General features: G+C 41.5%; 19 protein-coding genes across 21 annotated transcripts; 13 read left to right on the forward strand and 6 right to left on the reverse strand.

Moving 5' to 3' along the window:
- Positions 1-11,233: 11,233 nt before the first annotated feature.
- Positions 11,234-11,905, reverse strand: LOC26526564. The gene is made up of 2 exons (XM_015160045.1): positions 11,607-11,905; positions 11,234-11,546 (listed from the first exon to the last, which is right to left on the reverse strand). Exon 2 carries the CDS (start codon positions 11,505-11,507, stop codon positions 11,343-11,345), a length of 165 nt encoding a protein of 54 aa, XP_015015531.1. The 5' UTR covers positions 11,508-11,546; positions 11,607-11,905; the 3' UTR covers positions 11,234-11,342.
- Positions 11,906-14,200: 2,295 nt separating this feature from the next.
- LOC6543325 (mitochondrial sodium/calcium exchanger protein) lies at positions 14,201-16,054 on the reverse strand. The gene is made up of 5 exons (XM_026979136.1): positions 16,028-16,054; positions 15,755-15,972; positions 15,093-15,699; positions 14,507-15,034; positions 14,201-14,443 (listed from the first exon to the last, which is right to left on the reverse strand). The coding sequence occupies exons 1-5, from the start codon at positions 16,052-16,054 to the stop codon at positions 14,225-14,227; spliced, it is 1,599 nt and encodes a 532-aa protein (XP_026834937.1). The 3' UTR covers positions 14,201-14,224.
- A 947-nt stretch (positions 16,055-17,001) lies between these two features.
- Positions 17,002-18,523, forward strand: LOC6555992. Its single transcript, XM_026978972.1, has 2 exons — positions 17,002-17,481; positions 17,857-18,523. The coding sequence occupies exons 1-2, from the start codon at positions 17,061-17,063 to the stop codon at positions 18,444-18,446; spliced, it is 1,011 nt and encodes a 336-aa protein (XP_026834773.1). The 5' UTR covers positions 17,002-17,060; the 3' UTR covers positions 18,447-18,523.
- A 726-nt stretch (positions 18,524-19,249) lies between these two features.
- Positions 19,250-21,269, forward strand: LOC113564099. The gene is made up of 3 exons (XM_026978973.1): positions 19,250-19,446; positions 20,151-20,833; positions 20,904-21,269. The coding sequence occupies exons 2-3, from the start codon at positions 20,152-20,154 to the stop codon at positions 21,161-21,163; spliced, it is 942 nt and encodes a 313-aa protein (XP_026834774.1). The 5' UTR covers positions 19,250-19,446; position 20,151; the 3' UTR covers positions 21,164-21,269.
- Positions 21,232-24,358, forward strand: LOC113564063. The gene is made up of 3 exons (XM_026978512.1): positions 21,232-21,258; positions 21,399-21,655; positions 24,081-24,358. The coding sequence occupies exons 1-3, from the start codon at positions 21,232-21,234 to the stop codon at positions 24,136-24,138; spliced, it is 342 nt and encodes a 113-aa protein (XP_026834313.1). The 3' UTR covers positions 24,139-24,358.
- On the forward strand, positions 24,167-25,660 carry LOC113564064. Its single transcript, XM_026978513.1, has 3 exons — positions 24,167-24,179; positions 24,357-24,605; positions 24,997-25,660. The coding sequence occupies exons 1-3, from the start codon at positions 24,167-24,169 to the stop codon at positions 25,584-25,586; spliced, it is 852 nt and encodes a 283-aa protein (XP_026834314.1). The 3' UTR covers positions 25,587-25,660.
- Positions 25,661-26,380: 720 nt separating this feature from the next.
- On the forward strand, positions 26,381-28,412 carry LOC113564080. Its single transcript, XM_026978801.1, has 3 exons — positions 26,381-26,577; positions 27,294-27,976; positions 28,047-28,412. Exons 2-3 carry the CDS (start codon positions 27,295-27,297, stop codon positions 28,304-28,306), a joined length of 942 nt encoding a protein of 313 aa, XP_026834602.1. The 5' UTR covers positions 26,381-26,577; position 27,294; the 3' UTR covers positions 28,307-28,412.
- On the forward strand, positions 28,375-31,490 carry LOC113564065. Its single transcript, XM_026978515.1, has 3 exons — positions 28,375-28,401; positions 28,542-28,798; positions 31,330-31,490. Exons 1-3 carry the CDS (start codon positions 28,375-28,377, stop codon positions 31,385-31,387), a joined length of 342 nt encoding a protein of 113 aa, XP_026834316.1. The 3' UTR covers positions 31,388-31,490.
- Positions 31,416-32,896, forward strand: LOC113564066. The gene is made up of 3 exons (XM_026978516.1): positions 31,416-31,428; positions 31,606-31,854; positions 32,230-32,896. Exons 1-3 carry the CDS (start codon positions 31,416-31,418, stop codon positions 32,817-32,819), a joined length of 852 nt encoding a protein of 283 aa, XP_026834317.1. The 3' UTR covers positions 32,820-32,896.
- A 689-nt stretch (positions 32,897-33,585) lies between these two features.
- Positions 33,586-35,628, forward strand: LOC113564068. Its single transcript, XM_026978575.1, has 3 exons — positions 33,586-33,807; positions 34,532-34,929; positions 35,000-35,628. Exons 2-3 carry the CDS (start codon positions 34,533-34,535, stop codon positions 35,146-35,148), a joined length of 546 nt encoding a protein of 181 aa, XP_026834376.1. The 5' UTR covers positions 33,586-33,807; position 34,532; the 3' UTR covers positions 35,149-35,628.
- Positions 35,629-35,822: 194 nt separating this feature from the next.
- LOC6555985 (basic proline-rich protein) lies at positions 35,823-40,593 on the forward strand. 2 transcript variants are annotated; one of them, XM_015153132.2, is made up of 3 exons: positions 35,823-35,949; positions 38,297-39,369; positions 39,440-40,593. In XM_015153132.2, exons 2-3 carry the CDS (start codon positions 38,298-38,300, stop codon positions 40,387-40,389), a joined length of 2,022 nt encoding a protein of 673 aa, XP_015008618.1. In that variant the 5' UTR covers positions 35,823-35,949; position 38,297; the 3' UTR covers positions 40,390-40,593. The 2 variants fall into 2 exon arrangements, with proteins under 2 accessions (XP_015008618.1, XP_026834375.1); XM_026978574.1 differs by lacking the exon at positions 35,823-35,949 and adding an exon at positions 37,281-37,408.
- Positions 40,594-41,429: 836 nt separating this feature from the next.
- On the forward strand, positions 41,430-42,320 carry LOC6555986 (stress protein DDR48). The gene is made up of 2 exons (XM_001982815.2): positions 41,430-41,470; positions 41,651-42,320. Exon 2 carries the CDS (start codon positions 41,652-41,654, stop codon positions 42,318-42,320), a length of 669 nt encoding a protein of 222 aa, XP_001982851.1. The 5' UTR covers positions 41,430-41,470; position 41,651.
- Positions 42,321-42,807: 487 nt separating this feature from the next.
- On the forward strand, positions 42,808-43,645 carry LOC6555987. The gene is made up of 2 exons (XM_001982816.3): positions 42,808-42,954; positions 43,011-43,645. Exons 1-2 carry the CDS (start codon positions 42,813-42,815, stop codon positions 43,643-43,645), a joined length of 777 nt encoding a protein of 258 aa, XP_001982852.1. The 5' UTR covers positions 42,808-42,812.
- Positions 43,646-43,787: 142 nt separating this feature from the next.
- LOC6555988 lies at positions 43,788-44,289 on the reverse strand. The gene has a single exon (XM_001982817.2). The coding sequence runs from the start codon at positions 44,182-44,184 to the stop codon at positions 43,792-43,794; it is 393 nt and encodes a 130-aa protein (XP_001982853.1). The 5' UTR covers positions 44,185-44,289; the 3' UTR covers positions 43,788-43,791.
- Positions 44,290-44,338: 49 nt separating this feature from the next.
- LOC6555989 lies at positions 44,339-54,195 on the reverse strand. Its single transcript, XM_026979147.1, has 4 exons — positions 52,612-54,195; positions 45,031-45,135; positions 44,882-44,978; positions 44,339-44,809 (listed from the first exon to the last, which is right to left on the reverse strand). Exons 1-4 carry the CDS (start codon positions 54,103-54,105, stop codon positions 44,397-44,399), a joined length of 2,109 nt encoding a protein of 702 aa, XP_026834948.1. The 5' UTR covers positions 54,106-54,195; the 3' UTR covers positions 44,339-44,396.
- Positions 54,196-54,548: 353 nt separating this feature from the next.
- On the forward strand, positions 54,549-88,377 carry LOC6543226 (disks large homolog 5). The gene is made up of 10 exons (XM_026978224.1): positions 54,549-55,193; positions 80,829-80,923; positions 80,976-85,034; positions 85,096-85,461; positions 85,866-86,120; positions 86,191-86,410; positions 86,482-86,720; positions 86,779-87,008; positions 87,076-87,292; positions 87,374-88,377. Exons 2-10 carry the CDS (start codon positions 80,869-80,871, stop codon positions 87,475-87,477), a joined length of 5,745 nt encoding a protein of 1,914 aa, XP_026834025.1. The 5' UTR covers positions 54,549-55,193; positions 80,829-80,868; the 3' UTR covers positions 87,478-88,377.
- Positions 88,088-95,032, reverse strand: LOC6543103 (protein spaetzle 4). Of its 2 annotated transcripts, none has more exons than XM_001969797.3 (3): positions 94,580-95,032; positions 89,350-90,632; positions 88,088-89,286 (listed from the first exon to the last, which is right to left on the reverse strand). In XM_001969797.3, the coding sequence occupies exons 1-3, from the start codon at positions 94,628-94,630 to the stop codon at positions 88,833-88,835; spliced, it is 1,788 nt and encodes a 595-aa protein (XP_001969833.1). In that variant the 5' UTR covers positions 94,631-95,032; the 3' UTR covers positions 88,088-88,832. The 2 variants fall into 2 exon arrangements, with proteins under 2 accessions (XP_001969833.1, XP_026834026.1); XM_026978225.1 differs by lacking the exon at positions 94,580-95,032 and adding an exon at positions 90,769-90,883.
- Positions 95,033-97,916: 2,884 nt separating this feature from the next.
- LOC6543023 (conserved oligomeric Golgi complex subunit 8) lies at positions 97,917-100,140 on the forward strand. Its single transcript, XM_001969798.3, has 5 exons — positions 97,917-98,083; positions 98,151-98,623; positions 98,676-98,889; positions 98,985-99,166; positions 99,225-100,140. Exons 1-5 carry the CDS (start codon positions 98,011-98,013, stop codon positions 99,993-99,995), a joined length of 1,713 nt encoding a protein of 570 aa, XP_001969834.1. The 5' UTR covers positions 97,917-98,010; the 3' UTR covers positions 99,996-100,140.
- Positions 100,141-111,778: 11,638 nt separating this feature from the next.
- Positions 111,779-112,483, reverse strand: LOC6543012 (protein spalt-accessory). Its single transcript, XM_001969799.3, has 2 exons — positions 112,384-112,483; positions 111,779-112,321 (listed from the first exon to the last, which is right to left on the reverse strand). Exons 1-2 carry the CDS (start codon positions 112,393-112,395, stop codon positions 111,869-111,871), a joined length of 465 nt encoding a protein of 154 aa, XP_001969835.1. The 5' UTR covers positions 112,396-112,483; the 3' UTR covers positions 111,779-111,868.
- Between the last annotated feature and the right edge of the window lie 26,477 nt (positions 112,484-138,960).

Consider the following 138,960-nt stretch of genomic DNA (forward strand, 5'->3'; position numbering starts at 1 on the left):
TTGTTAGGGCTTGTTGTATGAAAAGCACACCTTTGCCACCAAAGTATTTCAAAAAATAAATAAATATCATGGGCATTCCGTGATATTCAGCTAAGCTGACATTAAGTAGAGCTCTGACAAATATTAATTACCAATGACACCATCTGAACTCAGCGTTTAAGAAAATTTTCGCGCTTGCACGTAGTCGAGAAGTCTTGTTATCTGTTCGCTTTTAAAACACGACAGTCGCGCATTTACATTGGCCTGCACGCTTTCAATTATTTAAGGTCTTTATAATCGAATAATTAAAAATGAAAAATTAACGCATGAAAAATGCATCCTCAACTCAAATTTACAGGGCGCGGATGGCCGACAGGGGGTAAATGCCAGCAGAAACTTTCCATATCTCCTTTATTTGCCTGGGCCATGCTATTTTTCGCACACTTTTGTATTATTTTTTGTCTTTTTTAAAGCGTCTGCCGGCCAAACACTTTGAACTCACACATGGACAAACAAGCACGCACAAATGCACGTGCAGTTCACGGGGAAAAATAATTGGAAGATATTTCGCATACTTTATGGTCGAAGGAAAGAGGAGAACGAGTTCTGGATGGTCAGTAAGGATGCGGGACCCAAACACATTTAATGAAAACTGGCTGAGTAATTAAATACATGATGACAAACGCGGGCATACATCCGCACCTATATTTATTGTTTACTACTCTACGAAAAGGAAAAACGCACTTGCAGCAATGAAATCAATAATACGTTTCTAAGTAAGTCGAAAAATTATACGTAAGTCAAAACCAAGCTCTTAAATATGTGTTTCTACCCACGATGCCTTACATATATTAAATATCATCAGCACAAAAACATAATAGAAGTTTTTATTGTTATTTAATATATATATATTGATATATTTATTGTTCTTGCATTTCCCAGCAGCTGACTAACGGGTATCTGATAGTCGGCGAACCCGACAACGGCGTTCTCTCGCCTTTTTATTTAAAAACCCAGCGAAATATGCGTATTATTAATGGCGCGCATTGACCAGCGACAAGGAAAAGAGATATCCGGAAGCCAGATACCAGATACCGGACCCATGTTTCGAGCCGACTTGACCCTGCAGTCGTCGTTTTCGCGCCCTTTCATGTCACATTATTGGTGGCATTTTGTCCCATTGACAGAATATATTAAATTAAAGTCCATTCGCCACCCTAATGCGTTAAAGAGCCGGGCTTAATGAGACCCCAGTGGGGGAAAATCAGCGAAAGGAAAATTCACCAACTGAGAACGCACTGCCACCCGAATGTCCAACTATTTACGGGTTACTTGTACTCCGGCGGAAAATTATTTGCCGAGCTGAGGGACAGGGAAATGTAAAATGCGTTTAGCTCGCCAAGTAGTGTCCGGCACAAAAGCGTAAGAAAAATTCCAAACAAAACTTAATTACTTCGTAGAAGGCAAAAAAATGGGCGGGGAAGATGAGAAACAGAACAAATTGGCCAAATTTGCTTGACTTGCTAGCAAGTTTACATTCGTATTTGCCGCTCTTTGTTTATATTAACTGAGCACGGGTGACATTTTTTCATGCTTTCATTTGCCGGGTTTTTTCCTTTACTTCTCAGTTTCTTTAATGAGGGTTTAAGTATTATTTGCCCAAGGGTTGCCTTTGGCCTTTGTTTGACTGCCAGCTCCCCATTTCCTATAGCCGAATACCTTGTCGCCGTAATTTGAGTAGGAAATGCAGGGCGACCAAAAAAAAAGGGTTTGCGTGTAATAATTTTTAATTTTAATTTGTAGTTCGCCGCGGCCAGAAAAGTTTGGCTGGTCCCTTTACTTTTTGAGCCACTTAAGCGGACTTTGGGTCAAATGAAATGAAGAAGGTTTGCCCCCAAATAAATGTGGCAACACAAAAAGCGCCTGTACTTGGCGGATTTGAGATAACCAAATGAGATGTCGCTGGCCAAGTAAATACCCGGCGAAACTTATGACAAAGGCTAAGTCCGAGTCTGATGTCATTTGCCAGATTACTTCTGGCAGTTGTGGGCCAATTCCAATAGAAATTTACTTAATTGTTGAGCGAATGGTTAGCGGAAATGGCAACAGGAAATTTCTTACTTTTTTGAATTGGCAACCATCAAAAAAATTACAACAAAATTGAAAAAAAAATATAAATTTTTAAATTTGAATGCAGATTTTTAGAGAATTGTGATAGAAACATTTAGAGGTATGCCACTTCAAAATCCGATGAAGATAAGTTGAGTTATGGAGTTTTGAACTTCAGCATTAGGACATTTTTTAATTTTTTTGAATTTCTACATCATCCTAACAGAAAAAAAATTACAAAAAAAATGAAAAAATATAAATTTTTAAATTTGAATGCAGATTTTTAGAGAATTGGGCCAGGAACATTTAGAGGTATGCCACTTCAAAATCCGATTAAGATAAGCTGAGTTATGGACCTTAGAAATTCAGCCTAAGGACATTTCTTAATATTTTTGAATTTCTGAATTATCATAACATCAAAAAAATAACAAAAAAATTATACAAAAATTAATTTTTAAATTTGAATGCAACTTTTTAGAGAATTGCGCCACAAACATTTAGAGGTATGCCACTTCAAAATCCGATCAAGATAAGTTGAGTTATGGAGTTTAGAACTTCAGCCTTAAGACATTTCTTTCTCTTTTTGGATTTCTACAACATCATACATCAGAAAAATTACTAAAAAATTACAAAAATAATAAATTTCCAAATTTGAATGCAGATTTTTAGAGAATTGTGACAGAAACATTTAGAGGTATGCCACTTCAAAATCTGATAAAGATAAGTTGAGTTATGGAGTTTTGAACTTCAGCCTTAGGACATTTTTTAAATTTTTTAATTTCTGCAACATTATAACATCAAAAAAATTTCAAAAAAATTGAAAAAATATAAATTTCCAAATTTGAATGCAGATTTTTAGAGAATTGTGACGGAAACATTTAGAGGTGTGCCACTTCAAAAGATCGACTCTGCTATTGCTCCTGATCAAGAATATGTATAGTGTATATGGTCGGAAACGCTCCCTTCTGCCTGTTACATAATTTTCAATGAATCTAGTATACCCTTTTACTAGACGAGTAACGGGTATAAAAATAGTAGCATCACAACCATGGCCAACTCGTTTGCTATTGCTTGTAAAGAAAGTGTCTTAAACAATACATAAGATCAATAAAAAGGTAATCAAACCGAGTTTGTAAGCCTCTTTGGTTTCCGCACATTCGCTTCATTTTCCCGGCCTTTTTGTTAAAGTAAATAAAGGCTCTTCTCCACAGGATGTTGACCAACAAAGGCTTCAATCAGTCGGCGCATTGAATGCTACTTTGTTTCTCGCAGGATCTTCCTGTTCCGCCGATGCTGTAATTTGATTGACTGTTTTCGGTATAAATCACTCTCAGACTTTTGGTCGAATGGTCAATCGATTATTTCAACAATCTTGGCGAAAACATTTTCGCTCTCGACTCTGACACTCACTCCGTGCAATTATCATTATGATGAGATGCGGAATAATTTGCCAACAAGTGCATGAAAGGACCAAGGATGGCTTGACATTGCCATTCGACGAGGGGCTGGCAGGAAGTGAAGAGCAGGAACGAAGAGGAGAGTTTTCGACGAGACATATAAAAGTAAATTCCATTTTTATTAATTGTCCGCCTTCTTGTTTGTCCTCGGATCGGAGTCGGTTGAGTTTTCATCTTTAAGCCCTCCCTCTTGATTTTCCCGGGCTTTCCCCTCAATGGCACTCGACTCACGAGGCTGGTGAGGCCGCTGAGGGGCGTGGCAGCGGCGGGGGTCGGTCAATGGAATGCCATTACGAGTGGCATCCATTGAAACACTATCAAGTGTTGACGGCGGTCCCGCGGATTCCGAGGGTTGCTCTGGGCTCCCCTGCATCTGGTCTAGGGTCTTTCAATAATTATAATTTGTGTGCTTTAATGAGAGGTGGAGTGGGGTTTTGAAAGGGATCAGCTGCCGCTCGTGTACATAAAAATAATTTTAAATCAGCTGCATATTTACCCAAAGCCTTATTTGATTTTAATTGATTTTTTCGCCGGCGATATTTGCTTTTAATTTGCCCGCCGAAGTCGCAGCTCCTCTGCAGACACGTATTTGCCCATAATTCGACTGTTTGATCTGTCGAAAAAATGTACGCGTACATTGCCACACACACTCACACACACTTACACACATTGCTGCGTATTTTAATTTTATTTGCTTTTTAAATGAAGCGTCATTGGCCCAAAGCGAACGCAACTGATTGTGTCTCCGCCCCGGGCGATTGACAATCAGCTGGTTGGGGCTGGCTGCAATCCGTCCACAATCGCCCACCCACCCACTTAACCACCACCCGCTCCAATCAGATACCCTGTACAAAAATTAACCTCAATGCAAGTTATGCGTGCGCCCGTAGCGAATAAAAAAAGCCACAGTAAAACTTTTGTTCACTCATGGCGAACTCTGAGTACTCTTTGCAAAAAGTAAGAAAAAAGGTTAAAACTAACCAAAATATTCTAATTTGTTATTATTTATTTTAGTTTTTTTTTAATAAAAATAATGTCCAACGCTAGTCATATATTTTATGTGCTTTTTTTATATTAAAAATTAAATTGCACTTTATAAATTCACGGAATTTCTTTTTATATAAAGAAATAAAAATGCAGGTTGCTCCTTTTTGGCCATGTAAAAGTGCCGATTAAAAAATGATACTTATTTTACGTCGAATATTGCAGCCCCTACAACATAGTTAATATAGCCACCATAAATATTATTCAAGAAAAATAAGGGAAAATTTTATTTACTTTGTTTCTTTGCGCGCCTGAAGCTACTTAAGTTCTTGGCTTTCCCCTGATTTCCCAGTCCCGCTGTTTTGGTTGTTGTGTATCGTAAAATATTTGCGTTATTATGCTAGTAATTTTTCCTCTTTTTTGTTGTCCCACCCTAGCCCCTTCGCCTTGGCCAGGTTTTGTTATTGCTGGCTAGTTGGCGGTTGGGTTTGCGACGTTGTCGCAGCAGTTCGGTAGCTCATTTTTATTTCACCAGCCCCGGGCGGGGATGAGAAAATCAGGGCTTGCATGTGAGTGCCGAGCCACGATGTACTACTTATATTCTCGGTTGCTGCGACAGCTTTTCCAGTATTTTCCAGCTCGTCATAAAATGCCAGGCGTTTTTGCAGAAACACAAAGAGTAGAGTGGCAGCAACCAGAGATACTGCTATTAAAACTAAATCAAGCAAGGGTAGCTACCCTCAGTCGTGGTTTCCGGTTTCCCAAAAATTTTCAACTTGCAGTTCAACTTTGCTTAAGCAAAAAGGTAGACAAAGTAAATACAATTATTCTGGCAAGGCCAAAACCAATTGTTAAAGCGTACAGGAATGCCCGCAGCTCGTCAATCGGGTAAATAACTATGTAAGGTTACGGACTGGCATTTTAATGACCGTCAACTTTGACAACATGGCATAAATGGCCAACAATTGGGGCGTTAACGGAAATTGGCTTAAAAAGCTATAAAATGTACCAGTAGTTCGGACGGAGGGAAACACATTTATTGGTAAATAAAGTTCCGCTCAAGGTATAAAAGTTAATAATAAATCGAAACAATGGGGCAAATTTTGTTAATCTAGGCTAGAACAAGGCAAAATCTCATGCTACAAAAGTCGACTTTTATGGCTGGCAATAAAATTGGTAATTGGTTAAAGGGCATATGAAATAAGCTACCGAAAAGGGAGTGGATTTAATTAAAGCCCAGAATGCAGGCTGTTGATAAGCAGTCTTATTCATGGCTTGCAGCAAATACTTGTTTATTATTTGGTTAAGGGTTCCCAAAAATATCGGATTATAAACGCTAAACAGGTGGTATAAAGTTATCTCTAAATATCTCATTCTTTGACACTTTTTACGCTAAATGCTGCTGAATATTTACAATTTGTTTTTTTTTTTAATATTTCTTTTTTATTTGAAGACATTCCTCTGTTCTACAGTTTCGTAAGTCACTTTCCCCCTGTTTGAAATCGCTAGAACCCACACAAATCTTTTAAAATCAAATCAACGCTGTTTTGTATCAAATTTTAATTAGCCCACGCTTCGCCAGACGCCTTGAGTGCAATATAAAAATAAGAAGATAAAAAAGATATTCCCAGAAAATCAAACATAATTAAATATTAATAAGGCTTGCCAATTAAGAGGCCACGGGAAATTTTCAAGTGCGAAATTTTCCCATCTATTCATGTCACCAAATTATCGCATCAAGTGAGAAAGGTAAAAATCCAACAGAAATTGGCCAAGGACACTGAATGGCGGGGCAGGGGCCTAAGTGGCAGAGGGCATTTGCCCCCAATAGATGGCAATCTTGGTCGTGTGTATCGTGATTGTTATGCTCCACGTCTCGCAGATGAAGACGCAGTGCGCATGTGACATAATTGGGGGCGACACGGACGCCCCGAATGAACAGGTGAGCAGGATACACCTGTCCGTCCTTCGACCTCGCATCCTCCGTCCAATAGAAGATTATAATGTACGCGTTGCCTAATTTGAATGGTGCGTGCTGGGCCACCTTTGAAATGCTGTCAGAGACGCTAAATGAAATTAAAGACTGCTGCCCCCGCGACGTGCTTTCTGCTCCTGCATCACAGATAACAGGGCACTCATGTTTTAAAAATTAAGCAAAATAACGAAATTAGCATAAATAAGCGCCGCTAATAGGATTTCCTTTGTAATTATCAAATGGCTAGGCTGGCACACAAGAACCAAATAAAAAAATCGAACAAGCAGTAAATAAAAAATGTGAAATAAATTAAAGAATCAGCCTGGCTTTAAGCATTCCTTTGTGGCAAAGCGTAAAAAGTGCGCACATTTACACACATGTTGGCACCTGTTTTTTGTTTGTTGATTTCTGTTTTCTGTTTTGACGCCTGCTCTTGTTCTGTGGGTAATTTATTGGCTTGCTCGCCAAAATCGATTTCACATTATTCGCGTATATCAATGCACCGGCTAATTTGCTTAAAAGCATAATTAACACGACTCGAACAGACACACAGCAAGCTCGCCATTTTATGGGTGCACGTGAGTCGTAAAAAATCGACAAACACGTGAGGTGCAAAATACACGCCAAAAACATGATGCCAAATACACAACAAAAATATATAAAAACTGTTGTAAATCAGCGCACCGAGCAGACAATGCCAATAACAAAGGTCTGCACACACGTCGTATACGTAATGAATATCTCGACTGTTTTGTTGGCCTGTTTTGCGGCTTTTGGGGCCTTTTTTAGAGCAGATAAAAAACTAGCAATTGCAAGAGTGTGCATAAGCAAAAGTGGCATGTAAATTACTACTTTAAAATCCCTTAGTTTTTTAGCCTAAAAAGTCACACCTTTGAATTATTTGAAAATAAAATATAAAAAGCATTAGCAGGAAAAACGCATTTATTTAAATAGCAGTGAATATATTCAGAAAAGCAATGGCAATAAAATCTAAATAAAAGGACTCTTTAAAGAAGCCAATTAAAAATATGTGATTATTAACGAATGTCTGCTTAGCAACAATTTGTATTTAAGTTCAGCCACTCCCTAATTGACATTAATTCAAAAACTTGAAACTTGTCATCTTCGGTGTTCATTTCGCAGCTTTTCTGGGTCATAAACTCATTGGCGGCTTCTAAGCAAAACTTTCTCGAATTTCAAACACCGGATATTACTTTCAATAGCTTTCTTTTTGAATTGTTGGCTCTTTTTTTCATGGCCAATTAAAAGTGATTAGTTTCGTATTGCGCGTCGTTTATGATGTTCATACTGCTCAATGCGAGTTTTGTGTTTTCAAATGGCCAAAAGTACGGAAACCTTTTTGAATACCGTGGTAATTAATTAGTCGGCCCTTTCAAATTGCCCAGCGGCCCCAGGCATTCGCCTTTCACGGAACTGGAAAAGCTTTTTGGCAATGCACGTAAGCGTTTACCTATAACTTTATGACTTTACGAGCGGCAAGCAGGAAAATGGCGGGAAATGGCGGGCGGGCCTGGTGTTGGCTGTAAACAAAGTTTTTGTTGGGGCCAAAACTTTTCTAATTATAATCTACATAACTTAAATTTGCAAATGAGACGCGAGGGCAAAGGCACAAAAGTTTACCGCTGCAAGGGCATGTGAAATTAAATTATGTCGGTGTCTACGCCATGTGTGTTTGTGCAAAACAAAAACCAGCTGTTTGTTTGAAAGAAATGTAAATACGCAGATCTACATTTAAATTCGAGAGTCAAACGCAAAGGACCCAACGCAATTCCAAATTGAAATCATTCACAGTTCAAATGGAATTCTGTAAGCATTTTATTGATTGCTTCATTTAAATACATACATCCGTACTTCTCTTCCTTGGCTACGAAAAGTGCCTACGAACTTTCTGCCTTTATCTTGAAAAATCATCTAATCTTAGCTAGACTTCATATTTTTTCACCGCTAAGCTGCCTGCCATCTAAATGTGTATTGCTTCTGTGGGCGGTTCTGAGCTGCGAAATCTCTTGAAGTGCATCATACTTGAAGTTAATAAAATTGTTAAAAATAAATGCAAAATTAATGATTTTAGCATGCAAAAAATGAATTTAGTTTCTTTTTTTAATTGCTAAAAGAAAATAATAGGTAAGTTATTTAAGTTATGTAATAATATCTTAAAAGTAGGGCTGCGATTTTTTCTCTCCCCTGTGTTTCCTTAAGACTTGTGGTTACTTTTTTAGAGAAATTGGTTTTTAAAACACAATTACCGAGCTGTACGAAGAGTATGTGGTGGAGCTGAAGGCTTTCTTTTCGAAACACCCTTGGGCATATTTTAGAGGCTCATGTGACAAATTGCGGCAGCACGTGTATCGCATGCTCATTTCTGGAATATGGCAGGTTCTTTTCTTGCTGATACGAGTATCTCTAAGTTGTACACACGCTGACAAATCCAATTCATTCTTGCCGCCTTACGTGGCGTATACGTAATGGGCCAGCAACTAAAGGTAATGTGATGGGTGCTACCTGCCATCCTCTGGCACTCTGATTCCATGTTTATGCATGTACACTCCTCAAATTGGCTACCACTTCAGTCATTTCCAGCTGCCTCGTTATTTTTTCTCTTCCATTTTAGTTTTTCATTTTCCGATTTCGCTCGACGCTCGACGGTCCATCAAGTGGAAGGCAATCGAAAATGTGCGCTTCGCAACAAAATGCTCAATGTTCAGCAAGAAATGGCCGGACTTTACTTGGCCGGAATGATATTGTTGCATCGCTGCCGTGGCATGGGCATCTGCATCGGCATTGGCATCGCATCGGCATCGGCATCGGCATCGACATCATCCAGCATCCAGCATCCAACAACTGGCAACAATTACGCGCGCCTTAATTGCCCCACATATACACGTACCCATACACACACTCGTTAACAGAAGGATGCTGGAAAAGCGCCAACAATAACAGCAAACAGGGCGGATTGGGCTGGGCATCGGACCTGAAATCAAAATCATTGGTGTGAAAATAAACTAATTGAAGAAAAATTTCATTTGCAACACCGGCTGAAACAAGAACAGCGGCAGCAGCAACCGTTACAGCACCACTCGAGGTACCGCATCTTGTTGCATTTGACCCGGGGTCAAGTTGCAGCCAGGCCACGGCACACACACATGGGGGCCACATTCTCGCGCCGGAACAGGAGACACCGGAGTAGCGGGACGGGCGCGGAGACGGAGACGGATTCGGACACGGATACGGGGACAGGAGCAGAAGCAGGGACTCCAGGGACACCAGGCAGTACGTACAGACGTGTGCTTATTTATCAGATGAACCAATCCCCAGCAGCCGAACACTGGCCACAGCTATTATGTGGCCGGCGAAATTCGCTGGAACATTTCAATTCCGCTTAAGTGGAATTGGGTTCCTTTTCATTGGAATATTTACACAAATTCAGTTAATTCAATTAAAGCCGTGTTGTAACTCCTCTTTTACTTTTATATTCCTATAAAAAGCCTATGTTTAGCCAAATTAAACACTATTTTAAGTGGTTTCCACAGAAAACGTACTTAATTCAGCAAAGGTATCAAGCTAAGAGCAAGTATAGTTATAGAGCTAAATCACAAATCGAATCTTGCTATGATCAAGAATCATTTATAGATTTAAGACAATCATTTTCATTAAAAGGCATTTTTAACTTCTGAAAATACTCTCCTCGACAGCCTACTTGTCCACTGTGCAAGTCCTGAAAAGTCCTTAATGCCTGGCTCACTTCGGCGGACTGTCCATGTAGGGGCCATATTTTCAGGGAGTTGCCAGCTGCCTGGCTAACTATCCAAATGAATGCATGAAAAACTACGGAACGGTAATGTGCAGTTGCCATGCAGCAGTGGGGCAGCAGCAGCAACAGCAGCAGCAGCAGCAGCAGCAGATGCGGCTGATGGAGCCGCCCTGAGTTGTATGCTACACTTTTTGCACAGCGCACTCGATGGCGTGTGCGTGTGAGTGGGCGTGGCTCATATCCTTGAATGTTTATTTGCCGCTACCCACTATCTGCTGGCGGCTTACGCGCTTCCAATGCTGTTGCAAATGGCAATGTTGCTGCTGCTGCTGCCGCGCAGTTGGCAGCAGCAACAGTTGCGCGTAGATAGATGGACAAGCGACTGGATGACCGTAGATATTGCCGCTTGTTTGCGCGCGCAAAAAGGCAACAAAAGCTGCAAAAAGAAATCATATATATAAAACACAGTCGGCTTTTGCCGTATGCCCTTTCAAATATTCCCCCTAATTGGCAGACAGTCGATTGTTTTTCAAGTGCGAATTCATCGCCTGAATTACGGTGATTATTGAAATGAATCATGGTCTATATTGGCTCCATTTTTAATGAGTGCTTTCGAGGACCTGGCAGCAATCATTAAAACCAACGTTTCGTAGACTATAGCGATGTAGAGCACTCCATAAATGCGAACTTGCTAAGCGTGGCATAAATAAAAATGTATATAAATCAAAATAACTAAGGGGAATTTAAGGCCTATTATTTCATTCTATATTTTAACCGAGTTGGCCACAAACTCTATCCTTTTTCTGCGTAATTATTTCAAGTAATTTCGGTAAATTGAATTTTAAAGAAGTGAAATGGCATGTTAGTTTATTCCGCATAAACCCTTTGATTACAGCTTCGAATTCATTCAAATTATTTGCAATAAAGTTTCAGCCAGTGCTTTTTTAATATACTTTCACTAAAAAGTGAACAATTTTTAGACTTTATCCAGCCAGATCGTGTTTAAATTGAATATTCTTCTTGACTTTGGCAGGCAGTTTGCCATTTTTTGTAGCCCAGTCACAAATCAAATCTTTGATTCCCACGTTCGATAAGCAGCAGGAGCAACTCCCTGGGCTGAACTAATTTCTCCAACGCTGCGGTCTGAGTTATGGGGCTTAAATTGGGCCGCCCCAAGCCCCGGACCACAAAATTTGCATCTCTCTCGGGCTCCCCCGTCTCTGCCGCCCATTCAGTCTATAACTTTTCGCTTCTGGAAGTGTGGAGGCATCTACATAAATGTGGCTTTTCATTAAAATCTAAAAGCATAAATCTAAAAAGTGAAACCAACAATGCCAGAGCAGACACAGGCGGACATCTGCGGTGTGGAGCACCCAGCTGGCTCCCTCGATTTCAGAGGATCTGTGAGCTAACGGTTTTATGCCTTGGTTCCTTCCTGTCTGAAGCTGGATATGTATACGTCTGTGTGTGTGTGGGCTTGGGGGTGTGCGTGGCGCAAACTAATTGAATTTTGAAATTCAAGTCGAAATTAAAAAATTACAAACAGCCGGCCGCATTGGGCAATCGGCAGCCGAAATAAACTGTAAAACGGAAATGTATTCGGCAGGTGGAAATTGAAACTGATTGAATTGTAAAGTGAGGCATAAAATGGTTTTGGCTCAGTTGTTTTTGCTTGCAGCTGTTAGCCCGCAATCCCGAAGATTTTCCACAGTTGTTTTTATTTTTGTATAATTTATGGTTTTCGATTTTAATTTGCGCACTTAGCCGCGCATTTTATGGCAGTTTTCCTGATTTTTTTTGCATATTTCGACGCGCCTTCTGTGTTTTGTCACTGCGAAATGAGGGAATGATTTAGAGCGAGAGTTGACTTAGGATTTAACAGGTGTGATTCGCTTTCGTCACAACTTTAAATTTAGACTCATAATAAGAAACAGCATTTTGTTATAAAATGTAGCAATTTAGCACAAGTCTAACGAGCCCAAAAAAAACACAAAGAGCAAAAACCTTCGTTCAAAATCACCAAAATCTTTGTGTAATAAAACATGAGATTATACATTCAAGCATCATTTAGTTTCTTATTTATATACCTGCTAAAAGTGTATCTGCCCTCGCTGTAACACCCAAGACATATGCATTATGATTAGCGACCGTAATTGAAGTTTAACTGCGCGTGTAATAAAAGCGATTTTTGGCCATTTGCAACACATTAAAAGCATAAATAATAGCGACCGAAAGTGTGAAAATAAAGACACGCGATATGTTGCTTTCCTCGACGGGCCTCGCCCATTTCTCCAAAGAAATCCGAAATCATTTCTCAAAACACGAAGAAATACGGCACAATTTTTGATGAGTTGAGGATTTGGGACACGCGAAATGGGCGCGAGAAAATGTACGAAATGCGATACAGTGCCATAGCATTAAGGACGTGCTGGCATTACCAAACCTAGACCGACTTATATGGGCTTCGCCGATGTGTCGGGAAATGTGGCTGTGCTGTGGACCGCAAACAAACGACGGCGACTTATTCATTGCGCTTGCCATTAAGGTGGCTCTCCTTGCCATTTGGCCATGCCCACCGCCCCTTCCTCAGCAGGGTGATATATAACACGCTCATAATTGGTCATAAATCTGACAAACGTAATTTGTCATCACTCAAGCAGCTAGCGAACCGGGGCCAACGTCACCCCAATCTTTCTCAGCAAAAAATGTGAAAAACTGAGCCAACTACCACGTACCTGGTGTTTTAACGCAGTCCTTTTGTTCGATGAAAATAATAACACTATTTTATAGTAGATCATTGAAGGGACCATTACTTAATAAAAGCCAAATGGTTTTACACTGTTAACTGAATAATTAAACCAAGAGGTTGTGTCCTAAAGCAAAATTGTCTTTTCTTTTTTTAAAAATATAAAACTGCAGAATTAAATAACATTCAAGTGCTCAAGGTATTGGCCGCCAGTCCTGCTTACTTTCAAAAACCGAAACATTTTCCAATATTTATTATTTTTCAGGATCTGTGCCCACATGAAAACCATATACACTTCCAATTTTCAGGTATCGAAGTCGCCACTTCCTCCATGGCTTCAGTTCAGTTGGCCGACTTGGTCATGCGACAAGTATACTGAAGTGGCAAAATGAAAAAGGGAGCTTGACACAAAATGTCAGCTGGATATTTTTTATTACACAATCACAACATACTCATACACACCCACCCGCATTCTGGCACCTTCGAAAATGCCCAGAAGCAGACTATGCTTTTGTTTTAGTTTCCGCTCGACACCCACACACACACTCACACACACAGACAAACAATATTTTCGGGCACTCCACACATAAGCCACAAAGTAGTTACTTTTTATGCTCCTCACCCACCCGCACACTTACTCATAATCGGCCTGGGCCCAAACTCTGATTGTTTTCCCCCAAAACGTCTCCGAAGCTCGTAAATATTTTACCAGTTTGGAACGGTGGCGACTCTCGGAACTAATTTCAGCTCTTATGGATGACATACGACGCACTTCTCGATGCTCCTTGAGTGCGAGTGCGATTCTACATCTACATTTCGTTATAAATGACTTTCAAAGGGCCTAAACGTTGTAAATGGTCCAAGTGCGTGTTTCTGGTCACAACGTCGTCGTCGGCATTGAGTTTAAACGGACGGCAGCAATCAATAGGCTGATAATTTATGGCGATTATGCTGGCCAAAAGCGGAGAAAGTTGTCCAAGAATATGACTTAATATAAATTTAATATTTATTGGGTAATTTAAGTTCATTTATTTGGCAAACACTTTTGACGTCTTCCTAAAGATATATCCATATATATGGGTGATAGGGTTAAATATGGTAATTAAAAGCGAAATGTATAGTAGCAATAATGCTTATAAAAGCTGTGATAGTAATAATGTGATAATCTGCAGACTTAATGACCAAATTATAGCTATTATTAACTATCCATTGTTTTTAGATTTGTGAAGAGTGGCCAAGGAAAGTATCCAACTGTAGTGAGTCATCCACTGGATTGTTACGTAAAAAACAGTCAACACCAAGAGATAGATCAGCAAGGACATACGAAACTCATAGCCACTCAAGGAAATGTGAAGCAGACTAGTGGTCAGGATTAAAAATATAAAATGAATGGTCGTTTCCGTTGCAGATGTTACAATTATCTGAAGTATAAAAGTAGTGAAAGTTCCCAAAATAAAAACGAAAAAAGTAAGTAATCTACTCACACTGCATTTGGGGTTGTAGCATCCCTGGTAGAACAGGAGTGGAAATGCCAAGAAGATCGCATAGGTGACCAAGCTCATCACAACTCCAAAGGTGGCATCCCACATCTTCCTCTTCTGCAGACACCGCACCACAATGGATTCACTGAACATCTCACCCACTCCAAAGTACATCAATGCCGTCATATCAGGCAGGACATCAAACTGCAAACTTATATACTGATATGCTATATTCTCTATCTCTCGGCTAAGCAAGTTAATGGACACCGAGCTGATGATCATTCCTAGCAGTGCAAAAATCCAAATATTATCGGGTCTCCTCAGAGAATGAGTGGAGATAAAGGTCAGGATGCTAAGAGTCCAACAGGTCAGGAGCACTATTAACCAGCTGACTGCTTTGAAGCCATGAGGCATGCATATGATTGGCAGGATAACCAAGCCCAGGCAGCTTGCGTATTTGTTCCAGCCAATCAGAATGCGATCTTTGGATATAACCGGGATAAAATTAGATAACACGAAATAGGCGGGCATCTGTAAGTAATGAAATGATTTTTTTAAATTGACTTAAGTCATTGAAACAAATAGTCACCATTGTAACCCTATATATCACATTTGAATCAGCCATATTCCAATATCCATTCACTGCCCCCAGCCAAATTTCACGCCTGGAAAACGCTCTTTGCTTCTGGTATTTGCCCAGAATCTCATCCCCGCTGTCCATTTCCTCATAGTTTTCCTGAGTTTGCTTACTTTTCACTTCGCTTCGTTGAAAGGTAGCATGTGACACGACAAAGATCACCAGTAAAACCATTATAAAAGTGTACAAAAACACAGTCACCCGAAATTTTATCAAATACAAGTCCGCAACTATAAGGTGAACATTATATGATTTTTTGACTACGATATACAAGTAGATCATTCCAGTCAAAATAAAGGACATGCTGGACCAAAGCGTTACTCCGTCAACACGATAGCCCTGCAAGCAAATAACCATAACTCCTATCAAAATATAGCGCATTATGTCCCCCATCATTTTGGCAAACTGCAAAGGACTCAGGTTTAGTTTTCGGGGATCACATATTTCCCAGAAACTGTTATAATAGGACGCAAAAAATATGGGCCCAAACAACAGAAAACTGGATCCAAACATTGTCATAGGTGCAAACTTAATGAGCGCCACTAAATTTGGCACGAAACTGAAAATGGCTTAAGCTAAATTAAGAAGGAAACGTGATTATTTGTTTTACCCACAAATATTTAGTCAGCATGAAGAGCAGGCTTAGGTTCGCCATCAATAAGATGGCACTTATCAATCCATAAGTTGATATCGTTGGCAGCTGAAATACGCAGAAGAATACATCTAAGTAGTTCATAAGGTAAACAAACGAGCCACAACTCGGTGTGCTCCTGGCCAGGCCACAAGTCTCATTGGCATTTCTGAACGATTCCTTTGGCAGGGAACAGCGATTCTGAAATGAATTCCCATGAAATAATTTGTAATTTTCCAACCCATTAGGTACTTGCTAGGGCTGAGAAGTCCACAAACGCCATAATTACAATTCTTAGTGTGTTTCTATGTTTTGAACAGGCTGCCTTAGCTTGCTTTGTTAATGCAGACTTTATAATTTCTGCTAATAAAACGAAATAAAATATGAAGTTCTTATTTTCGAAATATGTATTATAAAATATGCTAAACATTTGCAACGGAAAGATGGATTCCAATGGCCTCTGGTCTTCAAGGTGCAGATGCAAATGCATTGCCTTCGAAATGGGTCAACATAAGGTTCATGAGCGATCGTCGTCATCGTCGCCAACGTGACGAGCGCCAAGTACACCGTATATCTCTGTATCTTTTTATCTTTTGTGATCGCCCAGACCACAACGAGATTTGACTAAAAATTCCAATTCCTGCCGTAATGGAACTTGATGCGACACATTTGGCAAATTGCCGTTGCATCAAGTTCGGCCGAGAACATGATATTTTGCTTTCTGTGCTCCATAAGAAAATCCGAGAACTTTGCCAGCTCGTCTCAATTAGCGGCAATTGAATTATTACACGGCGACACTCATTCAATTTTCAGTGATAGGGGCTCAGCCCCACGGGCAAGTGTTGTCACAATTCTGATAGACGAATGCGACGTGACTGCGGATACGACTGGGCCTTACTATTTTCAACTGCCCTAATTGGATCCTAAATATAACCAGCGTACTAATATATCTGCACACGTAAACGTTAAATAAATATTACAATTAAAAATTCAGATGTTTAAGATATTAACAGAATTCATGTCGTATGCATGATCTAGTTTAAAAATTATCTCAATTGTTTTAGTGGACAAATTTACTAGTAAAATAAATATAAAAATGGTTTGATTCAGTACATTTTCTTGTTCTATATATGTACATATGTGCCCATATACCCTTGCTGCAAAGTGTAGCGCATCGTTCACGCATTTGCCACCTTCCTCGGATAAGCGGTTCGCAGTTAGGCCGCCTGCCTCCAGTTCGTCCGCAAAACTCGATCAGCTTAGATCATTTCAAAATCATCGCAGCCAAGATGAAATCCTGGTACCTGGCACTCAGCCTACTGCTCCTCGCCGCATCCACATTTCAGCCCTCCGAGGCTCGTGGCGGAAGGGGGCGTGGCGGCGGCTCATTTGGCGGACTCTTCGGCGGTTGGCGCAAGTACAAGAAGCCCTCGTCGTCGGGCGGTGGGCGGCGGGTGCTGAGCGGGTCGCCAGTTCACACGGCAATGACGGTGCCACAACCACCGCCGCCTCCGCCGGCACCACCAAAGATGCCCATGATGCCGCCCAAGCAGCAGATCCACAGCTATCCGCGCCAGCAGACGCCACCTGGCTATGGATTTGGATCGTTTCCGAGCCAAGGCGGCGGAACCTACTATGCCAACGCTCAGGCCTTGCCAGCGGGAGCTGTGTACTACGCCCAACCGCCCGTCGGAATGAATCGGGGAATGAGTGAGTACCAGATTAAAAGCTTAGATATAATAAAGATATAATAAAAGACTCCATTTATGCTTTGAACACTTGCATGTTCATGGGTTTGGCTCAAAAGTTATGTTATGTTTACCTGCACACACTTATTGTAAACTTATTGTAAACTAGATAGATTGGTTTAAAAGCTACAAAGCTTGTGAAGCCATAGCTTTAACAATGTTGTAGTCAGCAAACTGTTAGGTTTCCTATTGCAATTAAAACTGCAAAGTTAATCACGTATGAAAAAAATGAAAGAAAATCAGGATTAGCTATTTAGTTGATCTCCCATTGTCTCGTTTCTAGTTTTAGTGGAAATTTGAAAATTGTACTTTTCTCTAATTTTTTCACCCCGTACAGGAACAGGGGATTTCCTCACCGGAATGCTGGCGGGCCACATGATGAACAACGTTCTGTTTGGCCACCGACACCATACGTACCATAGAAATCCGGAGTTGGGCCAGTCGGCGCCCCAGGCAAATGGTCGACAGATCATCATCGTCAACAATGGTCAGCGGGAGGGAGTTTTGCACAACGAAACCACTATTTCGGGAGAAGCCTCCGCCGTAGTTCCTCCTGAAAATCCCCTCACGGAGGAGGAGGATGTGGAGGGGCAAGGCGAAGGTGAAGTAGAAAGCGAACCTGTTTCCAGTGAGGAATTTACGGATTTGGAGGCGACTCCTCGACCCTATCCAGATGGGGGCATCATTTGCTTTCCCGTCATGCTAAACGAAACAGATCCCGAAAACCCTGAGGTGACGCGCGAAGTGGAACGGGTCGCTTGCTTTCCAGCACCGCCCCACAGCCCGGAAAATTTCCAACCTACCATGACCACTGAGCAACCCATCGTTGCCGGCGATATTATTGGTGGAGCAGATGATGGTTCAGAAGGCGGTGCAGCTGATGAGATCAGCCATGCAGGTACTCCCATCGATGTGGCTAAGTTGTAGCTGCAAGAGATGATTATGTTTAACTAGTTTTAGAATTCAAACTAAGTGAAATAAAGCAACTAAGCATTTGAACTCGTTTGGAATCTGGTTGTGTAATTTAAAAATAGGCAGGGAACTGTTCCTGTCAAGGAATACATTAAAAGACTAAAACGCAAATTTTTTATTAAAGTATAAGCAACATGTATATTGTGTTTTAAATATATTAGGCCGGAATATTTTAGGATATTTTGCCTACGCAAAGGCACAAGGAGAAGATGTGGGAACTATTTACATTTACAAATTCATACCATACTTAGAGAAATCAATGTTACCACACATAATTTTTACGAGTCTAGAAAATTGGATTCAATATAATTTGTACATAGATGTTTTTTCATAGAATGTTATCCATTTTAAAAACGTACAATCTGTCCCCTCAATCTTTAACGTATTCGATCAAGTTCCATCGGGAATTAAAAGGGTGATATCAGAAATTCCCTAGAAATTGCACTATAAAAATAATTCAAAATAACATTAAAAAAACTGATATCTCAAATCAAATACTTTAAATATGTACAAGGAGAAAACGGTGCAGAGAAGTGGCAGACTGCACAAAAAAAAAGTAAGTGACTATATTTAGGTTTTCTTGGTTTTCTTAAAAAAAAGTTCAGTAGCTATGGGATCCCAAAAATGTTTAAACTATGATTCGAGCCCTATGTTATAATTTTAGGTGAGTAGGTGAGTAGGACCGTAAATTTTAATATAAATTTCCTAAAACTGCACACCAAGTTTCGCACAGTGCAGTGACCACCGAGTGACCAACTACGTATTGGATTTGCCCCCGCGGTCGCCGCTGTGTCCGCAATCCGATCCCTACAAAAACGGCGTTGGTTTGCTGCCACAGCTCAGTTGTTCAAGAAACTTTGCCCAAAACTTTGCCCAATTGGTTTTAATTTAGAGGAAGAGCATCCTGAAACCTTAAACAGGAGTCTATTCCGAGATCTAACCTCAATAGCAGTGCGTAAGTAATATCAACCACGAATATCAGCCTTTTCTAAGCTGGGAGGGTAGGACCCATGGCAAGGATTCCTGATGGAAGATGAAAGATGGAAGACAGGCAGCAAGCAACCTACCGTTCATAACGAAAGTCGTCAGTCCGAAAGAAAGGAGAATAATCAAGGAAGGATGTCTGATCTTTCTCAGGGAAATCCACAGAACATGTGGCAAAACATAAAGATAAGACCATACTGGCTGATGACTGACATTGGAGTGCAGTAGGAAGCAAATAAGTAAGGCCGCCTGGAGTAGTCGAGCATTAAATACCCTATAAAGCCCCGCAAGACTAACAACATATTAAAAACATATGGGCAAAAATATATAAATCGTACCTCAAGAATCATGATACAAACATAATTAATTGAATTCTTAGCAAAAAAAGGATAAGGTCTGTAAATGTTATGTTTATACCCGTTACTCGTAGAGTAAAGGGGTATACTAGATTCGAAAAAAAGATTGAAACGTATGTATCAGGCAGAAGGAAGCGTGTTCGACCATATGATGTATATATATTCTTGATCAGGATCAACAGCCAAGTGGATCTGGCCGTCCGGATGAACGTCAAGATCTCAGGAACTATAAAGCTAGAAAGTTGAGATTAGGCATAGAAATAATCATACACTAAAAAAAATCATACAAGCTTATAATTGAGTATTTGGTCCATTTCAGAATGACCCCCTTCTCGACGCGGCTCAGCCTGCTGGTGGCGGTGCTCCTAGTAGTGGCCCTGACTACCAAGGGGTGCTCAGCTAAAGTGGGAAAAGATCGCCGCGAAATTCGCAATAGTTTACCCAGATCACCCTATGCAAGACCTAGGTATAATGAACCAGTTCCATTGCACAGTTCCAAGGCAGTTAAACTCATCAAACCAGTCGCCAACTCATTTACTAGTAGTAGAGTAGGCATTCCCCTTGTCCACAAATCTGCCGAAGCACACAAGCCAACGTACAGAAGCCAACAAAACTCCATCAATGCCCACAATGCTACCTACCATCATGGGGGTCAGGTTCCAGATTACACTCCCTATCCTTGGGTTTACTATCCCGAGGAACCTTTTCCATATTTTAATCAAGTGGGTCAGGATCCAGATTACAGTTACTATCCTTGGGCTTACTATCCCGAGGAACCTTTTCCATATTTTAATCAAGTGGGTCAGGATCCAGATTACAGTTACTATCCTTGGTTTGACTATCCCGAGGAACCTTTTCCATATTTTAATCAAGTACCCTATGGAGCCCCCTACTACCCACAATGGCCAGTCGGAGGTGATCTGCCCGCTGGAGGAGCATTGCCTGCAGGAGACGTTTACTATCCACAGGCGCCGCAGGAGTCCGCGTCAGACTTGGGATTGGGTGCGTCAAGAGAATTAAGTAATCCTCAGTATGCAGGGTCCTAACTATCTGGTATTTCTTCATTTAACAGGCACTGATCTTGGCGCCATCCTGGGTCACGCACTCACACCCACCCACACCCGTGTGGTGAAGAGTTCCAATTCCTACTCCGGCGGTGGTGGAGGTGGAGGTGGAGCCACCACTCCTGTGGCTCCTGAGGCTCCTGTGGCTCCTGTGACTCCTGGACCCGCAGTTGCACCCAATCCGACGGATCAAAATGCGCCAGTTCCACCTGGACCTGCACCTGGCTCCCAACCGATTAAATTGCGAACTGTGGCATATGTTTTTTGAATATTTAACAACCTTCTTGCTTTACTTTCCAGAAAATCCACACTCTTTTTAAAAAGATCCAACCAATAATGTTAGCATTTAAATTTCAAGAAAATGTAAAGACATCGACACGATTTTAATTGGATTAATATTAATGTAAACTAATTATATACACACATTTTTCTTCGCAAAGGCACTACAAATTCATTTAAATTTTTAAGGTTTCGGAGGTAGGAATTCAATTTGAGGTAAGTAGAAACGTGGGTGCGCCCACCAAGTTTCGCGCAGTGCACTGACCACCGACTCTCCAACAACGTGTTGGATTCGCTCTCGCGGTCGCCGCTCCGCTCGCCGCTCCGCTCGCCGCAAACCGCTCCCGAGAAAAACGCAAAACGCGAGTGGCTGGTTTGCGCCGCAGCTCAGTTGTTCGAGAAACTTTGCACGAGACAAAGCGAATATCGCACGCGGCAAGCAGCAAGCAGCAAGCAGCAAGCGGAATACTCAGAAATCAGAGTAAATATCCGAATACATTGGGGTTTATTACATATTACATTTAAAGCTGAGGGCGTTGCGAGTGGTGAATGTCCAGAATTCAAATATTGCATTCTCAAAATTGTGCAGGCAGTAGGTACTGCTATTCGCTTGGGTCGAGCATTAATTGCTCTTGCTTATTTATTATTTTTGCAAACATTGCCCGACTTGAAGGTCACTGAGAAACAAAAGGAAAACATTTTGCTTGGGAACGAACTGCGTTCAAATTAACAGAAGCCATACAAAGTACTTGGCTTCTTCAGGCGAAAGATTTCTTCCTTTAAACAAGATTTTATTATTTCGCATATATGAAACAAGCAGATGTTTTTGATTAATCAGCATATTATGTATGTATGTACATATGTACATAAATACGTCTTCAATTAAGAAAATTCACGCAAAAAGCGGGTTTAAATTGGACCAAGCCAAGACGTATAATACTTCGACAAGGGAAAACATTAGGGAGGGATTGGAAATTATACAAAAAAATTACAAAACTAAGTTATGATTTAGTTTTCTAAAAAAACGAAATATATATAAGTACTATTACATATAATTTCGTGATAAGGGCCCAGTCGAATCCCTATTAGATCATTCTTCTATAAACAGTTGCCTCACCCCATTAGTTGGGCAAATAAAATTTTATATAAACTCATCTAGTTTTGAGACCAGCTGCCCAAATAGCAAATAAAACCAATTCGTGCCAAAATGTTTTACAAGAGGCACCACCCACTCAGAAGCACACATAACTAACCGGATTTTGACGCCCAATCAACTTGCACGTTATTTCTTTTTCGAATGTCTTCGAATATATGAGTCTTCCATATATTTGAAAGTCTGCTTTAAAAAAGCTCTTTCGAAGGCTCCGTAAATAGTGAATCATTTATTACTGAACAACTCATTTGAATTAAGGCGTTTGGCAGCGTTTGGAATACATGATAATCTCGAAGTGCTTTGACATCTGACATCAGAATCTGCGATTAGCATACAATTTCCTGACCTAATCTAGTAATGAGTAATATAAGTAATGAACATACATACGTGTATGTACATTAATTGTGATATTTTTTAGATTTTCTCAAATTTATTGAAGTTTTCGGTTGAAATTATTCTGTCATCTGTAACTGGTTCGCTAATCTTTTAGTGTTTGCTATTTGCCACTAGCGATAAGCTTTGTACTTCAAGGCATCATAGGGCATCATAGTGAAATTCTTAGAAATCGTGGAGGACAGTTGGTAAACAAACATGATAAGCGATTTCGTGTTGAACCGCAAAATTTCCCCTCTGACGTCATAGCTGCGCATGCGTTGCAGTTCAGTGGTTCGATGAGTCACCAAACCAGTTTATCATGTGTTTAGCAGCACTCGCAAGTTACAGCACTCAAATGATGCACGGAAATCTATTGTTTATAAATGCGGAATTCAAGTGAAAAAGTATATGCAGCAAATATATTGTTCATATGTGTCTGATTCTTGATTGTAAAGTCCTTAATCAAAATGATTAGCGATAGAGGAAGCTTCCGTTGACCTCTTAGGCCTGACCTGACCTTTAAATTCTTGTGTTTATAGTTCTGGAACAAAGCCTGGGTGTGTTTGAAACCCGATGGCGAAACTCAATGGAGTGTAGACACGCGGCACGCCGCCAAAATCAGCAAGTTAATTATCATTAGAGGACCGCCCAAGACACGCATAACGCGCATCTAATTTGGTCTAATAAAGTGGGCGCGAACTGTACCCACCTCCTGGAAATGTGGCAACCAGGGCATGACACTCGCTGATTGTTTAATATTTTAAGTGTACAGCAAAGTGCTAGAACTGCAGAGTAGTTTTATTGTAACTACCTAGAAAAGCTAACAGGAAACCAAGTATCATTCGGCTAACCATAATTTGTGTCTATTATTAGCGTGAATTGAATCAATTGTTTTTTACACAAACATATAGATAAAAGCATACTGCCTGATGATGACTGACATTGGGGTGCAGTAGGAAGCGAATAGGGTCGTCTGCAGAAGTCGACGATTAAATACCCTAAAAAGCCTCGTGAAACTAACATAATATATTAAAAAGATATGGGCAAAAATATGTAAATCGTAACTCAAGTATCATGATACCAACATAATAATACCTTTTGAATTGAATTCCTAGCAGAAATAGGATAGGGTCTGTAAATGCTTTGTTTATAAGTTGAACTTAAGATATGTTTTTTAGTGGATACTACATTATATTGGTTGCGAAGTGGGAGACCCTTTTATATCATGGCAGGCATGTTGTTTCACCCAACAGCCCAAGCACCAGAAATAAAATAAAAATTAAATAAAATAAAAAAATAAATTAAATAATTAAAAAAAAAAATAAAAAAAATTAAATAATTAAACCAAGCTGTTAATTGAGTGTTTGATGCATTTCAGAATGGCCACTAACCCGTCGCGGCTCAGTGGCAGCCTGCTGGTGGTGGTGCTAAAATAGGTCCTAATATAGGCCCTGACCACCGAGGATGTGCAGGCAAAGTGGAAATCTAGTGGCAGCAGAAGTCGCAGTAGCAGTTCCAGCTCTAGCAGAAGGACCTTTTCACACAGCTATTCTGCGCCATCGCACTCAGCTCCATCGCACCACGCTGCTCCTGCTCCACACCATGATAATGTCAGGCTGAGCTATGGAGGTGGATCCCACTCGCAGCCGGTGAGCAGGGTCGCCAGTTCACACGGCAATGGCGGTGCCACAACCACCGCCGCCTCCGCCGGCACCACCAAAGATGCCCATGATGCCGCCCAAGCAGCAGATCCACAGCTATCCGCGCCAGCAGACGCCACCTGGCTATGGATTTGGATCGTTTCCGAGCCAAGGCGGTGGAACCTACTATGCCAACGCTCAGGCCTTGCCAGCGGGAGCTGTGTACTACGCCCAACCGCCCGTCGGAATGAATCGGGGAATGAGTGAGTACCAGATTAAAAGCTTAGATATAATAAAGATATAATAAAAGACTCCATTTATGCTTTGAACACTTGCATGTTCATGGGTTTGGCTCAAAAGTTATGTTATGTTTACCTGCACACACTTATTGTAAACTTATTGTAAACTAGATAGATTGGTTTAAAAGCTACAAAGCTTGTGAAGCCATAGCTTTAACAATGTTGTAGTCAGCAAACTGTTAGGTTTCCTATTGCAATTAAAACTGCAAAGTTAATCACGTATGAAAAAAATGAAAGAAAATCAGGATTAGCTATTTAGTTGATCTCCCATTGTCTCGTTTCTAGTTTAGTCTCCCGATTGTATCCCATCCCGCTTGAAAATTGTACTTTTCTCTAATTTTTTCACCCCGTACAGGAACAGGGGATTTCCTCACCGGAATGCTGGCGGGCCACATGATGAACAACGTTCTGTTTGGCCACCGACACCATACGTACCATAGAAATCCGGAGTTGGGCCAGTCGGCGCCCCAGGCAAATGGTCGACAGATCATCATCGTCAACAATGGTCAGCGGGAGGGAGTTTTGCACAACGAAACCACTATTTCGGGAGAAGCCTCCGCCGTAGTTCCTCCTGAAAATCCCCTCACGGAGGAGGAGGATGTGGAGGGGCAAGGCGAAGGTGAAGTAGAAAGCGAACCTGTTTCCAGTGAGGAATTTACGGATTTGGAGGCGACTCCTCGACCCTATCCAGATGGGGGCATCATTTGCTTTCCCGTCATGCTAAACGAAACAGATCCCGAAAACCCTGAGGTGACGCGCGAAGTGGAACGGGTCGCTTGCTTTCCAGCACCGCCCCACAGCCCGGAAAATTTCCAACCTACCATGACCACTGAGCAACCCATCGTTGCCGGCGATATTATTGGTGGAGCAGATGATGGTTCAGAAGGCGGTGCAGCTGATGAGATCAGCCATGCAGGTACTCCCATCGATGTGGCTAAGTTGTAGCTGCAAGAGATGATTATGTTTAACTAGTTTTAGAATTCAAACTAAGTGAAATAAAGCAACTAAACACTTTGGAATCTGGTTGTGTAATTTAAAAATAGGCAGGCAACTGTTCCTGGCAAGGAATACATTAAAGGACTAAAACGCAAATTTTTTATTAAAGTATAAGCAACATGTATATTGTGTTTTAAATATATTAGGCCGGAATATTTTAGGATATTTTGCCTACGCAAAGGCACAAGGAGAAGATGTGGGAACTATTTACATTTACAAATTCATACCATACTTAGAGAAATCAATGTTACCACACATAATTTTTACGAGTCTAGAAAATTGGATTCAATATAATTTGTACATAGATGTTTTTTCATAGAATGTTATCCATTTTAAAAACGTACAATCTGTCCCCTCAATCTTTAACGTATTCGATCAAGTTCCATCGGGAATTAAAAGGGTGATATCAGAAATTCCCTAGAAATTGCACTATAAAAATAATTCAAAATAACAGTAAAAAAACTGATATCTCAAATCAAATACTTTAAATATGTACAAGGAGAAAACGGTGCAGAGAAGTGGCAGACTGCACAAAAAAAAAGTAAGTGACTATATTTAGGTTTTCTTGGTTTTCTTAAAAAAAAGTTCAGTAGCTATGGGATCCCAAAAATGTTTAAACTATGATTCGAGCCCTATGTTATAATTTTAGGTGAGTAGGTGAGTAGGACCGTAAATTTTAATATAAATTTCCTAAAACTGCACACCAAGTTTCGCACAGTGCAGTGACCACCGAGTGACCAACTACGTATTGGATTTGCCCCCGCGGTCGCCGCTGTGTCCGCAATCCGATCCCTACAAAAACGGCGTTGGTTTGCTGCCACAGCTCAGTTGTTCAAGAAACTTTGCCCAAAACTTTGCCCAATTGGTTTTAATTTAGAGGAAGAGCATCCTGAAACCTTAAACAGGAGTCTATTCCGAGATCTAACCTCAATAGCAGTGCGTAAGTAATATCAACCACGAATATCAGCCTTTTCTAAGCTGGGAGGGTAGGACCCATGGCAAGGATTCCTGATGGAAGATGAAAGATGGAAGACAGGCAGCAAGCAACCTAACGTTCATAACGAAAGTCGTCAGTCCGAAAGAAAGGAGAATAATCAGGGAATAAGCCAAGGAAGGATGTTTGATCTTTCTCAGGGAAATCCACAGAACATGTGGCAAAACATAAAGATAAGACCATACTGGCTGATGACTGACATTGGAGTGCAGTAGGAAGCAAATAAGTAAGGCCGCCTGGAGTAGTCGAGCATTAAATACCCTATAAAGCCCCGCAAGACTAACAACATATTAAAAACATATGGGCAAAAATATATAAATCGTACCTCAAGAATCATGATACAAACATAATTAATTGAATTCTTAGCAAAAAAAGGATAAGGTCTGTAAATGTTATGTTTATACCCGTTACTCGTAGAGTAAAGGGGTATACTAGATTCGAAAAAAAGATTGAAACGTATGTATCAGGCAGAAGGAAGCGTGTTCGACCATATGATGTATATATATTCTTGATCAGGATCAACAGCCAAGTGGATCTGGCCGTCCGGATGAACGTCAAGATCTCAGGAACTATAAAGCTAGAAAGTTGAGATTAGGCATAGAAATAATCATACACTAAAAAAAATCATACAAGCTTATAATTGAGTATTTGGTCCATTTCAGAATGACCCCCTTCTCGACGCGGCTCAGCCTGCTGGTGGCGGTGCTCCTAGTAGTGGCCCTGACTACCAAGGGGTGCTCAGCTAAAGTGGGAAAAGATCGCCGCGAAATTCGCAATAGTTTACCCAGATCACCCTATGCAAGACCTAGGTATAATGAACCAGTTCCATTGCACAGTTCCAAGGCAGTTAAACTCATCAAACCAGTCGCCAACTCATTTACTAGTAGTAGAGTAGGCATTCCCCTTGTCCACAAATCTGCCGAAGCACACAAGCCAACGTACAGAAGCCAACAAAACTCCATCAATGCCCACAATGCTACCTACCATCATGGGGGTCAGGTTCCAGATTACACTCCCTATCCTTGGGTTTACTATCCCGAGGAACCTTTTCCATATTTTAATCAAGTGGGTCAGGATCCAGATTACAGTTACTATCCTTGGGCTTACTATCCCGAGGAACCTTTTCCATATTTTAATCAAGTGGGTCAGGATCCAGATTACAGTTACTATCCTTGGTTTGACTATCCCGAGGAACCTTTTCCATATTTTAATCAAGTACCCTATGGAGCCCCCTACTACCCACAATGGCCAGTCGGAGGTGATCTGCCCGCTGGAGGAGCATTGCCTGCAGGAGACGTTTACTATCCACAGGCGCCGCAGGAGTCCGCGTCAGACTTGGGATTGGGTGCGTCAAGAGAATTAAGTAATCCTCAGTATGCAGGGTCCTAACTATCTGGTATTTCTTCATTTAACAGGCACTGATCTTGGCGCCATCCTGGGTCACGCACTCACACCCACCCACACCCGTGTGGTGAAGAGTTCCAATTCCTACTCCGGCGGTGGTGGAGGTGGAGGTGGAGCCACCACTCCTGTGGCTCCTGAGGCTCCTGTGGCTCCTGTGACTCCTGGACCCGCAGTTGCACCCAATCCGACGGATCAAAATGCGCCAGTTCCACCTGGACCTGCACCTGGCTCCCAACCGATTAAATTGCGAACTGTGGCATATGTTTTTTGAATATTTAACAACCTTCTTGCTTTACTTTCCAGAAAATCCACACTCTTTTTAAAAAGATCCAACCAATAATGTTAGCATTTAAATTTCAAGAAAATGTAAAGACATCGACACGATTTTAATTGGATTAATATTAATGTAAACTAATTATATACACACATTTTTCTTCGCAAAGGCACTACAAATTCATTTAAATTTTTAAGGTTTCGGAGGTAGGAATTCAATTTGAGGTAAGTAGAAACGTGGGTGCGCCCACCAAGTTTCGCGCAGTGCACTGACCACCGACTCTCCAACAACGTGTTGGATTCGCTCTCGCGGTCGCCGCTCCGCTCGCCGCTCCGCTCGCCGCAAACCGCTCCCGAGAAAAACGCAAAACGCGAGTGGCTGGTTTGCGCCGCAGCTCAGTTGTTCGAGAAACTTTGCACGAGACAAAGCGAATATCGCACGCGGCAAGCAGCAAGCAGCAAGCAGCAAGCGGAATACTCAGAAATCAGAGTAAATATCCGAATACATTGGGGTTTATTACATATTACATTTAAAGCTGAGGGCGTTGCGAGTGGTGAATGTCCAGAATTCAAATATTGCATTCTCAAAATTGTGCAGGCAGTAGGTACTGCTATTCGCTTGGGTCGAGCATTAATTGCTCTTGCTTATTTATTATTTTTGCAAACATTGCCCGACTTGAAGGTCACTGAGAAACAAAAGGAAAACATTTTGCTTGGGAACGAACTGCGTTCAAATTAACAGAAGCCATACAAAGTACTTGGCTTCTTCAGGCGAAAGATTTCTTCCTTTAAACAAGATTTTATTATTTCGCATATATGAAACAAGCAGATGTTTTTGATTAATCAGCACATTATGTATGTATGTACATACATATGTACATAAATACGTCTTCAATTAAGAAAATTCACGCAAAAAGCGGGTTTAAATTGGACCAAGCCAAGACGTATAATACTTCGACAAGGGAAAACATTAGGGAGGGATTGGAAATTATACAAAAAAATTACAAAACTAAGTTATGATTTAGTTTTCTAAAAAAACGAAATATATATAAGTACTATTACATATAATTTCGTGATAAGGGCCCAGTCGAATCCCTATTAGATCATTCTTCTATAAACAGTTGCCTCACCCCATTAGTTGGGCAAATAAAATTTTATATAAACTCATCTAGTTTTGAGACCAGCTGCCCAAATAGCAAATAAAACCAATTCGTGCCAAAATGTTTTACAAGAGGCACCACCCACTCAGAAGCACACATAACTAACCGGATTTTGACGCCCAATCAACTTGCACGTTATTTCTTTTTCGAATGAGTCTTCGAACTTCTTCCATATAATAATATTTGAAAGTCTGCTTTAAAAAAGCTCCGTAATATTATTTCTTTTTCGAATGAGTCTTCGAACTTCTTCCATATATTTGAAAGTCTGCTTTAAAAAGGCTCCGTAAATAGTGAATCATATTTATTATATATTTATATTTATTTATTATATATTTATTACTGAACAACTCATTTGAATTAAGGCGTTTGGCAGCGTTTGGAATACATGATAATCTCGAAGTGCTTTGACATCTGACATCAGAATCTGCGATTAGCATACAATTTCCTGACCTAATCTAGTAATGAGTAATATAAGTAATGAACATACATACGTGTATGTACATTAATTGTGATATTTTTTAGATTTTCTCAAATTTATTGAAGTTTTCGGTTGAAATTATTCTGTCATCTGTAACTGGTTCGCTAATCTTTTAGTGTTTGCTATTTGCCACTAGCGATAAGCTTTGTACTTCAAGGCATCATAGGGCATCATAGTGAAATTCTTAGAAATCGTGGAGGACAGTTGGTAAACAAACATGATAAGCGATTTCGTGTTGAACCGCAAAATTTCCCCTCTGACGTCATGGCTGCGCATGCGTTGCAGTTCAGTGGTTCGATGAGTCATCAAACCAGTTTATCATGTGTTTAGCAGCACTCGCAAGTTACAGCACTCAAATGATGCACGGAAATCTATTGTTTATAAATGCGGAATTCAAGTGAAAAAGTATATGCAGCAAATATATTGTTCATATGTGTCTGATTCTTGATTGTAAAGTCCTTAATCAAAATGATTAGCGATAGAGGAAGCTTCCGTTGACCTCTTAGGCCTGACCTGACCTTTAAATTCTTGTGTTTATAGTTCTGGAACAAAGCCTGGGTGTGTTTGAAACCCGATGGCGAAACTCAATGGAGTGTAGACACGCGGCACGCCGCCAAAATCAGCAAGTTAATTATCATTAGAGGACCGCCCAAGACACGCATAACGCGCATCTAATTTGGTCTAATAAAGTGGGCGCGAACTGTACCCACCTCCTGGAAATGTGGCAACCAGGGCATGACACTCGCTGATTGTTTAATATTTTAAGTGTACAGCAAAGTGCTAGAACTGCAGAGTAGTTTTATTGTAACTACCTAGAAAAGCTAACAGGAAACCAAGTATCATTCGGCTAACCATAATTTGTGTCTATTATTAGCGTGAATTGAATCAATTGTTTTTTACACAAACATATAGATAAAAGCATACTGCCTGATGATGACTGACATTGGGGTGCAGTAGGAAGCGAATAGATAGGGTCGTCTGCAGAAGTCGACGATTAAATACCCTAAAAAGCCTCGTGAAACTAACATAATATATTAAAAAGATATGGGCAAAAATATGTAAATCGTAACTCAAGTATCATGATACCAACATAATAATACCTTTTGAATTGAATTCCTAGCAGAAATAGGATAGGGTCTGTAAATGCTTTGTTTATAAGTTGAACTTAAGATATGTTTTTTAGTGGATACTACATTATATTGGTTGCGAAGTGGGAGACCCTTTTATATCATGGCAGGCATGTTGTTTCACCCAACAGCCCAAGCACCAGAAATAAAATAAAAATTAAATAAAATAAAAAAATAAATTAAATAATTAAAAAAAAAAATAAAAAAAATTAAATAATTAAACCAAGCTGTTAATTGAGTGTTTGATGCATTTCAGAATGGCCACTAACCCGTCGCGGCTCAGTGGCAGCCTGCTGGTGGTGGTGCTAAAATAGGTCCTAATATAGGCCCTGACCACCGAGGATGTGCAGGCAAAGTGGAAATCTAGTGGCAGCAGAAGTCGCAGTAGCAGTTCCAGCTCTAGCAGAAGGACCTTTTCACACAGCTATTCTGCGCCATCGCACTCAGCTCCATCGCACCACGCTGCTCCTGCTCCACACCATGATAATGTCAGGCTGAGCTATGGAGGTGGATCCCACTCGCAGCCGGTGAGCAGGGTCGCCAGTTCACACGGCAATGGCGGTGCCACAACCACCGCCGCCTCCGCCGGCACCACCAAAGATGCCCATGATGCCGCCCAAGCAGCAGATCCACAGCTATCCGCGCCAGCAGACGCCACCTGGCTATGGATTTGGATCGTTTCCGAGCCAAGGCGGCGGAACCTACTATGCCAACGCTCAGGCCTTGCCAGCGGGAGCTGTGTACTACGCCCAACCGCCCGTCGGAATGAATCGGGGAATGAGTGAGTACCAGATTAAAAGCTTAGATATAATAAAGATATAATAAAAGACTCCATTTATGCTTTGAACACTTGCATGTTCATGGGTTTGGCTCAAAAGTTATGTTATGTTTACCTGCACACACTTATTGTAAACTTATTGTAAACTAGATAGATTGGTTTAAAAGCTACAAAGCTTGTGAAGCCATAGCTTTAACAATGTTGTAGTCAGCAAACTGTTAGGTTTCCTATTGCAATTAAAACTGCAAAGTTAATCACGTATGAAAAAAATGAAAGAAAATCAGGATTAGCTATTTAGTTGATCTCCCATTGTCTCGTTTCTAGTTTTAGTGGAAATTTGAAAATTGTACTTTTCTCTAATTTTTTCACCCCGTACAGGAACAGGGGATTTCCTCACCGGAATGCTGGCGGGCCACATGATGAACAACGTTCTGTTTGGCCACCGACACCATACGTACCATAGAAATCCGGAGGAGGGCCAGTCGGCGCCCCAGGCAAATGGTCGACAGATCATCATCGTCAACAATGGTCAGCGGGAGGGAGTTTTGCACAACGAAACCACTATTTCGGGAGAAGCCTCCGCCGTAGTTCCTCCTGAAAATCCCCTCACGGAGGAGGAGGATGTGGAGGGGCAAGGCGAAGGTGAAGTAGAAAGCGAACCTGTTTCCAGTGAGGAATTTACGGATTTGGAGGCGACTCCTCGACCCTATCCAGATGGGGGCATCATTTGCTTTCCCGTCATGCTAAACGAAACAGATCCCGAAAACCCTGAGGTGACGCGCGAAGTGGAACGGGTCGCTTGCTTTCCAGCACCGCCCCACAGCCCGGAAAATTTCCAACCTACCATGACCACTGAGCAACCCATCGTTGCCGGCGATATTATTGGTGGAGCAGATGATGGTTCAGAAGGCGGTGCAGCTGATGAGATCAGCCATGCAGGTACTCCCATCGATGTGGCTAAGTTGTAGCTGCAAGAGATGATTATGTTTAACTAGTTTTAGAATTCAAACTAAGTGAAATAAAGCAACTAAGCATTTGAACTCGTTTGGAATCTGGTTGTGTAATTTAAAAATAGGCAGGGAACTGTTCCTGTCAAGGAATACATTAAAAGACTAAAACGCAAATTTTTTATTAAAGTATAAGCAACATGTATATTGTGTTTTAAATATATTAGGCCGGAATATTTTAGGATATTTTGCCTACGCAAAGGCACAAGGAGAAGATGTGGGAACTATTTACATTTACAAATTCATACCATACTTAGAGAAATCAATGTTACCACACATCATTTTTACGAGTCTAGAAAATTGGATTCAATATAATTTGTACATAGATGTTTTTTCATAGAATGTTATCCATTTTAAAAACGTACAATCTGTCCCCTCAATCTTTAACGTATTCGATCAAGTTCCATCGGGAATTAAAAGGGTGATATCAGAAATTCCCTAGAAATTGCACTATAAAAATAATTCAAAATAACAGTAAAAAAACTGATATCTCAAATCAAATACTTTAAATATGTACAAGGAGAAAACGGTGCAGAGAAGTGGCAGACTGCACAAAAAAAAAGTAAGTGACTATATTTAGGTTTTCTTGGTTTTCTTAAAAAAAAGTTCAGTAGCTATGGGATCCCAAAAATGTTTAAACTATGATTCGAGCCCTATGTTATAATTTTAGGTGAGTAGGTGAGTAGGACCGTAAATTTTAATATAAATTTCCTAAAACTGCACACCAAGTTTCGCACAGTGCAGTGACAACTACGTATTGGATTTGCCCCCGCGGTCGCCGCTGTGTCCGCAATCCGATCCCTACAAAAACGGCGTTGGTTTGCTGCCACAGCTCAGTTGTTCAAGAAACTTTGCCCAAAACTTTGCCCAATTGGTTTTAATTTAGAGGAAGAGCATCCTGAAACCTTAAACAGGAGTCTATTCCGAGATCTAACCTCAATAGCAGTGCGTAAGTAATATCAACCACGAATATCAGCCTTTTCTAAGCTGGGAGGGTAGGACCCATGGCAAGGATTCCTGATGGAAGATGAAAGATGGAAGACAGGCAGCAAGCAACCTAACGTTCATAACGAAAGTCGTCAGTCCGAAAGAAAGGAGAATAATCAGGGAATAACCCAAGGAAGGATGTTATGATCTTTCTCAGGGAAATCCACAGAACATGTGGCACATTACAAAACATAAAGATAAGACCATACTGGCTGATGACTGACATTGGAGTGCAGTAGGAAGCAAATAAGTAAGGCCGCCTGGAGTAGTCGAGCATTAAATACCCTATAAAGCCCCGCAAGACTAACAACATATTAAAAACATATGGGCAAAAATATATAAATCGTACCTCAAGAATCATGATACAAACATAATTAATTGAATTCTTAGCAAAAAAAGGATAAGGTCTGTAAATGTTATGTTTATACCCGTTACTCGTAGAGTAAAGGGGTATACTAGATTCGAAAAAAAGATTGAAACGTATGTATCAGGCAGAAGGAAGCGTGTTCGACCATATGATGTATATATATTCTTGATCAGGATCAACAGCCAAGTGGATCTGGCCGTCCGGATGAACGTCAAGATCTCAGGAACTATAAAGCTAGAAAGTTGAGATTAGGCATAGAAATAATCATACACTAAAAAAAATCATACAAGCTTATAATTGAGTATTTGGTCCATTTCAGAATGACCCCCTTCTCGACGCGGCTCAGCCTGCTGGTGGCGGTGCTCCTAGTAGTGGCCCTGACTACCGAGGCGTGCTCAACTAAAGTGGGAAAAGTTCGCCGCCGAATTCGCAATAGTTCACACAGATCATCCAATTCAAGATCTAGTTATAATGAACCAGTTCCATCGCCCCGCCCAGTTCCGGTGTTCAATCCAGTTCAAGGCATCAAGCCATTCGCCAACTTATTTGCTAGTACAGTATTAATGCCCCTTGTCCGCAAACCTGCCGAAGCACACAAGCCAACGTACAGAAGCCAACAAAACTCCACCAATGCCCATCATGGGGGAGGAGCATTGCCTGCAGGAGACGTTGACCATCCAGAGGCGCCGCAGAAGTCCTCGTCAGGCTTGGGATTGGGTGCGTGAAGAGAATTGAGTAATCCTCAGTATGCAGGGTCCTAACTATCTGGTATTTCTTCATTTAACAGGCACTGATCTTTTGGCTGCAGCAGTGGGTGGCGCCATCCAGGGACTCACTTCCAATTCCTATTTCGGAGGAGGCCACGGTAGTGACGACAAAATCACCACCACAGATGTGGGGTCGGGTACTAAGGTGATAAATGCTGGAGGAAACTAAGCAGCCGCTTCCCCAGCGCTGCCAGTGCCACCTGTTTATGCCGCTCCACCTGCTACTGGCACTCAAGCTCTACCCGTTCCTCCAACCTCGCCAGTTGCAGGATCAGTTCCATTGGCGCCTTTGGGTCCTTCGCCACCTGCTCCCGCTGACCCAGCGGCACCTCCTGTTGCACCTGGAACTCCTGTGGCTCCTGTGACTCCTGGACCCGCAGTTGCACCCAATCCGACGGATCAAAATGCGCCAGTTCCACCTGGACCTGCACCTGGCTCCCAACCGATTAAATTGCGAACTGTGGCATATGTTTTTTGAATATTTAACAACCTTCTTGCTTTACTTTCCAGAAAATCCACACTCTTTTTAAAAAGATCCAACCAATAATGTTAGCATTTAAATTTCAAGAAATTGTAAAGACATCGACACGATTTTAATTGGATTAATATTAATGTAAACTAATTATATACACACATTTTTCTTCGCAAAGGCACTACAAATTCATTTAAATTTTTAAGGTTTCGGAGGTAGGAATTCAATTTGAGGTAAGTAGAAACGTGGGTGCGCCCACCAAGTTTCGCGCAGTGCACTGACCACCGACTCTCCAACAACGTGTTGGATTCGCTCTCGCGGTCGCCGCTCCGCTCGCCGCTCCGCTCGCCGCAAACCGCTCCCGAGAAAAACGCAAAACGCGAGTGGCTGGTTTGCGCCGCAGCTCAGTTGTTCGAGAAACTTTGCACGAGACAAAGCGAATATCGCACGCGGCAAGCAGCAAGCAGCAAGCAGCAAGCGGAATACTCAGAAATCAGAGTAAATATCCGAATACATTGGGGTTTATTACATATTACATTTAAAGCTGAGGGCGTTGCGAGTGGTGAATGTCCAGAATTCAAATATTGCATTCTCAAAATTGTGCAGGCAGTAGGTACTGCTATTCGCTTGGGTCGAGCATTAATTGCTCTTGCTTATTTATTATTTTTGCAAACATTGCCCGACTTGAAGGTCACTGAGAAACAAAAGGAAAACATTTTGCTTGGGAACGAACTGCGTTCAAATTAACAGAAGCCATACAAAGTACTTGGCTTCTTCAGGCGAAAGATTTCTTCCTTTAAACAAGATTTTATTATTTCGCATATATGAAACAAGCAGATGTTTTTGATTAATCAGCACATTATGTATGTATGTACATACATATGTACATAAATACGTCTTCAATTAAGAAAATTCACGCAAAAAGCGGGTTTAAATTGGACCAAGCCAAGACGTATACTACTTCGACAAGGGAAAACATTAGGGAGGGATTGGAAATTATACAAAAAAATTACAAAACTAAGTTATGATTTAGTTTTCTAAAAAAACGAAATATATATAAGTACTATTACATATAATTTCGTGATAAGGGCCCAGTCGAATCCCTATTAGATCATTCTTCTATAAACAGTTGCCTCACCCCATTAGTTGGGCAAATAAAATTTTATATAAACTCATCTAGTTTTGAGACCAGCTGCCCAAATAGCAAATAAAACCAATTCGTGCCAAAATGTTTTACAAGAGGCACCACCCACTCAGAAGCACACATAACTAACCGGATTTTGACGCCCAATCAACTTGCACGTTATTTCTTTTTCGAATGTCTTCGAATATATGAGTCTTCCATATATTTGAAAGTCTGCTTTAAAAAAGCTCTTTCGAAGGCTCCGTAAATAGTGAATCACTTATTTATTACTGAACAACTCATTTGAATTAAGGCGTTTGGCAGCGTTTGGAATACATGATAATCTCGAAGTGCTTTGACATCTGACATCAGAATCTGCGATTAGCATACAATTTCCTGACCTAATCTAGTAATGAGTAATATAAGTAATGAACATACATACGTGTATGTACATTAATTGTGATATTTTTTAGATTTTCTCAAATTTATTGAAGTTTTCGGTTGAAATTATTCTGTCATCTGCAACTGGTTCGCTAATCTTTTAGTGTTTGCTATTTGCCACTAGCGATAAGCTTTGTATTTCAAGGCATCATAGGGCATCATAGTGAAATTCTTAGAAATCGTGGAGGACAGTTGGTAAACAAACATGATAAGCGATTTCGTGTTGAACCGCAAAATTTCCCCTCTGACGTCATAGCTGCGCATGCGTTGCAGTTCAGTGGTTCGATGAGTCATCAAACCAGTTTATCATGTGTTTAGCAGCACTCGCAAGTTACAGCACTCAAATGATGCACGGAAATCTATTGTTTATAAATGCGGAATTCAAGTGAAAAAGTATATGCAGCAAATATATTGTTCATATGTGTCTGATTCTTGATTGTAAAGTCCTTAATCAAAATGATTAGCGATAGAGGAAGCTTCCGTTAACCTCTTAGGCCTGACCTGACCTTTAAATTCTTGTGGTAATAGTTCTGGAACAAAGCCTGGGTGTGTTTGAAACCCGATGGCGAAACTCAATGGAGTGTAGACACGCGGCACGCCGCCAAAATCAGCAAGTTAATTATCATTAGAGGACCGCCCAAGACACGCATAACGCGCATCTAATTTGGTCTAATAAAGTGGGCGCGAACTGTACCCACCTCCTGGAAATGTGGCAACCAGGGCATGACACTCGCTGATTGTTTAATATTTTAAGTGTACAGCAAAGTGCTAGAACTGCAGAGTAGTTTTATTGTAACTACCTAGAAAAGCTAACAGGAAACCAAGTATCATTCGGCTAACCATAATTTGTGTCTATTATTAGCGTGAATTGAATCAATTGTTTTTTACACAAACATATTGATAAAACCATACTGCCTGATGATGACTGACATTGGGGTGCAGTAGGAAGCGAATAGGGTCGTCTGCAGAAGTCGACGATTAAATACCCTAAAAAGCCTCGTGAAACTAACATAATATATTAAAAAGATATGGGCAAAAATATGTAAATCGTAACTCAAGTATCATGATACCAACATAATAACACCTTTTGAATTGAATTCCTAGCTGAAATAGGTTGAGATATGTTTTTTAGTGGATACTACATTATATTGGTTGCGAAGTGGGAGACCCTATTATATCATGGCAGGCATGTTGTTTCACTCAACAGCCCAAGCACCAGAAATCCTAAAATAAATTAAATAATTAAACCAAGCTGATAATTGAGTGTTTGATGCATTTCAGAATGGCCACTAACCCGACGCGGCTCAGTGGCAGCCTGCTGGTGGTGGTGCTCCTAGTATTGGCCCTGACCACCGAGGATGTGCAGGCAAAGTGGAAATTCAGTGGCAGCAGAAGTCGCAGTAGCAGTTCCAGCTCTACCAGAAGGACCTCTTCGCACAGCTATTCTGCGCCATCGCACTCAGCTCCATCGCACCACGCTGCTCCTGCTCCACACCATGATAATGTCAGGCTGAGCTACGGAGGTGGATCCCACTCGCAGCCGGTGAGCAGGGTGAGCAGCTCCCAGACGCACAGTGCAGCTCCTTCGGCACCCGCCTCACCAATTGGCTGGAAGCCCCAAGGCCCTCCGCCGGCGTACTCCCCATCGAATCCAGTGGGCGGAGCTCACACCAACATACATGAGCGACCACCAGCCTACAACCCGGCGTACAAGCCAGCTCCACCCAGCTATTCAGCCGCCACCCAAACGCACGGCAACACGAATCTCCAGAGCCCATCTCGTCCTGTAGGAGCAGCCAGTCCCGGTGCCAGTTCCAGTTCAAGTGGTTCCCACTACTATGGCGGAACACACAACACAGCGTACAGAGGCCGGAATAACTTCACTGGTGGATATCAGCCGATAACAGCCACCAATGCCCACAATGTGCAGTGGAGCTATCCCCGCCAACAGTTGCCAGCAGGTGCCACCTACCATCCGGCGGGTCAACTTCCAGCCGGAGCCACGTACCACCCAGCGGGGCAAGTTCCAGCCGGAGCATCCTACCATCCTGCGGGTCACTTGCCGGCGGGAGCTTCGTACCACCCAGCTGGTCAAGTGCCCCACGGAGCCACCTACTATCCCACGGGTCAGGTTCCAGCCGGTGCCAGTTACCATCCTTCGGGTGGATATCCCGCAGGAGCTTCTTACCATCCAGTCGGCCAAGTGCCCCATGGAGCCACCTACTACCCACAAGGGCCAGTCGGAGGAGGTCTGCCCGCAGGAGCCACCTTCCTGCCCGCTGGAGGAGCGTTGCCTGCAGGAGCTGTTTACTATCCACAGGCGCCGCAGAAGTCCTCGTCAGGCTTGGGATTGGGTGCGTCAAGAAAATTGAGTAATCCTCTGTATGCAGGGTCCTAACTATCTGGAATTTCTTCATTTAACAGGCACTGGTCTTATTGCTGGAGCACTGGGTGGCGCCATCCTGGGTCACGCACTCACACCCACCCACACCCGTGTGGTGGAGAGTTCCAATTCCTATTCCGGCGGTGGTGGAGGTGGAGGTGGAGGAGGCCACGGTAGTGACGACAAAATCATCATTATCAACAACGGACCTCCTGGATCGGTGACCACCACAGATGTGGGGTCGGGTACTACGGTGATAAATGCTGGAGGAAACCAAGCAGCCGCTTCCCCAGCGCTGCCAGTGCCACCTGTTTATGCCGCTCCACCTGCTACTGGCACTCAAGCTCTACCCGTTCCTCCAACCTCGCCAGTTGCAGGATCAGTTCCATTGGCGCCTTTGGGTCCTTCGCCACCTGCTCCCGCTGACCCAGCGGCACCTCCTGTTGCACCTGGAACTCCTGTGGCTCCTGTCGTTCCTGGACCCGCAGTTGCACCGAATCCGACGGATCCAAATGCGCCTGTTCCTCCTGCACCTGGAGCCCCTGCTGATCCCAATGCACCACCTGCTGGTGGCATTATCTGTGTGCCCGTTAAAGTGCCCGGTCCGGATCCCAATGATCCTTCCAAGACTATTGAGTTGGACCAGATCGCGTGCTATCCAGCTCCGCCACCGGAGTCTACTCCTCCCGCCAATGGAACAGCACCAGCAGTGGAAGGTGCTGTACCTGCTCCCGTTTCCGCCCCTGGATCTGTTCAACTGGCTCCCATCCAGGCCACCACTCCTGTGACCATTCCTGAGGGATCTGTGCCGTTGGCGCCCATTATTCCCGGTGGTCAGCCGGATATTATGAAGATGCCGGGTCTGACACAAGCTCGACTGTCGGCGGAATCTGGCCTCAAGGATGCGCACAATACCGCAGACCGAACCCATGGACATTTTAGTCTCATCTCCACGGTGGTGACCCTGATGGTGGCCTACTGTCTCCACTAAGGCGATGGACACCTCCAGGACACAGTCGCATTGGCAACCGAATTTATCTAATTTATTGCCATTCTGTGGGTCTCAGACTCGTATGGAAATTCGAATACGACTAAAACCAATCGCACGGTTCTCGTTATATATTTTGTAAAAAAAAGAAATCGAATTTTTGATATATACTCTTAGTTCCAATAAATGTACCAAACAATTATAATATGCTTATGAGTGTTGATCTTTAAAAAGTGGAACAAAAAGGGGAAAAGGGGATTTTTACTAAAATATAAAATATATAAGAAATATATTAGCATTTGATGGTGAAAGCGGTTTTGCCACTTTTAGAAAGAGAAAATATCCTACAATCCATGGAATACATTTTATATTTTACTGAAACATTTTTTCTGAACAATAAGTATAATTTTAACCTGTATTTAAAATATTAGGATTTGTTATTTATAGTTTTCATGGCGATTCAACTAAATTAATGTGGTAATTCTTTTCACTTCTCTATAATGATCAAAATCTGAATTTTATTTAGCTGGCATGGGTACAACATTAAAATTCTTTAAAAGTAATAGAAAACAAATCATATAGATATTAATAAAGCAATATAAAAAAGATAAAGATAATAAAAAGATAATAATAGTTACGTTCTTTTTTAATCATAAAGTCGATTATCAATGATACCAGCAGCAATTCGTATATATTACAACATTTATTTACGCAGGTTATATCATTTAACTTAATTCCTTTCTCCTTTAACTGAACATTTTACTGAATCATATATTGATAAGTATTGTTTTGCAAAATTAAATACAAGAAGTCAATTGGTCAACCTCAACTAAATAACAATAGATTTTATTTTTCAGCGTAAGCTAATCAGCATAATTTTGACCCCGTAGTCAAACTCTGCTCGATTAGACGGTCCAGATGAAAACATAAATAGCGACCGCAATATTTTCGGAAGCTTAGTTGTTTGAGATATTTCCTCTGAGTAAAAGCAATATTCCCGACACCAAAACTCGCAATAAAACGTATAAAAAACATTCAGGCAACGAAATCTTTTGTGTTCCAGAATCCAAGTTAAAGCTTTTAGGTAATATGATCCTTAATATACTTACAGATATATCAAAATGTTGAATCAAATGTTGAAATGTATCCAATAGATCTAAGAGTGCTACATCCTCTTGTTCTGGTACTTAATTTAAGAAGAACGATTGTCCGAATTATTTGGAATTCAATACGAATTTAACTGAATGTTAAATGTTAATTTCAGAATGTCTCGTTACCCACGGGGACTGAAGGGCATCCTGTTGATGGCGATCATCCTCCTGGCTCTCAATATAGCAATGGGAACACCACGTGGCGGAAGCACAAGTAGTAGCAGCTCTCGCTCCAGTTCTGGATCCAGTTCTAGATCCAGCTATGGATCCAGCTATGGATCCAGCTATGGATCCGGTTTAGGGTCGAGTTATGGATCCGGTTTAAGATCCAGTTATGGATCCAGCTATGGGTCCATTTACAGTGGGTCAAGATCTGGCGGATCTCCTCCCACCTACTTATCTTCCCTGCAATCCTTTTCGATGCCTACGTTCCACTCGGAACGCACTGGAGGTGGATCTAACTTGCCCAAAGGACCTCCGCCGGCGTACTCAGCTCATGATACCGTGGGTGGAGCTCCCACGAACATTCGCGAGAGACCGCCGGCCTACACACCACTGAACAAGCCATCCAGTAAGCAAAGTTCCAGCTCTCTATATTTCCACCCATACTACAGAACGACTAGCTCCAGCTACAGATCGAACTCCAACAGCAATTACCAGGACGACACATATAACTCCACCTATAAATATATGCGCAGTGCTGCCAGCAACTCACTCCATCCCCTCCATGGATACATTGTCCTTATCTCGACTTCTCTATACTTATGCTCGCAATTATTGTAAAAAGAAACGTCATTTAAATAAACCGATGTTATATTAAGCTATACACAAACCAAACCTATTTGCTGAAATATGACTGAAAATAAAAACTTTGTTGAAAAAAATTCAAAAAGAAAACTTATGTTCAAAAGAAAAAAAAATATCAAAATTAAAAAATAAATAGTGCGCAGTAGGAACTTGAGGGCTCCTTGCCGTGTCCTTTCTAGAAGATGGAGCATTTTACAAGTAAATATGTGGAAAACATTATTTCACAAAATGTAAGTTTTGAACTCTAACCCATTTACTGTAAATGGATAACTAATATTTTTTAGGTTGGTATATTTTTAAAACTTTTTCATGTGATTATCGCACTTATCGCGATAAATCCCATAATAATTTATAGAGTTGCTGCTCCTTAGCCTGCAAACCCTAAACTAAATTTGTTCCACATCAAGTTGGCAGCAGCTAAATTGGAACAATTTTAGATACAATAGAGCAACCAATTGAATTTGTGAAATGGACAAGAAATCAAACTACCAGCTGAGCGAGCGCGACTTGGATATACGCTCCGATCTGGAGTTTGTGGACAGTCTGCTGAAGGAGCAGCGTTTGGAGGTGGAGCCGCAGGCTCGTGGTGTCATCTTGGATCTGGCTTACAGTGAGTTGGCATGCCCACAGTAGACACTTATAAAAGTATGTGAATGTCTGGCACAGCTTTGGCAAGGGACAAACTCGTTGAGGCCCAACGTTTCGCTAAGTTGGCCAACCGCTCCAACGTGAGTGTGGAGGACTTGGAGATGGCAAACCTGGAGCGGACAGAGGAGCTGAGCAGGAGACCGATCCACCAGCCGGTGAAGTCCCTTGTTCCCAGCCAGCCATCCCTGCCCACGCCGACTGTGAGCCGAGGTCTGATGCTGCCCACCTGGCGGCAGTGTCAGGTGGGTATAATGGCCGAACTGAAGGACAAGGGTGCTGAGACCCTGCCAGCGAATCCCAGGACTGGGCTGCCCCCGAATCCGGTAACCGCTAGTGCTTCAGTTCCTGGTCTAAACTCTGGCAGCAACTCGATGCTGGCTACTGGATCTTCAAATCCGGGTCGTAACACTTCGAATCCCATTGCTCGTCCCGCTGGCTCTAACATGAATCCTCCCGACAACTTTTCCAAGCCTACGTTTGTTGCCCCAAGTTCTCGAGCTGATCATCAAAATGCAATGAGAAATCATTCCACTCCTAGGGTGTACGCCAATAACTCCACAGCGGGCTATGTGTCAGATTCCTCCTTATGCTTCACTGCTAGATATCCGGGCGGAGTTCACTCGGCCGTGAAAAAGCCACGCATGCATCAATAAAATAATCGAAACTTTTGAAAATACAATATTTAAATAAAACATTATTTTTTGTAATATTTCAAAATGCTGATGTTACTATTAAAATTGATGTCGTACTTTTGCCAACAAAACTGAGAAATGCATTTTAATTCAAAATTGCGAGTGTGTTATTTTAATTTGTTTTTGGGGCCATCTTTTGCATTGATATCTACTTCCTCCTTATCGTTCACCAAGTCGTCGATACCCTGCTGAAAGTCCTCCGAGAATCGCTTGTAATAGAAGGGAACCCGGACGCCCAGGGCGTTGAATGTCTTCTTGATCGTCTCGTTCCAGGCATCCACCATGGATTCCTGCCAGGGCTTCACCTCCGCAGCCTCGTTGCACTTGTCGCACCGCCAGCAGCAGAATCGGTTCATCAGATCCTCGGCGTAGGGACTCACCTCCCTTTTGGCACCTTCAAAGAGCACCTGTGTGTGGTCGGAGCTTTCCCAAACTCCCAGCTCCTGGGTTCCATAGACCGCGCCGGCCACCAATGCCAAGCGAATGAGGAAGAAAGCCATTTTTAATTGATAAAGTTTTCAATAAAAATTGGAAATACCCCCAAAAGGTTTAAAACTTGTAATTTTTTGTACAATTTTGACACATCTAATTTGATTTATCTGGGATTTTTCCCTTCTTGTTTCACGTAACAAATTAAAAACCTCATAAACAGAATACATGTTGAAGATTTGTTTGATTTATTTTTCGGCCAAGACACCTTGCTTCTTATAACTTAATCAGAGTCAGCAATGATGCATGCACCCATTTTAGATTCTAGAATCTTTAATTCGATCTTGGCGATTTTCTCCAGCAAATTGTCGTGCTGTCTCCTTAATTCCTCAACACGTCCCTGCTTAATGGCAATAAACTCCTCGGTTCGATCGAAATCGGCCAACAACTTGGGATAGCACATAATGCCACCCTTATGGCGAACTTCTTTGATCTGGTCAAGAAGTTTGTTATGCGTCAGATTGCAACTATATAATTCATCGCGCAATGCTATGTGCTGCTCTTGCTTTTTTCGTAATTCATCTTTGGCCTCCTTGAACTTGCGATTCAGCAGTTTCCGTCGACACCTCAGATGCGAAATGGTATGAACTTTGGTTTTCACCAGGGTATACATTCGATGCAGCTCAGCGCTTTTATCTGCAAACCAAATTTTGGATAGGTATATACTTTTTATTTATTATTTTATCAGAATTATACTCCTCTACTTACTTTTTACAGTGGTTACCATCTGCTGAACGTCGTTTTCGGCGGATAGATAGGTTTCCAATTTGACTTCTTCAGAATTGGCCTCAATTTCATCGAGTTTCTAGGGATAAACCTTTTTAGCCAACGAAAGTATTTTAATTCGTAGTTCCGACCTGTTTGATGTAGGAATTGTTATGCTGCCTTATGATCAAGATCATCCGTATAGCAGACATCGCATCGCGTTTGTTTCTCATTTGTTGTAGAGCGGTTTCAGTTACCTGTGTAAAGATATGATATATCTTTGTCAAAAAAAAGAGAGAGAGCGATCCGATCACTTCATGGTTCTTTATTTTGATAATCTTCTGAGCTGATTTTGGGTTCAGCTAACCCGCACATATATTGCTTATCTCTATATATTTCTGAATTGCATTTATACATATACATATGTATGCAGAAGGCATGCATATGTTTATGTATGGCTTGACCACTTGAGCTGCAAAGTGCATGCTCAGCATTCCCAGGCTCCGCGATCGGCTTATGTATAAGCGTTCGATCATATTTCTTGGGCGCTGGAATGCTTATATTATTGTTGTTGGTCATTTTGGGTATTTGTATGTCTTTATTTAGTCTGGCACAATGTGACTATGTACAAACGTTAAGACATACCCATTCTTTGATATATGGAAGGGTAGATATGCTACACCTCCCTTTTTAAAGAAATGACGTAATACATGTAGTCATTTAGTTTTAGTGTGAATTTATTGTGTTTTTTTTTTTTTAATTATATATTGAAATGAAGTTTATTTGTTTCTTATTATATACTTAATTATTAGTAATGCTCTATCTCGAGGGTAAAGGCATTTGTGTGTAATGACAAGTAAAGTTTTAAATTGAATTACGTTATGTTTTAAGTTTAAATTTCTTAGAAGAATATATATTTTTTTTTGTATTTTTATGTATTTTTTTTTTTGGGGTTGATCAGACCTTTTCTTTAATGAAACGTTTCATCGATTATATATTTTTAACCTATCCTTATGTACTTTTTGTTTCTTATTCTTGTTATCTTTAATTATAATATTATCCCTATCTTCTATGGTTTCTACCGTATAAGGACCTAAATATGCTGGATCTAACTTATGACCCGCTTCGTTTCTTAGACTTACTTTATCTCCTACTTTTAATTCAAAATCTAACGATTTCTTATCGTAGTTTTGTTTCCTATAAGACTTAGCTTTTTCTAACATAAGTCTAGCTCTGTTGTATGCTATTTCTAATCTAAATTTTATTTCCTTAGAGTAATCTTCTACATTATAAAGTGGTTCTACTCTATTTATTTTATTAAAATCTGCGAACTGTCTTGGTAATCTACCAAAGACTAGTTCATATGGACAGTACTCATGCATGACTGATGGTGTTGTGTTGAAACAATATGTGAAATATTGTATCCAAACGTCCCAATCAGTTTTATCAGCAGAAATGTACGAACGAATGTATTCATTGAATGTTCTATGACTTCGTTCTATTGTCCCTAAAGTCTGGTGACGATATGCTGTGGATGTGAGATTTTCAATCTTCATATATTTACACATGTCTAAAATTACTTTGTTTTTATACTCGGTACCCATGTCCGAAATGAACGTCTTCATTGGACCGTACTTTAGTATAAAATTTTCGAATATAGCTTTTGCGACTGTATTTGCGCTCTTGTTCGCAACAGGTATGGCTACCAGATATTTCGTTAAATCACATATTAGTGTGACGATGTATTCATTGTTATATTCTGATTTCGGTAGTGGACCAACGGTGTCCACTATCACTATATCGAAAGCATTTGCTGGGGTTTCTGTTTTAGTCATTGGGGTCTTTGTGTGTGTCGTTGTCTTCGACATTTGGCATTTATGACATCTACGTATGTACTCTTTTATATGACGAGTCATATTTTTCCAATAGTAGTGTCTTTTAATTTTTGCTAGCGTTCTTGTAATGCCTGTATGACCTCCTTGAATTGGATCGTCATGGAATGTAGACAGTATTGATTGTATCTCTTTTTCATTTTGTATAATGGTCACCGGCTGGAGTAGCGCTACTCTCAATGATTTTAATTTCTTGTTGCCCATCTGCTTGAAAGCATCTATTGAAATGGATTCAAAGATTTTTTCACTCGGTGCCAATTTGAGTTGGCTGATCTTTAGTATACCGGCTTGCGTTTCAAGCCTTTGGAAGAACTGATCTAAATCTAGAATTCCATTGGTATATAAATCGTCAACTTCAATTCTTGCAATAACTTTATTTCCTCGTTTTAGTAAACAAATAGATTCAGTTATTCGCAAGGTCACTACTTTTCGTACTTCATCATTTGTTATGACTTCATGTACGTTGGGCTTGGATACATTTTGGATACTTTGCCTAGGCAATAGTTCCTTATTTGATACTGTACAGTTTTTATCCTGTCTACTTTGTTGCCTGGTAGTGACTTTCAGGACTTTATGTTGCATGTCTTTTAATTCTTTTATATTTATACGCGAAAGTGCGTCTGCTACGAAATTATCTTTCCCCTTTAGGTATTCTACAGTGAAGTCGTATTCTTCAAGCTCTAGCCGCATGCGAGTTAATTTGGAACTGGGATTAGTCATAGAGAATAGATACGTTAATGGTCTATGGTCCGTTTTAATAGTGAAATGTTTGCCATAAATGTATGGTCTAAAGTGGGTAATTGCCCAATGAATTGCCGTGAGTTCTTGTTCCGTTGTACTCTTGTTGCTTTCCCCTTTTGTAAATGAACGAGATGCATAAGCTATTGGGAGTTGAATCCCTTCACGGTTCTGAGTTAGAACCGCTCCGCAAGCTAGTTTACTAGCATCTGTTATAATGCAAAATTCTTTGCGAAAATCAGGATATTGTAATAACGTGGGGTGCATAAGCTTTTCTTTAAGGTATTCGAATGCGTTTTGGCATTCGTTTGACCATTCAAAAGGGACATTCTTTTTACATAATCTAGTTATGTGCCGTGAATAGTCGGCGAAGTTTTTTATAAATCGACGATAATAGTTGCAGAATGCTACAAATCGTCTTGCGCTCTCCGCATCATGAGGGGCAGGATAATTTTTGATGACGTCAAATTTCTTGTCATCTGGCAAAACTCCTTTATCAGTGCATTTGTGGCCTAGGAAGGTCACTTCATGCATGAAAAATGAACATTTTTCTGGATGCAACTTTAGGTTATATTTCCTGCATACATTAAAAACATCAGTTAGGTTTTTAATCATGTGTTTTTCGGAACATCCTATCACCATTAAGTCATCCATATAAAGGAATGCCTGAGAAGGTTCCAAACCGGAGAATGATATGGTCATCATTCTCTGGAATGAATTTGGTGCTATTTTAAGTCCAAATGGTAATCGCGTGAAGCGATATGAGCCATTGCTTGTTGAAAATGATGTTATGTTTCTTGAGTTTTCTTCAAGTTCTATTTGATGAAAACCTGACATCAAGTCAAGGCATGAAAAGTATTTAGCTCGACCAAGTTGATCTAAAATGTCATCAATTCTTGGGAGTGGAAATTTATCAGAAAGAAGTTTTTTATTGATTTGACGATAGTCAATTACTAATCGCCATTTCTTTTGTTCTGAATTCGGTAATGATTTTTTCGGAACTAACAAGAGTGGGCTGTTGTACTCGGATACAGACGGTTCTACGATTTTGTCGTTTATTAATTTTCCTAATTGTTTTTGAATTTCATCAATATGGCTATGCGGACTTCTGTAGTTTTTTATATAAATGGGTTCATCATCTTTAAGTCTTAATGTTTGTTTATAAAAATTATTTGTTGATATTGGTTCGGTTTCCAGTCCGAACACATCACTATACTTTGTGCATAATTCAGTTAATTGGCTTTTAAATTGCTCTGGAAAATTTTTCTTTAGTTTGGAAAGTACTTGTTCGCTTCTATATTCTGGATCGATGTTATGAATGTCGTAATCTTTTAGGTTTTCATATTGGATTTCGTTTACTTTGACCAATTGGTCGAAATTAGTTGTGTTTAGAAGTCGAATGTATACATGTTTGGATGCTGCTATTGTATTTGCAATATAAATTCCATTATGTATTTCCTGATTAGGAACGAAAATGTAATCATTTACGGTATTAATGTCTATTTTTCGAATAACTTGTGATCTGGCTGGCAGAAGGACTGTATTGTTGCCTGCGCTATATGTTATCGGAACGTATATTGGATATTTTAGATTTTGGGGTCTAATTATAAGCCAGTCTTCACTTGGTTTGAAATCTAGTTGGCAATTGAATTTTTTTATAAAGTCAATTCCTATTATTCCATCACATGGTATTGAAAAATTTGAGTCTACCAAATGAAATTCATGTGGAATAATATATTTTGTTGATCGAAGTTCTATTGAGGTTGTTCCATGAGATTTTATTACGCCTTGGCCTATGCCTTCGATGTTTATTATTTTTTCATCGTGAATTTTGAAGTTATCAGAATTTACTTTTAAAAGTGAGATTTCTGCACCCGTATCTATGAGGAATGTTAGTTTATTTTCAGTTGAATGATTATAGAAGGTTACGAATGTATTAAGACTATAATTGATGGTATGAACTTTTGCATTTATTGATTGTTTCCTAAAGGGTTCTGTGAGTTTTCCGACGTATTTTGCAACATCCTCACATTGTTGTTGTTATTGCTCTGATTGGAGTTAACTCGGCCTCTTCCTTGGTTTTGACCTCGTCTTCCTCCACGGTAATTATAGTTATTATTGTTGTAACTGCTACCTCGGTTGTAATTGTTGTGGTAGTTATTTCTGTCACGATTATAACCTCGGCCTCCTCTATTATTGTTATTTGCACCTCGTCGATAATGGAGAACAGTGTTACTTTGACCTGTTATCTCGGTGCAAGAGTTGACAAATTTGGAGATGGCTTCATTCATGTTTGTGAATGTGCCTGCTTGCATGATAAGTTTAACTTTATCGATGGAGCAATTTTGTGTCATGGCCTTTACAGCTGCTGTAGTGCTGTATTTATTTGCCATGGATTGGCTGATACCTTCACTGATATAGGCGCCTTCAAGGGCCTTCGTCAGTTTTTCTACCTCTTGGGTGTACTGGTTGGCCGTTTTGTTTTTCTGTTGCAGATTGAGGAGCTTGGCAGATATGACTTCTACCGATTCTCCTTTTACTGCAGTCGACAGTTGGGCAATAATTTCATTAATTGTTTGCTCATTACTGATGAGATTCCTAGCATGGCCTTTAAGTTTTGTTTTTATAAGGCTTACGGCTGTTGTCTCATGAGCGCCCTTTAAGCTGTCTAATAGACCTAGAGCGTCTAAGAAGCTTTGCAGATTTTCATGCCTACCATCAAACTCTGGTATCAGAGATGTGGCTAGCCTGATGAATTCTGTTACTGTCTGAGCCATTTCGGAAATTGTTATTGGTTCAGGCTTAAATTCGATTTGATCGCTTTCCTCTAGTGTTTCAATGTCACTATCGGATTCAGCGTCGCCTGTTTGAATAGATTCATCTAGCCCTTTGAACTGGTCAGGATCGAATTCCACCAATTGATCTAGGCTTTCTGGCACGTTAATTGCAATATGTCTCCTGTTTTTGATATTATTTAATCTTGTATTAAGGGATTTTATTACCCTTAGACATTTGTTGCAGTGCTCAGGTGTGAATCTATTTTTATAGTTATTTACTAAAGTAACTATATTATTATATTCGCCTACTACAATTTCTGTGTGGCTTTTTAGGGTCTCTGGTTTAATTACTGCATCTCTATTAATGCATTTGTAAGATTTGTCAAATCTATAGCGAAAGTCGTCAATGCGTTTCGCTATTTCGCTCCATTCCATTCTTAGATTGTAGCTTCTTGATCATTTCTTTTTTTTTTTTAAACCAGATCTAGATGGTTGGCCCTGCTGACATATCTTTTTTTTATAATTTTATTATGCTTAACATAAAGTGTAAGCAAAAATTGTAGAACTAGAACTACTGTTATAATTAGTAGTAAAAGTCGCAAGGATTCAATATCTTCCCTATGATCGATTATTTTTACCTCATTTACTACATTGGCAGTGTTGTCACTTGCCTCCTTGCTAGAGCTAAACCATCCCATTTTAAATTATATATTCAATGGAACCCTTCATTAAAAGAGAAAAAAAAAAAAAATTAGATATTCTATTTCTTCTACGAAATCAATGAAAATAAAATTAAAATTTTCTCTTTTTTTTTTTTTATTTTACGCTTGTCATTGTACCAAAACCTTTTTTTTTGAGTGTGAAAAAGTTAGTGTGTGAGTTAATGTGGTTGGCTTACAGATTTAATTACAAATTTAAAAAAAAAAAATTAAAAATCCAACCACATTTGTTAGTAAAAGCCTAACAGAGATTAGTATTTTTCAAGCAGCGGTTTCCCGCATCGGCTTGAATTTAGAAGTTAAAAACTAAGGCAAATTGGGGCATTGGCAAAATTTTGCAGCCCGTTTGCGTTATTTCGCACCTTGCGAAACTTGGAAACTTGTCTTCTTGGATGCGCTCTTTGTAGCGTTTTTCGGCTGCCTTGTTTTGGCAAATTGGGGCATTGGCAAAATTTGCAGCCCGTTTGCGTTACTTCGCACCAGTGCGAAGTTTTTCTTCAATTTGTTCCAAACGCTCTTTGTAGCGTTGCCGGTTCTCTTCATCTTTGGCGAGCTGGGTCATTTCTTTGACCAGCCGCCGTTGTTGGAGAAGCTTGACCCGACGGCCACTTCTTTTATGTTTTTTAATTATTTTCTTTTGCTGTCGAGCCCGATACTCAGCTATTGTGAGTGGGCGTGGTCCGTCTGTTGGGTTTTCTAAAGCTTCTTTTAATGTTGGCGGATCTTTCTGCCTTTTTGGCTCCGCTTTTTCGAATTCTGGCTCATCCGCCATTCATTTACACGGTATTTTTTTTTTACACATTAAATCACTTCGGTCCGGGTTCTCTTCCGGATTGTACAAATTATTAATTTGCCGTTTATGATGTAGACGGCTGTGGCGGAGGTCTTCCCCTTCCAGGTGGTGCGCTGCATACACTGCCAGAAATCAAAATTTCACTCACAGTTTGGTTCTTTAAGTCACGGTCGCCATGTAAAGATATGATATATCTTTGTCAAAAAAAAGAGAGAGAGCGATCCGATCACTTCATGGTTCTTTATTTTGATAATCTTCTGAGCTGATTTTGGGTTCAGCTAACCCGCACATATATTGCTTATCTCTATATATTTCTGAATTGCATTTATACATATACATATGTATGCAGAAGGCATGCATATGTTTATGTATGGCTTGACCACTTGAGCTGCAAAGTGCATGCTCAGCATTCCCAGGCTCCGCGATCGGCTTATGTATAAGCGTTCGATCATATTTCTTGGGCGCTGGAATGCTTATATTATTGTTGTTGGTCATTTTGGGTATTTGTATGTCTTTATTTAGTCTGGCACAATGTGACTATGTACAAACGTTAAGACATACCCATTCTTTGATATATGGAAGGGTAGATATGCTACACCTGTTAAATAATACAAAATGTTTTTTATTCCCCTCTGCTAAATATAATTATTTACACATTTATAATAACACGAAAAACTTTAAGTCTTTGAGCATTACGTTTTCACGCCATTTTTCTTTTAATATAAGTAATATGAATTAATCCTATAAACATGAACTGTAACATTAGCGAACAATTTTATTTTCGAAATTATCGAATCAGATTTTGTAGACTCACAAATCGAAGGCGTTCAGAAGGTTGGGTGTCCCGAAAAATAGTATTTCTAAAGATGTCCTCCATCCTCTCGACCTTCTCGTTGCCCTCCAGTTGCATCCGCTCCAATTCCGCCAGCAGTCGTTCCTTTTCAGCCAGGTGAATCTCCTCAGCCTGCCGTTCCCTGTGGAGCCAATGATCCAGTTCGTTTAGGGCACCTAAGTACCGCCTGCGATGGGCTTCATCGATGGAGGAACTAGTGCTCGGCGTTACAAGGGAGTACTTAAATCGGCGTAGGTGGTGTTCGGTTAGGCGTTTGGTCAGTAAATCGTTGTAGTATCTCTGCCCGTGGTGATCGTCGACTTCCTGGAAAAGGCGATCCAGTAGCTTACTTTTGTCTAGATTTTTCTCCCGCAAATAGTCCGTATTAACTAATACGTCGACTACTTTTTCAATAAGCCCATCCAGATATCTCTGGACCAACTGATCGACGGGAAAAGTCGAACGTATAAGCTTGGGACTAGATGTGGAGGTCCAGGACCCCGAAGACATGTCCTTGAAAGTGGGCACGTGACTCGGATTGTATGGCATGCCCTGCGATCCCCAATCGCTTTCGTCATCAGATTCCAGTCCGGAGGGAGATGGGGTCGACCTGTGCACATGGGCATTGTTTCTCGAAGGAAGTGCTTCACAAGTGGACTCGTTGGGAACGAGGCTATCCACTGAAGAGGCCAACGAACTGCGGGCCAATGGAATCCGTAGCTCTTCTAGTTCCACGCCCTGCTCCCGCTGCTTTTCCACATTCTCCTTATCGATGCCCTGATTCTGATACATGGTCCTGCTAGCAGCAAGTTCGTCCCAATCAGGTATGTCCTTGAGGGCTTGGAGAAATTCGAAGCGCATCCTTATGTTCGAATCGGAGGATACACTCATCTGGTCTTCGTGTTCAGTCGTATTTCCACCTTCAGGTTCAATTTTATCGCCTTCACTCTGATCAGTCGTTTTCTCCACGCTTTCGGTGGAGCTATTTATGTGCAGATTGGAATGGAATATTTCTAGCTGAGCTTCATCGATGGCTTCCAGTTTCTTGAGCTTATATAAATGAAACGGCTCTTCTATATTAGATAACTTTTTCTTGATGGTGCTTCTAGACTTTTTTGGGGCTACCGAACTTATGGAGATCGCCGAGCTGCGAACCTTCTTTTTGCCGATAGATTTCGCCAATTTATTGGGCATTTTTCGCTGGGAGAAGGAAATGGGTACTGAACTACTCCAGGCACTTGCCGACGTAGATGCGAAATGCTCATCGGAATCCGTACTATGACTACGGGTGCTCACTGTACTGACTACAGATTTCACGTAAGTTATGTGGCTTCCACCGGAAGTCTCCTCCTGCTTGGCGTTTTCATGGTTGACGACTGATCGATCTTCTTTTTCGCGCAAATGGACCAACTTCTTGGGAGTTATTTTATTTATTTTTAATGAAAATTTTGCTTGCCCTGCCTTGGCCATTTGCATGCAACAAAAGGAACATGCAACTTGTGCAAAAAGCAGAGTTGCAAAAAATATTAAAAATTATAAAGAACAAAGGAACAACAAAGTCATGAGTTAAATATTGTGTAATGCTATCATGTTTGATTAAAATCTCCAAGGAACAATATAAACATAGGCAATTTTTAGTATGGGTAAGGTACATTGCTTAGCGAAGACACTTTTAGCATGTACACACTCCGCGCTCTTTGAAACAGCATTGCCACCCTTTAATAGCCAAAACCAATTGTTCTGATTTCTAATCATATCGGGAGTTGCCATCCCAATTTCTTGGGTATTCGATATAAGTCGAAAGTATAATACTAAGGCTGTTTGCTGAAATGATCGTATTATAGATAAGTATACTTTTATTGCTTCAACATTCGTGATTTATTTTTTTTCTTAAATAGCTGGCCTAATAAATCGATATTAACTAATTTTTCTAGAGTGACCGTTTAAATTGAAGAATATAGTATATAACGTATATTTCTTGGTGCCGGAGGGTATTCTTTATCGATAATTCTGCGGTCACACTGGTGACGTTTACTGAAGAAGTTGTGTTGTTTTTTTTTATTTCATTTCGTTCAATTTTCGTTGGCCATTCGTCACCTTTCGTTGGAGTGTTCTTACAAGAGTGTTTGTGCGCGGTAAAGTTTGGCCTTTTGATCAACGATCTAAATAACGGAGGTTCCGGAATCAGGATGCGCGAAAGAAAACGGTAAAAGTTGTCGGTTGTCCCGTTCAACGTCCGCCTGTTGCATCTCTCCCTCTCTTTCCCGCGGCGCTGGAATTGGGGTGGAGCTCGTCCCCTCTCTTTTGCGCGCCCATTCAGCTGTTGCGTTTGCGTGCGTTTGTGTTAGTGTGCGTAAAAAGATTTTCGTTCTAAAGGAAAACACGCTATATTTCACTATTTTTCTGCCACATAAACGTGCTTGTTGGCCAAAACAAACTCCAATCTAAGGAAAAAAAGGTTTTATATAACTCGCCGTGCTTTCCACCTTTGTGCGTTTGCCAGCTTTTCTGCTCTTCCATTCGGCCAACTTGTTTTGCCCGCCTGCGAGTGTGTTGGTGTGTTGGTAAGTGTGTGTTTGCAAGTGTGCATATGTACATGTTGCTATTAATTTACGCTTTCTGCTCGGCTGCTTCAATTAATTCTTTAGCTTAGTCTCAATGCTTTAACTCGACTACTTAATTGCCACACATTTGGTTTTTTGCCAGTTACCAAAAACTGCGTAACTTCCCCTTTCTCTACTCTTTTCCACCCATCCGCCTTTTTCTCCTACACACGCCCACTCCCGCCCATTTCCCATCCCCCCTTTGCGGTTGTATTTAAATTTGATTCGTTCAATTGTGAAAATCGCGGTTTCATAAAAATTGTGAAAGTTTCGTTTCTTTAATGCATTGCTTTTCATACATACTCGCACTCTTCAAAAATATACAGCCATGATCAAAATGGTACTAACTAGTATATTAATTAAACGGTTCCTTATATTTTAGATAGCATATATTGAGGCTTAAAATCAAATATATACAGTGGCTCACAGCTTATTTCAACCACTGTCGATCTGAAACTTTAACGTTCTGTAAAAGCTGAACTAAAAATAATATCAAATAAATTTAAGCGCAACAAATTTCTTGTATGTTTCAAGATATTTTTTACTAACTTATTTTATTTTAAATAATTTTTGTAGTATTTTTTTAAGAATTAATAATGAAAATGTACCTCAAAACAATGCAACAGCTTATTTCAACCAGTTATAAAATTTGTATTTTTTCTTATGCTTAAAACTATTAAATTTTTTTAAAAATTTTGTGTAACCTCCCTTGTTGTTAACAACCATTTTAAACCTTTTCGGCATCGAATCCACTAATTTTTGGGTGACTTCTGGTGTGATTTTAGCCCAATCCTCTAAATTATTAAAAATAAAATAAGTTAGTAAATAATATTTTGAAACATAACAGAAATTTGTTGCGTTTAAATTTTTTTGATAAAATTTTTAGTTCAACTTTTACAGACCGTTGAAGTTTCAGATAGACGGTTAAGCTAAGCCACTGTGAGCTGTGAGCCACTGTATAAATACTGATAACAAATTTTTTAAGTATATAACGTATTTAAGTACAAATTTAAGCGAATATTTAAAAACATTTTTTTTTCTTTCGGCTACTCTTTTTAAATTGGCATTAATATAAATATCAGTTGGCATGAGCCAACTCCATATCAAAGGAAAACAAAACCCCAAGTAGAATGTAGAATTCATTTAGCTGAACAACTTAGTTGTACGGCTTAATAAACGATACTCGCAGAGTGAAAGGGTGTACTAGATTCGTTGAAAAGTATGTAGGTAGAAGGAATCGTTTCCGACCATATAAAGTATATAATGTATATTCCTGATCAGGATTAATAGCGGAGTTGATTTATTAGTGTTGTAAATTTCTATCGGCTTGCTAAAAAATTTTTGCAGTGCAATTCAAACTCCCACAGACCGCGTAAATCTGCCATGCGCACACTCCCAACCCAACAGATCTAAATCAGTCTAGTATCAAATCAAAGCAGACGTAGTTCAAGTTAATCCTAGGATGCTGTCCCATCGGGGCCGGCGGTAGTGGAGTGAGTAGAGCTCGGTCTCCCCAGTTAGGAGAGTGCTACCGCCGGCCGGAGTTCAAGCCCTATGTGGGACAGAACCAGAACCGACGTCGGTTCCGAACCTAAGGCCAAATATTACTGGCGATTTTAAATTAAGTTACGTTGTTAGTTGAAGTTTAGTTGAACACAAACAGACATACAATACGAATTATAACATAAATACACTTTTTTCATAAATAAAGAAAAAAGCCAAGATTTCAATCGAACTCTTATGGGGTTAGAACGATATGTCCCACCAAAAATTTCCCTTCCTAGGAACTTACTTTTTTCTTTAACGTATTTATTACGTCATAAAAAAAATAACCAAAGTGGGAATCGAACCCATCTCTTAAAGTTATACAAACTCGCATCTCAAAGTTCGGAAAAGTTAAACCATAATCATAAAAAAAAAAAATGTATCAGCCTGAAGTTGAATCCACATCTCATAAATAAAAAAAAAAAAAAAAAAAAAATCAGCCTTAAGTGGAATCGAACTCACGTCCCAACCCAACAGATCTAAATCAGTCTAGTATCAAATCAAAGCAGACGTAGTTCAAGTTAATCCTAGGATGCTGTCCCATCGGGGCCGGCGATAGTGGAGTGAGTAGAGCTCGGTCTCCCCAGTTAGGAGAGTGCTACCGCCGGCCGGAGTTCAAGCCCTACGTGGGACAGAACCAGAACCGACGTCGGTTCCGAACCTAAGGCCAAATATTACTGGCGATTTTAAATTAAGTTACGTTGTTAGTTGAAGTTTAGTTGAACACAAACAGACATACAATACGAATTATAACATAAATACACTTTTTTCATAAATAAAGAAAAAAGCCAAGATTTCAATCGAACTCTTATGGGGTTAGAACGATATGTCCCACCAAAAATTTCCCTTCCTAGGAACTTACTTTTTTCTTTAACGTATTTATTACGTCATAAAAAAATAACCAAAGTGGGAATCGAACCCATCTCTTAAAGTTATACAAACTCGCATCTCAAAGTTCAGAAAAGTTAAACCATAATCATACAAAAAAAAATGTATCAGCCTGAAGTGGAAACCTCGTCTCATAAAAAACAAAAAAAAAAAAATGTATCAGCCTGAAGTTGAAAACACGTCTCATATAAAAAAAAAAAAAAAAAAAAAAAAAGTAACAGCCTTAAGTGGAATCGAACTCACGTCCCAACCCAACAGATCTAAATCAGTCTAGTATCAAATCAAAGCAGACGTAGTTCAAGTTAATCCTAGGATGCTGTCCTATCGGGGCCGGCGGTAGTGGAGTGAGTAGAGCTCGGTCTCCCCAGTTAGGAGAGTGCTACCGCCGGCCGGAGTTCAAGCCCTACGTGGGACAGAACCAGAACCGACGTCGATTCCGAACCTAAGGCCAAATATTACTGGCGATTTTAAATTAAGTTACGTTGTTAGTTGAAGTTTAGTTGAACACAAACAGACATACAATACGAATTATAACATAAATACACTTTTTTCATAAATAAAGAAAAAAGCCAAGATTGCAATCGAACTCTTATGGGGTTAGAACGATATGTCCCACCAAAAATTTCCCTTCCTAAGAACTTACTTTTTCTTTAACGTATTTATTACGTCATAAAAAAAATAACCAAAGTGGGAATCGAACCCATGTCTTAAAGTTATACAAACTCGCATCTCAAAGTTCAGAAAAGTTAAACCATAATCATAAAAAAAAAAAATGTATCAGCCTGAAGTTGAAACCACGTCTCATAAATAAAAAAAAAAAAAAAAATGTATCAGCCTGAAGTTGAAAACACGTCTCATATAAAAAAAAAAAAAAAAAAAAAAAAAAGTAACAGCCTTAAGTGGAATCGAACTCACGTCCCAACCCAACAGATCTAAATCAGTCTAGTATCAAATCAAAGCAGACGTAGTTCAAGTTAATCCTAGGATGCTGTCCCATCGGGGCCGTTGTTAGTTGAAGTTTAGTTGAACACAAACAGACATACAATACGAATTATAACATAAATACACTTTTTTCATAAATAAAGAAAAAAGCCAAGATTGCAATCGAACTCTTATGGGGTTAGAACGATATGTCCCACCAAAAATGTCCCTTCCTAGGAATTTACTTTTTCTTTAACGTATTTATTACGTCATAAAAAAAATAACCAAAGTGGGAATCGAACCCATGTCTTAAAGTTATACAAACTCGCATCTCAAAGTTCAGAAAAGTTAAACCATAATCATAAAAAAAAAAAAAATGTATCAGCCTGAAGCTGAAACCACATCTCATAAATAAAAAAAAAAAAAAATGTATCAGCCTGAAGTTGAAAACACGTCTCATATAAAAAAAAAAAAAAAAAAAAAAGTATCAGCCTTAAGTGGAATCGAACTCACGTCCCAACCCAACAGATCTAAATCAGTCTAGTATCAAATCAAAGCAGACGTAGTTCAAGTTAATCCTAGGATGCTGTCCCATCGGGGCCGGCGGTAGTGGAGTGAGTAGAGCTCGGTCTCCCCAGTTAGGAGAGTGCTACCGCCGGCCGGAGTTCAAGCCCTACGTGGGACAGAACCAGAACCGACGTCGGTTCCGAACCTAAGGCCAAATATTACTGGCGATTTTAAATTAAGTTACGTTGTTAGTTGAAGTTTAGTTGAACACAAACAGACATACAATACGAATTATAACATAAATACACTTTTTTCATAAATAAAGAAAAAAGCCAAGATTGCAATCGAACTCTTATGGGGTTAGAACGATATGTCCCACCAAAAATTTCCCTTCCTAGGAACTTACTTTTTTCTTTAACGTATTTATTACGTCATAAAAAAAATAACCAAAGTGGGAATCGAACCCATGTCTTAAAGTTATACAAGCTCGCATCTCAAAGTTCAGAAAAGTTAAACCATAATCATAAAAAAAAAAAATGTATCAGCCTGAAGTTGAAACCACTTCTCATAAATAAAAAAAAAAAAAAATGTATCAGCCTGAAGTTGAAAAATCGTCTCATAAAAAAAAAAAAAAAAAATGTATCAGCCTTAAGTGGAATCGAACTCACGTCCCAACCCAACAGATCTAAATCAGTCTAGTAGCAAATCAAAGCAGACGTAGTTCAAGTTAAACCTAGGATGCTGTCCCATCGGGGCCGGCGGTAGTGGAGTGAGTAGAGCTCGGTCTCCCCAGTTAGGAGAGTGCTACCGCCGGCCGGAGTTCAAGCCCTACGTGGGACAGAACCAGAACCGACGTCGGTTCCGAACCTAAGGCCAAATATTACTGGCGATTTTAAATTAAGTGTTACGTTGTTAGTTGAAGTTTAGTTGAACACAAACAGACATACAATACGAATTATAACATAAATACACTTTTTTCATAAATAAAGAAAAAAGCCAAGATTGCAATCGAACTCTTATGGGGTTAGAACGATATGTCCCACCAAAAATGTCCCTTCCTAGGAACTTACTTTTTCTTTAACGTATTTATTACGTCATAAAAAAAATAACCAAAGTGGGAATCGAACCCATGTCTTAAAGTTATACAAACTCGCATCTCAAAGTTCAGAAAAGTTAAACCATAATCATAAAAAAAAAAAAATGTATCAGCCTGAAGTTGAAACCACGTCTCATAAATAAAAAAAAAAAAAAATGTATCAGCCTGAAGTTGAAAACACGTCTCATATAAAAATAAAAAAAAAAATAAAAAAAAAAAAAAATGTATCAGCCTTAAGTGGAATTGAACTCACGTCCCAACCCAACAGATCTAAATCAGTCTAGTAGCAAATCAAAGCAGACGTAGTTCAAGTTAAACCAAGTTAAAGTAATAAAAAAAAAAAAAATGTATCAGCCTGAAGTTGAAACCACGTCTCATAAATAAAAAAAAAAAAAAAATGTATCAGCCTTAAGTGGAATCGAACTCACGTCCCAACCCAACAGATCTAAATCAGTCTAGTATCAAATCAAAGCAGACGTAGTTCAAGTTAATCCTAGGATGCTGTCCCATCGGGGCCGTTGTTAGTTGAAGTTTAGTTGAACACAAACAGACATACAATACGAATTATAACATAAATACACTTTTTTCATAAATAAAGAAAAAAGCCAAGATTGCAATCGAACTCTTATGGGGTTAGAACGATATGTCCCACCAAAAATTTCCCTTCCTAGGAACTTACTTTTTTCTTTAACGTATTTATTACGTCATAAAAAAAATAACCAAGGTGGGAATCGAACCCATGTCTTAAAGTTATACAAACTCGCATCTCAAAGTTCAGAAAAGTTAAACCATAATCATAAAAAAAAAAAAATGTATCAGCCTGAAGCTGAAACCACATCTCATAAATAAAAAAAAAAAAAATGTATCAGCCTGAAGTTGAAAACACGTCTCATATAAAAAAAAAAAAAAAAAAAAGTATCAGCCTTAAGTGGAATTGAACTCACGTCCCAACCCAACAGATCTAAATCAGTCTAGTAGCAAATCAAAGCAGACGTAGTTCAAGTTAAACCTAGGATGCTGTCCCATCGGGGCCGGCGGTAGTGGAGTGAGTAGAGCTCGGTCTCCCCAGTTAGGAGAGTGCTACCGCCGGCCGGAGTTCAAGCCCTACGTGGGACAGAACCAGAACCGACGTCGGTTCCGAACCTAAGGCCAAATATTACTGGCGATTTTAAATTAAGTTACGTTGTTAGTTGAAGTTTAGTTGAACACAAACAGACATACAATACGAATTATAACATAAATACACTTTTTTCATAAATAAAGAAAAAAGCCAAGATTGCAATCGAACTCTTATGGGGTTAGAACGATATGTCCCATCAAAAATTTCCCTTCCTAGGAACTTACTTTTTTCTTTAACGTATTTATTACGTCATAAAAAAAATAACCAAAGTGGGAATCGAACCCATGTCTTAAAGTTATACAAGCTCGCATCTCAAAGTTCAGAAAAGTTAAACCATAATCATAAAAAAAAAAAATGTATCAGCCTGAAGTTGAAACCACGTCTCATCAATAAAAAAAAAAAAAAATGTATCAGCCTGAAGTTGAAAACACGTCTCATATAAAAAAAAAAAAAAAAATGTATCAGCCTTAAGTGGAATCGAACTCACGTCCCAACCCAACAGATCTAAATCAGTCTAGTAGCAAATCAAAGCAGACGTAGTTCAAGTTAAACCTAGGATGCTGTCCCATCGGGGCCGGCGGTAGTGGAGTGAGTAAAGCTCGGTCTCCCCAGTTAGGAGAGTGCTACCGCCGGCCGGAGTTCAAGCCCTACGTGGGACAGAACCAGAACCGACGTCGGTTCCGAACCTAAGGACAAATATTACTGGCGATTTTAAATTAAGTTACGTTGTTAGTTGAAGTTTAGTTGAACACAAACAGACATACAATACGAATTATAACATAAATACACTTTTTTCATAAATAAAGAAAAAAGCCAAGATTGCAATCGAACTCTTATGGGGTTAGAACGATATGTCCCACCAAAAATTTCCCTTCCTAGGAACTTACTTTTTTCTTTAACGTATTTATTACGTCATAAAAAAAATAACCAAAGTGGGAATCGAACCCATGTCTTAAAGTTATACAAGCTCGCATCTCAAAGTTCAGAAAAGTTAAACCATAATCATAAAAAAAAAAAATGTATCAGCCTGAAGTTGAAACCACGTCTCATAAATAAAAAAAAAAAAAAAATGTATCAGCCTTAAGTTGAAAACACGTCTCATATAAAAATAAAAAAAAAAAAAAAAAAAATAATATATCAGCCTTAAGTGGAATTGAACTCACGTCCCAACCCAACAGATCTAAATCAGTCTAGTAGCAAATCAAAGCAGACGTAGTTCAAGTTAAACCTAGGATGCTGTCCCATCGGGGCCGGCGGTAGTGGAGTGAGTAGAGCTCGGTCTCCCCAGTTAGGAGAGTGCTACCGCCGGCCGGAGTTCAAGCCCTACGTGGGACAGAACCAGAACCGACGTCGGTTCCGAACCTAAGGCCAAATATTACTGGCGATTTTAAATTAAGTTACGTTGTTAGTTGAAGTTTAGTTGAACACAAACAGACATACAATACGAATTATAACATAAATACACTTTTTTCATAAATAAAGAAAAAAGCCAAGATTGCAATCGAACTCTTATGGGGTTAGAACGATATGTCCCACCAAAAATTTCCCTTCCTAGGAACTTACTTTTTTCTTTAACGTATTTATTACGTCATAAAAAAAATAACCAAAGTGGGAATCGAACCCATGTCTTAAAGTTATACAAGCTCGCATCTCAAAGTTCAGAAAAGTTAAACCATAATCATAAAAAAAAAAAATGTATCAGCCTGAAGTTGAAACCACGTCTCATAAATAAAAAAAAAAAAAAAATGTATCAGCCTTAAGTTGAAAACACGTCTCATATAAAAATAAAAAAAAAAAAAAAAAAATAATATATCAGCCTTAAGTGGAATTGAACTCACGTCCCAACCCAACAGATCTAAATCAGTCTAGTAGCAAATCAAAGCAGACGTAGTTCAAGTTAAACCTAGGATGCTGTCCCATCGGGGCCGGCGGTAGTGGAGTGAGTAGAGCTCGGTCTCCCCAGTTAGGAGAGTGCTACCGCCGGCCGGAGTTCAAGCCCTACGTGGGACAGAACCAGAACCGACGTCGGTTCCGAACCTAAGGCCAAATATTACTGGCGATTTTAAATTAAGTTACGTTGTTAGTTGAAGTTTAGTTGAACACAAACAGACATACAATACGAATTATAACATAAATACACTTTTTTCATAAATAAAGAAAAAAGCCAAGATTGCAATCGAACTCTTATGGGGTTAGAACGATATGTCCCACCAAAAATTTCCCTTCCTAGGAACTTACTTTTTTCTTTAACGTATTTATTACGTCATAAAAAAAATAACCAAAGTGGGAATCGAACCCATGTCTTAAAGTTATACAAGCTCGCATCTCAAAGTTCAGAAAAGTTAAACCATAATCATAAAAACAAAAAATGTATCAGCCTGAAGTTGAAACCACGTCTCATAAATAAAAAAAAAAAAAAAATGTATCAGCCTGAAGTTGAAAACACGTCTCATATAAAAAAAAAAAAAAAAAAAAAAAAATGTATCAGCCTTAAGTGAAATCGAACTCACGTCCCAACCCAACAGATCTAAATCAGTCTAGTAGCAAATCAAAGCAGACGTAGTTCAAGTTAAACCTAGGATGCTGTCCCATCGGGGCCGGCGGTAGTGGAGTGAGTAGAGCTCGGTCTCCCCAGTTAGGAGAGTGCTACCGCCGGCCGGAGTTCAAGCCCTACGTGGGACAGAACCAGAACCGACGTCGGTTCCGAACCTAAGGACAAATATTACTGGCGATTTTAAATTAAGTTACGTTGTTAGTTGAAGTTTAGTTGAACACAAACAGACATACAATACGAATTATAACATAAATACACTTTTTTCATAAATAAAGAAAAAAGCCAAGATTGCAATCGAACTCTTATGAGGTTAGAACGATATGTCCCACCAAAAATGTCCCTTCCTAGGAACTTACTTTTTCTTTAACGTATTTATTACGTCATAAAAAAAATAACCAAAGTGGGAATCGAACCCATGTCTTAAAGTTATACAAACTCGCATCTCAAAGTTCAGAAAAGTTAAACCATAATCATAAAAAAAAAAAAATGTATCAGCCTGAAGTTGAAACCACGTCTCATAAATAAAAAAAAAAAAAATGTATCAGCCTGAAGTTGAAAACACGTCTCATATAAAAATAAAAAAAAAAATAAAAAAAATGTATCAGCCTTAAGTGGAATTGAACTCACGTCCCAACCCAACAGATCTAAATCAGTCTAGTAGCAAATCAAAGCAGACGTAGTTCAAGTTAAACCTAGGATGCTGTCCCATCGGGGCCGGCGGTAGTGGAGTGAGTAGAGCTCGGTCTCCCCAGTTAGGAGAGTGCTACCGCCGGCCGGAGTTCAAGCCCTACGTGGGACAGAACCAGAACCGACGTCGGTTCCGAACCTAAGGACAAATATTACTGGCGATTTTAAATTAAGTTACGTTGTTAGTTGAAGTTTAGTTGAACACAAACAGACATACAATACGAATTATAACATAAATACACTTTTTTCATAAATAAAGAAAAAAGCCAAGATTGCAATCGAACTCTTATGGGGTTAGAACGATATGTCCCACCAAAAATTTCCCTTCCTAGGAACTTACTTTTTCTTTAACGTATTTATTACGTCATAAAAAAAATAACCAAAGTGGGAATCGAACCCATGTCTTAAAGTTATACAAACTCGCATCTCAAAGTTCAGAAAAGTTAAACCATAATCATAAAAAAAAAAAATGTATCAGCCTGAAGTTGAAACCACGTCTCATAAATAAAAAAAAAAAAAAAATGTATCAGCCTGAAGTTGAAAACACGTCTCATATAAAAAAAAAAAAAAAAAAAAAAATGTATCAGCCTTAAGTGGAATCGAACTCACGTCCCAACCCAACAGATCTAAATCAGTCTAGTAGCAAATCAAAGCAGACGTAGTTCAAGTTAAACCTAGGATGCTGTCCCATCGGGGCCGGCGGTAGTGGAGTGAGTAGAGCTCGGTCTCCCCAGTTAGGAGAGTGCTACCGCCGGCCGGAGTTCAAGCCCTACGTGGGACAGAACCAGAACCGACGTCGGTTCCGAACCTAAGGCCAAATATTACTGGCGATTTTAAATTAAGTTACGTTGTTAGTTGAAGTTTAGTTGAACACAAACAGACATACAATACGAATTATAACATAAATACACTTTTTTCATAAATAAAGAAAAAAGCCAAGATTGCAATCGAACTCTTATGGGGTTAGAACGATATGTCCCACCAAAAATGTCCCTTCCTAGGAACTTACTTTTTCTTTAACGTATTTATTACGTCATAAAAAAAATAACCAAAGTGGGAATCGAACCCATGTCTTAAAGTTATACAAACTCGCATCTCAAAGTTCAGAAAAGTTAAACCATAATCATAAAAAAAAAAAATGTATCAGCCTGAAGTTGAAACCACGTCTCATAAATAAAAAAAAAAAAAATGTATCAGCCTGAAGTTGAAAACACGTCTCATATAAAAAAAAAAAAAAAAAAAAAATGTATCAGCCTTAAGTGGAATTGAACTCACGTCCCAACCCAACAGATCTAAATCAGTCTAGTAGCAAATCAAAGCAGACGTAGTTCAAGTTAAACCTAGGATGCTGTCCCATCGGGGCCGGCGGTAGTGGAGTGAGTAGAGCTCGGTCTCCCCAGTTAGGAGAGTGCTACCGCCGGCCGGAGTTCAAGCCCTACGTGGGACAGAACCAGAACCGACGTCGGTTCCGAACCTAAGGACAAATATTACTGGCGATTTTAAATTAAGTTACGTTGTTAGTTGAAGTTTAGTTGAACACAAACAGACATACAATACGAATTATAACATAAATACACTTTTTTCATAAATAAAGAAAAAAGCCAAGATTGCAATCGAACTCTTATGGGGTTAGAACGATATGTCCCACCAAAAATTTCCCTTCCTAGGAACTTACTTTTTCTTTAACGTATTTATTACGTCATAAAAAAAATAACCAAAGTGGGAATCGAACCCATGTCTTAAAGTTATACAAACTCGCATCTCAAAGTTCAGAAAAGTTAAACCATAATCATAAAAAAAAAAAATGTATCTGCCTGAAGTTGAAACAACGTCTCATAAATAAAAAAAAAAAAAAAATGTATCAGCCTGAAGTTGAAAACACGTCTCTTATAAAAAAAAAAAAAAAAAAAAAAAAAAATGTATCAGCCTTAAGTGGAATCGAACTCACGTCCCAACCCAACAGATCTAAATCAGTCTAGTAGCAAATCAAAGCAGACGTAGTTCAAGTTAAACCTAGGATGCTGTCCCATCGGGGCCGGCGGTAGTGGAGTGAGTAGAGCTCGGTCTCCCCAGTTAGGAGAGTGCTACCGCCGGCCGGAGTTCAAGCCCTACGTGGGACAGAACCAGAACCGACGTCGATTCTGAACCTAAGGCCAAATATTACTGGCGATTTTAAATTAAGTTACGTTGTTAGTTGAAGTTTAGTTGAACACAAACAGACATACAATACGAATTATAACATAAATACACTTTTTTCATAAATAAAGAAAAAAGCCAAGATTTCAATCGAACTCTTATGGGGTTAGAACGATATGTCCCACCAAAAATTTCCCTTCCTAGGAACTTACTTTTTTCTTTAACGTATTTATTACGTCATAAAAAAAATAACCAAAGTGGGAATCGAACCCATGTCTTAAAGTTATACAAACTCGCATCTCAAAGTTCAGAAAAGTTAAACCATAATCATAAAAAAAAAAAAATGTATCAGCCTGAAGCTGAAACCACATCTCATATAAAAAAAAAAAAAAATGTATCAGCCTGAAGTTGAAAACACGTCTCATATAAAAAAAAAAAAAAAAAAAAAAAATGTATCAGCCTTAAGTGGAATTGAACTCACGTCCCAACCCAACAGATCTAAATCAGTCTAGTAGCAAATCAAAGCAGACGTAGTTCAAGTTAAACCTAGGATGCTGTCCCATCGGGGCCGGCGGTAGTGGAGTGAGTAGAGCTCGGTCTCCCCAGTTAGGAGAGTGCTACCGCCGGCCGGAGTTCAAGCCCTACGTGGGACAGAACCAGAACCGACGTCGGTTCCGAACCTAAGGACAAATATTACTGGCGATTTTAAATTAAGTTACGTTGTTAGTTGAAGTTTAGTTGAACACAAACAGACATACAATAAGAATTATAACATAAATACACTTTTTTCATAAATAAAGAAAAAAGCCAAGATTGCAATCGAACTCTTATGGGGTTAGAACGATATGTCCCACCAAAAATTTCCCTTCCTAGGAACTTACTTTTTCTTTAACGTATTTATTACGTCATAAAAAAAATAACCAAAGTGGGAATCGAACCCATGTCTTAAAGTTATACAAACTCGCATCTCAAAGTTCAGAAAAGTTAAACCATAATCATAAAAAAAAAAAATGTATCAGCCTGAAGTTGAAACAACGTCTCATAAATAAAAAAAAAAAAAAATGTATCAGCCTGAAGTTGAAAACACGTCTCTTATAAAAAAAAAAAAAAAAAAAAAAAAAAATGTATCAGCCTTAAGTGGAATCGAACTCACGTCCCAACCCAACAGATCTAAATCAGTCTAGTAGCAAATCAAAGCAGACGTAGTTCAAGTTAAACCTAGGATGCTGTCCCATCGGGGCCGGCGGTAGTGAAGTGAGTAGAGCTCGGTCTCCCCAGTTAGGAGAGTGCTACCGCCGGCCGGAGTTCAAGCCCTACGTGGGACAGAACCAGAACCGACGTCGATTCTGAACCTAAGGCCAAATATTACTGGCGATTTTAAATTAAGTTACGTTGTTAGTTGAAGTTTAGTTGAACACAAACAGACATACAATAAGAATTATAACATAAATACACTTTTTTCATAAATAAAGAAAAAAGCCAAGATTGCAATCGAACTCTTATGGGGTTAGAACGATATGTCCCACCAAAAATTTCCCTTCCTAGGAACTTACTTTTTTCTTTAACGTATTTATTACGTCATAAAAAAAATAACCAAAGTGGGAATCGAACCCATGTCTTAAAGTTATACAAACTCGCATCTCAAAGTTCAGAAAAGTTAAACCATAATCATAAAAAAAAAAAAATGTATCAGCCTGAAGCTGAAACCACATCTCATAAATAAAAAAAAAAAAAAATGTATCAGCCTGAAGTTGAAAACACGTCTCATATAAAAAAAAAAAAAAAAAAAAAAAGTATCAGCCTTAAGTGGAATTGAACTCACGTCCCAACCCAACAGATCTAAATCAGTCTAGTAGCAAATCAAAGCAGACGTAGTTCAAGTTAAACCTAGGATGCTGTCCCATCGGGGCCGGCGGTAGTGGAGTGAGTAGAGCTCGGTCTCCCCAGTTAGGAGAGTGCTACCGCCGGCCGGAGTTCAAGCCCTACGTGGGACAGAACCAGAACCGACGTCGGTTCCGAACCTAAGGCCAAATATTACTGGCGATTTTAAATTAAGTTACGTTGTTAGTTGAAGTTTAGTTGAACACAAACAGACATACAATACGAATTATAACATAAATACACTTTTTTCATAAATAAAGAAAAAAGCCAAGATTGCAATCGAACTCTTATGGGGTTAGAACGATATGTCCCACCAAAAATTTCCCTTCCTAGGAACTTACTTTTTTCTTTAACGTATTTATTACGTCATAAAAAAAATAACCAAAGTGGGAATCGAACCCATGTCTTAAAGTTATACAAGCTCGCATCTCAAAGTTCAGAAAAGTTAAACCATAATCATAAAAAAAGAAAATGTATCAGCCTGAAGTTGAAACCACGTCTCATAAATAAAAAAAAAAAAAAATGTATCAGCCTGAAGTTGAAAACACGTCTCATATAAAAAAAAAAAAAAAAAAAAAAAATGTATCAGCCTTAAGTGGAATTGAACTCACGTCCCAACCCAACAGATCTAAATCAGTCTAGTAGCAAATCAAAGCAGACGTAGTTCAAGTTAAACCTAGGATGCTGTCCCATCGGGGCCGGCGGTAGTGAAGTGAGTAGAGCTCGGTCTCCCCAGTTAGGAGAGTGCTACCGCCGGCCGGAGTTCAAGCCCTACGTGGGACAGAACCAGAACCGACGTCGGTTCCGAACCTAAGGACAAATATTACTGGCGATTTTAAATTAAGTTACGTTGTTAGTTGAAGTTTAGTTGAACACAAACAGACATACAATACGAATTATAACATAAATACACTTTTTTCATAAATAAAGAAAAAAGCCAAGATTGCAATCGAACTCTTATGGGGTTAGAACGATATGTCCCACCAAAAATTTCCCTTCCTAGGAACTTACTTTTTTCTTTAACGTATTTATTACGTCATAAAAAAAATAACCAAAGTGGGAATCGAACCCATGTCTTAAAGTTATACAAACTCGCATCTCAAAGTTCAGAAAAGTTAAACCATAATCATAAAAAAAAAAAAATGTATCAGCCTGAAGCTGAAACCACATCTCATAAATAAAAAAAAAAAAAATGTATCAGCCTGAAGTAGAAAACACGTCTCATATAAAAAAAAAAAAAAAAAAAAAAAAGTATCAGCCTTAAGTGGAATTGAACTCACGTCCCAACCCAACAGATCTAAATCAGTCTAGTAGCAAATCAAAGCAGACGTAGTTCAAGTTAAACCTAGGATGCTGTCCCATCGGGGCCGGCGGTAGTGGAGTGAGTAGAGCTCGGTCTCCCCAGTTAGGAGAGTGCTACCGCCGGCCGGAGTTCAAGCCCTACGTGGGACAGAACCAGAACCGACGTCGGTTCCGAACCTAAGGCCAAATATTACTGGCGATTTTAAATTAAGTTACGTTGTTAGTTGAAGTTTAGTTGAACACAAACAGACATACAATACGAATTATAACATAAATACACTTTTTTCATAAATAAAGAAAAAAGCCAAGATTGCAATCGAACTCTTATGGGGTTAGAACGATATGTCCCACCAAAAATTTCCCTTCCTAGGAACTTACTTTTTTCTTTAACGTATTTATTACGTCATAAAAAAAATAACCAAAGTGGGAATCGAACCCATGTCTTAAAGTTATACAAGCTCGCATCTCAAAGTTCAGAAAAGTTAAACCATAATCATAAAAAAAGAAAATGTATCAGCCTGAAGTTGAAACCACGTCTCATAAATAAAAAAAAAAAAAAAATGTATCAGCCTGAAGTTGAAAACACGTCTCATATAAAAAAAAAAAAAAAAAAAAAAAAATGTATCAGCCTTAAGTGGAATTGAAATCACGTCCCAACCCAACAGATCTAAATCAGTCTAGTAGCAAATCAAAGCAGACGTAGTTCAAGTTAAACCTAGGATGCTGTCCCATCGGGGCCGGCGGTAGTGGAGTGAGTAGAGCTCGGTCTCCCCAGTTAGGAGAGTGCTACCGCCGGCCGGAGTTCAAGCCCTACGTGGGACAGAACCAGAACCGACGTCGGTTCCGAACCTAAGGACAAATATTACTGGCGATTTTAAATTAAGTTACGTTGTTAGTTGAAGTTTAGTTGAACACAAACAGACATACAATACGAATTATAACATAAATACACTTTTTTCATAAATAAAGAAAAAAGCCAAGATTGCAATCGAACTCTTATGGGGTTAGAACGATATGTCCCACCAAAAATTTCCCTTCCTAGGAACTTACTTTTTCTTTAACGTATTTATTACGTCATAAAAAAAATAACCAAAGTGGGAATCGAACCCATGTCTTAAAGTTATACAAACTCGCATCTCAAAGTTCAGAAAAGTTAAACCATAATCATAAAAAAAAAAAATGTATCAGCCTGAAGTTGAAACCACGTCTCATAAATAAAAAAAAAAAAAAAATGTATCAGCCTGAAGTTGAAAACACGTCTCATATAAAAAAAAAAAAAAAAAAAAAATGTATCAGCCTTGAGTGGAATCGAACTCACGTCCCAACCCAACAGATCTAAATCAGTCTAGTAGCAAATCAAAGCAGACGTAGTTCAAGTTAAACCTAGGATGCTGTCCCATCGGGGCCGGCGGTAGTGGAGTGAGTAGAGCTCGGTCTCCCCAGTTAGGAGAGTGCTACCGCCGGCCGGAGTTCAAGCCCTACGTGGGACAGAACCAGAACCGACGTCGGTTCCGAACCTAAGGACAAATATTACTGGCGATTTTAAATTAAGTTACGTTGTTAGTTGAAGTTTAGTTGAACACAAACAGACATACAATACGAATTATAACATAAATACACTTTTTTCATAAATAAAGAAAAAAGCCAAGATTGCAATCGAACTCTTATGGGGTTAGAACGATATGTCCCACCAAAAATTTCCCTTCCTAGGAACTTACTTTTTCTTTAACGTATTTATTACGTCATAAAAAAAATAGCCAAAGTGGGAATCGAACCCATGTCTTAAAGTTATACAAACTCGCATCTCAAAGTTCAGAAAAGTTAAACCATAATCATAAAAAAAAAAAATGTATCAGCCTGAAGTTGAAACCACGTCTCATAAATAAAAAAAAAAAAAAAATGTATCAGCCTGAAGTTGAAAACACGTCTCATATAAAAAAAAAAAAAAAAAAAAAAAAAATGTATCAGCCTTAAGTGGAATCGAACTCACGTCCCAACCCAACAGATCTAAATCAGTCTAGTAGCAAATCAAAGCAGACGTAGTTCAAGTTAAACCTAGGATGCTGTCCCATCGGGGCCGGCGGTAGTGGAGTGAGTAGAGCTCGGTCTCCCCAGTTAGGAGAGTGCTACCGCCGGCCGGAGTTCAAGCCCTACGTGGGACAGAACCAGAACCGACGTCGGTTCCGAACCTAAGGACAAATATTACTGGCGATTTTAAATTAAGTTACGTTGTTAGTTGAAGTTTAGTTGAACACAAACAGACATACAATACGAATTATAACATAAATACACTTTTTTCATAAATAAAGAAAAAAGCCAAGATTGCAATCGAACTCTTATGGGGTTAGAACGATATGTCCCACCAAAAATTTCCCTTCCTAGGAACTTACTTTTTCTTTAACGTATTTATTACGTCATAAAAAAAATAACCAAAGTGGGAATCGAACCCATGTCTTAAAGTTATACAAACTCGCATCTCAAAGTTCAGAAAAGTTAAACCATAATCATAAAAAAAAAAAATGTATCAGCCTGAAGTTGAAACCACGTCTCATAAATAAAAAAAAAAAAAAAATGTATCAGCCTGAAGTTGAAAACACGTCTCATATAAAAAAAAAAAAAAAAAAAAAAAAAATGTATCAGCCTTAAGTGGAATCGAACTCACGTCCCAACCCAACAGATCTAAATCAGTCTAGTATCAAATCAAAGCAGACGTAGTTCAAGTTAAACCTAGGATGCTGTCCCATCGGGGCCGGCGGTAGTGGAGTGAGTAGAGCTCGGTCTCCCCAGTTAGGAGAGTGCTACCGCCGGCCGGAGTTCAAGCCCTACGTGGGACAGAACCAGAACCGACGTCGGTTCCGAACCTAAGGACAAATATTACTGGCGATTTTAAATTAAGTTACGTTGTTAGTTGAAGTTTAGTTGAACACAAACAGACATACAATACGAATTATAACATAAATACACTTTTTTCATAAATAAAGAAAAAAGCCAAGATTGCAATCGAACTCTTATGGGGTTAGAACGATATGTCCCACCAAAAATTTCCCTTCCTAGGAACTTACTTTTTCTTTAACGTATTTATTACGTCATAAAAAAAATAGCCAAAGTGGGAATCGAACCCATGTCTTAAAGTTATACAAACTCGCATCTCAAAGTTCAGAAAAGTTAAACCATAATCATAAAAAAAAAAAAATGTATCAGCCTGAAGTTGAAACCACAGTCTCATAAATAAAAAAAAAAAAAAATGTATCAGCCTGAAGTTGAAAACACGTCTCATATAAAAAAAAAAAAAAAAAAAAAATGTATCAGCCTTAAGTGGAATTGAACTCACGTCCCAACCCAACAGATCTAAATCAGTCTAGTAGCAAATCAAAGCAGACGTAGTTCAAGTTAAACCTAGGATGCTGTCCCATCGGGGCCGGCGGTAGTGGAGTGAGTAGAGCTCGGTCTCCCCAGTTAGGAGAGTGCTACCGCCGGCCGGAGTTCAAGCCCTACGTGGGACAGAACCAGAACCGACGTCGGTTCCGAACCTAAGGACAAATATTACTGGCGATTTTAAATTAAGTTACGTTGTTAGTTGAAGTTTAGTTGAACACAAACAGACATACAATACGAATTATAACATAAATACACTTTTTTCATAAATAAAGAAAAAAGCCAAGATTGCAATCGAACTCTTATGGGGTTAGAACGATATGTCCCACCAAAAATTTCCCTTCCTAGGAACTTACTTTTTCTTTAACGTATTTATTACGTCATAAAAAAAATAACCAAAGTGGGAATCGAACCCATGTCTTAAAGTTATACAAACTCGCATCTCAAAGTTCAGAAAAGTTAAACCATAATCATAAAAAAAAAAATGTATCAGCCTGAAGTTGAAACCACGTCTCATCAATAAAAAAAAAAAAAAAAATGTATCAGCCTGAAGTTGAAAACACGTCTCATATAAAAAAAAAAAAAAAAAAAAAAAAATGTATCAGCCTTAAGTGGAATCGAACTCACGTCCCAACCCAACAGATCTAAATCAGTCTAGTAGCAAATCAAAGCAGACGTAGTTCAAGTTAAACCTAGGATGCTGTCCCATCGGGGCCGGCGGTAGTGGAGTGAGTAGAGCTCGGTCTCCCCAGTTAGGAGAGTGCTACCGCCGGCCGGAGTTCAAGCCCTACGTGGGACAGAACCAGAACCGACGTCGGTTCCGAACCTAAGGACAAATATTACTGGCGATTTTAAATTAAGTTACGTTGTTAGTTGAAGTTTAGTTGAACACAAACAGACATACAATACGAATTATAACATAAATACACTTTTTTCATAAATAAAGAAAAAAGCCAAGATTGCAATCGAACTCTTATGGGGTTAGAACGATATGTCCCACCAAAAATTTCCCTTCCTAGGAACTTACTTTTTCTTTAACGTATTTATTACGTCATAAAAAAAATAACCAAAGTGGGAATCGAACCCATGTCTTAAAGTTATACAAACTCGCATCTCAAAGTTCAGAAAAGTTAAACCATAATCATAAAAAAAAAAAATGTATCAGCCTGAAGTTGAAACCACGTCTCATAAATAAAAAAAAAAAAAAAATGTATCAGCCTGAAGTTGAAAACACGTCTCATATAAAAAAAAAAAAAAAAAAAAAAATGTATCAGCCTTAAGTGGAATCGAACTCACGTCCCAACCCAACAGATCTAAATCAGTCTAGTAGCAAATCAAAGCAGACGTAGTTCAAGTTAAACCTAGGATGCTGTCCCATCGGGGCCGGCGGTAGTGGAGTGAGTAGAGCTCGGTCTCCCCAGTTAGGAGAGTGCTACCGCCGGCCGGAGTTCAAGCCCTACGTGGGACAGAACCAGAACCGACGTCGGTTCCGAACCTAAGGCCAAATATTACTGGCGATTTTAAATTAAGTTACGTTGTTAGTTGAAGTTTAGTTGAACACAAACAGACATACAATACGAATTATAACATAAATACACTTTTTTCATAAATAAAGAAAAAAGCCAAGATTGCAATCGAACTCTTATGGGGTTAGAACGATATGTCCCACCAAAAATTTCCCTTCCTAGGAACTTACTTTTTCTTTAACGTATTTATTACGTCATAAAAAAAATAACCAAAGTGGGAATCGAACCCATGTCTTAAAGTTATACAAACTCGCATCTCAAAGTTCAGAAAAGTTAAACCATAATCATAAAAAAAAAAAATGTATCAGCCTGAAGTTGAAACCACGTCTCATAAATAAAAAAAAAAAAAAAATGTATCAGCCTGAAGTTGAAAACACGTCTCATATAAAAAAAAAAAAAAAAAAAAAATGTATCAGCCTTAAGTGGAATTGAACTCACGTCCCAACCCAACAGATCTAAATCAGTCTAGTAGCAAATCAAAGCAGACGTAGTTCAAGTTAAACCTAGGATGCTGTCCCATCGGGGCCGGCGGTAGTGGAGTGAGTAGAGCTCGGTCTCCCCAGTTAGGAGAGTGCTACCGCCGGCCGGAGTTCAAGCCCTACGTGGGACAGAACCAGAACCGACGTCGGTTCCGAACCTAAGGACAAATATTACTGGCGATTTTAAATTAAGTTACGTTGTTAGTTGAAGTTTAGTTGAACACAAACAGACATACAATACGAATTATAACATAAATACACTTTTTTCATAAATAAAGAAAAAAGCCAAGATTGCAATCGAACTCTTATGGGGTTAGAACGATATGTCCCACCAAAAATTTCCCTTCCTAGGAACTTACTTTTTCTTTAACGTATTTATTACGTCATAAAAAAAATAACCAAAGTGGGAATCGAACCCATGTCTTAAAGTTATACAAACTCGCATCTCAAAGTTCAGAAAAGTTAAACCATAATCATAAAAAAAAAAAATGTATCAGCCTGAAGTTGAAACCACGTCTCATAAATAAAAAAAAAAAAAAAATGTATCAGCCTGAAGTTGAAAACACGTCTCATATAAAAAAAAAAAAAAAAAAAAAAATGTATCAGCCTTAAGTGGAATCGAACTCACGTCCCAACCCAACAGATCTAAATCAGTCTAGTATCAAATCAAAGCAGACGTAGTTCAAGTTAAACCTAGGATGCTGTCCCATCGGGGCCGGCGGTAGTGGAGTGAGTAGAGCTCGGTCTCCCCAGTTAGGAGAGTGCTACCGCCGGCCGGAGTTCAAGCCCTACGTGGGACAGAACCAGAACCGACGTCGGTTCCGAACCTAAGGCCAAATATTACTGGCGATTTTAAATTAAGTTACGTTGTTAGTTGAAGTTTAGTTGAACACAAACAGACATACAATACGAATTATAACATAAATACACTTTTTTCATAAATAAAGAAAAAAGCCAAGATTGCAATCGAACTCTTATGGGGTTAGAACGATATGTCCCACCAAAAATGTCCCTTCCTAGGAACTTACTTTTTCTTTAACGTATTTATTACGTCATAAAAAAAATAACCAAAGTGGGAATCGAACCCATGTCTTAAAGTTATACAAACTCGCATCTCAAAGTTCAGAAAAGTTAAACCATAATCATAAAAAAAAAAAATGTATCAGCCTGAAGTTGAAACCACGTCTCATAAATAAAAAAAAAAAAAAAATGTATCAGCCTGAAGTTGAAAACACGTCTCATATAAAAAAAAAAAAAAAAAAAAAAAATGTATCAGCCTTAAGTGGAATCGAACTCACGTCCCAACCCAACAGATCTAAATCAGTCTAGTAGCAAATCAAAGCAGACGTAGTTCAAGTTAAACCTATGATGCTGTCCCATCGGGGCCGGCGGTAGTGGAGTGAGTAGAGCTCGGTCTCCCCAGTTAGGAGAGTGCTACCGCCGGCCGGAGTTCAAGCCCTACGTGGGACAGAACCAGAACCGACGTCGATTCTGAACCTAAGGCCAAATATTACTGGCGATTTTAAATTAAGTTACGTTATTAGTTGAAGTTTAGTTGAACACAAACAGACATACAATACGAATTATAACATAAATACACTTTTTTCATAAATAAAGAAAAAAGCCAAGATTGCAATCGAACTCTTATGGGGTTAGAACGATATGTCCCACCAAAAATGTCCCTTCCTAGGAACTTACTTTTTCTTTAACGTATTTATTACGTCATAAAAAAAATAACCAAAGTGGGAATCGAACCCATTTCTTAAAGTTATACAAACTCGCATCTCAAAGTTCTGAGAAGTTAAACCATAATCATAAAAAAAAAATGTATCAGCCTGAAGTTGAAACCACGTCTCATAAATAAAAAAAAAAAAAAAATGTATCAGCCTGAAGTTGAAAACACGTCTCATATAAAAAAAAAAAAAAAAAAAAAAAATGTATCAGCCTTAAGTGGAATTGAACTCACGTCCCAACCCAACAGATCTAAATCAGTCTAGTAGCAAATCAAAGCAGACGTAGTTCAAGTTAAACCTAGGATGCTGTCCCATCGGGGCCGGCGGTAGTGGAGTGAGTAGAGCTCGGTCTCCCCAGTTAGGAGAGTGCTACCGCCGGCCGGAGTTCAAGCCCTACGTGGGACAGAACCAGAACCGACGTCGATTCTGAACCTAAGGCCAAATATTACTGGCGATTTTAAATTAAGTTACGTTATTAGTTGAAGTTTAGTTGAACACAAACAGACATACAATACGAATTATAACATAAATACACTTTTTTCATAAATAAAGAAAAAAGCCAAGATTTCAATCGAACTCTTATGGGGTTAGAACGATATGTCCCACCAAAAATTTCCCTTCCTAGGAACTTACTTTTTTCTTTAACGTATTTATTACGTCATAAAAAAATAACCAAAGTGGGAATCGAACCCATGTCTTAAAGTTATACAAACTCGCATCTCAAAGTTCTGAGAAGTTAAACCATAATCATAAAAAAAAAATGTATCAGCCTGAAGTTGAAACCACGTCTCATAAATAAAAAAAAAAAAAAATGTATCAGCCTGAAGTTGAAAACACGTCTCATATAAAAAAAAAAAAAAAAAAAAAAATGTATCAGCCTTAAGTGGAATTGAACTCACGTCCCAACCCAACAGATCTAAATCAGTCTAGTAGCAAATCAAAGCAGACGTAGTTCAAGTTAAACCTAGGATGCTGTCCCATCGGGGCCGGCGGTAGTGGAGTGAGTAGAGCTCGGTCTCCCCAGTTAGGAGAGTGCTACCGCCGGCCGGAGTTCAAGCCCTACGTGGGACAGAACCAGAACCGACGTCGGTTCCGAACCTAAGGCCAAATATTACTGGCGATTTTAAATTAAGTTACGTTGTTAGTTGAAGTTTAGTTGAACACAAACAGACATACAATACGAATTATAACATAAATACACTTTTTTCATAAATAAAGAAAAAAGCCAAGATTTCAATCGAACTCTTATGGGGTTAGAACGATATGTCCCACCAAAAATTTCCCTTCCTAGGAACTTACTTTTTTCTTTAACGTATTTATTACGTCATAAAAAAATAACCAAAGTGGGAATCGAACCCATGTCTTAAAGTTATACAAACTCGCATCTCAAAGTTCTGAGAAGTTAAACCATAATCATAAAAAAAAAATGTATCAGCCTGAAGTTGAAACCACGTCTCATAAATAAAAAAAAAAAAAAAAATGTATCAGCCTGAAGTTGAAAACACGTCTCATATAAAAAAAAAAAAAAAAAAAAATGTATCAGCCTTAAGTGGAATCGAACTCACGTCCCAACCCAACAGATCTAAATCAGTCTAGTAGCAAATCAAAGCAGACGTAGTTCAAGTTAAACCTATGATGCTGTCCCATCGGGGCCGGCGGTAGTGGAGTGAGTAGAGCTCGGTCTCCCCAGTTAGGAGAGTGCTACCGCCGGCCGGAGTTCAAGCCCTACGTGGGACAGAACCAGAACCGACGTCGGTTCCGAACCTAAGGCCAAATATTACTGGCGATTTTAAATTAAGTTACGTTGTTAGTTGAAGTTTAGTTGAACACAAACAGACATACAATACGAATTATAACATAAATACACTTTTTTCATAAATAAAGAAAAAAGCCAAGATTTCAATCGAACTTTTATGGGGTTAGAACAAACACCAAAAATTTCCCTTCCTAGGAACTTACTTTTTTCTTTAACGTATTTATTACGTCATAAAAAAAATAACCAAAGTAGGAATCGAACCCATGTCTTAAAGTTATACAAACTCGCATCTCAAAGTTCAGAAAAGTTAAACCAAATTCATAAAAAAAAAAAATGTATCAGCCTGAAGTTGAAACCACGTCTCATAAATAAAAAAAAAAAAACATGTATCAGCCTGAAGTTGAAACCACGTCTCATAAATACCAAAATAAAAAAAATGTATCAGCCTGAAGTCGAAACCACGTCTCATAAATACCAAAATAAAAAAAATGTATCAGCCTGAAGCTGAAACCACGTCTCATATAAACAAAAAAAAAAAAAAAAAAAAAAAAAAATTATCAGGCTTAAGTGGAATCGAACTCACGTCCCAACCCAACAGATCTAAATCAGTCTAGTAGCAAATCAAAGCAGACGAAGTTCAAGTTAATCCTAGGATGCTGTCCCATCGGGGCCGGCGGTAGTGGAGTGAGTAGAGCTCGGTCTCCCCAGTTAGGAGAGTGCTACCGCCGGCCGAAGTTCAAGCCCTACGTGGGACAGAACCAGAACCGACGTCGATTCTGAACCTAAGGCCAAATATTACTGTCGATTTTAAATTAAGTTACGTTGTTAGTTGAAGTTTAGTTGAACACAAACAGACATACAATACGAATTATAACATAAATACACTTTTTTCATAAATAAAGAAAAAAGCCAAGATTTCAATCGAACTCCTATGGGGTTAGAACGATATGTCCCACCAAAAATTTCCCTTCCTAGGAACTTACTTTTTTCTTTAACGTATTTATTACGTCATAAAAAAAATAACCAAAGTGGGAATCGAACCCATGTCTTAAAGTTATACAAACTCGCATCTCAAAGTTCAGAAAAGTGAAACCATAATCATAAAAAAAAAAAATGTATCAGCCTGAAGCTGAAACCACATCTCATAAATAAAAAAAAAAAAATGTATCAGCCTGAAGTTGAAAACACGTCTCATATAAAAAAAAAAAAAAAAAAAAAAATTATCAGGCTTAAGTGGAATCGAACTCACGTCCCAACCCAACAGATCTAAATCAGTCTAGTAGCAAATCAAAGCAGACGAAGTTCAAGTTAATCCTAGGATGCTGTCCCATCGGGGCCGGCGGTAGTGGAGTGAGTAGAGCTCGGTCTCCCCAGTTAGGAGAGTGCTACCGCCGGCCGGAGTTCAAGCCCTACGTGGGACACAACCAGAACCGACGTCGATTCTGAACCTAAGGCCAAATATTACTGGCGATTTTAAATTTAGTTTAAGTTTTAAGTTTAGTTGTTAGTTGAAGTTTAGTTGAACACAAACAGACATACAATACGAATTATAACACAAATACACTTTTTTCATAAACAAAGAAAAAAGCCAAGATTGGAGTCGAACTCTTATGGGGTTAGAACGATATGTCCCACCAAAAATGTCCCTTCCTAGGAACTTACTTTTTTCTTTATCGTCTTTAAAACGTCATAAAAAAAATACCATATTGGGAAGCGAACCCATGTCTTAGAGTTATACAAACTCATCTCTCAAAGTTCTGAGAAGTTAAACCATAATAACAAAAAAAGCTGATACATTTTTATCAGCCTGAAGTTGAAACCATGTCTCACGGATCCACGGGAATTATAACTCATATACACTTTTTTCATAAACAAAGAAAAAGATTCCAAGATTGGAATCGAACTCTCTCATGTCTGATAGTTATGGGGTTAGAACGATAAGTTCCTTCTACCTGTTATTCAACGGATAAGTATAGGTATACCCTTTTAATCTGCTTTTAACAGGCATTATTAACACAGACGTTTTTTTGCTTTTTCTTACCAACTTAATAAGTATTTTAAAAAACTAATTTTGTATTCTTTTACTCAAGAGCGTTACCTCCATGTTAAGCATTACCGAATGATGCTGTGATGGCGAAGATGGCATCCGGAGATCTATCGCTGACTAGCACGAGTAGCCAGGAGGGTAAGTCGCCGAATGCATTCAAAGAACATACCCATATCATCTTTAATTTTAGAAGAGAGCTCGGAGTATGTGGGCTATGATAATACCCTCCGACCGCCATCCAACTCCAGCGGCAGCACCACAGCTGCCAACATGTCTAACAACAACGGGCCCTCGAAGGGCGTCAATAGCGGAGTGGGCGTGTCGGGCATTCCCGGTGGAAACGGCACAAAATACGATATTCTGCAGGCGCAGTACAAGTCCGCACTTCTGGAGCTAAATACCCTGCGCCACCAGCATGCGAGCACTAAGCGGCGATGCGATGAGTTAGCCACCGAACTAACTCTGTATCAGGAGCACTACGTGGCCGATCGCAACAAGTTCACAGATATGGTGGAGGAGAGCGCCCGATTCAAGCGCTTGCTGCTGGAGACCCAAAACCAACAGAGTCAGCAAGCCCAGAATGGAAACAGCCAAGTGCCGCCAGTCGGCAGTGGGAATCCCTATTACTTTGGCAAGACGCAGGGATGCGATGGAAACTGCAGTGAGAAGCTGGCCGAACTGAAGAAAGAGCGAAACATGGTAGCAGTGGAAAGGGAGAAGTACAAGAAGTCCTACATCGAGCTGGAAAAGGATCGCAACTACTACCGGGAGCGAGGCGATGAAAACCAGAAACTGAAGGTTCTACTCTCCCAGGAAAGTAAAAATGTGCTTTCCCTTACTGAGGAGCTTAATCAATTGCTCTCCGAGAAGGACAACGTACTGCAGGAGCACCAGAAAATGTCCGACGATCTGGTTCTGGCCAACAAGGAAATTGAAAGGCTCAAAAAAGACGAACAGCTTGCCAGGGCTGAAATTAAGGTTCTACAGTTGGCCAACGCGGACCTTAAAAAGCGCGATCTTCTGAAGTCTCGCGATAGCTCGTGGTCTAAAGAATTTCCAAGTGGAAAGGAGCTGGAGAACAGCAAGGAACTGGAAAAACTGCGAAAGAGCTTAGAGAAGGCTCTCTCAGAGGTGGAGCGTTCAAGCCAGGATGCCGAAGAAGCTAAACGCGTAAGGGATTGGGCCATATCGCAACGTGAAAAAATCGTGCAGGAGCGGGATTCGGTGAAGACGCTCTGTGACAAGATGCGCCACGAGAGAGATAAAGCCATTTCCGATTCGCTGATGGCCATCCGGGATAGTGAGAAGATAAAAAAACAGAAGGACGAAGCGCAGAAAAAGATCGACTTGCTGAAAGAACAAATGGAGCAGCAGGAGCGCCAAAATCTTGACAGTAATGCCACCGGGTCCCGACGCAGTTTTCGCCTGAGCAGTTACGAGGGTGAGGATCTCCTGGAAGTAGAGCTGTCCGGCTACGAGCACACGTCCGACCTTGGTATCATTCTGGATGACAGCAACAAGCGAAAACTGGTGTGCGGCGTTACCAGCAGTTCACCAGCCTGCGGGAAGCTCAAAATCAACGATGTGATCTGCAAGGTGAATAACCTGGACTGCCAGTCTTTATCGAAGCGGATGGTTCTTGATGAGATCCGCGCCTGTGCTCCTCGTTCCCTCTTGCTCGTATGCCGAACTCGTCACAGCAAGCGGCACGCCTATTCTGTTCAGCTAAAGACTAGGGATAGGGATTGCCCGCATGGTCTCCAGCTGGACATGGGAGTGTTTATTGCTAAGATCGAGCAGAACTCGCTAGCCTTCTACGAACCTGAGCTGGACGTGGGCGACCGAGTGTTAAGCATTAACAACAAGTCGATGGACTCGGTGCAATCAATCGAGGAAGTGATGCAGCTGCTCAATGATCCCCGCAACGATGGGCTCAATCTATTTGCCCTTAAATACGTGCAGGATCAGTTACCCCCGGGAATGACCACCTCGTCGGCGCAGACAGATTCCATTGACTCCATGCAGCATGTTTCGAGTGCTGGTGGAGGAAGTGGGCCCAGTAGCGCCACCAAACATCCGTCCAGGTTCGCCGAATTTTTCTTCCGAAAGCTTAAGTTCAGCAAGCCGGGCACACCAGAGGATAACTATGAGCAGGAACACGACGACGCCATCGCTGCTTTGGATTCTGTGCTCAGTGAAAACAGCTCTGAGAAGAGCAAGGAGAATCTGTTCAACCGCAAAAAGCGCACCAAGAAGGAAAAGGAAGCCTCCAAGAGCATGGGCACCTGGCCCCGTACCAACATCTCGCATGAAAACCCAACGGGTACTATGCGAGGCAATGAGAAGAAGCGTGCTCTGATGTCGCTTTTTACAGCCGGTCCTATTAATGTGGATAAGGACGACGAGCTAATGGGGGAGGTTGAAGTGCCGGAGAAGCAGCCAGCAGCGTTGATCCAGGACCAGTTGCCTCCACCGCTGCCCCCACAAATGTCCAAGCCACTGGCCCACATTCGGGGAACCAACGGAGGCGCTATAAAGACGCATCCAAACCGTAATTCGAATCCGGTGAGTTCGGGAGCTTTGGCACTGTTTCCCGCGCCGTCCAATGGAATGCCCACCGCTGGTTATCCCACACATCCGAGGCATTCGCTATATGGTTTGACTGCCGAGGAGATCAACCAAAAGCCGATCCAGCGAGCCCCTCTGATGGGCGCCAATGCCAGGGTTAAAATGCCCTCACAGGAGCGATACGGAACCAGGCCGCACAGTAACCATCGCCTGTCGTTAAATATCACACCCAGCGGGGATTTTTACCAGCCGAAGACCAGTGGTCAGCAAGCCCAGCAGCAAGTAATGAACGCCTCTTCGGCTTCGGCGGGCTTTGGAGTAGGTTCGGGATCAATGGGTGGTGGAACGGGTCCGGCGGCCGGGGAGTTTCCAGTGCGCAAGCAGCAGGTCTATGACGTCTTCCATCCGCCTCCACTGCCCAAAAACAGCTCAGGATCCAATCCAAATGCTGTATTTATGCCGCTTAATCCTCCCAGGGGCAGTCACCCGCTGCCCGTTGGACAACCGCCGGACGTGGTGTCTCTGAAATCGCAAAACTCTATAGAATCAATACTGTCTGCCAAGAGTCCCGCTATCAGTGAATACGGAATGTATGCCAAGCGCCATGTGCCGCTGGCAGTGAGGCATGTACCGAAGTACCCGAGTGACAGCGAGAGCATTGGCTCCGGAGTTCACGGAGGATATGGCGGGTTTCTCCAGTCCACCCATATGCCAGGTAATAGACACACGCAGCTCTTCCCCACTTTTGGACCCGGTGGTCGGGGTAACAGGAGATCCAGTCCATTGACCCTGCCTTCACCACCGCCTCAGCAGCAGTTGCAACAGCTTCCTGCGGCGACTGCACCGCACGACAGCGTTGGAATACCCACCGATCTGGACTACCATCCACACCATCACACGCAGACCAACCCGATGCCGCATCCACATCCCCATCTGCATGCTCCTTACATGGATTACGGACACGGACCCTATCCCTATGTGGGGGTGGGCGGAGGAGTCTCGGGAGTTGGTGGAGCTATCTATGAAGGCGGAACATTTCCGCGCAAGAAAGACAATCAGCGGTTAAGGATTCCATCTAATCCCAGTGTGGCCAGCAAGAGCAGTAGTATGGTGAAGAACAGCTCTGGGAGCATCGACCATCATTATGTTACGAGCACGGGACCAGTCTCCGGAGGATCCATGTCAGCTTCGTCTTCGGATCGCGCACCTATGTCACTGATGAGCTCCAGTATTCACAACAGTTACGGTGCAAATATGGCAGGAGGAAATGGAACTGGATCAGGCGTAGGAGTTGGAGGGGGCGGTGGAGGAGGAAGTGGCCGCGGTTCGCCCATGCCGCAGGTCCATGTAGAGGTGCTCAGCCATGGAGGCGGCGGAAGTGGCAAGCGCAACTCCAACGTGCCCGCGGATTTTCTCTGCCCCGGAGACCTTAGAAGAGTCACCATCGACAAGCGCGACAAGTCGCTAGGTATCACCATTCAGTGCAACAACAACGGCGGCGGTATATTTGTATCAACCGTCGCTGACAAAAGCACGGCGATGCGTGCCGGTCTCCAGGTGGGCGATCAACTCTTGGAAGTATGTGGCATCAACATGCGGGCGGCCACGCAGGAGATTGCGGCCAATGTGCTGCGGCAGTGCGGCGACTCCTTCACAATGCTCGTGCAGTACAATCCGGAGAGTAAGTATATCGGTCCCTCACGCCCCGCAGTATCCCATTCTAATTGTGATGTTTCCTGCAGAGTTCCCTTCAATTGAGTACGAGGGAGCGCACAACTTGGAACCAGAATCTCCCGTCAACCATTCGGGCTCCCCGACTCCGCGCAACTCCCCGCGTCCTCCTGCCCGCAACTCGCTCTTCCCGTTGCCGATGCAACCGCAGGTTCCATCAACGAGATCCGGCTCGAGAGCTCCGCTGTCGCATCAGTCGATCAAGGACCAGAGCTTCACCGACAGCCTGGAGAACCAGTCGGATATCAGCAGCAGCCAGGACATGCCTTCATCGGCGGCCACTACCACCACAACGACTGCCTCGGCCACGTCGACGGTGTATGATGAGGATCCCAAGCCATCATTGCCGCCGCCCCCTACATCCGTTCCAGCAGAGAGTACGTAGCCACCACTCTACACCCACTACTAACCACACCCTCCGGGTAGTAGCATGTTCCCATAGTTCGATCCTTCGACGGAGAAGGTAACCGTGCAGCAGGAAGTGTTTTCAGCTGTGTAAGGTACATATTCTCAGGGTCGTGAAGAACAAGGATTTTAGATTAAAAAGCTCCATTTAGATATGCCATACAGCAGAAACTGTATATTTTGTTGACCTCATAAAGTATACAAAAAAATCGAAAATATATAATCTATAGAAAAAATATGCATAGAATCAAATTCCGAAACGGAAGTGTATCAGCGTTAGTTTCACCATCATTATGTCACACAGCTTCCTTCCTACTAACAAAGCCATCAATGTTTCGTATTTCGCACATGACTTGACTTAGAATTTCTGTTCCAGCTCTAAGGTATGTAACTCTGCACATGGACAAGTCCAAGAACCTGGGCATCAAGCTATTTGGGGGCAACAAAGTTGGCATCTATGTGCACGACGTCGCGGCGGGATCGCCTTCTGATCATGCAGGCATTCGGAAGGGGGATCAAATACTGGAGTACAATGGTGTGGATCTAAGCGGAGTCACCGCTGAGCAGGCGGCCAATGAGATTTCAAAGCTCACCGATACGGTCACCATGCTGGTGCAGAATAAATTACACAGTAAGTAGCGACCACTTTCGTGTAGATTCCAGGCTATTGTATTTATTATGATATAATGTATTCCCTGCAGCCCTGAAGCAAATTAAAGACGAGCCAGGCGACTCCTTTTATATTCGCGTGGGGTTTGACCGGACTGGTGAGTTGAACGAAGACGATTTGCGCTTTGTTAAGGACGAGGTGCTATACGTAGACAATACGGTTTTTAATGGCACCTTTGGCTTGTGGCGAGCCTGGAAGCTTGATGCCATGGGCCATCGGAAGGAGTGCGGTATAATACCCAGTCAAATGAAGTACGTGTCCAAATTACTTAAATTCAAACTACTATTTTGGTATTTTATTAACGAATATTTTATTTGCGCAGGGTGGAAGAGGAACTGCGATCGGGTGAGGTGGTGGACTGTGATACGGGAACCGCCAGACGCGGCAGCACTTCGGCCAGGAGATCATTTTTTCGTCGCAAAAAAAACCAGCGCAGCTCGTCCCGCGACTCCACGGAGATTGCCAGTTTCAGCAACACACAGCTTAGCTTCTTTCCAGACTTAGGTCTGCTCAACGACGATGGTGGAGCTCTAAGCTACCAGCGTGTGGAGCTTTTAGATTGTACGTTATTATTTGTGAAAACTAAAAGAAGTGTATTAAAATTTAGGCCACCTTCTAGCGCCAATTCGCCGGCCCGTGCTGATCATCGGACCGTTGTCCGAGTGTCTTATGGTTCGCCTCACCATTGACTTCTCCAACCTCTTCAAACTGTGCGAGGTGACGGCCATGGACTGTTCGCAGGAGGCCATGGAGGAGGGTCTGAAAGAAAACATCTTTGTGGACTACCGGCGGAGGGGCAACAAGTTTGAGTGCACCACCGTGGAGGCCATAAGCAATGCCTGTAAAAATGTACGTAGTTCCAACAACTTAGAAAGATGTATGGAAAATCTTGCTAAGCTTCAAATATGCCTTACAGGATCGACGCCACTGCATCCTTGACGTTTCCATCTCCGCCGTGGAGCGCCTGCAACGCCTACAAATCTATCCCATTGTCCTCTTGCTGCGCTTTAAGTCCGCAAAGCAAATCCGCGATATTCGCGACTTCGGCACCGACAAAATCTCAGCCAAGGCGGCCAAGGAGATGTACGAGAGGGCCATGAAGCTGGAGACCGACTACAAGCAGTACATATCAGGTGACTGTTTCCTTTGGGCTATTGCCTTTAAATTTATAATGCTATATAAACTGATTGAATAATTTTCTTATTTTTCCACAGCCGTAATCCCCGGCGTCAGTATCAAGCACATGTGCACCCAAATCAAGGATGCCGTCGACAAGGAGCAGGACAAGCTGCTTTGGGTGCCCGTAACAAGTGGCTGATCCGATCGGATCGTCGCCTAGACAATTTGGACCTAGCAGCATCCTAGTTTTAGTTATTAGCACACAACGCGACACTCACGATTAGTATTTCTCAATGCGCATCAATAGTATCAAGTTCGTATTTGTTTTGTTCAACGCAGAGTATTCAATTGGCGCCAACTTGCAGCTTAGAAGTTAGGGCGCGGTATTTCTACCTGTTTCTTGTCTCTGTCACCTTATTAATGTCTATAGACTTACTCTTTATTTGCGGTTAGTCTGACCGCTCTGACAGCAAAATATGGTCAGCTCGTATCACAAACATGGAAAATGCTTCCACAATTTATATATCTTATTTATATATACCGTTTGGAACTAGATTTTCTTCTCTGGCGACATTCTACGCCGAAAGTCTGTTTGTATGCAATTAATTTTTATGTAATTGTAAGTAAACGCAACTATGTTTTTTATCATTTACCCAAAAGATTCGATAAACTCGGTGGCAATAGAGTGTGGCTTTAAACCCTTCAACTGTTCAACTGTGTATATTAATAGTTTCTACTAATCCAATTTCCTTTGAAAAAAAAACAAGCTTTACTTAAAACTTTTCTTATTCTGGCAACTGCCTTGGCCCGACTATGAAATTAAAAACTCGACTAGTTAAGCAACACTTGAAGTTTTTATTTAAATAAGTGATAGACAAAATTCTATCACTAGCCTTAAGTGGTAAATGGTTAAACTGAAATGAAGTGCCTTAAATGCCTTCAAATTACTGAAAACAAAAAAAAGAAACCCTTTTCTATAAAACAAATACAATTTATAAATGTAATTTATAATCGTACCCTTGTATACATTAAAGAGTAAACAGTAATATATCAACGTATTAAATACAATAAAATCTATTTTATACATAATTATTCTAAATACCGACTACATTTTTGCAATAAATATGTTTCCAGAACGGCTTATGGTCTCGTATGGGTTCCCCTAAAAGATTTGGGGTTTATGTTATGGCCACGTTTATGGTTATGCTTACAGCTACAATCTGAATGAATAAATACATAAATCTAATAAATACCATCGTACGCAGCTCAATGGCCGCAATGCGTTCGTAAGTATTTCAAGGTACATTCGCTCTGCAGGTTTTTGCGTAAATTGGGCATTATGTTGGACTATATTTACATTAACATAACGCCGCTTTTATGAATTAATTTAAAGTTATAATTGCTTATAGTTTCAAGTGTGATTGAAGGTCCGTTTAAAATGTGATCAAAGTAGAATTGATTGCTTGTAACTGGAAGCCTTAAAGAAAAGTATAGCTTAGTTCTATAAAACTTAAAACTACTGTACAACTGCTCGCAGGAGGGATTTCAATGCGGTTAGTCCTCCAAGAAGTCGAACTCGTCGCGTGGGCGATACCACTCTTCCGTGGCATGTTCGTAAATGGCCCGTTGGACTTCCGCCTCCGCAGCCTGGATGGGATCGGATTTTGGAGCATCGAATCGACTATCGGACCTTGGACTGCGCGAAGTTGCCCGGAACTCCATCGGTATATTGTAGCACTTGCATATGCAGCTGGACGGGAATCTGAACCAGTCGGAGAAGATACCGCGGCACTCATTATGCGGATCGTAGGCCAGCAATCTGTGGAGGCGGTACTGCTGCTCACATCTGCAACCGTCGCGGCAGAACATCTGCTTGAATTCGTGGGTGCACTTCTCCCAGTGGACGTACTGCTCGAAGGGATACAGGTTGAGGAGGGCTAAGACCTCGCCGCGTGTATTGTTTGCCCAGAATGGAGCCACCACTTCATCCTTAACGGGACAGGCATTTCTGAAGAAAGATGAATATTGTGTTTTATTATTTGATTGGCAAATCAATGGTTAATATTCTTACACGCCACGCAAGTTGCTAGCCACAGCCACGGGCTCTTGCTTCATGGCATCCTGGAACAGCTGGCCCTCCCTTAGCAATCCAGACTTGCTGGCGCTTCCGCTCGAGCTTCCCGCTGGAGATCCTCCCGCCGGAGGAGATGGAGCCGGAGCACTTGTACTGCTGGTGGTCAAGGGTCTGCGCTGCTTCTCCGGACTGAAAAGCCCGCTGGACGTGCCGGAGAAGAGCGAGGCGAAGCTGACGGGAGTGGTCACGGATGCGGGTGAGTGTTTGGTTACATTGCGACGTATCAGCATGGTTGCTGCTGTTGTGGTTGTGGTTGGTGTCGAGACGGTGCTCGAGACTTTTGGAGTGGCTCCAGTGGTGGTTGCCTCTGCCGGTTTCCTTTTCCTGATGGGTAAAGTTGTCGAGCTCCTGGGCACAGATGTGGTCTTCACAGTTGTGGCAATGGGTGGTTCTTGTGAGGGATTAGCCTCTGCGCTTAGATTTCGAAGCCCCAACTGTGGTGAGTCAATGATTTGTATATTTTCACCTGCTGCGGACGAGGGCTTCTCGGTGGACGTGGTTGATGGAACCGAGGAGGGCACCACTTCGTAGACGCTGTTCGACTCTGGACTGGGCTGGATCTCCACAATGTCTGCTTCTAATTCGGCTTCTTCGTGTAAAGGTGGTGCAGTTCCTTTAGTAGTACTTGTCGTACTATTGGTATTGCCATTTGTTGTGTTGGTGAACTCATTTGGAATTTGGTCCGTAGTGCTACCTAATATTTCGGGAGCAGTTGTTGTCGTAGTCGTAGCCTTAGTCGTACTTGTGGAGACTGGTCGAAAGTGCGGCTCCATTAGCACATCGTTGCTCTTGAAGCTCCCGAAATTCTCCCGGTCACGATCACGATCTCTGCTGTTCATTAGATATTTGGCACTCCGCCGTCCGCCATCCTTGCTGTATCGCTCTGCTGCCTCCTCCATGTCGTCCGCGTCCACCTCGTTGTTCTGGATCTCGTCCCGCAGTATAGAAATGTGCCTCACATCGCCGTACATGCGCTTCATCAGGCCCTGGTTCTCGTGCACGAATCGTCGTACAGCATGCCACGGATAAGCCGATCCGGGCAGGTGGCAGAAGGCCTGCTGGCCCAGGTCGCATGGAATCGCAGCCAGCATCTGGGCCCGACCACGTCGCGATATCTTCCCATTTGGACTGCAGGAATTGGCCGAGTCAAAGCCGAATCCGGCGGAAGCCAGGGGTAGAGCCACCGCCAGTAGCATCAGCACACACCAGATGACCTCGCGCTGCAAGTGAAGATGTTGGACATTGGTTTATTGCTCAATTTTTAACTTTGCATAATAAACTACTTATTATGTTAATATTTCAATGAAAATTCGGGTAGGTTTCACTTCTTTCGTATTTTAACTGTTGGTACTTTACAAATTTCCTGCTTTTCGAAAGGCCTTTCCTTCCACCTGGATTTAGTGGCCAAACGACCACTCCAGCTAATGGAAATACTCAGCAGCTCCAGCTGAGCAGAGGAAATCTTAATTGAAACGACAATCGCTGGCTGATAAGCAAATGGCGTGACGCTAAAACTTCAGCTTTTGTAGCAGCATGTTTTGTGGAGCCGAGTGGGCTCAATGCACCTGGACCAGAGGACCGACTGAATTGGCCGGGCGGCTCTCACTTGGCCTAAACGAATGGCCAGAGCCAAGCACTCGACTGCAGCCGGTAGAAAATCAAATTTTACTTTCACGCAAAGCCAACTGGACAATCACAAGTCATAAAGATGATCGATGTGCATTTGCATCCCACCTTCATAGTGCAACGCCAGAGAGAATGGCCGCAATTGCGGCCATCTATACACGGCCACAAAGTTTTGAGCTTTACAAACATTTAATTTAATTACATGCAAGTGTACAATGGGCTCCACTTATATATATGTAGATACACAAGTGATGATACAAGATTTGAGGTATGACTTTTTCATAATGTGACGTGATAGCAACATGTTTTTCTCACTGCATGGATGCCACCGTGCCAGACTAACCGCCGTCGGAGCCACATCACCCTGGCGCACCCCGCACCACCCCGCACCACACGAATGGCTGACCAACAACCGGCAGCTGGCGGCGGACAACTTGCAACTGGACAACACCGGCCACTGGCAGCCGGCGAAGTGAAATGCAAAGAGCAATCAAAAGCGAAATGGGTTACCCAAGTAAAAGTAAATTGCGGCGCGCGCTGGAAAAGTCATCGCACATCCCGCCCCACCTCCCGCGCCCTGGGGCCCTTTCAACTTTCCTTTTCGGTTGCACAATTGACGCCCAAAAGCCGGGAATATTGGCCTCCAAGTCGGCTCCAATGGGGTCTCTCGGACCCCGAATCTTCGCTCTTTCTCTGCAGACCGAACCGGTTGGCCAAAAATCATATGCACTCGGCTTATATATCTCATATATGGCGAGCACATATCGATAGCGGGTGATTCACGGAACGAAAAGAAAGTGATCGGCTCCCTTGGCGGAAGTGTGCCCAAAATATAAGCCCAACACGATTTGCCATGCGGTTAGGTAATAATGATTATTGATCTGTGTTTCGTTTCGGGAAAATTCCAGCATCATTAGCATACGTAAGCAAGGTCAATGCTTAAGATATTTCGTAATATTTTCCAGTCAATTTTCGGATACGCGCTTCTAAAGCTTGAAGATGCAAATCACTTGGCTTAAATAAATTAAATTGCATATAATTTGGCGAATAGATAGTACTTTTGGGGTCAAATATGTCTGCTGTAAAATGATGATATTAAGTCAATCATTTACAGCACTAAATAAGTAGGAAATGTAGTTGGAAGACTTCTCAGTTTGCCTGAAGAGATGCAAGCAAATTATAATTATTCTCACACATCATGTGCCCAAAAAGAAATTTAAATATCAATGACATGGTGGAATTCCTGCCAGCGCTAACACCTTTTTTCCCATTTGGAAAGGTACTACAATCAAGTGCTCCACAGCACCCGAACCATGGCAATTACGAGAAGAAAGTGATCTGAGGTTGGAGTCGGAAACCCGAGGATGAGACCGCAACTTGGGTGCGAAACAAATGGCTCTCCGCGAACTAATTTGTGTTGAAAATCAAATCAGGTCAGACCGCAAGCAAAGAAGACGACTGAAATGGAAAGCAGAATTACTTTCGCTTTGTTCGGCTAAAAGTAAATAAGGCTACTGGCATTAGTGCCGATTGTCATGTGCATCGGGACAATTAAGCCGAATCTCATTCATTAACATTGTCATAATTCTTGGAAGCGCAGAAGCCACGGGGAAACTGGAGCAAATGCTGCTGTCAGTGTCCCAAGTCGGCGAAACAAATCAATATGTCCAATCAGCCGTGAGAGCTTGCAACTGCGGCAGTCTGTGCTGGCAGAACGTCTTTAATCTAGCTAGTCTCATTCGATTTCACAAAGCTCGAAGACATACTTAATAATATTAATAAATAAAGTTACAAAAAATTATTTTAAGCCACCTAAACTGAACTAAAAAACCTTGCCAATATAGTTTAGCCTACTTTGAATTACTTTTGATTCGTTGTTTGGTGCTTAGGAGAACATTATTAAAAATTTTTTATAAGAACAATTACTACTGGAAGCAATCTGTTTTTGTTGGCTACTCTCAGTTGCTTTTGTGGCAGAACTGAATGCGGCGACGCAGTGCCGATGCTGCGGTGCAGTGCAAATGGGCATTAAGTCAACTCGCATCGAGGAAGACATTTGTCAATCTTAGACGATGCCGAAGCTGTCGTCAGAGAAACGTATTGCAACACTTTAATGTGTCAGCGACTTTCTACGAAAACCCAGTCCGCGCGGTGGGCAGGAAGGGGGCTGGCCTCGAGGAGGAGAGGTTCCAGTCTATGTCTTCATTTCCCAAATACAAATACAATGTTGCCCGCCAGCAGTCCGTCCACCCGAGTCTCTTGGCGAGTGGCTAGAATGAATTATTTATAAATTCAATTGGCTCTGGAAATGAAGTTGATGTTACACTTAACCAAATTTGGCCTGGCCGCTGCTGTTTCTGCTAATTGCCAGGCGAGCAGCTGGCGAGTGGTGAAATTTTCCCCATCAAAACAAAAGACTCAGGCGACAAGCTCGACGAGCTTGCAGGCCAGCCGAAACAAAAGACTCAGGCAACAAACTTGACTTCACTTGCTGAAGGCTCTTCAGTTCCCTTCCCAGACTCGAATAGTGCATATTCATGGCGAAATGTTAAATGAAACGCAAAAATTTCACTGATTGGACACCGCCGGAAAAGGCCGCGAACTTCGTTTCCCACTTTTGGCAAACCGATACTTTTTGGGCAACCGATTCGCTTTCGGTTTGAGTTTTGGTCTTGGCTTTGGGCTTTCGGCTTGGACCAAATCCAACTAGTCGATCCCAAGCCGGCCGCATTGCTCTCGAAGAAAGTGAAACTTTTTATTTTATTCCGCCTCTCTCTCTCTCTCTCTCTCTCTTTTTCCCTCCTTTGGTTGGGACCGGCAATGCCAGCGAATAGAGCAAACACAGCGGAAACTTTGAGCATTTTGGTTGTTGGTTATGCTTTTATGATTGCGTAGTCATGCGTTAAAAGAAAACAAAATCCATTCCCGGACAGGGGGCAGAAGTTGTTAATATGCATAAAACGCTTAGCCCCAGCGTTTATCGATTTCAACACATTTTGGGTAAAATGACGGCGACGCGTGACCATCTTTTAATTGCGATTTCGTTTTCATCAATGGCTTGTGGCCAAAGGGGACACCAATATGGATTGCTTAATTGATTTTTGGTCAGTTAAAAGGAGACTCTATTGGCTTAGATATGATTACTTTGGCAGCTCCAGTCAAAGAAATGTAAAACACCACTGCAAGTAAATTCTTAAGTAGGCTCATAAAGTAATAACAAAATCAATTTGATTTTGTTCAAGAAAAGAACTACATCATACACAAATAAGTGCATTGTATTGAGGTGATATTAATGTTTTTCATTGTCAGACCAAATAACTGACAACTTTTTAACATTTAATCCAAAGATCACATCATTTCATTCGAATATTTTTAGGGCCATGGACATTTTGCATTGCTTGTATAACATCAATGTGTTTATTGTGGCCTGTATTTGCCATCTCGAGCTTCGCTGGCAAATTTACATTTGCTGGCTGTTGCAATTGTTGGGCTTTTGACACTTTCTTATGCAAGACGGCCGCCTTGGGCGATCCCCACTTACCGTTATTAGTCTAGTGATCGGCGATCGCCTATCCATTTGGGTGCGCACCATTGTTTACTTTCACTCGATTGACACTCGCGTCGATGGCAAATGGCAATGGCAAATGGCAAATGGCAATGGCAGATGCCGACTGCCGAATGCAAAATAGGTGCAAATAGAAATCTGTCGAAGGATTTGGCAATGTTTCACGCAGATTTCACACTCGCACGCTGACACACACTCGCAGGGCAATGAAAATTAGTGGTAAAGTCCATATTTCCATACAATTGCAAATCGTCTGCAGTTTCCGCGACCTCAGGGGTCTCGCTTCTGTTTTTTTTTGTTTGTTTTTTTTATGGTTTTCTTTGGGCCGGGGCGCTTTTCCCACTGCGCCGAAATCGAGGAAATCGAGGAGAGCCACCGAAAAGCCTGAAATCACGTTCACACGCCTCGAACTCACGTTTGCAACTGCGACGCCACCAGCGGCTGATCAAGCCCAAGTCCCACGGCAAACCGTCGGCCTCTCTCTTTCCCTTCCGCCGCCTCGCACCCAGCTCCAATGCACTGGGAGAAATCGGTAGTGCCTCTGGCAGAGGCTTACATCTAAAATCCTTAATTACGTGTCATAAAAGTTGCCCCTAAAGCCTTTCGAACTGTCCAACTATTGTACAAGAAAATACAAAAAAAAACTGTTTATTTTAAATTTTTATATTTGGAATTTTATATTTTTACATTTAATTGCTTGCATTTTTGTTTACACTTTGAGTGTGCTTTAATTTTAAAAATAAGAAATAATATTTCAGAATCTTACAAAATAAATTGTTTACTTATTTGTTATATAGCCAGGAACAAATTTTTTGTATAAGCACATCTTAATGGATCCCCTGAAATAGTTCAATAATAGAAAAACTTTTTGGAAAGCATTAGAAACATTAAAAGCTATTGCAGTTTAAAGTTTACAAAGTATCTACCATTGGTATAAAAACAATTTGAAATTTTGGGAATATATGAAAAATATAATAGTACCAAGAAAAATAATAGCACCTAATTGGACTGTTAGTCCATTTTTCTTCCGAGTGGAGAGAAAAAAGAGTGACGAAGTGAGAGAGACTGCTCGCTGGAGTTGAGCTGTGCGGCAGCGAAAACGCTTCTTATTTTTACTGTGCGGCATGCTTGTGTTTTTGCCTTTGGTTTGCTTTTGCAGGAAAACTTTTTCTTATTTATTATTCGTCGACAAACGCTGAAAAACGACCCAGCGCAAAAAAAAAACCAAAAAAATTAAAAACAGAGGAGTACAGCGACAAGAAAAAGCGCCACACGCAACGAGGAGTCTTCGGTTCTCGTGGTGCTGTCGCTGCTGCTCCAATGCTCCAATGCTCCAATGCTCCGATGTTCAATGTTCCAATGCTCCGAAGCGGAGAGTGCGTCTTAGTAGGTCAGTGGTGGACCCGAACATTTGTTGTTGCCTGGGCTTTGTTTTGATTCATTTGCGGCCGCTGGTGTTGCAAGTGCTGTTGTTGCTGCTGCATGTGTTGTTGCTGCTGCTGGCGAGGATTAGACGCCTCGTCGAGAACAGAGAGCTTGTTTTGGCGCGCATCTTCGGGACTTGATTGCGGCAACAGCACTTAGCGAGGGTTGACTGTGCCATATCAGAACTTGAGATGGCTTAAAAAGTACCTGCAGCCGTGCAGAAGAATATATATTATATTTTCATTACTCCATTACTTACGCAAATGCTGAATTAATTTACTATACAACTTTCAAGTCTATTTATTTGTATTTTAATATTTTATAGTGATAAACATACTCAAAGATATGATAACTGCTGATGAATAGAAATTAAATTGCGAGGGAATAGAAATAGTATTGTGGTGATAATGGTCACATTTTCTTTTAACAATAATTGGCAATCTACCTTCTTGTGAATTTTCTTAACGTATACCTTTCAAATAAATCTAAATGCAATTTTATTGAGATTAATGAATTATTGTGTGTATTAGGAGATGCATAACCATTTTCGATTCAGTTAAAGCAACCCCCGCTGCCAGCGGCCAACTGTTGTAAGCGGTCCGCTGTCCAGTCTAACCGCGGTTTAATTATCGTTGTGTGTTTATTATGTCCTCGCCCGCCCCCGAGTCTGCCCACCGCCCACCGTCCACCGCCCATCTCTCAACTCCGCCCACAAGACGCCGCACGAACAATATTGTAACTGCTCCTCATCGACCGTTTTTTATTGGCCACGAAAACTCCCATTGAGTAAGAGTTGCGCCACCAGGTGGTGCGGTGGGTGGTGCGGCGGTGGGTTGCTTGGCGGAGCTAGTTAGGGTCCAGCAGTGGAGTGGGTGGTCGCTGATGGATTTTCCTCCCTTTTCCGCGCCTGTTCCAGGCCGTTAAAAACTGGTTTTCCCCAGCAATTGCCAAATAATTGCTATTGCGAGATGTTGTGCAAAGGCGGCTGTCTGCACAACATTCATAAGAAACGTACCCAAGTTCTCAATGATGTTGTATCTTACGTTTCTACGGTACTTCCAAATGTAAACATTATATGTTTTCATATGTTCCATGTTTAGTCCAAACCTTGTGGTGATTTTGTACCCGAAAAGGAATCGTATCAGCTCGCCGCCATCGATATTTGGGTCAGCGCAAGTGAAAGTGCAAAAATAATAACTGTGGCTGCGGTTGCGCCTGAGAAGCAGGTTCACTTCACTCCAGTTGAACGCTTTAATCGGAGGTCTGGGCCAGGAAAGTACAGTGCGTGTGGAAACTACAAGTCCGTGAATGATTCGAGTCTTATAATAAAATCCGTATATATCGTGATATCGTATATATCTGTGTAAACTTTAATCGGTAATAAAATTGTACAAAATTGTTCAATTCGATATAAAAAAGTTATTACATTTTAAGAAGCAGCCCGTTTCAAATTATATGTACATGCAATTAATACTTTTAAAAGCAGGCTATAAAAATGTAATTTGACCTCAATAATTAAATACTGATTTACTGTACTGATTTGATTGAATGGAAATAATTTTTAATTTTGTTTTGTTACGCTGTTCAGAATTGAGCAGTTCAAATATATTTTAAAACCAAAAGCTTATCAGCTAAACGTTTGAAAAGACGTTAGCTGAGTTACATGCAGTTCAGCTTCTGTCAGACCTCAGGCGTTTCTTTTCAACACTACTTCTCTCATATCCGCGTAAGCGATATTCAATATAGCATTTTGGCACCATTTCAAAATAAACATTGTTTTGAAATGCGTTAAAAAGAAAGCCTGTCAGACTTGATACCGCTTTTGAATCTAGAAAAGTTTTTAAAATTATTTAAAACAGCAATTTCCGTGGTCAATCTGGCAGCGCAGGCACCATTGATCTGGTAGCGCTGCGAACCGAACGAAACAGCTGTTTTTGTAGGCGTCAATAAATTGGCTTATTTTGGAATTTTCCTTGAAAACAATGGACTTTCCGGACAAAATGGACTTGGAGAACGAGAGGGTACTGAAGCTGATATTCCCCGACGGAGTGCCAGGTGAGTGCAACATTGATAGCCGCCGACAAGGGCATAGAACTCATGTTTCGTGTACCGAACGCCAAAGACAACCTGCGTGGCAATCCGGAACTGGATAACTACCTGGCCAAACTGGGCACCTGCAAGGTGGAGCAGCTGAAGAAGGAGCAGACGCGGCTGGCGGAAGAGGCGCGCACCATCCTGGAGCAGACGCAGGACCTGGCCATCTCCAACTACAGAACCTTTATCACCACGGCGGAGAACTCGCGTTCGATTTTCAGCGAGTTTCTGCGGTCGGAGCAGCAACTGGACACACTGGTGTCCAAGTTACCCGACCTCAGTGTTCAGTGCGAACGCTTCTTGCAGGATTCCGCCGACCTGAATGAGCAACGGCGCTTAAATTCCATTACTCTGCAAAAGAACGCCCAATTGTTGGAAGTGCTGGAACTGCCGCAACTCATGGAGCGCTGCATCCGCGAGGGCCGCTACGAGGAGGCCCTGGAACTGGCCGCGTACGCCACCCGTTTGGGCCAGCACCAGGGACACATTCCCGTGGTCACAGTGCGTTGTTCTGCAGCTGCCTATTCTTCATTCTCTAAACGAATCCTTCCAGAGCATTGTGCGTTCGGTGGAAGCTCTGTGGCACACCATGCTGGTGCAGCTGGTTGCGCAACTGCGGACGGATCTCCAGCTGCCTAAGTGCCTGCAAATCGTGGGCTATCTTCGCCGAATGCAGGCATTTGGAGACAACGAGCTCCGGCTGAAGTTTCTGCAGGCGAGGGACGCGTGGTTGACCTCTTGTCTGGAGGCCATTCCTGCTGGAGATGGTTAGTGTGAAGTTCGTATAAGTAGCAAAAGGCTTCTCGGACCACAGCCACTCTATTAATAATACATTTATGCAATTTCATTTTTATCTTTACAGCACAGCAGCACCTATCCAAAACCATCGAGATCACTCGTATAAACCTGTTCAATATAATCACCCAATACCGTGCAATCTTCCCGGAAGAGGAGGCCACTGCAAAGACCCAGAGTTCCTTAAGACCGCTGCAGGGCGTCAGCTGCAACGGAGACAGACTTTTCCAGGCCTGGCTGCACAATAAGGTTGCTACTGCTTGACTGGTTTATTCGAATGTGTACTACTTCCTGCCTACTTTCTTAGATCGACGACTTCTTGCAGACTCTGGAACGCGATCTGCAACAGGGAGTTGGCTCCGTGGAAACAGTGCTTGGACAGTGCATGTATTTTGGGCTGTCATTTAGCCGCGTGGGCGCTGACTTTCGTGCGCTTATGGCACCTATTTTCGTGGGCGTGATCCGCCGTCGTTTTGAGAGCAGCGTGGAGCAGGTCGACGAGCAGTTTGAGCGGGAACTGGAGAAATTCACCTTAATCAACAAGGTGGCGCTGCACTCTCACGCCCGCAAGCAGGTTGATCCGGAGCAGGAGTCGTATGCTCCGCCCGAGACTCTGTTGGACTTCTATCCCCTGGCCGCCTTGTGCAATGGCTATCTGACTGCCTTGAACGAGCTGCGTCTGTGTGCTCCCTTGGCCTTGGCCACCGATGTGACCCGCTGTCTGCAGCACTCCCTGCAACAGGCTGCTCAGCGTGTGCTCGCCTTTTATCGGCAGGAGCAGCAGGCCTTCGCCGGCAGCGAACGAGAGGCATTTGTTCGGCTATGCTCATGTCTGGCCTACGACCTGGTGCCCTATATTCAGAGGTGTATCCACGGAGTTTTCCCGCCGCAGTCGCTAACCGTTCATTTGGGCATTAGCTTGCTCCAGCTGGAGCAGCAGCAGCTCACCTACTTGCAGCAGACTCGCATTCTGGAGCCCTTGAAGCACCTATTGCCCACCAAGGCGCTGGTGCAGCCCCAGGAAAAAGTCATGCAAGCTCAGCCAAGCGGCGGAGTACCTGTCTCTGCAGAGGGATAAATCAATTTAAAGCAATGGGAAAAATATGCATGTAAAAATATGTTAGTTGTTATGTATATTCCACTATTTATACACATACCTACCTTTAAGGACAAAGTTTCCTAACTATAAACCTATTGATGCACACTTCTGCATACTAATGAAATGGGATATATCTCAAAAAGCAAGAGAAACTGAGGAACTTCATTTAATCTTCATTAAAGTTACGTTAATACTGCAACTCACCTGATTCGGTATGGTTCCCTACATAATAACAAATGCCCAACCTTTTATTCCTAGACACCCATGGCAGCCTATTTAGCGAAAGGCTGCGCGGTTCTTCCACTAAATCGTTTTGTTAATTTTACAAATTTTCCGGCGAATAAATTCGCGAATGGTTTTCGGCTGGCGGTGGCCTTTGCTCCATCTCCGCTCCAGCGCTGACCCACTGGGGAGCCCCATTTTACTGGGGTCGCGCGAGTGTAATAATATTTTTACTTGGGCGCCCCGACGATCAAAAAGCGGCTCGTTGCGGTTGTCCACCGCCAAAGCCAAAGCCAAAGCCAAAGAGTTGCAATCAGCTCCACCTACTCCCTTCCATCTGCAGTTCCCCTACTGGCGCGTCGGATTGGGCAGTCCCGAAATTGTGGAGAATTGGCGGCGTGGTGGGGGAGGGCCGCGTCTATAAGCAATTTCGCGAACAATGACTAAATTTCGGGAAAAGCGAGCGACTTTTGTTGCTGTTGTGCCACTGCTGTTGCATCTGAACGAATCTGAATGCAGCGCAGTGCGCCGAAAATTGGAAAACATGGCAGCTGAATGGACAACTGGCGGAGATGGGGCATTCCACAAACGGCTGCACTGAGCAAATCAAGTTGTAATTTCCTTTCTCTTCCTTTTTTTTATTTGTAAGCAACAACTAGCTTTATTTTTGACTAACACAATTAATTAAAAGTTAATTAATTTAATAAAATGAATTTTAGTTTTTATTATAAATAAATTTTATTTAAATAACAAAAATTTACTAAATTAACAAAAATAAATTTATATTAAATAAATAATTATTTTTAATCACTAAATCTGAAAATAAATTCTTTTACAATATTTATTAATATTAACCAGATATTATTTTATTAAATAGGTTTCTAATGACTGTAAAATTGTTGGGCACAAATCAAAGTGTCCCAGAGTGCAGTCTTTTTTGCGAGTGCTGGAGGAAGGGAATAGGACATGGAAATAGGCATACACTGCTCGGCATTCAGCGGCGACTCATCGTTCAACGTCAGCGCCGGATGCATTTGTGGCCACGGCCTTTGTGGGAGTTCCGCTCTTCGAGGGGGAGTGGCTCACTAGGGGAATGGGTGGTGCAGTTGGGGCTTTGGACTGGGGGCCTCTGTATTTTTAAGTCCACCACTAAATACAAACGAAAGCACTCAAGCACAAGTTGGCCACGATTTCCCAATCGCAGTCTCTCCCAATCTCCGGCCTACTCTGCTCCACTACACACACACACGCACACACACACACTCGCACACACACGCACAAATAGTCCGCACGGCCGTAGTTGAAAGTCCGTAGTCCGGACTCGTCATAGTACAAATGGAATTTGGGATTTTGATTGCGAATCGAAATAGATTTTGTGGTATTTGGCAAGCAGTGCGAAACAAGCGGATAACAACCTGAGTTGCTGTGTGTGTGTGTGTGTGTGTGTGCGTCTGTGTTTGCGCCGCATGTGCGTGTGTGTTGTGTGTTCATTTGTTACTTTGGCATGGACAACACTGCGTATACGCGCTTTATACCGCCCGTTGATTGATTGAGTTTTCGAGGCCTTTTACACGCTCGCTGCCTTCGTTTTGGCCAGCCCCGTTTATTTTGCATTTTTCCCAAGCTCCATCCGCATTTCCACACTGCCCTCCCCCCCTGCCTGTTTGCATTTGTGCCTGTTTTTGCTGGCCGCTTGCTTTTCGGCTCGTTTTAATTCGTTACCAAGTTGATTTTGTTAACCTGAAAAGCCGATTTTCCACACCTGAAAAGTGTTGCGAATAAAAAATTGTCGGAGATGCAAAATCGAGATATAAAACGATATTTTTCGTGCAGCTTTATATTTAAAAGTATAAAAATCGATTTAAAACTAAATATTATTATATATACTACACACTTTCTTTAAAGTACAGAAAATACAATCAATTCGATATATTAGATGATAATTCGATAAGAAGATATATGAAAACCACCCAGAGAAAGAACGAGATTCTTAGTTTTCGGCATAAGTGTAAATTGTAAACCATTTTTGATCGATTATACATTTAGATTCCAACTAACCTACATATGGGTATAATCCATTTGAAACCGCATAAAATCGCATGGCAATTCAGATCGCCAAATTCAAGGACTCAAAGTACCTCATGTGCCAACCCTTGTTCATTTTCCGAAAATAAAGCAGGAAGTTGAGGCCAGTGTGGGTGGTTGGCGGGCGACTCGGCGCTGCTGTGCCATTGTCCGGCTGCTAATTTATCGGGATAATTGCCAAATGACCAAATGGGGAGTTTTATTACAGTTGCCGGAGGAGTGGAGCAGGATCACAAAAATGGCCAGACAACGATGACCGAGGGTAAGCACCCCCAAAAAGGACGGACACATGTGTTTGCCCAGCTCAATGTGCGCTGCCCTTGGCGCATTTTTAATTGTAATTCATAAATTACATTATTTACCGTCTTCGGGGCAGGTTAGTTAATGATGCTGCCATTTGGGGATTGCTTTCCGTCCTTCGCTCCCCCGGAAGTAGCTGGAAATCGATAAGCCCCACTTTCTGAAAAACCGCCACAAAAATGGCGTCTCATAAATGTCAACTCAGAGTCGTAAACTGGCAGCGAAATTGAATTCGCCACTTAACACCACAGCGCCACCTAGGGGGTACTCCATTCTGCACTGATTCAATTTGGATACTTTTACTTATTCAACTTATTCGTTATGCAAAATTATTGCCCCGGCGTATTGAGTAGCACAAAAATGCAAAGAATGAAAGGAAAGCGTGGAGCTGTTCAACCAGCTGGAAAACACCCTGGGAGTTCTGGGGTAAGGAGTGCTCTTATATACGAGTATATGTAAATTCGCAAACAAATCACTCGAGCTTGCGAAATACCCTGAGGGAATCCTTTAGTTATCCTTTAGCGATTTTTCAAATAAACATGCAACACATTGCAGCACATTAGAAATCCACTCCCCTTCAGTGAGCCAGCGGCTGTCAAAGTTTGACGTGTTTTTCGGTCTAGTATCGGATTTCCCCTTTTCACAGGCCAGTGTTGCCGTGGATAAAGGTTGAATGAAGTTTAGATAGCCAGATTTAGTTTTAAAAGCAACCCATAGCTTTTATTATCAAGGAGGTGCAACCAAGAGGTGAAACATTGATGGAAACCTATGTGCGAAAATTGCAAACACTATTCCATAGGTTTAATAATACTTAGTTATTATATACAAACGTTTTGAAAAAGAGAAATAATAGGTCACCCCTATTTGGCTTAAAAATATCCGAAGTTTCAGTACAGCTACTGGCGTACTCCGGCTTCTAAAATGATGCTGATGATGCGGATACTCCTGTGGATACCGATAGCGATTGCGATGACAACGGGCGGAGTGCGCCTCGAGGACTTTTTGGCTGACATGTGTGGGCGCTTTTATAGGCTAATGGCCTGAGATGCATGCCGCGGGCCAAACGCCAGTGACTTTGACGGATTTTTAGAGCAAATTCGGTTAGGCTTGCCTGATTAGCTTCTGGGGAATTTGCACACGCATCTTGAGGGGTGCGGGACCTTTCAATTGGACCAACAGTTGGATTGCCAAACTATTGTACTTTTTACAAATTTTAAAGGTATGTATATCTTTCTAACTGTTACAACCTCCCTGTGTTCTCACACTTGGATTAATTTTAAGATTGTGAAAACCTCTTTTAAACATCCCAGACATCTCTAGAATTTAAATTATTATTATTATTACTAGTATCTGTTTGCATGCTTTAGTGAAGAAATTGCCACCTGCAATGTAGGCAAAAAAGGTCAATCAAAATCAAAATATCATAAATAAGGGGGTAGGTACATCATTCTGAATATTTTAGGTATTTTGTGGCTAGGAATTTCTATCAGTGTTGTTGGCCGTAGAACAGGACAGCCCATGACTTAATTAGCGAATGGCGGGCTGGCAGAAGAGGATCCTCCAATCCACAGCCGAGTGCACTGGAATGCGCGTCATTATGACAAAGGCAGCCACCCACTTCCACCCACCATCCATCACCCAGCAGCCAACTTAAGGTCGAGGGCAAAAAAAAATGTCGCGTTGCCACAAAGTTGAGCTCGTCTCGGCCCTCGCATTTCCAATAGTTTTCTATGGCTGCTCCTCAGTTTTTCCTCAGCTTTTCCGCTTCTTCCTTTCATTTCACAATTTTTATTTCACATATCCAGAGCTCTGTGTGTGTGTGTGTGTGTGTATATTATATTTCTGCAACGCGAACCAATAACCATCGAGCGGGCAGCTGGAGACGCTGACGCTATAGAATGCCATTGGCTCCGGGTCTCATCCTCGCTCCACATTCCCAGAGCCCCCGATGACCTGATTCACCTGTCCGCACCCGGGTGTCTTACGGACACCAACGGCGGATGGCTCCTTCTATATATATATTTTTATTTTTTTGTTTGCCCGCCCGATTTCTTTGTATTGTGGTTATGATAGCGAACCTGCCGGTGGCCACATCCCTCCACGACCGAGCATCCTCCACCTCCTCCACCCCAGACGCCTCCTCTAGTTCCTTTCTGTGGTCCAGAAGCAATATAATTTATTGAAGTTCTGGCATTTTTCAAAATGAAATTCTTTTTAACGATGATTGAACTACGTACGTGTGTGTGAGTCTACGGGTCTGTGTCGGTTCTCCTCCTGGTTGGGATGGAGCTGGGGTTCTTTGTTTGGGTCCAGCACGTTTGGCCTGTCCATTGAACGCCATATTATTGGTCGATTGAAAAGTAAAACATTTTTTATTATCCGCACGTGTGCCAGCTCCCATTCGATCCTCCTTGCACCCTGTTTTTATGACTACAAAAGGGGAGAGGAATATGTGTAAGATGTGGGGAGTTGGGCGGTCGGCAGTGGGCGTGCTCTGACCACCTGTCGTGGCATCGGGCATCCATAAAACTTTCGACCCAACTACCCCGGGTGAGCTCATGGTTTTTATGATACCAACGCCCAGCCACCGCACCACCAAAAACCTCGACCCACTTTCGGTTCCTTCATATTTGATAAGCACGATGGCGTTCCTTCCTTTTTTCCATGGGTTCCTTTACTGTTGCGCCCCATCAATATCCCTCAGCTGCCCATCTCTTTCACTCCCTGCTGGGCATCTCCTTCTCTCTCTTTCGTTCACTATATTTTTTCCCTCTATTTCCTGCTATATGTGTGTGTGGTTATAAAAATATTTCATTCAATTTTTTATTCCTGTTGGCGCTCGTTGCCGCTCTCTCTCTCTCTCCCTCTGCCTCTCTCTTTCTTCCTTGGTCAGCTAGTCCTTGCCCTCTCTATCCCACCTCGGCTCCGGCAAGTCCTTCTTCCGGCCCTTCCTCTGTCCCGCTCGCACTCGCTCGGTTTCGTGTCCAGCGATTTATTTTGCCGAGCCAGCGGACCACACGGTTTCTCATTTTTTCTGCACTGCCTGTGTGTGCGTCGCCTTTCCTTTTGTTATTCCGTTGTCCTTTGCTCAGGTCGGCGGTGTCCTGTACACTTGGCCACCCGCTAAGCCACCCACAGTACCACCCACTCACCCACACCCCCTTTCCCACCCAACCTACGTCCTCTGCTTCATAATTTCCCGCACTGCTGGCTCGCTCTCTCTTTAAGACAACTTTCCCACTCCCACAGTGATGGGAACTGCTTATTCGAAATTGGGTACAACCAATGTTATACTAGAACTTATCTTGGAAAAATTTGGTAAGCATCTATTTGTTTTCCCAATAACCACCTGATATCCTGAGTTTGATTGAATGAAAATGAAGTGTTGGTAGTTGGGTGCAGGAACATTAATAGCTTCATATTTGTTTACTGAAACCATTATACCTCTTCATCGAGCTGGTACCTGGTATGTTCAAACGTAGTACCTTTCGCATCACTAGTGGGTGGTGCCCACGAATTTGCGCGTTTTCTCCTCAAATATTTCTGCGGCCACTGCTCCTGACTCCCTTGATTCCCGGCTCCTCGATTTGGTCAAGTTGTGGACTCGTTTCACTTCGCCTCCGCCCTGCTAAGCTGAGTTCTCTTTGGGTTCTCCTCGATTGGGTGGTATTTTCGCCTACTGCACCCCGTTCCGACCACGTTTGTTTGCACTTTTATAACAATATTGGCCAGTCCGGGTTTTGGCCATGTCGTGTGGGTTCTTTAAGGGGACTCCGACGAGATGAGGTAAAAAGAGATGGTTGATGGACGATAGAATATGATGTCATACATCATAAACATTGGGTGTTACCAAAGACACTAGAATAATAAGATGCGTAACGGTTATTCTCATGTATGAAAAACTCAGATGGAACTGTTAAATGCTAAAATTGCGAGGTTTTTAAAAATATCAAACTAGAATATAACAAAAACATTCAACAAAATAATATTTGCATTCCAAATACTGAAAATTTGTCATTTGCATAAGTTTGCATTTTTTTTACTTGTATACTAATAATTTGCACTAATAAATATACGAAATAAATAAAAAACTTCATATGCAACCTGTTTATTGCATGTATGTATGTATGCATGTATGTATGTATGTATGCATGTATGTATGTATGTAGTGTGTGTATGTAGTGTGTGTTACTTGCACAAAGTAGTAAAAATTGTCTTAATTAAAGCCTGAAGAATGGTTAACTTACTGTCGGAACCCATAGTTATTGCCGCTTTTAATATTTGCTTAGGAAAAATATTTTCTTGTAGCCCTATAATTCCCAACTAGTTCTAGTGAAGACGGTAAGGCATGTCTTCTAATTTAGAGTCGCAAAGTAGTTCAAGTAATCTCTCTTACCGGTCGAGCAGTGAGTGTAGTGTATGTACCGGTGTAGGTATGTATGTATCTATGTTTGTTTGTTTATTTGTTTGTTTGATTGTTTGTTTGTATGTATGTATGTATGTATGTATGTATGTATGTATGTATGTATGTATGTATGTATGTATGTATGTATGTATGTATGTATATATGTATGTATGTATGTATGTATGTATGTATGTATGTATGTATGTATGTATGTATGTATGTATGTATGTATGTATGTATGTATGTATGTATGTATGTATGTATGTATGTATGTATGTATGTATGTATGTATGTATGTATGTATGTATGTATGTATGTATGTATGTATGTATGTATGTATGTATGTATGTATGTATGTATGTATGTATGTATGTATGTATGTATGTATGTATGTATGCATGTATTTATGTATTTATGTATGTATGTATGTATGTATGTATGTATGTATGTATGTATGTGTTACTTGCACAAAGTAACCGGTCAAATGTTATTCATACAATTGTTTTAAATGTAATAATATTTATTTTAAAATATTTATTCATCTTATTATTCTAGTGTCTTTGGTGTTACCCAGCGATAAACAAATTATATGACTTTGGTATTTACAAAATGGAATTTAGATACTATTCCTAAAGGTACGCCTCCTAGAAACCTGTGCTTTATAACAAACCAAAGACAGACTCCCAATATCCCAATTAGGTTTCCATTTGGATAATCCTCCCCAAAGATGACGTTATTGAATTGGCTTGAATCGCAGACGAACAGCGACCTGAAACTAATTAAGCTTAGCGCTAAATGAAATCGTGAAAATAGAAGCTAGTCAAATACATAAATATGTTTGTTGGATGTGAAGTACGAGTATATCCATTTGTGGGAATGTGCTCAAGGCAGACAAAGAAATACAAAAACTTTTCCATCTACCCACGAGGGGAGAGTGAGAGTGTGCTCTAGATTCAGTCCGGTCATTCTGTTCCGTTCTCCGGGGCTAGTTCTGGCCAATTTATTTGAGCCATTAAAATTGTATGATAAAGCGAGTCCATTAATTGTGTTGCTTAATTTTCGTTTTAACGCATTTTATCAAGCCAAACGGCGAACGTCGTATCCTTGGCTCTGCCGTGGCCATCTTTCAAATCCCACTGCCATCCCTCTCCATAAATGAGGTTCTTAGCTGGTCTAATGTGTTTTTATTTGCCGCTGAGGGAAATCGATGGCGTCCAGTCTAGGAGGCGCTGACATGCCATATGCCACATAGAAGCAGCCACGGGCAGGATGAGATGCTCAGTGCTCTGTTGTGGGTTCTCGACTGTAAAGCAACTGCTAGATACAGGGACTATGCTACTACCAGGTAATTAAATTATAAAGTAAATGGGAATATCATATGCTTTTAGTGGTGTTAAGAGACAGGACAAACTTGAAAATGTTCATATGCTTAGAAAAGTTGATATTAGTCAGGCTCTGTTACTAAAACCTAATATACGCAAGGATACATAAAAGGCGTTGACCATTGATAGTCGATCTCCGAGAGAAATAAACATTAAAGAGGTGCTGCGGGGAGTTTCACTCTGTGTGCCTTGTGGACGCTCATATCTTAACGGTTTTCGTTTATTTTCACATAAACCCACACATATACAGCAGGATGGGGGTGGTGTAAGTGGGTGGTGTGGTCTTGGCCGGGCTATGAGTATATATGATTTTTATTGTTATTGTTTTGTCCTTTTTATGATGTTGCACGTATCGCAGTAACTTTGCCCGAATGCTCGTGTGTACGTGTGTACGTGTATCTTGCGAGTCCTGGCTATATCCCACATAAATACAAACACACTCGCTGGCACGTATATAAATAGAAGAAAAATCGAAGGGAAAACGAGAAAAATGAAACAATAACAAAGCGTGCAGCTCGAATAAGCCACCCATTCCACCCATTCCACCCACCCAGAAACCCCGACTTCCCCATTCGGTTATAATTGGGTGGCATTGAGGGTGCTGCCGCCGGACTCGGTATTTCACCCCCAAAGTCGCTTTCTTTTCGGTGGTTTGTTGACTTAAGCGAAATGTGCCAGTGTGCGTGCATGTGGGTGGATTCTAAGGGCTGTTTACCCCCTCGATCGCCCCCATTTCCGTTGTGTTTGTGGTTGTAATTTGAAGCCAGCGACAACCGAGCCTTGTTGGGTTTTTTCCTCCGAAAAGAGGGTGTATGGCACGTTATGGATTTATGATATATACACATAACTTTATGCAATAAGCGCAGGTTCAAAAAGCGCTTCCTGTGGTTGGCTGAAATGACGTTGGGTGGTTGGGTGCTTTTCCGATTGGCTGGGACTAGCGAGCAAATTCATAATTCCTGCGGTCACTTTCATAATTCCCCACCCCAAATGGCGTCGTCGCACATTGCGTATGCGCAATATTAACGAAGGGTTGCAAAAGGGCGCACTTTGGCTGGACTCTGGGTGAGGTCATCCTATTTCTACTTTCATCTAGTTATCTGATCCAGAAGAGGGGACATAATATTTCCCGTCCTATTTCCTGGTACTCCCATTTCATTTTTATTGCTTCACTTCGCCTCGGCTTGATATGTTTCCTTTTTCCTCCTGTGGATTGTCCTGCATCCCCATTGCTGTTATTGGTTTCCACTTTTTTATTCCCTTTGAACTGGACACGGCTACATCTGCCCTTTCCCTTCACATGTGAACGACTTTTTGTATTAAATTCCCTTCTTTTCGCCATCTTTTTCATTTGACGAGGCTTCAGTGAGTTTTTCAGTATTTGCTCTTGAAAAAAGTAGATTTATTATAGATATTTTATAGTACGGACTGAGTTCTTCTAAAATGAAGAAAGCGGAGAAGAAAGTTTCGGCACTGCCACAAAAAGTGCTCTATCGAAGCGATGCGAAGTACAAATCTGCGATCTAAAATTGTTCTAATATAAAAGTAAGAATCTTGTAAAAAATTTCAAAAAGTTATTCTCTTCTATAAGAAAGAGTTATTGCAGAACTCCTCCTTTACATATACATTACACCATTTCTTTTTATATTTCAATATCTGTAAACTAGCAATTTATATCTCGCAGTGTATTGGGCACCCGATTCGCACCTCTGAGGTAAGTGGAATATTTTTATGCCATTTTTATTTGTCGGACAGGTTCTTCTTGCCTCTCATGGCTTTTTTATACCGCTTTTATTTTGTTGCAATTTTTTGCACATTTTTATGGCGCAAATTGCCAAAAGAAGAAGCAGAGGCAGCAAGAAAAGTGAGCGACGCAAAAACAAATTCCCGCAAACTAAATGTGTTTGTGGTGTTTGATAGCGTCAGCAATGTTGCCGCTTGGGTGGGTCACCCTTTAACCACCACCCACCCACTGGGTGCCGCCCCGCTTTTCCTTTTCCGGGCCACTTTTTCGCTCTCCTTCGAGGAAAAGCGCGAGCGAGTGCGAGAAAGCAGCAGCAGGTGAAGTAAATGGCAATAAAGGAGAAAAATTAATTTTATCCTTTCCATTTCCGTTGCTGCGTGTTTCAGTGTGTGTGCGGTTTCCCTCTCGCTCTTTCCTTGGCCGTGTGGGTGGCCGTTTTTCCCGCACATTTTTCCTTTATTTTTCTTCAGCTTTTGCATTATTTTAACGTGTGCTCTTTTTTCCCATCCTCGCCTCTATTTTTTGCCTTCGTTATAAATCTTGAGGTTGAGCACTCGACTGGACGCCATTTTTTATTTTTCACCTTCAGCACCCCACCTTTCCACCCACCTGCACCCCACCTTCCACCGCCCCTGCCCCGCCCCCTTCAGTCGGACTTCGCTTATTTTTCAATTCTGTCAGCTGCGCTGGTCAGAAAATGTCGCTGGGGAGCGGTCGACGGCATCCTTTTCTCGGATTGCAAAAGTTGAGATGGGATGTGGGGTATATGCTTGTATGCTATCTGCAAAATAATTTATAGATGCCTCAACCAGAATGGACAGAGTAAAGGGTTCCGTTTCCTTATTTACTTTTTAGTGGGACTCAGTTTTTTCCATTTTAGGTACAGAAATTCAAGAAGTCGCGTTGCGTGGTGGTTCCCAAGAGGGTTTTAGATAAAAAATCACTTTTACAAATCAAATCTGCACTTTCGACAATGCAATATTAATAGATAGATACAAATAGATAGGTAGAATAGATAATTTTGTTTGATGTAGAAATTCACAAAAATTCAATTATCTAAAAACCTGCATTTAATTTTAGAAACTTTTTTAAATTAATTTTTTTTTGTAATTTTGTCTTAAGGCTGAAGTCCTAAACTCCATAATTCAACTTATCTTAATCGGATTTTGAAGTGGCATATCTATAAATGTTTCTGGCGCAATACTCTAAAAAATACTTTGCACACATATTTAGAAAATTTGTTTAATTTAATTTTATTTGTAATTATACCCGTTACTCGTAGATTAAAAGACTAGATTTGTTGAAAATTATGTAACAGGCAGAAGGAAGCGTTCCCGACCATATGAAGTATAAATATTCTTGATCAGGATGAATAGCCAAGTCGATCTGGCCATGTCCGTATGATCGCCTCGATCTCAGGAACTACTAAAGCTAGAATGTTGAGATTAAGCATGCAGCTTCCAGAGACGCAGCGCAAGTGTTCCCAATGTTGCCACGCCCGCTCTAACGCCCACGAAACGCACAAAACTCTCACGCCCACATTTTTAAAAAGTTTCAAGTTTTTTTTTTTCATTTATTACTTTTTTCCAGTTTCTACCTATATTCCAGAAAATTTTTAAATTTCTCGTTTTGCACTTCCACTCGACTATAGCATTCTATTTAGCATTTTCTTTTTTTATCCTGGATATAAGACATTTACAAAGAACCCTTAGGGCTAGTGCCTATGATGTCCGTGATGCTCGTGGTGTCCGTGGTGCTCATGATGTTCCCGGTGATGATCGCCATGATGTTCCGGATATTCATGATGATTTCCGTGATTATAACCAGACTCAGCAGGATTACCTCCATGGAAGTGGCCAGAACCCACGGAACTTCCGTAACCAGGCTGATACTGATTTGGTGGGCCTTGAGCGGCCAATCCTCCTTGGCCCGGACGTACTCCACCCTGACCAACTCCTAACTGGCCACCAACTCCACCTTGACCGTTGAATCCTATTTGTCCGCCGAAACCTGCTTGCCCGCCGAGTCCTCCGTATCCTCCGAAGCCTCCTTGTCCTCCATATGGTCCTTGTCCTCCATATGGTCCTTGTCCTCCATATGGTCCTTGTCCACCTTGGCCGTATCCATTCTGGGCGATGACAGCGCCTACCAGCGCAAAAAGAGCAATCTATAATTATACAATTATGGAGTTAGACTTTAAATGAGGGACTCCTTAGCGAGAAAGCGCACCAGTAGTTTCATCGTGGCAGAAGTTTCAGTACTGAGGCAGTTCTACAACATGATTGAGTTTTATACCACGGTTTGGTAGTGTAAGTAGGTAGCCGAATAGTATTCTACCTGTTGTGGGACTTAAGTGGGATATCAGAGTCATTCTCTACCTGCAGAAAGAAAACTCCGCTACGTATTGCAGACATCTGGCTAAGAGGGAAAATAAAATAAACCAGTTCATGGGAAGAGGGGAAATGGAAAACCCGAAAAGCAGGAATAGAATACTAATTTCTAGAACAAAGTTTAACGGGAATATAAATGAGTGGAACCCATTTTATATCAAAGCACATAGTCTTAAAAAAGTTTTTATCAATACAATTACATTTCAAATTTTATTCGATTTTTCGCTCAGGAAAATTCGAATGATGTAAAATCATGAACGGGACATTTCTCAGATACAAGTACTGAAATAACATATAATGTAATAAAAACTTTCTTGTAAATTGTTCTAAAAAATGTATAGATTCTAAAGATCAATAATTTCGTATTTTTTCTTTCCAGGTATTTTATCAGTAGTGAGTTCGTCACCGGGAATCAGAGATTGGAGATTGGAAGCTGACATGCTGATCGTCGGAACAGGGCAGGATCATCGGCGGGACATGGCGGGAAATGGCTGGACATGGCGGGAAATGGCAGGACATGACGGGATCTTTAGCGGGACATGGGAGGATTTGGCGGGACATTGACGGCGCATGATTTTTGAGATTAAAGGTAAGATTAAAAAGATTAAAAGCATAAATTAATAATATAAGCAACATTAGCAACATTATATTAGCAACATTGTTAAACTCTAATTGTGAAACTGATGTTTTATAACCTCATTACTTTTTCCATCCTTATTAAGCTTCCTCTCTTATCGGTAGCCAGTCATACCCAGTAAAATTAAACAACTAAATCGTCTTAATTTCCGAGACTCTGCTTAGCCATTATCATGCCTTTGGTTGCCTCAAGGATTCATCCGTAAGCACGGAAGCCCTTTTGGGCGGAAGAAAATCCAGCGGCATAAAGTTATGTGCCCAGGGCCAAATTTTAATTCCAAATTTAATTTTCAGCTATTCTCCTCATTTTCCCTGGATGAATTTGTCAGAGCGTGTCGCATTCGGAAACCGCTCGGCGGGAGTGGAGTGGATTGGAGACAAAGACATCTCGAGAAAGGCAACATTTTTTGGCTTATGCCAAAATTACATCAAAAAGCGCTGCGGGTATGTAGGCATGTAGACAGACGTGGCAATTCCCATCTTAGGATTGAGTAAAGTGGCGGCAAGAGGACGAGGCAGGATGGAGCTGAAGGATTGCTGGCCTTTGGGAGTGGGAGGGAGTGAATGCCGTGAAGAAATGCCACGACCCTTGGAGAAAAGTTGAGCGGACCGAGGAAGGGGGTTGGTGATTGCTATCTTCATAATGACTTTGAAGTGTCAAACAATTTTGGGGAATTATCAACGCCCGCCTCGTCTTTCGCAAGGTGAAAATGAAAATTGTACTTTTTGTTTGACTGAAACTTGATGGGGCCAAACTGAAGATATAATTATAATTTAATTGAAATGAAATTGTCGCTTAAGTCGAGTGGAAAAGGAATGGTAATGCGGATTGCTAGATTGCAGGGGAAAAGCTCTCAAGTTAATATTTTGCTGGCTAAAAATTTAGCCAGATGCGAGACACTCTTGGCTGATTTGCAAAAGCGAGTCAATAAAATACAGGGTAGCACCACAATTTAATATGCGACATAGGCGAGTTGAAGCAGTTCGCCCAGCTTAAGTTTTCAGAGGGATGCGACAAAAAATGTATTCGAAATCCATAGGGTTGACAAAAGACCATGAAGGGCCAACAAGAAAAGCACACCGAGTTTCAGAACAGGTCTGAACAATGTCCGAGGAAAATCAATTTAATTTTTACTCATGTTCATGGCGTGACCCCTCGAAAATGCAAGGAAAAGGGGACGAGGTCGTCCTGCTGAGCCGCCTGAGGTGGAAATTTCACTTAAGTCACTTTCAACTTTCGCAAGATGCCATCAAAGTTGGCTCCAAAGTTACTGGTCAGTTGATTTTTCCGCCTCCTGGGGCGGCGGCCATTACCACCGATATTTACATTTTACCCAACCTACGGGGAAAACCTTTTCTCGAACAAGATCTCCCCCCTGCGCTCTCCAAACCAGTGAAAAGTTTCGATGAATTTCTGATAATGCTTTTTTGGCAGATGTGTATACATTTAACTTCGGCGCACGTGTGTCAGCTTTTCATCAAATAACTTCCACGTCAAGTGGCTTCTCCATTAGAACAAAAAATTGAGTAAAGTTGTTAATACTCGTAAATGTTATATTTTCACCAAAAGATTTTGCGCAAATATCTCATTTTGTCTTAAGTGATATCTTGTAAGTATACATACAACATTTCTTCACTTTTAATCGACCAACAAGAAAGTGTAACCTATGTTTTGGTTAGTTCACATAGGAATATGTACAGCAATCTATTTGAAAAGGTTTTGTGAAAAACAATTTTGGTGCCCACTGTGTGCCGCAAAGGGAAACCCAAATGGCATACTTGTACTGTATGAAGATGAAGATGAAATTGGAAAATCTGACCGAGCCAGGATCCTGAAAGGGGTGTGAACGTCGGGTGGCTGGCACTTACATGACATGACAATAACTTTGACTTGACCATTCGACCGTTGCTCATATCTGACCATCCCTCCCAGCTGCCCACAGGACCTGGTGTCCTTCTGCTTGTTTGTTTGTGCTGCTGCGGGGTCGGGTGCGAGGGGGTTTTGCAGACGGGGGGTGGGGTGGGATGAGTGCAGACAGGCAAGGATGTGTGGTGCACAGGTACACACACTCATTCGCACACTCACTCGCACACTCACGTAATGCTCTTTTTTGGCTCCAATGCGATGGCTGAACAAAGAGAAATATTTATGCGTTGACCAACTTGACCAACTCGGACTCCATTGCCATTTCCCATTCAACCTCCGGCGGTCCTTGAAAGCCAAAAATTCCGAATTCAAATCCAATTCGAAATCAAAGCCCGGCCAAGGAAGAAATTCCCAGAAGGGGTTGGGTCCTCCAACTGCAAGCATAGTCATTGCTGTTTATGATGAAAAATGTCCAAAATTACTTTGCCAGCTACTGTGCACTGGAAAAAATAAACTTTAAAACCTATATATATTCCTGACTACAGCTCCTGCTAAATAAAATGTTCTCCAATTCAAGGAGGTAACAATCGGAAAATAACATTTCGCTTTGTGTACGTTCTAGTATCCATGCGAAGTAAGTGTGTTTGCAGACACATGATGACCTTTTGGGCACGGCATCGAAAGGGTCAGTCCGAGACAACTCCACTCGAGTTTTACGTTAATATTTAATATTGCGAATAGTTGATTGAAACATTTAGAATTTTCCATGACGGGCGCCAGTGGCTCCAGAACAACAAATTGCTCATCTCTGCATATTCCAGTACAAGTGCTCGATGTCCCATTTCCTTAGTTGGCTGCCTGTGATTTTATTTGGCCATTGCAAATTGAATTGCGAATAATTTAGTAGCTGAATATCACATGGGAAATGCACACAAAACTATTTTCGGATTTTCGATTGTTAAATGGATATCCCTAGCACACATTTCCCCTAAGGATAATCATACCGCTTACATTTACAAATATTTTCCCCTAAACAAATTAATTGCATTTTTTCAGGGGAGCTACGCATTCTTTACTGAAAGAAATTAAAATCCCCATGTTACCTTTATTAAGAGACGAGCGGACAAACAGCGGGAAGTCCTGGTATTGCTGCCACCCATCAGAAGGACATAACGATAATTAATAGAATTTGTTCAGGGAATACGTAATGAGGCATCGACTGGGGGACTTGATGTCCTGCAGACAGGACAGAAAATCGTGAGTGAAGGAGCGATTCGATTTTTATTATTTTTCGATTTGCAACGCATTCATTCGGATTTTGTTGTTTTATTATTAACATTTTCATCTGGACTCCGCCATTGGTGTTTTCCCTCTTAGCTTTTTTGTTTTCCTTCTTTTTTTCAATTCGCTTAGACAAACAAACTTGAATGTAAATGAAATGGGGGATCGGTTCGCGGGGCAGCAGCGATACAGTAAGTGCAATAAAAATTAACATTAATTCAGGAACAAGAAAATGGGGAAAATTCATATGACACGAAGCACCCAGTTGGAGGGGGAATGTTGAGGAATTTTAACAAGAAAAATATGTAAATTGTCCCGTAATAAAAACGTCCGCTTTCCCTGCCATCCGAAAGCACACTTATCTGCAAATATAAATTTTATGAAACATTCTCCGAAAGAAAAAATCGCTGCGAAGGAATTAAAATGGCAGAAAAGTATAAGGACACAAAAGAATAAAAAATCAAGTGAGAAAAAATAAAAGCAGCAAGAAAATGGAATCAGGCCCAAGCCTTGAGGGGTGGGCACAAGTTATATCCCTGCAGGACATTATTTTAAATACTAATCCGCATCAGTTTTCATTTGAGTTTTCCTCCAGACCCTGCTCCCTCCTCGCTCCATCTCTTGCCCTGCCCCGGAAAATCGTCGCTGCCCCTCCCGCTCTCTTCCGCTTTTCCGCACCGCTTTTCACGTTCCGCCCGTCTGGCTGCCATCTTTGTTTGTGCTTGTGTCGTTACATAAATTCAGATGTTATCCCAAACGCGCAGCATGCACGTTATTAAAATAGCGGTAGAGCAGGCGAAAGTCAGAGGCAAATGAATCAAGTGATATAGCCAAAGTGCCCCATGCGTTCCAAGTTATCAGCCCTAAGTTAATTATTAGTTTTGAAAATAAACTACATACATAAATTTTCAATATTTTTTTAGAGTATGCCATTAAGTCACTTACAATATTCATGTGAAAAACTAGCTGAAAACTAGTAGATCCACCGCCTATTAAAAGTGCCAGAAAAGCCGATGAACATGAAAAACGATAGTTCATTTATTCCATTGTTCAGCGGATGGCGCACGTTTAATCCAAATTTGTGGTCAGTGGGGGAAGTTGGGGCTTTTATTCGAATTAACAGGCGATAATTGCTTGACCATATTTAGCTGCGAACGCGTTTTTGGAGTTGGTCCGGTTACTGGTAAGAGTCAGAAAACACGCGAAATTATGGTTAAGGTTAAAGCCTGCCTAGGAAGGTAATCCAAAACCAGCCAGAACGCTAAAATAGAAGTGTTTCGACTATAAGATACCCGCTGCTTTGGATTTGCTTTCGATTGCAATGTGTTTATATACGGACGCATTTAGATAGCCATAAGATTGCCTTAAATTAGCTTTCTATGAACATCTGCTGCTTAAAGTATAAAGTTCTAAACTACCCGTTTAAATACGAGCACTTTCGAATAACTGGCAAATACCAAGCGATCTTACCATGTAGCCCTATTTTCTGTTTGTTTAATTCCAGTGGGCTTTCTTCGAGAAATTGGAAAACGTAACGAAACCTAGACCTAGAACCAACCCAAAGTCGGGCCCAACGAAGGAAAAACCCAAATGAAAATGCAATTTTATTTATTGTTATGTACAAATACTTGCTTGCCTTTTTTCTTTGCACATGCCGAGCTTATGTAAATTTATTTATTTTGCGTAATTTTTCTTGTTTTTACAGAAGAATAAATTCGCCTTGTTGGCCGCGTTTCCACCTCCCTTCTGGTAGAAAAAATTTAATTAGAATAAAAAGACCGAGGCACCGGAACCAAAGGAAAAGTGAGAGAGCGAGGCACAAAATTAAAATAAGACAAGAAATCTTCCGCAAGACGAAGCCTAAATACCCTGGCAGTAACACCTATGGACTTACACCGATTTTCAGATTTACACCGAAAACATCGCGTATGAACAAAAACCCATAATATCACTTATTTCCGAGTGTTTCTCAAAAACGAAATTATATATATTAGTGCAATATTCTGACTGAAATCGACATACCCTCAGCAAGGGTAGAAGAGGAAACTGGTAGAAAAAATTGTTACCAAGCCGAATGCCAAGCAAGAGGAAGGATTTCGTGGGTCTGGCTGGTCCTGCCAGTAATAAGGCAAAAGTTGTGCAATTTTCATGTGTAGCTGACAGCCGACGCCAACATTTTGTAATGAGCTGCCGGCCATCCACTCAATCTGGGGGGTCAAAGGGGGGGTCTAACGGGGGTCAACGGAGGGTCAGTGCTGTCAGTGGACAAAGGTTGCCACTTGGCCGCCATGTCGTGTCCGCGACTTTGACTTCAGGGAATTTTCCCCACACTGGCTGTCCCGTAAATTATAAGCAATAAAATGTTAAAAATAAGCCCAACTGAAAAAAATGCAGGGAGTTCTTGGGGTAAGGGGCCACAGGAAGGGGTTAGGCTCTGTCACTCGAGCAGCTTAATTGCACACTTGGTTTATGACTTCATATGGAAAAAAGTGCCGTGATAACTTGGAAATAAACAGAACACGATCTGAAATTTAAGAAATATTTTGAATATTTTCGTATTTATTAAAAAACTTTTTGTTATACAATTTCTGAGCTTTAAATGCTCAATATTAGAATGCAGATACATATCTTCATTGTACAACGTACTTAAAGATACAGAACAGCTTAGAAGGTTTAATTTTCAGTGTTCTACAGCTGCCAGGCATTCATATGATGACGCTCAATTATGGGGAGGTTTACGTGCTTTAGTTTGACTCAAATTTAATTACATTGTATTATGGAATTTATATGACATCCAAACGCTCACACATATTCACTTTGACTGGAATCCTCTCCGTCACTTCAGTTCTGGGTAGGCATGGGATTAATTATGATGCGCCCTAAGTTGCGTGCTCGGTTTAAATGAAATGTAATAATTTTCGTTGAAGGATTTTAATTTGGAATTTGAACATTGTACACAACATAAATATCCAGCCATGTGGATCCCCCAGTGAAAGGAATGTTTATGTACGCCTGCCTAACCAGGACATCATAAACTCGGCTTTGCCAGCACTCAGTTTCCAACCAAAATTGCCGGCAGGTGTCATGGAATATGTATCTTTTTCATACTAGATGGAGTTCAAAGGGTGAAGGTGTGATTTAGACTTTAATGCGAAGTAGCACGGTGGAACGGGGAGTTCTTACTTTATATATATTGGATAATTATCAGATAGATAACATACATTATTTTATTTATTTTAATTTTATATTTATTAGTTTTATTTTTCGGCTATACATGTATATTATATCATTAAAAAAATTCGGCATGCCATTAGTTTCTCCCAAGTGCGCAATCTCACAAATCTTGAATGCTTGGAAATCAAACCGTATTAGAAATTCACGGAAATATCTGATCTTTTCAAGAATGTCACAATCTTCAATCCATCGATTTGCATTGCAATCCTCGTGTGCTGTTAATCAGCAATTTAATTAGAGATCCAAAGGCTCGGAGTCCATTGAGGTTAAGCTGTTTTGTTAGTCAAGTTTTTATTGATCTGGTAAGACAAACAGTCTGTTATGTTTTTCTAAATGGTTAGGTTATCTTCTTATTTCAAAAAGATTTTACAGACGAAGTGTTCTTGAGGCAGTCCATTACTGAATATCACGAAGATAAGGCTTTGTGGATATATTATGATAACTAAGCTGCTGTCGAAGAAAGGCACATTCAGAACAATACGAGTGTGTTATAATTTTGGTTCCCTATTTTTGAAATATTTTTTTTATTGCTTACTTCATTTCTTATGAAAAGTGTTTCATACTTGCTCCATTGCATTTATGCGTCGTAGTACTTAGTCTTAAGCTCCGAGTTCTGTTAATGAACATGGCGCAAAAATAAAAACTTGGGCACATTTCTAGCAAACTCAGCAATAAATGGCATAATGAATGAATTAATGAATGGACGAGGGCCAGAAAAACCCAGTGGAGAATCGCTGGAGAAGCAGCAGCGGGGACGAACTTATGCAAATGCAAATGAAAATTAATTTAATCCGCAGTACGAGTAAATTTTCCATTTTAATTTAATTACATGGACACTGCCTACGTGAGCGACAGCTAACCAAAGGCAAAAAAGGCAAGGAAATCAAATAAAAAACGGACACTTTTAAGCAACCATTTTTCCCTTGAGCTGAGTTTCCTTTTTTTTTGGTTGGGTGGCTGGTCGGCGTCCCAACTATGAAATGCTCGTGTGTCCACTTAAAGCCAATTGGGTAATTATTTTAAGCCGCAACGGTCATTTGGCCTAGATGCGGAAATTATGAAGGTCCCGGCCTTTGGCATGGGCATTTAATTGGGCGATTTTCCAAAGTCCTTGCTTATGAAATTAAAATGCAATTTTCATTAAGTCGGCGCATTCCCTCACCTCCGTTCGCCTTATTTAATTATCTATTCTGCCTACAAGGGTTCCTCGCTAATAGCGAAATAAGCTCGGATCGGACAGGCCAAAAGAAATGAGGCAGTCAGACGGTCGGAAAATGGGAGGGACATTGCAGTGGCAATGGGCAGATGAGGAGCAAGTCAAAATAACAAATTAATTAGCAAAAAAGCAATTATTCCTTCCTGCGTTCTGCGCGCTTTCGAATCCATTTGCAATGAGCACAATTGAATGGAAAATTACATTTCGTATTAGGTCGGAACGGAGATAACCATTTGAACTATCATTGCCGAAAAAATCGCGCTTCATAACATTATTGGTAACACGAAACACTGTTGGTAATAATTTTGTAAAATGCTTTCTAAAATGTGTAGCACAAAACACACCTGGTTTTAATATTAAAACCATAACATTCTTGGTCAGTTGTAAGTACAACTTGTAAGTATATTCAGACTGAATTCAGTTAAATACGATTTAGGGCTTTAATAAAAAAAAATGTATATAAATAAAATAATATTTAATAATAAATGCTTATATTTTGTTGGAAAAACTTCCAATTCCCCTTGTGAAAAGGAAAGGCAATTAAGGTGAATTGTTGACCACCCCTTTTTGCCAACCAAGGGTTAATGTACTAACGGCAACATAAGCATAAACAGATTAGAGGACACACAACATTTGCCACTTTTTATGGTCTTATGTACACATAGAAGCCCATTCCATTCGCTGTCCTTCCCCACAACACGGCATTCCAGCTGGACATTGGGGATGGGCTCGGAACATTGCAAAGTGGTAGCGACATTATGTAAGAAAAATGCTAAATAAGCGCTTAATGCATAATCTGCAGCCAGGCATTACACACACACAAAACAGGGATAAGTGCTGCGCCGGCACACGAACCCCATTCCGACCCCCAATCCCCTGCCCCCATTGACCATCTCCCCAATCCTCTGACAACGGCTTGGTCTGCCTCCGGACTGGCCCGGCCAGATATGGCCATAATGTATGACTGCCATTTTATATGCGCCTTTGAAAAATGTGCTGACACTTTGAGCCGAAGCAGGAGCTCTACACTGGAACTCAAATCGAATGACAACTAGCATGATGTATATTTAAAAAGTATTAATCAATTCAAGTATTACCTGGCTGCCTTTGGTTTGTTCTACGCATAGGAAGTTGCCACGTTTTGGGGCACATTGAAAGTTAGTTTGCCTTCTACTTTTGCAGTTTTCCAGTGTCTGCGAAGCCAAAGATGGGGGTTGGACTGGAGCTGGAGCTGGAGGGAAGGCTGGACAGCAGAATGATGGCGCTGGTGCGAAAGGGTTGACCCCAACGCAATTGACCACGTGTGCGTGTCCATTTGGGGGCGGTCAGCCTTAGCCCCGGTGTTGTGTGTGTACTGGTATTTTTCGTTTTCGGGGTGGAATGGCGAAATCCCTTTATCATTTAAATGGCATATGGCAGAAGGCAGTTTTTATTTTTATGTAGTAAGCCCAGCGACCAAGCAGCCAAGGAGCGGGCTCCAAACCACGACAAGACATCACGGAAGTGGCGATGCCGGGAACAAATCACACCAAATTTGTAAATGTCCATTGTCAAGCGGTTGCCGTCGTCTCACCTCGCAGCCAACTTTTTCATATCCACCCACGCCAGTTTCTTCCTGCTCAGTCCATTTATTAATTTGCCTGGAATAACTCCGCAGCCCCCTGCGAGGCGAGCGTAATCCCTTCCAGGACTCACCCCGTGGACTTTGCGTTTTTCAATAAGGCGAAAGGAACAATTTGCCGCACAGCAGGTAGAATTGCCCACACAGACAACACCGGATTGTGGGTGGGAGTGGGTGGTCGAGGATGTGGGAGGACTCGCCACCCGTGGAGAAGATTTTGTGTCACTTTCTGGCGTAATTTTAGACCGACTTTGATTGGCGACCATTAAAAATTTCGCTCGTGTCCCGCCAGTCATGTGATTGATGGCCCGAACGTGATCTATACCCTGTAACCAACTAAGTTTTATGAATTTTAATGAAAAGTTACGGCCAGCCGGCATCGGGGTAGTGGACAATATTTTAGCAAGGATTACAAGGTGACGATGGACTTTAGTTTTCCTGGCCGATTTAAAATTAAGTCTGGTCGGCTTTTCAATTTATATGGAAACTACCTACCAATGGCTTATATGGTTTTATATGGGGCATTGAAACTTGTTTCCCTGAATAATATTAAAACTTAGTATTGATTTTTAATAAGAAACTTATTTTATAGCACTGTTGATAAGCAGACAATTAGTGTTTGTGAGATTAACTGGCCATATTTTGTGTTTGGACGAAAAGTATGCTATACAAATCTCAGCACGGTGAGTGATAAGCAAATATATATTACTTGAACATATTTTGGGGCTACACAAGTCTTGTATATGTGCATACCCTGCAGGGTGTATCAACTTATTTTAATAAAACATATCCATTAGTTTCGCCTGCTCATCCGAACGGGAATTTAACTTTAGCTAATGAGAGGCATTAAGCTCTCCAATCGTAAATCAAAATCTGCGCCCTTGACCGCCCACTTGGTGTAACCCAAACATTGTCAATGGTCCGCATGATGTAGCTAACCCTTCCACCCCTGCAAAATTGCAGCACTAAAATATCAAAACAGATGCGGCAACAGACAGGGAATCCTTGTCATGTTCTCGCCGGAGTCCTGCCTTCCACCTTCCTTGACATCGCCCTGACTAATGATGTGCCAACAAATTAAACGCAACCGGTTGCCCGCGCAAAGATAACACCCATAACTGACTTGACTCGATTTGACTCAATGAAAAAGATGACAAGGCGCACCATTCACTTAACAAATTTGACAATGGAAATCATATGTCATCATTATTAACAGTGAGATGATTCCATTTTCCGGCACAACGGCCGCACATATGGCCCGCTTCCACTCCGTGAAACTAAGCGGATAATTTCGAAATAATATCATAATCATAAGCGCAGGGGTTGAAACCGAGAAATCCGAATTTCAAAATCCAAAACCACCACCGCGGATTTGGCTGGGTGGTGCGTAAGTCAACCTGCTGGCTGCGTTCAAAGCTGCGCACTTCCAATTCCACACCTTTCTCCAAATCTGCACAACGAAAAGGGAAATTATGGTAAGCGGGAAGTGAAAATGAAAATGAAAATATGTCAAAAGGACTGCTTCAACGCTCCCCCTTTTGCATATTAAATTGAAATAATGAAATTTTGAAACGCTTGCGAGATCTCTTGTGGCGATGCTGTTGTTTACATTGTACGGCAATAAAGGAGCGAACTCCGGGTCCCGGTCCGGGTCCGGAAATAAAGGGGACAGCCGGACGGAACGGCACCCCGTAAGTCGCACATAAAACAAAGCAATTGGAAAATTATGCACTTGTCCTTTGGCCACCGCCTCATCATCTCGTCGCCGCCCAGAAGTATGCTTTTAATAATCAGCAAAGTTTTTTTTTTTTTTTTTTTTTTTTTGTAGTTTATTAAGATATACAGGATAGCTATGAACCCTTTTATTACCTTATTTTCTATTGTTTCTGCCAATTGGCGCTCCGGCTATAGGGAATATTTAATATAGCTTTTTCTAGTTTGGTCTAATACTCTCATGTTGTTTTATAATTAATATTTAGCTATTAAGCTATTGTTATCTTAGCACTAAGTCTCTTGGTTGACGTCTTTTGATCCTCTGCCTCGGTCGAGTAATGGTGAGATCATTAGCGAGACGATTCCTGTGGTTCATCAGTCTTGAGTTGTACCGACTGGAGTGGAAGTTGATTTGTTGTAGTACCGTAACTAGTTTTAGGTCCCTATGTAGCACGCTATTTCGAATGTACCACTTTTTTTTTTTTTTTTTTTTTTTTATTGTAGTTTATTAAGATATACAGGATAGCTATGAACCCTTTTATTACCTTATTTTCTATTGTTTCTGCCAATTGGCGCTCCGGCTATAGGGAATATTTAATATAGCTTTTTCTAGTTTGGTCTAATACTCTCATGTTGTTTTATAATTAATGTTTAGCTATTAAGCTATTGTTATCTTAGCACTAAGTCTCTTGGTTGACGTCTTTTGATCCTCTGCCTCGGTCGAGTAATGGTGAGATCATTAGCGAGACGATTCCTGTGGTTCATCAGTCTTGAGTTGTACCGACTGGAGTGGAAGTTGATTTGTTGTAGTACCGTAACTAGTTTTAGGTCCCTATGTAGCACGCTATTTCGAATGTACCACTCACAGCCTGTAATTTGTCTCGCTATTTTGTTCTGGGCCACCTGAATTTTTTTGATTTGGCTATCTCTTGCTATCCCCCAGATTTGGCAACCATATTGCCAGATGGGAGCAATGACCTGCTTGTATAGGGTGAGCTTATTTCGGGTGGAGAGTTTACTGTTGCTTCTTAGGAGCCACCAGTGCTTTGTCACAGCTGCTCTCACCCTTGTTTTGATGGCTGCTATGTGGGGAGCAAATGTGAGCCGGCGATCTAATGTTATGCCAAGATATTTGGCCGTACTACACTGCTGTACCATCTCCTCACCTAGTTGAACAGCAGGTGGTGTTTTCCTCCTTAGTGAGAAGCACACGTTAGCTGACTTTTGACCATTTATGCCAATATTCCATCTTCTTGCCCATTTCTCGTACCTGTCAGCGTACTCTTGTAGGCCGTCTGCTGCTTCATATTCGCAGGATGATCTGTAAGTAACACAGACGTCATCGGCGAAAGTGGCTAGAGTCATCCTGTCAGGGTTGGCGTCCATACTAGCATTTGGCTGCGGCATATCGTTGGTATACAGACAGTACAATAATGGACCCAGTACACTTCCTTGAGGCACTCCTGCACTGACCTCATGTATCCCTGAGGTTGCGGAGTGGAAACGTACTGCGAACTGCCTATTCGCCAAGTAGGACCGCATTAGCAAGTAATACGGTGCTGGTAGTGTCATTTTTATTTTGGCCAATAGGCCAATATGCCAGACTCGGTCGAATGCTTCCTTAATGTCCAAAAAGAGCGCATTGCAGTATTCTTTCTCATCGTAGGCTTGCAATATTTGGTCAACGATGCGGTGCAGTTGTTCTATTGAACTGTGACCTGCACGAAATCCAAATTGGTGATCAGGGATGGCTCTTCTGGATGACATTATCCCAGCAATTCGGGCAGAGATAAGTCTCTCAAAGATCTTCGAGATTGATGGGAGGAGACTGATTGGCCGGTAGGATGCTGGGTCACTCTCTGGCTTTCCGGGCTTGTGGATCATACTCACTAAGCCAAATTTCCACTGGGCAGGGAAGTAATGCAACCTCAACATAGCGTTGAAGATCAACGTTATGTAAGAGATCGCGTGAGTAGGCAGCGCCTTCAGAGTAGCGTTGCAGATGATGTCGTGGCCTGGTGCTCTTTTAGAGGATTGGCGGTTTATGATCGCTGATATCTCACATTGGTCGAACGGGAGAATCGGTGCATCCATTTGCAGCGCTTGCTCGAGGACTTCCTGCGTTTCTTGTTTTTCCTGTTGGCTGGCAAGGTTAAAGGGCTTGAACCGTTCAGCTAAGTGCCTAGCAAACACTTCCGCTTGTTCCTTGTCAGAACGACACCATGTTCCGTTCTCATTAGCTAGTGGTGCCTTCCTGGGGCACCTCCTTTTTATACTACGCGTCGCTTTCCATAGAGAATGCCTCGCTTCGCTTCCAGTACCAGTGTTGGTAAGCCTCTCGTCGAACCATGCAGCTTTATGGTCCACCAGTTTCTTACGGAGAATATGTTGAGCTCTGTTCCACTCTAATTTGTCTAGAGGGTGGCGGGACCTCATCCATCTTGTCCGAAGTCGTCTCTTTTCAGCAATTAAAATAAGAATTTCCCGTGTGAGGGGTATACCTGCTGCTACGGGTCTCTGTGTCAACGTTCGTGTAGCTGTTATGGCTGCCGATTTCACCTTTACAGCAAATAGGTTGATTGCGTCCTCAATATCTTCTTCTGAGTTGATTTCTATATCAAGATACAGAGATTGCTCTAGAAGACCGCAGAACATTTCTAAGTTGGTGTGTCTGGTTATCAATCGATCTGCTGTAGGATATGTCAATGCTGTGACATCCAGCGTTATGATAAGAGGCAGGTGATCAGAGCTGAGATCAGGAGCCGATGTTATGGAAGCATGAATATCGAGAACGCCTTTCGTTACTGCAAAATCAATGCAGCTTGGAGTTCCTCTCCTACCGTACGGATACCGAGTAGGACTGCCTGTAGCCAGCGTGTTGACTTCCGTACTAAGAATAAGATCCGCGAGAGCGCGACCTCTTTGATTGCATCTTCCTGAGCCCCAGAGCCAGTGAGATGCATTCCAGTCTCCTGCAATTATAAATTTTCGATGATTTAGCGGTAGTATGTCAGCAAATTCATTTGTTGTCCATGTGAAACGAGGAGGACAGTAAATCGCACCAAAGTCGATCACACCAAGCGCTGTGTTTATTCCTGCAGACGCTATTTGTACTTTTTCGCTGGTAACAGGGCTCAGAGGATAATGCACCAAGCTAGATTTTATAAAGATCGCAGCTCCTCCTCTAGCATTGCCAACACTTGGATCATTAGCTGGATATGCATCAAAACCATATATTTTTGGCACAAAGTTTCCTCGGCAGTGAGTCTCACTAATTAGTATGACATCGATCTTATTTTGTCGCGCAAAGCACTCAAGCTCTGGCAGCTTCGTGGAAACGCCATCGGCGTTCCACATTAGAATGCGCAGCGGCATCATATTGTTGATCGTTGCGCTTGGAGGGCAGCAAGCAAATTAAGAATTTGCCCCTGCTGCTGTGTCTGCTGTTGCTGCTGTTTGAGCATCATCATCATCATCTCCGTCTGTTTATCCTGTAACGAGCGGAGTGAATCGATATTTCCATTGAGGGTTCGCATCATGTTTTCAATGTTATTTTCAAGAGATGAGTGATATGCCGTATTTCGGGATCTCGATGCTGAACGGTTGCGGTTGTTGTCTCGTTGAGCTGCAACTCGAGATCTCGATGTCGAGCGGTTGCGGCTGTTGGTTCGTTGGTTTATGTTTGGGTTGTTCTGCTGTTCATGTTGAGAGACATGCACGCCTCCCCTAGCTGCATCTGCATAGGAGACACCTTGACGAGTGGCTACTCTTGGTCTGCTCCTAGTTTGATCATTTGTCTCGGTTTGGCTATTCACAGTAGGCCGAGCTCCAACTCCACGCTTGGGCCGAGATCGTTGCAGGAACGCCTGGTATTTGGGGCACCCTGAATAGCTTGCAGGGTGCTGTTGTCCGCAATTGTAGCACGTGCACGGTTCACTGCGCGGCCTAGTACAGTTGCTGGCAGCGTGCTCGCCAGCACATTTGACGCAAATATGCGCTTTACGACAGTATTTAGCCGTATGGCCAAACTGTTGGCATCGATGGCATTGCACAACAGCATTGCGCTTTCGGAGGGGCTCAACGATAACCCGCATATGGCAAAGTGCCTTGACTAGCAGGATCTCCTTATTATTGGCCGCGGCGGCAATATTCACGAAGAACATATTTACCGGCTTGGCTACAGGGGTGCCTGGCTCACTGCGCCTCTGGGGCAGATGGACGTCAAGCACCTTGTGTCCGAATTTTTCCAGATCCTCCTTAATCTGGCTATGAAGCGTGCTGTGGTGTAAGCCTTTAATGCAGACTTTAAACGGCCTATCTTCCTTCAGTTGGTAGCAATGGAATTCATATTTTTCCTGCTCAAGCCAACTGACAATGCTACGAAAAGTGGTAGCGTCATTTGCATAGAGTCTCATCATACCGCCAAGTGAAGCCCTAGCTTCAACTTTATTTATGTCAATTATTTTCCTGAGTTCTTGCATGAGCAGAGAGACGTTTTCAATACCTTCCATCACTATGGGCGGTGGTTTGGGCTGCGTCTTGTTGGGAGAACCTGAGGTGCCAGGAGAGTTAGCGGCCCGCTTCGCCGCAGCAATGGCAGCTTGATGACTTGTACTAGGCCTCTCACATAGCACGTCGTTGGCGTTCTCAACTTCCATGTCATCTGGGTGAAGCGCTAGCAATTCGAAACGGTTTGAGCTGCCACTATAGTTCGATTGAGGTATGGGAACGTTATCACCGTTCTTGCCGAGGTTAGCTTTTTTCCCATCAGTCTTTGGGGAGGCGCATGACTTGCGCTTTATTGTTTGAAAGCGCTGCGAGGCTTCACCTGAAGCAGGGCTTTGGTAGCGCGAGGCGGTTCCTGATGTGGACCCATTGACGCTCGAAAAAGCAGATGCCAATGAAGCTGCTGTGGCGGCAAAATCGGATACTTGTAGAGTATCATTATCTGAGGGCGCGTTGACGGCATTTCTAAGTTCCTCTCCTAGAACTGCCTTGTTCTTATTAGTAGCACTAGTAGTCGTTGACTGCGGCTTGTCAAATTGTCCGGGTTTCATCGCACGCCTAAGAGTATGCAATAATATCAATTGATCTTGGGGCAGAATAGAAACTAAAAGCTTCTATCTGATACATAGGCCAGAACTTATCTGCTGCTGGAACCAAATGGTAAGCTCCTCACAGATGTTTGTTAAGCTTTCCAACGGATGTTGTGTTAAGCTTGCCGGCACGTGGCCGTTGGACAGCGGAGCACAATTTAATTAAATTTGATAGTTTTAAGATCACTGCACTGGCACGTTACTATCACTGATAGTGACTCAAGATGTCACTAAGCACTAATTGTGCCACTAATTGTGGACTTGTCTCTGGTGATTAGTGGCGAAAATATTAATAACCGCGAGCGATGATCAGGTGCGTGCTGCTCTTCGAAAGCTGCGAATGTACCACTCACAGCCTGTAATTTGTCTCGCTATTTTGTTCTGGGCCACCTGAATTTTTTTGATTTGGCTATCTCTTGCTATCCCCCAGATTTGGCAACCATATTGCCAGATGGGAGCAATGACCTGCTTGTATAGGGTGAGCTTATTTCGGGTGGAGAGTTTACTGTTGCTTCTTAGGAGCCACCAGTGCTTTGTCACCGCTGCTCTCACCCTTGTTTTGATGGCTGCTATGTGGGGAGCAAATGTGAGCCGGCGATCTAATGTTATGCCAAGATATTTGGCCGTACTACACTGCTGTACCATCTCCTCACCTAGTTGAACAGCAGGTGGTGTTTTCCTCCTTAGTGAGAAGCACACGTTAGCTGACTTTTGACCATTTATGCCAATATTCCATCTTCTTGCCCATTGCTCGTACCTGTCAGCGTACTCTTGTAGGCCGTCTGCTGCTTCATATTCGCAGGATGATCTGTAAGTAACACAGACGTCATCGGCGAAAGTGGCTAGAGTCATCCTGTCAGGGTTGGCGTCCATACTAGCATTTGGCTGCGGCATATCGTTGGTATACAGACAGTACAATAATGGACCCAGTACACTTCCTTGAGGCACTCCTGCACTGACTTCATGTATCCCTGAGGTTGCGGAGTGGAAACGTACTGCGAACTGCCTATTCGCCAAGTAGGACCGCATTAGCAAGTAATACGGTGCTGGTAGTGTCATTTTTATTTTGGCCAATAGGCCAATATGCCAGACTCGGTCGAATGCTTCCTTAATGTCCAAAAAGAGCGCATTGCAGTATTCTTTCTCATCGTAGGCTTGCAATATTTGGTCAACGATGCGGTGCAGTTGTTCTATTGAGCTGTGACCTGCACGAAATCCAAATTGGTGATCAGGGATGGCTCTTCTGGATGACATTATCCCAGCAATTCGGGCAGAGATAAGTCTCTCAAAGATCTTCGAGATTGATGGGAGGAGACTGATTGGCCGGTAGGATGCTGGGTCACTCTCTGGCTTTCCGGGCTTGTGGATCATACTCACTAAGCCAAATTTCCACTGGGCAGGGAAGTAATGCAACCTCAACATAGCGTTGAAGATCAACGTTATGTAAGAGATCGCGTGAGTAGGCAGCGCCTTCAGAGTAGCGTTGCAGATGATGTCGTGGCCTGGTGCTTTTTTAGAGGATTGGCGGTTTATGATCGCTGATATCTCACATTGGTCGAACGGGAGAATCGGTGCATCCATTTGCAGCGCTTGCTCAAGGACTTCCTGCGTTTCTTGTTTTTCCTGTTGGCTGGCAAGGTTAAAGGGCTTGAACCGTTCAGCTAAGTGCCTAGCAAACACTTCCGCTTGTTCCTTGTCAGAACGACACCATGTTCCGTTCTCATTAGCTAGTGGTGCCTTCCTGGGGCACCTCCTTTTTATACTACGCGTCGCTTTCCATAGAGAATGCCTCGCTTCGCTTCCAGTACCAGTGTTGGTAAGCCTCTCGTCGAACCATGCAGCTTTATGGTCCACCAGTTTCTTACGGAGGATATGTTGAGCTCTGTTCCACTCTAATTTGTCTAGAGGGTGGCGGGACCTCATCCATCTTGTCCGAAGTCGTCTCTTTTCAGCAATTAAAATAAGAATTTCCCGTGTGAGGGGTATACCTGCTGCTACGGGTCTCTGTGTCAACGTTCGTGTAGCTGTTATGGCTGCCGATTTCACCTTTACAGCAAATAGGTTGATTGCGTCCTCAATATCTTCTTCTGAGTTGATTTCTATATCAAGATACAGAGATTGCTCTAGAAGACCGCAGAACATTTCTAAGTTGGTGTGTCTGGTTATCAATCGATCTGCTGCAGGATATGTCAATGCTGTGACATCCAGCGTTATGATAAGAGGCAGGTGATCAGAGCTGAGATCAGGAGCCGATGTTATGGAAGCATGAATATCGAGAACGCCTTTCGTTACTGCAAAATCAATGCAGCTTGGAGTTCCTCTCCTACCGTACGGATACCGAGTAGGACTGCCTGTAGCCAGCGTGTTGACTTCCGTACTAAGAATAAGATCCGCGAGAGCGCGACCTCTTTGATTGCATCTTCCTGAGCCCCAGAGCCAGTGAGATGCATTCCAGTCTCCTGCAATTATAAATTTTCGATGATTTAGCGGTAGTATGTCAGCAAATTCATTTGTTGTCCATGTGAAACGAGGAGGACAGTAAATCGCACCAAAGTCGATCACACCAAGCGCTGTGTTTATTCCTGCAGACGCTATTTGTACTTTTTCGCTGGTAACAGGGCTCAGAGGATAATGCACCAAGCTAGATTTTATAAAGATCGCAGCTCCTCCTCTAGCATTGCCAACACTTGGATCATTAGCTGGATATGCATCAAAACCATATATTTTTGGCACAAAGTTTCCTCGGCAGTGAGTCTCACTAATTAGTATGACATCGATCTTATTTTGTCGCGCAAAGCACTCAAGCTCTGGCAGCTTCGTGGAAACGCCATCGGCGTTCCACATTAGAATGCGCAGCGGCATCATATTGTTGATCGTTGCGCTTGGAGGGCAGCAAGCAAATTAAGAATTTGCCCCTGCTGCTGTGTCTGCTGTTGCTGCTGTTTGAGCATCATCATCATCATCTCCGTCTGTTTATCCTGTAACGAGCGGAGTGAATCGATATTTCCATTGAGGGTTCGCATCATGTTTTCAATGTTATTTTCAAGAGATGAGTGATATGCCGTATTTCGGGATCTCGATGCTGAACGGTTGCGGTTGTTGTCTCGTTGAGCTGCAACTCGAGATCTCGATGTCGAGCGGTTGCGGCTGTTGGTTCGTTGGTTTATGTTTGGGTTGTTCTGCTGTTCATGTTGAGAGACATGTACGCCTCCCCTAGCTGCATCTGCATAGGAGACACCTTGACGAGTGGCTACTCTTGGTCTGCTCCTAGTTTGATCATTTGTCTCGGTTTGGGTATTCACAGTAGGCCGAGCTCCAACTCCACGCTTGGGCCGAGATCGTTGCAGGAACGCCTGGTATTTGGGGCACCCTGAATAGCTTGCAGGGTGCTGTTGTCCGCAATTGTAGCACGTGCACGGTTCACTGCGCGGCCTAGTACAGTTGCTGGCAGCGTGCTCGCCAGCACATTTGACGCAAATATGCGCTTTACGACAGTATTTAGCCGTATGGCCAAACTGTTGGCATCGATGGCATTGCACAACAGCATTGCGCTTTCGGAGGGGCTCAACGATAACCCGCATATGGCAAAGTGCCTTGACTAGCAGGATCTCCTTATTGTTGGCCGCGGCGGCAATATTCACGAAGAACATATTTACCGGCTTGGCTACAGGGGTGCCTGGCTCACTGCGCCTCTGGGGCAGATGGACGTCAAGCACCTTGTGTCCGAATTTTTCCAGATCCTCCTTAATCTGGCTATGAAGCGTGCTGTGGTGTAAGCCTTTTATGCAGACTTTAAACGGCCTATCTTCCTTCAGTTGGTAGCAATGGAATTCATATTTTTCGTGCTCAAGCCAACTGACAATACTACGAAAAGTGGTAGCGTCATTTGCATAGAGTCTCATCATACCGCCAAGTGAAGCCCTAGCTTCAACTTTATTTATGTCAATTATTTTCCTGAGTTCTTGCATGAGCAGAGAGACGTTTTCAATACCTTCCATCACTATGGGCGGTGGTTTGGGCTGCGTCTTGTTGGGAGAACCTGAGGTGCCAGGAGAGTTAGCGGCCCGCTTCGCCGCAGCAATGGCAGCTTGATGACTTGTACTAGGCCTCTCACATAGCACGTCGTTGGCGTTCTCAACTTCCATGTCATCTGGGTGAAGCGCTAGCAATTCGAAACGGTTTGAGCTGCCACTATAGTTCGATTGAGGTATGGGAACGTTATCACCGTTCTTGCCGAGGTTAGCTTTTTTCCCATCAGTCTTTGGGGAGGCGCATGACTTGCGCTTTATTGTTTGAAAGCGCTGCGAGGCTTCACCTGAAGCAGGGCTTTGGTAGCGCGAGGCGGTTCCTGATGTGGACCCATTGACGCTCGAAAAAGCAGATGCCAATGAAGCTGCTGTGGCGGCAAAATCGGATACTTGTAGAGTATCATTATCTGAGGGCGCGTTGACGGCATTTCTAAGTTCCTCTCCTAGAATTGCCTTGTTCTTATTAGTAGCACTAGTAGTCGTTGACTGCGGCTTGTCAAATTGTCCGGGTTTCATCGCACGCCTAAGAGTATGCAATAATATCAATTGATCTTGGGGCAGAATAGAAACTAAAAGCTTCTATCTGATACATAGGCCAGAACTTATCTGCTGCTGGAACCAAATGGTAAGCTCCTCACAGATGTTTGTTAAGCTTTCCAACGGATGTTGTGTTAAGCTTGCCGGCACGTGGCCGCTGGACAGCGGAGCACAATTTAATTAAATTTGATAGTTTTAAGAACACTGCACTGGCACGTTACTATCACTGATAGTGACTCAAGATGTCACTAAGCACTAATTGTGCCACTAATTGTGGACTTGTCTCTGGTGATTAGTGGCGAAAATATTAATAACCGCGAGCGATGATCAGGTGCGTGCTGCTCTTCGAAAGCTCCACCAAGTAAAAAATCAGCAAAGTGTTCCGGATAACTGAGGGTTGGCCAACCTTCCTGCTCCCCTGGAGGAGGGCCGCTGGGTGTGGGCGTGGTTGGTATGGACCCGGGGGCGGTTGGCCATTTGGGCTGGCACATTTGCATAAAATGGGAAAATATGTGAGTGCGCATTAAAATGTACAAAAAGTGAGCAAAGTTCCGGATTAAGTACGGTTTGGAAAGGGGAGAGGCATTCGACGCCAGAGATTAGATAAGATGTGAGAAGATGACTTTTGGGTCTTTGAGGTAACAACTTTTCTGTGGGATTGGGTTTTTTCTAAATTTACTTTGCGCGTCTATTAACTACTTCTCCCTAAACTAACTGGTACTTTGCCTATTCCATTAGAACACTAAAACTATATAGTAGTAGCTTGATTTTATGTATTTTAAAATTCAGTAGAACTGCCCAATAAAGTAAAGTAAAGAGGCAGAGTTTTCATAATGCCTGTCATTAGAATCAATTTTTAAAGCCATCTGGGATACATACACATTTGGCATATGAACAGTATTCTCGGACCTCTCGGATCGACCAATCATTTGATTAACTTAAGGTCTGAAATTATTCCATTAGGACATGAGGGCGTTGCCGAGCCTGCGGCCAAAACATAACGAGCGGGAAAGGAAACCGCCCCAAATCTGCACTTGCTGGAATTCCCAAATGTCTGCTTTTCAATGCGCTTAGCATTTTTAAGCTGCTTTTAATAAATTCGACACAAAATTGAATTTTCATAACGGTCTGCCCTCACTGGCCCTCACTTGTCCTTTTTGACACCATCCCTTATCCTTGGGAGGGGAATCTAGAACTGGGAACGGGAACGGGCAACGTGTGCGACACTCACTTAAAAAGTGATTCATGGACACAGTCACCCCGGTAAGTGTGTTAACAGCAAGGACCTGAGGCAATTTCAGTCTCACTTCAACTTTTGTGTTTGTTTTTTCGGGAGCTGCTTCAGAATAAGTGCAACATTTGTGTGAAAAAGGTTTCTTTCGACATTAAAGTCCTTATTTGTATATTTGGGCTTGATGTGTTAGGATGCCCTTATGAACTACGATTTATACCAATATACTCATCGCAGCTATTCAAAACTAGCCCATATCATCGCAGTTTTTGTTAACTTAAACCTAGGGGTCCCATTTTAATTTGATTGGTTATAAGAACAAATGACATAACATACCTAATTGAAGCCAATGTATTTCGTCGTTGCTTTATCAACCCAGAAAATAGGTCTTCAAAAGCGTACTTAAACTATATGCTTTTCAAAAGCAACTTCATTTGCCTATCTTGGCCAAACCGCAACGCAATTTTCGCGCATAAATTCAGAGCTTTGCTTACGACGAGTGCGCTTTGAATATGATATGCTTGCCTATATTATTCATGTGAATAATAAATATGTAAGCGCTCCGATTTCCACCGTTTCCACCTTGCCTTGGGGTTTTATCGCAGTTCAACCTCTTTGGGGTCTCGTATCTAGGTGGGCGGGGTCACGGGGCGGTTGTAAATTTATGCATTCAAGTCATAAACAAGGGGCAACATTTTATTGTTATTTCTCATAATCAAGTGCCGCCAGAAACGTGCGCCCGGGAAACGCGTGAGTGCTGCATTTACAGGAAAAACGATAAAATTATGAAAATTTTATGTCGCACAGCGACAGCGCGAATGGAGCTCAAGTGGAGGCCCTGGCATATATGGAGCGAACTCAATGAACATGTCATAAGCGGGGCTCGATCCCATTCCCATTCCCGCTCCATAGCCCCATACCCGTACCAATCCCAATCCCATTTCCATTCCCACTCCCAACCGAACACGTTCGACGACAGTTGGACTTGTTGTTCCAGGAATCACAGCTCGGCACACGCGTGCCACAAATTGTGGCCGAGATGTTGAGTGCACTGCGGATAAAACCTTGTACTGCAGGCTGATGAATGGCTGGGTATTTATTCAAAAACATACAGCATGATTTGGGCATGCTTAACTTCTTATATCGCTTCTTATATCTTATACGCTGACCTAGCCTTTGGTTAAAAGTTTCTCTTAAAAATTTAAAATACCATTTTTTGAAAGATTTTCCCACAATCATTCCTCAGTGCAGAAGGTGTACTGCCAAAGGGCTCATTTGCCTCGTAAAAGAAAATATGATGGCGACTATCGTTACCCGTAAATCACACGAAGGCGATGGGGGAGCATTAAAATGACACAGCCGTACGAAAAATTAAAATGAAATTACATAAACCAGAAAGTCACTCAGAAACAAATAAAAACGCAGCCCCAATAATTAGAATTCGTAAGCCAAAGCACGAGCACTTGGGCACTCAGCAACACCTAGCTGAAATTCCTTAATCGAATTTGCATTAGGCGATGAGCAGCTAATAATCTGTAAACCGAATTAAAAACAGCTCCAGGGGCGTCCAAGAGAAAAACGCAAAGCAGAACCACCGACCCCAAGGGTCGAGTCAGGAAAAAATGAAAGAAATGCCAAAAAGATTAGCCCGGAAGTGGGTAAGTGGGGAAATGCTCCAGAGTGGGCTGGAAAATATTTCCGGCAAATTAAAGCTAATGAAAGTGCGCTCCCCGTCTCCCAGTTTCCCTCTCCTCCAAGCCAGCCACCTTAAGAAAAACTGACAGCCATAATTCATTGACCCGACTGGTAACGCCCCCTTGGAGTACGCCGAAAAATTCACGAGCCCCCCACGATGGGCTAATGATAATGATAACAAACATGCCCCAAGTTCCCGAGTCAGAAACTTTTTGACAAGCCCTCCAAGGCCATCCGCCACGGGCTCTCAGGATATATTTCCATATAATTCATTCGAGGCCCGGACCCATCCATCCATTCTGAAAATGTGAATTCTTGCGCATCATCATTGTTTGATTGCTCGTGCTTTATATACGAGTATTCGTATACACACGCCGGCGAAAACTTTATTTTTCATTTTGCTTAGCATTTTGGGGCGAAACTTGGGGGAGGCCTGTCGACTTTTCACTTTCTCGCTGGAAAATCGCTTGATAAATTTGGGTCGAAATCGTTATAAGCGTTGTGCTCCATCGCAGGCTCATTTATTTATCGCCTCCTGCCTGCGAAAGGTACGAGTACAATGCAATAATGTACAAGTGTTTGAACATCTCAAGTTTCAACTTAATAAATCTAGCCAATGAAAAACGGCGCTAAATTGATGACGCCAAAGTTTATTTGCTTTGTGTGCTGGGATATGAAAAAGCAGCCCATAAATATTTCATGGAAATTCGGATGGTAACTATTAATTATAAATTTGTGTTATATTTCCGCTGACTTATCCGCATCCACATTAACCAATCGAATCGCTTTTTAATTGATTCCTTTTAGGACCCACTCCGCAATCGAGTCCGCATTACATAAATCGACTGGCAATCAAGCCAAAATAAATTATTAATTAATAAGTGAGTGCACAAATCGAGCGAGCGACTGAAAATTCGAAACGCGACCAAACGAACCGACTTTGTGCTGCAGCGAATAAGGCCTGAAAAAAGCCTAATTAAAAATTAGTGCAGTTTTTAATTAAGAGAAATACGAAAATGAGACTTCATAACCAGTTGCCAAATGCGGTGCAATAAAGCAAAAACAGAGATTAAATAAATAAGCAAAAGAGTGCAAAAAAAGGAAAACCACACAAAGTAAGCAAAAAATGGGCAAAAATTGAACTGAATACCGAGGCGACACATAAAGGCATAAGCGGCGAAATCAGTTAAAATAAAAACAGCCAGAACATAACGCGTTGACTAAACGCTGTCCGCTGCCATTTATGAAACCCATGTTGACATGCGCCGGGCACAGGCTGCCGCAGCTGCAACTGCAACTGCAACTGCAACGCACAGTGGGCCACATCGCGCACATAATATTCAAGTTCCCTGTACTCGTTCTTCTTCAACTAACGCAAAAATCTGTTGAATGCCAAGTAGTGACATCAAACCAAACATCATGGGTCAACCAGTATTGGGTGCTGATATGTGACATGTTCCTATAGAGTATGTCTTGTTTATCCAAGTTTACCTTTACTTTCATTTAATTTTTTGAAATGCAGAGGTATGTGTAATTCGGCTACCTCTGGCCACTGTGCAACGTCAGTGACTGCAATAATTTCTGAGCGACTCCGTCCGCCGTTTTGGTCATCAGCGGCATTCTTGCCGCTTGCCACTTGCCACTTGCCGCCGACCGCCGCCGCTTTATGGTCATGCGCTGCGCCAGCCCGCTCCAAATTCTCTGCAGCGGCGGCGGGCGGCGGAACGTGCCATAAATTGGCCAAATCAAATGCTGCTGCCGTCGGAACGGCGATTTGAGTAGTGCCGAAGGGAGTGGATGGTCAGCTGGCAATGGTAAAGGCAACAGCCGCCCAGTTGAGTTGGCGCTTCTGTGTGGTCGGCGGCATCAAATCGCGAGGCGTGGCACTGGGCAGTAGGGAAAATCAACTGATTGAGCGGAAGTGCATTGGGAAAAAGGTTTAAATAAGATCAAGAAAATATTCTAAAATAAAAAAAGGATATACATCTATGTTCATGAATTTCAAATGCAAAAATAAGCGTTCATTTCCATCTTTAAATATTTAAAATTAAGTATAGCGTCCAGTTTAAGTATTTCATTTAAAATAGTTATACATGATGTTAGCTGCGCAGCCTTGACATCATTTAAAGTCGAGTTCATCACTAGTCCTGGTATTGCTTACCTTATTGTTCTAAGTGTAGCATTAGTGTCAGCCTAAAGGAGCCAGTATTTTCGCACTAATCAAGCTCTGATCAAAGGCCACTGAAAGTGTGGAGGAACAT

This window comes from Drosophila erecta, unplaced genomic scaffold (genome assembly GCF_003286155.1).
Source record: "Drosophila erecta strain 14021-0224.00,06,07 unplaced genomic scaffold, DereRS2 tig00000055-arrow-pilon, whole genome shotgun sequence".
Lineage (NCBI taxonomy): Eukaryota > Metazoa > Arthropoda > Insecta > Diptera > Drosophilidae > Drosophila > Drosophila erecta.

Coding starts and splice junctions, on each gene's coding strand:
- LOC26526564 (XM_015160045.1), bottom strand. CDS start 11,507: ATGGGCGGCAGAGACGGGGGAGCCCGAGAGAGATGCAAATTTTGTGGT.
- LOC6543325 (XM_026979136.1), bottom strand. CDS start 16,054: ATGGCGTTTGTGGACTTCTCAGCCCTA. Junction 15,973..16,027: donor TTGTGGACTTCTCAGCCCTA/GCAAGTACCTAA, acceptor AATTCATTTCAG/AATCGCTGTTCCCTGCCAAA. Junction 15,035..15,092: donor TGATATATAGGGTTACAATG/GTGACTATTTGT, acceptor CATTACTTACAG/ATGCCCGCCTATTTCGTGTT.
- LOC6555992 (XM_026978972.1), top strand. CDS start 17,061: ATGAAATCCTGGTACCTGGCACTCAGCCTACTGCTCCTCGCCGCATCC. Junction 17,482..17,856: donor CGGAATGAATCGGGGAATGA/GTGAGTACCAGA, acceptor CACCCCGTACAG/GAACAGGGGATTTCCTCACC.
- LOC113564099 (XM_026978973.1), top strand. CDS start 20,152: ATGACCCCCTTCTCGACGCGGCTCAGCCTGCTGGTGGCGGTGCTCCTA. Junction 20,834..20,903: donor CGCGTCAGACTTGGGATTGG/GTGCGTCAAGAG, acceptor TTCATTTAACAG/GCACTGATCTTGGCGCCATC.
- LOC113564063 (XM_026978512.1), top strand. CDS start 21,232: ATGTTAGCATTTAAATTTCAAGAAAAT. Junction 21,259..21,398: donor CATTTAAATTTCAAGAAAAT/GTAAAGACATCG, acceptor TGAGGTAAGTAG/AAACGTGGGTGCGCCCACCA. Junction 21,656..24,080: donor CGGAATACTCAGAAATCAGA/GTAAATATCCGA, acceptor GATGCATTTCAG/AATGGCCACTAACCCGTCGC.
- LOC113564064 (XM_026978513.1), top strand. Junction 24,606..24,996: donor CGGAATGAATCGGGGAATGA/GTGAGTACCAGA, acceptor CACCCCGTACAG/GAACAGGGGATTTCCTCACC.
- LOC113564080 (XM_026978801.1), top strand. CDS start 27,295: ATGACCCCCTTCTCGACGCGGCTCAGCCTGCTGGTGGCGGTGCTCCTA. Junction 27,977..28,046: donor CGCGTCAGACTTGGGATTGG/GTGCGTCAAGAG, acceptor TTCATTTAACAG/GCACTGATCTTGGCGCCATC.
- LOC113564065 (XM_026978515.1), top strand. CDS start 28,375: ATGTTAGCATTTAAATTTCAAGAAAAT. Junction 28,402..28,541: donor CATTTAAATTTCAAGAAAAT/GTAAAGACATCG, acceptor TGAGGTAAGTAG/AAACGTGGGTGCGCCCACCA. Junction 28,799..31,329: donor CGGAATACTCAGAAATCAGA/GTAAATATCCGA, acceptor GATGCATTTCAG/AATGGCCACTAACCCGTCGC.
- LOC113564066 (XM_026978516.1), top strand. Junction 31,855..32,229: donor CGGAATGAATCGGGGAATGA/GTGAGTACCAGA, acceptor CACCCCGTACAG/GAACAGGGGATTTCCTCACC.
- LOC113564068 (XM_026978575.1), top strand. CDS start 34,533: ATGACCCCCTTCTCGACGCGGCTCAGCCTGCTGGTGGCGGTGCTCCTA. Junction 34,930..34,999: donor CTCGTCAGGCTTGGGATTGG/GTGCGTGAAGAG, acceptor TTCATTTAACAG/GCACTGATCTTTTGGCTGCA.
- LOC6555985 (XM_015153132.2), top strand. CDS start 38,298: ATGGCCACTAACCCGACGCGGCTCAGTGGCAGCCTGCTGGTGGTGGTG. Junction 39,370..39,439: donor CTCGTCAGGCTTGGGATTGG/GTGCGTCAAGAA, acceptor TTCATTTAACAG/GCACTGGTCTTATTGCTGGA.
- LOC6555986 (XM_001982815.2), top strand. CDS start 41,652: ATGTCTCGTTACCCACGGGGACTGAAGGGCATCCTGTTGATGGCGATC.
- LOC6555987 (XM_001982816.3), top strand. CDS start 42,813: ATGGACAAGAAATCAAACTACCAGCTGAGCGAGCGCGACTTGGATATA. Junction 42,955..43,010: donor CATCTTGGATCTGGCTTACA/GTGAGTTGGCAT, acceptor TGTCTGGCACAG/CTTTGGCAAGGGACAAACTC.
- LOC6555988 (XM_001982817.2), bottom strand. CDS start 44,184: ATGGCTTTCTTCCTCATTCGCTTGGCATTGGTGGCCGGCGCGGTCTAT.
- LOC6555989 (XM_026979147.1), bottom strand. CDS start 54,105: ATGCAAATGGCCAAGGCAGGGCAAGCAAAATTTTCATTAAAAATAAAT. Junction 45,136..52,611: donor CTTCTGAACGCCTTCGATTT/GTGAGTCTACAA, acceptor ATCTTTACACAG/GTAACTGAAACCGCTCTACA. Junction 44,810..44,881: donor GATGGTAACCACTGTAAAAA/GTAAGTAGAGGA, acceptor TTTGGTTTGCAG/ATAAAAGCGCTGAGCTGCAT.
- LOC6543226 (XM_026978224.1), top strand. CDS start 80,869: ATGGCGAAGATGGCATCCGGAGATCTATCGCTGACTAGCACGAGTAGC. Junction 85,035..85,095: donor CGTGCAGTACAATCCGGAGA/GTAAGTATATCG, acceptor TGTTTCCTGCAG/AGTTCCCTTCAATTGAGTAC. Junction 86,411..86,481: donor ATAATACCCAGTCAAATGAA/GTACGTGTCCAA, acceptor TTATTTGCGCAG/GGTGGAAGAGGAACTGCGAT.
- LOC6543103 (XM_001969797.3), bottom strand. CDS start 94,630: ATGGTGCGCACCCAAATGGATAGGCGATCGCCGATCACTAGACTAATA. Junction 90,633..94,579: donor CGATCACTAGACTAATAACG/GTAAGTGGGGAT, acceptor CTTCACTTGCAG/CGCGAGGTCATCTGGTGTGT. Junction 89,287..89,349: donor GCTAGCAACTTGCGTGGCGT/GTAAGAATATTA, acceptor ATCTTTCTTCAG/AAATGCCTGTCCCGTTAAGG.
- LOC6543023 (XM_001969798.3), top strand. CDS start 98,011: ATGGACTTTCCGGACAAAATGGACTTGGAGAACGAGAGGGTACTGAAG. Junction 98,084..98,150: donor ATTCCCCGACGGAGTGCCAG/GTGAGTGCAACA, acceptor CGAACGCCAAAG/ACAACCTGCGTGGCAATCCG. Junction 98,890..98,984: donor GGCCATTCCTGCTGGAGATG/GTTAGTGTGAAG, acceptor TTATCTTTACAG/CACAGCAGCACCTATCCAAA.